This window comes from Falco cherrug, chromosome 6, assembly GCF_023634085.1.
Source record: "Falco cherrug isolate bFalChe1 chromosome 6, bFalChe1.pri, whole genome shotgun sequence".
Classification (NCBI taxonomy): Eukaryota; Metazoa; Chordata; class Aves; order Falconiformes; family Falconidae; genus Falco; species Falco cherrug.
The window spans coordinates 79,162,589-79,297,745 of NC_073702.1; the positions used below are offsets into that span (position 1 = coordinate 79,162,589).

At 42.3% G+C, this 135,157-nt stretch overlaps 2 protein-coding genes across 6 annotated transcripts; one reads left to right on the forward strand and one right to left on the reverse strand.

Annotated features, from left to right (window-relative positions):
• Window positions 1-44,678: 44,678 nt before the first annotated feature.
• DLL1 (delta like canonical Notch ligand 1) lies at window positions 44,679-53,635 on the reverse strand. The gene is given in 12 exon segments (XM_055714136.1): window positions 44,679-45,383; window positions 45,777-45,891; window positions 46,011-46,803; window positions 47,530-47,746; window positions 47,887-48,056; window positions 48,203-48,333; window positions 48,820-48,880; window positions 51,346-51,603; window positions 51,876-51,936; window positions 52,149-52,373; window positions 52,375-52,458; window positions 52,678-53,635. Coding segments are annotated over 12 exon segments (2,181 nt in total). The 5' UTR covers window positions 52,738-53,635; the 3' UTR covers window positions 44,679-45,377.
• A 79-nt stretch (window positions 53,636-53,714) lies between these two features.
• FAM120B (family with sequence similarity 120B) lies at window positions 53,715-117,140 on the forward strand. Of its 5 annotated transcripts, none has more exons than XM_055714137.1 (11): window positions 53,715-53,791; window positions 63,456-64,501; window positions 67,781-67,961; window positions 74,029-74,124; window positions 80,746-80,918; window positions 84,966-85,058; window positions 102,511-102,717; window positions 106,620-106,728; window positions 108,368-108,481; window positions 112,948-113,005; window positions 115,222-117,140. In XM_055714137.1, the coding sequence occupies exons 2-11, from the start codon at window positions 63,482-63,484 to the stop codon at window positions 115,232-115,234; spliced, it is 2,064 nt and encodes a 687-aa protein (XP_055570112.1). In that variant the 5' UTR covers window positions 53,715-53,791; window positions 63,456-63,481; the 3' UTR covers window positions 115,235-117,140. The 5 variants fall into 5 exon arrangements, with proteins under 5 accessions (XP_055570112.1, XP_055570113.1, XP_027662633.2 ...); XM_055714138.1 differs by lacking the exon at window positions 53,715-53,791 and adding an exon at window positions 60,240-60,259; XM_027806832.2 differs by lacking the exon at window positions 53,715-53,791 and adding an exon at window positions 63,241-63,346 and having other exon boundaries at window positions 112,948-113,026.
• Window positions 117,141-135,157: the final 18,017 nt, after the last annotated feature.

A 135,157-nucleotide genomic window follows, 5' to 3' on the forward strand; every position in this document is an offset into this window, starting at 1 on the left:
TGTTTGGGTATGCAGGTGAATCACATGTAGGTGGATGCTTGCCCATCCTTGCCTGGCTTTGCAGAGGATTATGAAAAAAAAATAGAGGGCAGATTTTGATGGGAACAGTCCCTTTCTCTGAATTTTAAGATGAAAGGGACAAGGTGGGCCCCCACCACATCATCCTGCTGGTTCCTCAAGTGGATCAAGTTCAGACACAGGCATTATATGGTCCACACACCCTATAATTTCTCTCTCTTTCTCTTTCTTCTTGCTCTCCCTGCCCCCCCACACCACATTACGCAGTCAGGCTGGGATCAAATTCAGCTTACTTGAATGTATATCATTTCCAAGTTGAAGTCTAATCTGCAGCCTTGTCCCCAATGAGATACTCAATTTACCACTCCTGTAACTAAAGCTCATTGTTACGGCTATAATAATCAAATGTATCATCTTCCTAAAGGATACTTCTGGTCAACGTTTTGCATTTTTTAGAAAGTTTTGTATAAAACTCTTCTCTTTGTTATGTCACACGCAGGCTTCCTGCTCCATTCAACCTTTCTTTTTATTTCTGTGTCCCATTCATTACCCCAACATAGAAGCAAAATAATTTATATTTCCCCTTAGAAGAATCAAAACTGTTCATGTCAATGAAAGAATAATAGCATGACCAGGGACTACAGATCAATGTTATCCAGATCAGCACTTAAATGGAAATCACTCTGCATGAAAAATTCACGATGCCCTCTATCCTTTACATGGATAATGGGGACATCCGGTTACGACAGACAGAATCATTTTACGTATGTATATATGTGACATACAGACCTGTGTGCTTTTGGTGTAATTCAGACAATGACCGACATTGCCAGAATTAGTTATTTATGTAACTGTTTTGAGGAGTCTAACACACCTTCTTCTAATGAATCCAAGGCCCTAATAGCAGCAGCATCATAGAGAGCATACTGAGCTAGATAAGATCACTGTTGAGACCCCGTGATGCCTGCGGATTACCTGCTGCTATTTTTTAAGTGATGTTTTTAATATTGATAAAAGGGTCGATGGCCAGTCCTCCAGCCCATTCATTTCTTCTTCTTTGATCTCAGCTCCAGTGAGGTTTCCCCTGTTCTGGGACTCGTGGCATCACAGACACAAAGAAGGAGGCAGCACAGAGCCTCTCCATACTCCATGCACTTTGCACACTTTTTGGCCACTGGTGTCAAAAGCAAATTATGTCATGGCAGCCTCGTAAAGTAGCTAGTGGACACCTGAGAAAATGCAAGTATATCTTAAACCTCTGACCACCCTACTGAGTTCTGTATGAACCACATGCATAAGCCACCCTCACTCCCCTTCTGAAGGCTAATGCTTTGGTGCTTTACGTCCGAAGACTGAACCGGACCCTCTTACCCTTGAAACACAACCAGAGGATGAGTGTCAGCAACACCGCTGGCCTTCTGATGTGGTGCACACAGGGCAGGACACCCTCCCTAGAAATTGGGAAACATATCTTCATCTCTCCCCATGTCCCACAGGATTTGATCCCGTGCCCGTGCCAGTCTGAGGAGGGAGTGCCTTGGGAAAGAGACTCGGGAGGGCTGAACAGAGAGGCAATGCCTCCATCGCTCCTCCCAGAGGTGACCAGCACCCTGCGAGGGATGAATGCTTCAGGGGCTAGAAGGAGAGGCAGCGCCAAAGGGAGCCCCATGCTGCAGCCTCTGCCTTTAGAGGCGTACAGAAGTCTCAATTTCTCAGCCCTACCCGGCTGTGGATTTATGCTTAACATGATCCGGACCTTGGACAGAAGTTGCTAGTTTTGATTTGTAATGGGGATATCTCTGTCTTTAGCTAGGCTTTTGAAAATAACGTTAGTCCTATATTGTGTTTCTTCTCACACTTACAGCTACTTCATTTTTGCCTGAAAACACATCAGAAGTCTAAGGAAATCAGTGAGCTTCCCCCCTCTTTCTTGGGAAAGTCAGGGGTCAGTGTGCAGTGTTGCGTGTTACCCCAGAGTCTGGGAAGTATCTCCTGCCCATGCCCACCGGCAGCCAAGGCCAGAGGACTGGAGGGTAAGTCTGGGGTCTGGGAAGGGAAGCAGCAGCACCTTTGTCAGCCTGCAGCAGCATGGAGGAAGGAAAGGTGGGCGACTATGAGGTTTTTTAATTGTCAGGCATGAAATGTGAAGATAGAGGCCAGCATGGAGAGAAGACCCATCCAAGTGGTTTCAGGATACACACACGCAAAGGTGTACATGTGTTAGCGTTAGAGATTAAGACACAACCTGTCCTATAGCTGGAGAAAATACATGAACAAAAGAAACACCACCTCAGCAATCCAGAGATAGAAATGATAACAGATTAATCAAGATTATCTCCCACTGCAGAGGAAAATTAAGTTGTATATTAGCTGTTCAAGTTAATGATATAGCAGCATATGCTTTTATTAGCTATATATTTGCCTGTCTTGGATAATATAACCAGATTAGAACAGCAGAAGCAGATCCCATACTACGTACTTATGTCCTAATAAATATGCATGAGAACTACTTCACACACTGCTCAGGCCAGAAGCTGCTCTCTCCATTGCCATTAATATTGATTGGTGTTTAAGTGGAACTCACTGTCAGTCCATTGCACTAACTCTAGTGTGACAGTCATGGTTAGTACAATTTCTGTTTCTAACACAGACCTTAACCTTTCTGCACTTACTGATTCCGTCAGCACCCCCATCCGTTCAGGAGTGCTGCCTCAATCAAACGAAGGCCCGTGACACAGTTTACATAAAGGAGATGAGAATTTTTTATATGAAGAGCATAAAATTTTTCCCCATCACTCACACAATTTTAAACATTCAGATGAGGAAATTAACTGTTGAGTGGTGCAGACTAGTTCTAATCTCATTAATCCAACAATAATTGAAGTACAGGACTTCCCCTGAGGCCATGGATTAATGACCAGCTAGGTGGAGCTGCTGACATGAAGCACAGCCAAGTGCTATTAACCCCAGGCAGGCATTATTTAATCCCAGAGGAAATGTCCTATGCAAAATTCGTTACTGCTGGGGTGAGAGGAAGAGGGAGGAGAGGGTGCACGTGGGCTGGGTGCATGGAGGGCGCCCTTCCGGCTGCCGCAAGCGGGGCATCCCCACACGCACCCCTCACCTCCCGGCATCCCATTCATCTCGCCGCGTCCCCCCAACCCACGCTGACCAGTGGACACATAATTAAAATGAATTAATGATCTGAAGCAGAAACTGTGTTTAATGAAGCCCCACTCAGACTTGTGCACTAATGCCAACCCTGTTTGCCGACAAATATTTACTAACTCTCTGTGCATAAAGGGTCGGGCCACCTGTTCTTCCCTCTCATTATGTCTCCCTAAGTCTAAAGGTAGCACTGTCTGGTCAGACCTGCAACGTCCAAGCCGCTTGAGAGGCTCATAAATGTCTCCGACAGAGCTGAGCCAGATCTGCCAAGCTCTATTTGTTTCAGTCTCCTTCTTTTTTAACTCCAGCCATTGTTCACTTCCTAGATGTAAACTCAACTGAATGCTGTTGCCTCTTTTAGCGTAAGAGGTAATTTCCTGGCTAAAGGTTCCCACCAAAATAATTTCTGTCTTTTCAGCCAGAAATTGGAAATCCTTTAAGCTGCACATGTCACTCCCAACCTTTACGAAGTGCTCCAAAGAAAAAAGAAATAGGTAATAAATCATATTATTAGTTGTAATAGCAATACTAGCAATACTAGTCATAGTAATAGTTGTAGTAGACATAGTAGTCATAGCAGTAGTAATCAGCATTATCGTAACATAATTAATAGTAGTAATGGTTTAAGAGCATACTCATTTTTTATTGAACTTGATGGGAGTTGTGGGATTTACTTCGATGGGAAAAAGGTCAGATCCTAAAGAAGCAAGGGGTAGCCTAACGAAGAAAAAGGAAGCAGTATAGGATTAAGTCTCACTCCCCTTTCCACTCCAAGTAAAAGAAAACCAGGAAAGATTAAGAAAGCTGTAAGGGAGACAGACAAGCAAGAGACAAGCAGAGGTTGAAAAGCAAAGCAAGCTTCACGCACAGCCCTGCGTGGTGCCTCCATTCGCTCTAGCAAGGGAACGTCCACCTGAGCCATCCCAGCAGGACTGGGCTGACAAGTTGTCCCTTACCAACAGGAGTGAGGGACTCCACACACAGTTCCTCTGAAAGAATAACAATGTGCCCCACATTTCACCTCTCTGCTCAGTGGCTTATGCTTTGATGCTGCACTGAGGTGTTAGGTGGTCCTACACACTCAAGCTGCCCACCCATCCCGACACGGGAGCACAGGAAGCTCTGTGATCCACAGGAGATGTTCCTGCACAGCCAGGTAACTCTTCTTTGGCACACAGGCTGGAGCTTGCTGCACACAGACAAGCAAGCGCATCAGGGTGAGCAACTGCAGCTTGGACATTCAAGTGACACCAAACATATCTTTCTCTGCATCAGGCCAGGTCTGAGCTTACAACAGTCAAAGCTGAACCACATTGTTCCTTGTTGGAGGCCAGGAAGAAGAGCCCCACAGGCAGCCCTTGCTCACATTACACCACGCTCAACACAGTTTGGGGGAAGCTAGACCTAGGGGGTAGCTCTGGCAATGGAGGTAGGCTGAATAATGCACTCCTGGTGAGAGAAGGAAGAGCGACTGTGAGCGCAAGATGCACTCAACAGCTTTTTTCCACCTCTGCCTCCTCTGATCCTGCCATCAGCCACAAAACGTTCTGTTTCACATCCGTATTTTTCTGGGAATGGCATGACACAAAGTAAAGCCCCACGGTATTACAAGGTCAGGGAAAAAAAAGGAAAAAGAAAAAAAAAAAAAAAAGGCACTGCCTGCTTGTTCCTCCATCTAACCATAGCCAAACATTAACAACCGATTGTTCCTTTGTAGATAGTTGGCTGCTTCCAGTCCTGACATGTGCAATTGCTTTCTAGTCTCCCACCCGACAAAGCACAGTGTGAAAGGATGTACACATGAAAGCTAGGGTAAATTCAAAAACATCAGTCCCAAGCTGCAAGGGAGCTGAATTTAATATCAGCAAAACATACAGGAAAGGACAATGTATAATGGAAGCAGAGGGGGACAGAGGGGGGAGTGTGCAGGGGGAGGGGATAACGTAAACATTCACGCATGAAAATATTACATGATTCTTGTTGCACAGTGACTTGAATTCAAAGTATTTATGTGGTCATTTCAATTTCTTTTCCCAAGAGGGTGCTGGGACTGGCATGGCTGTCAGAGGAGTGTGAGAAGATGCCAGCACAGGCAAGCAGTTTCCAAGGCAGAACTACAGCAATGCCTGATATTGTATTAATGTGAGTGCTGGCCATCTGGCCATTAGGGACAAGCTGCTGCCAGGGTGTCTCTCTTTTTCCATCTCATTTCAGAAGCTCTGGAGCCTGGGACTGAGACCCCTAGGGAGATTCTGGCTAAAGATCATTCCAGCATCCACTCAGATGTTGTAGAGAAAGGGCCAGAGAGCTGATAAGGCAGGAGAATGTGCTCACACCCACACAGAAAAAAACAACGGAGAATAACACTGAATGGGGGGGTTACAGGCAGAAAGAAAATGAGAGCAGATGAACAAGGGAATGGTTTAAACAAATAAAAGGGAGGAAGCAGGCAAAGGAAAAGAAAAACAAGAGGCACAGCACTCACTCAAAGGAGCCTTAAAAGGAGGAGAGGGGAACAGAGAAGAAAAGGAGTAGAAAGGGTTCAATAAGGAGAAATGGCTATCATTAAAGAAGCAGGGGTTATGAAAGGAGCACAATGCACCTTTTCGGATTTTAACTACTCAGGGCTAAAGTAAGTTCACCCTCTTGAATAGTACCTTGTCTCAGAGCCTGCTGATGTCAGTGCTCACTGTAAGGGATTAGGGAGCGTGGGTAGGAGTGCCAAAACTTTGCCTTGTCAAAATAAACGCTCTTCCTTATGCTTGTTTATCTACTTCTTAATGGTCACTGGAGATGCTTAGACTAATCCCTTGGGAATTTTTTCAGTGTATAGAAAGCTAAATGCAAAGTTGATAGTCACCATTTTATATCAATATGGAAGACTACGTTTCTGGAAATGTCAGTGGCTTTACTAGATTGCTGCTAAATCAGAAAACTGAAAGGAAGAAATGAGGACATCCAATTCTCCTGTAAAAGAAAGCAAAACATCTACCTACAAAATAAATCTCGGCTAATGGGTGAGGAAGTGGCATGGAAGAGCAAGAGTACTAAAATGACAGCCTGTGAAGCCTCGCTTCCTGCAAAAGCTGCTCAAGAACCAGCGTTACAGTGTGATTTCCTGAGTACATTACTGAAAAGTAGGCATCATACGCGGCTGTTATTTCTGTTGCTGTTATTATTATACCACTGTTGTTTGGATCCATATCCTCCAAGAGGATCTGCAGGCGGATCTGGAAGTCTGAAAACAGGATCTCTTGTAAGATTTCCCATGCTTCCTCATTTTACCTAACGTCTGCCTGATGACATCTACGGGATGCTTTCCAAGAAGATGCTTCTGGCATAAAAGCTGGGGCATTAAGTCCACACTGAGGGGCCTAAGTCCATCACCAGATCAGGCTAAACCAGGGTAGGCAATCTGAACTGCACTGCAGCACAAAGTAAGTTCAGGTCTGGGTGGTGAGTCTGGTGTGGGTCCCACGGCTAGGGCTTATCGGTGGCTTCAGAGGACACAGATTGCAAATCTTCCCATAATGGGATCTGCAGGGCCTCACCTCTCACATCAGCAATGGATAAACTCTTGCCACATGGAATAGGACCAAACCTCACTAAAATGAGTGCACAGAGGCAAGTAACTCACTAAGAAATTATTTCAGAAAAAAATAATTATTGACAGCATTTGGGATGGGAGTGGCTGGATTTATGTACATGACATTCACTTGGGTTTAGAGCAGAAGAAATATTTGATGTCCATTGCTAATTAAAACCAAACCCAACTAAGTACTGGCATACTATTACCCTGGAACTAAACCAGTATAACTGGGACCAAACCTGAGGTTTGGTTCCTGAAAATCCTCCCATGCAAGTCACCCCTGCTCACCAGAGCAATCCAGTTAAGGTGACATGATTACTTGTATAACTTCCCCTAAGTGAAGCAGCAGAGAAGGGTGTCCTTAATGGATGTTTTTCTGGCTATTTGACATTTGGGGTGATTTTTTTTACAGTGGACTAGCCATTCCTGTCACAAGTTCCCTCTAGCAGCAGTGCTGGCTGCAGGCAGCAGGCACAGGGCTATGCAGGAGGATGCTGCGAGGCTGTGGGGCTGCAGAGCTGGGTATGGCAGCAGGACGGATTGCCTCTCAAAGGCATCCAAGAGCCTCTGTCCCAGGGGAGGCGACTTTAGAGGAAGGCGGCCTGACAAAAAACCCCAAACAATGCTGAGGAGGGGAAATAGGATGGCCAGAAACCTGCTTGTGTCCATGGAGCGCAGCTGTGTGCTATATCATACAGGGGAGCTGGGGTTTCTCCAGTGAAACCAAGTCACATCGCACTTTTATTCTAACAATTCATTCTGTGCTCATCTCTTTAAAAAAGATTCTCCAGCCACGTACACAGATTTCAGTGAGAAAAATAATTTACAGGAAATGTACTGGTCATTGCATCCATTCCCATTTAAAGGTTCATTTAAATTTAGAGTCCCTTTGCAGGGGTATCACTAAATTATCACTAAATTATAATATCACTAAAATATTGAGGGGTTACCACACAGGTGATCTTTGTAGGCAGTCTTCAGTAGACATAGAAAATGAAAAATTTCAGAGAGACAGAAACTAATTGAAATGCACTGATATAAAACCAACCTAAATGTCTTCACCTTCCTGGAGTACTTTTAATGCTTCAGGGTGCTTTAGCTCCCTTTGTGTTATATTTTATTAGCCAAAGTTAAATTGATAACACTCATAAAGATGATTTTTTTTTTAATGCCCATAATTACTTCTGTGAAAAAATATCCTGGTTGGGACAAAGCATATTGTAGGAAGATACATGATAGGAAGAGGAAAAATCCTTTGTCTTCCACAAACGGAAGAACAAAATGATGTAAAAGTTCTTTTGCACTTCGAGTTTCTAAGATTTAATCTACCTTCTTTACACTTCTCAAGCAGAACTGACCAAAGCTCAGGAAAATTATTTACTAAATAGGAGTGAAAATCAAAGCCGATTTTATTTTACAGAATTTTCAGTGGATACATTCTTGCACAATTTCTTAGGGTATTTTTCAGATATTCTTTTTCCCTAGCAAAATTTTTAACAAAGTTTTAGGCTGAAGGTGGGTTTTTTACTTCCGCATAAAAAGACTTCATTTGATGAAATGTTATTTTCCACTAAGAGAATCCATTGTGCTTGATTTTAAAAAATTAAATTATCGTGCTAATAAAAAATAGTGGAGAGAATCTTGCAAAGTCAGACTAATCTGACAATGATTTAGGGTTTTCAAGATCTTTAAAAAGCAGTGAAAATAAAAACATCTAGCATAAGAATTGAAACAATTATTTTCTCAGGATGACTTTTTCAACTCCATGTGGCCATGCATTCTTCCTGTGCTCTTTGAAGCAACCACAGATTAGGAAACTGTGTGTTGTGAGGAGGGGTATGTGTTATTAACCAGGTGTCTGTGTCACTGTCTGTATTCTCCCACTGCATTAAATCACAAGCACCCAAGAAGCTGTTTCATCTGTTGATGTCTAAGTGGGATGGGACAGAAAAAAAACAAGACTACTTGGTGCAGACAAGACAAAGATGTGGCTAGCAGAGTGCCACCTCTGCATGTGGGGAGTAAAGATGAATTAAGTGGCACAGGGACGCCATGCGGTACCCTCTGCGCAGGGCTGGATTTCACCTCTGGCACCAGAGGCAGCAGGGGAAAGGCCAGGCGAAGCGGCAGCAGGCAGGATGGGGGGTGGGCAGAAGAGGAGCTGGAAAGAGAGCTCTGTTCACTGACATGGGGTCTCTCACATCAGGAGACCTGCACCAGGAGCAGTCAGAGGATACCAGCACTCTGCGGGGGGGGGGGGGGGGGGGGGGGGGCTCTGGGTTAATCTGGTTGGACAAAGCAAACCCAGAGCCTGAGTATCTGCTGCTCAGTGGAGTTAAGGATGTGTGATTAAGGTATTCCCTTCTCCCTGCAGATCGAATGGAGAAGTACAATTTTCCTCCACCTCTGAGAAGCCCGTGACTGTCACTTCTTCCCCAGGGAGGTGGCTCGGGGCACAGCCTGTGCTGGAGCAGAGCAATAAGGGATCCTTGTATGGCTTGGAGAGGTGGCACTCAGCAGGCGGCTTCCTGGGGGTCCCACCTGCACAGGTGCACTCATGGTGCTTTGGTTCCTTCTGAGGCCACCAGACAGCCACTACTGCTCTGTGGCAGCAGTCACCCAGCTGGGCACAGATACAGCTATTTGCTTTGCCAGGAGGCCATGCTCTTGCAGCTGTGGAGGAGATGGCTCGCTCTCATGTCATCCTCTTGAGACAGTGGAGAGAAGCAGCAGAGGAAGGAGCAGTAGTGAGATGTAGACAAAACTGTGGGAAAATGGACCAGGACCCAGCCAGCACCTGTCAAAACAGGAGTTCGCAATGGGCATTTCGCAGAGTGGCCCTACAAGCAGTCATGAGACTATATCAGTGTGGTCCTGCCATCTTGGCTGGACAGAGAGATGATGGCACAGAAATCAATGACAAAGCTCCACACAACATCAGTTGCATCATCAGGCTCACAGTGCTGGTGAAAGCTGAGGATCATTCTGCAAGAAAGCACTAGCCTCTCTATCACAATTAGTATTGAGGCCAGCTTTACAATATTTACAACCTGTGATTATGATATTCCCCGGTTAGGAGAACATCCAGCAAACAGATGGGTAGATAATGGATTACACGTGTTGTTTGGGATTTGATTTTACCCCGTCCTGTGAAGGCAGAAAAACTATGCACTTTGAAGGCTTTATGGTTTGTAAATAATATAATTCACACTCAAGGAAAATCAATCCTAATGCAAACATTTACAAATAAATATGATCTTCTTCATAAAATGCACTTTGACATTAGAACCCAACCTTGGCAAGTCCTGAAAGGCTGCGTTCTTCAAAAACTAAAGGTTCTCATTACCTTTCAGGACCAGCCCTTAACCTCATTCTTTCCTTAATGTTCATATGGAACTTTCTTCCCTTTTAGGCTTATTTTTGTTTTTAACCAAGAGCCAATTAGACAGATTTTGAATAAGGTTGGAGCTCTTTTTGTTCAAATGAGAAATTTTTAGTCCCTTGAAGTGTAATGGGTTTTCAATAGAAATCCTCTCCTGCTGTGCATTGATCAGCTATTGATTGGTGAGGGTTTAAACTAAATTATCACTGCCAAATAAAAGACCTTCAGGATGAAGGAACTGAGCTGAGCACAGTGTTATATGGAAAGTAAGCCAATCCTTTGTGGTGGAATCGAAAGGCCCTGGTCACTCTTGAAGAAAAAAAATGTTAATTGAAAAATTCCTTAAATAGGTAACAGCTCTGAAAGTCTGCTTTACATAAAAGATATGAAATCACAATCAGCCGACAGAGAAAAAAGGATCCTGCAGCTCAAGTGGTTTTTCTCTCTAAATGGTGCTGATTACTTTCCCATTCATGGATGACATGGAGTGATGGAAATTAGTCATTTCAGAAGAAAGGACTAATGACAGCTGAACTTGCGGGCACTGGGGGAAGTTTGACGATTGGCTCCTTGAGACAGAAAGTTAAAACAAAAGAACTTCCGATTGGGTGGAAAGATTTATCCCAAACCTAGCAGGAAAACAAATACACAAGCTTGATTAGGCTTGGAAAGATCCATTTTTTAATTTTAGCTTTCACTAGCAATCACAGGGGTTTTGAACTTTGTTGAAAGAGCAATGAAAGAGAACTATGTTGACCACACACAACTGGCTATTAGTAAAAATACCGTCCCGAGCAAGTCTTTTTCTTTACAATTTGGAAATTTAAAGAATGGATCTTGCTGATCCTCAGAGGCAGGTGTGGAAGGTCAGGGCTCCATCCAGCTGCTGGAATTTCAATCAAAAGTCCAATCTGCAAAGGCACTAAAAAGCTTTTGGTAGCCCCCATATATGTTAAAAGGTCATTATTCTTTAAGTAGGCCAGATCTTTGAGGAGCTAACTCTAGATATCAATATCTCAACATGTGCAGGACTGCAGGATCAGGCAGGATTGTTCCCTGCCAGAGTCACAGAGTGCTGCAGCCCAAGTTGCTCCGAAGTCTCCAAAGCTGCATTCCCACACCTCTGCTGGAGCATGGACATGCCTTGCCTTGGCCACATCGGTGCCCACACTCAGCTCTGCCTCAACGCTGCGAAGCTCACCTGCTTCATCTGTGTCATCTGGCACGGCTCTGTCTCCTCTGCTAAGAAATGTCTTCACTGCCAATCTTCAGAACATGTCGTTTTAAGGATCAGGCAACACGTACTTAATACATATGATCTTTCTTAGCGTGTCAAAGGGTAACATGGAGTAGGATCATTTAGTCAACATATTTCAGTTTGTCATTTTATCACAATCAAATGTATTCCAGGAGGACAAATCCATAACCCTGTTTGCAAGATTTCAGCACCTCAAAGTTCAGGATTGCTCAGTTTCAGGGAAAGTTTTTTTCCCATATCTGAATAGCTGGCTCCATAACTAAACAGGGATTCCATAACATCATAATTGAAATTCACATTTACAGGGCTTTGTAGTGTCTGGTTCTGGGGTCAGTTTTGTTTGTTATTGAGATCTCTGGAAGATAAAGGTCTGGTTTGGACTCCACAAAAATTCACTTTCACTCTGCCACTCTGTACAATAAAACCATGTGCATTTCAAGACTTCAGAGAAGTCACAGCAATATGTTGATTGATTTCTTTCAGTCAAAGGAACCATAAATATCTAGTAAATGCACTCTCTTTGATTATGCTACTTTGTAGGCATTTAGCTGCTAGTAGCTGTAAATTGATTGCTTGCCCAGATTTTGATACAAATGTTTCATCCAACAAGATCCAGTAGAGGTCTGCCATACCCTCTCAATCAAGCAGGATATCACAGCAGTAACAGAATAAATATTTCTGTCATAACTTCTCCAGTATCATAAATACAGTGTCCAATGTCAGAGCCTTCAAAAGAATAATAAAATGCCTCAAAAAGCCCTTAATTTTGTAACTGTAGATACCTTGAATACTAAAGTCCCGGAAGAGCCTTATCATTCATAATCTAAGACCAGATAGCATTCACATGAGTAACATTTTTATCCATACAGATGTCTACTGTTTTTTCTTTATTTTACTTGTTAATATCCCAAAGCTGTGAGTTTTCATCAGATAATGACATGTGCAAGCACAAGCTATGCTTTAGGCAAGCATGCATTCAGCCAGGCTTGAAAGAGAGGTAACTGGGAAAAATGTAATCATTTCTGATAAACAGGAGGTCAAACTAAATCATCTAGTTGTCCCATCTGGCTCAAAGCTCTATGAAACAACTTAGCACAAAGAATCACGCCCTTCTATTCATTTTACACCCGCTGCCTTTTAACTGAGATAATTCCTTTTTCATGTACTGCTGTGTGCAAAAGAAAGTAGGCAGTAGCATCTATCTCCAGTGCAATCTCCTGTTGAACACACAATTTTTCCCCATTTCTGTAAAATAATTACAACAGAAGAGTATACTGCATAATAAAAGCCCAGTCTTCTTACCATTTCAGTAGTAATGAGTCACCTGGCTTTAGTAGGAGAAAGATCAGGCCATACACCCTGAAGCAAATGAATCTGGTGATGCTGAAGATAGCAATCTGGGAGAAGGAAAACTTATGCAGAGGAGGCTGGAAATATTTTCTTCCCCTGCTGCCCACAGAATATCTTCTTTATTCTTGCTCATCCCAGCATATTTATGCAACAGACAGATTAATAAATTAAATAGTGCCTCCCTAATCTCCAGTTTATCCCCAGCATATGGATACAATATGTTCCAAATCCTAACTCACTGATAATTAGGATGGATTTTAGAGTAAGAACTAGAAGAAAAACCTCTAATGAGGATGCAGAAGTTTACCATCCACCTAGCAAATATCTACAAAATCATGTAAAGTAAAATCTAGTGGTTTGATTGAAGGACCTGATTTGACCCATAACTGGTTGCCACATTCCATGATATGTCTCTAGAAAATCAGTGCTTTGGGTGGCCAGAAAGGTCCACTGGCCTGGAAAAGTCACGGTGCTGGAGTAATGCTGGGTGTCTTCCCAGAACACTCCATGAAGGCCTAGGATCAGACTTTCAAAAAAGAAATTCAAAAAGGGAAGTCAGCTCTCACCTCTCCTGTACCTTGAATTTCAGAACCTACATTTTATGTGTCAAAGTTTCAGATTACAACCACCAAACTGTCAGGCTTTGGCATCTGACACAACATGCCTACTGGGCATGTTTTTCAGACTCCACAAACTCACTGGGCAAATGAAGAATAATTTGTTTAAGCACCCACACTACTGCTTTGATGTAGGTATAATAAAAATCTCTATTTCACAACAGAGAAAACTGAAGAATGGAAAAAAATCACCTACCTAAGGTGAGGAAACCAGCATCATAGACAATGCTAGAACGCAGATCGTCTAATTACTGGACTGTGTTCTCCTAATTGCCAAATAAACCCACAACTCTAGCAGAAGAATGATTGCTCCTTCATCACCATCCTGTTTACTCAACAATCTGGTAATAGAGCAATGACTGGGAGAAAATACTTTTTGTTTTTGAAAAATTATCTCAGAGATTCGACAAGTCCTTACACAGAGACCTGCAACGAGTTCAAACCACTCTTGAAATAAAACTAAAATCTGAAACAAGCTTCTGAAAAGGAATCTGTGTCACTTTCAGAAACGAACAGTTCATTTACATTCCTTTAATGATCTGACCGTATTGAACCCAACACACTGAGTAACACATGCAAGAAAGCTCATTTACACTTCCAACTTTGTTTTTCCAAGGGAGCTGTATTATTTACCTCCTCATTTCCTTTAGAGCATTTACGACGGGATCTATAAGCTAAATGTCTCAAGCAATAGATGGAAGATGAAAGGTGACCAAATATATTCAAGCCTATAATAAACAGCATTTGTAGGTGAAAACAACCAGCTTGGCACAAGAGAGAGAGAGATAATGCAGTGGGTTTAATAGGAGGCTTTTAACATTTCCTGTTCAGGATTGGCTGGCTTATTAATGATTTAAGCACAAATTGAATTAACCAAATATTGAACATATGTTCTTTTAAACTCTCTTAAATCTACCAGAGCCTTGCACGGGAGAGCTATGTGGCCATGCTGTTGAAGTGGGAGGAGGATGACAAGGGGGTATTGAGGGTGACTGGGTAAGTAAAACATAACCTGAAGGTGGTCAATTTAATGCTGTGTTAGTGGCCTGAACTTTCAGTTCCCAAAGGGAAAGGATGATTAATGCCACTACCAAATGTATACCCATACCTGACCCTGATCTCATCAAATCCTGCTGCCACCATCTGCTGTTTTTAATTCCTCTGCAATATTTGTATTTGCTACCTCCCTCCTACAAAGAGAGGGAGAAAAAAAAATGTTCCTTGCTTATGAATGGTGTGATCTGGTTGTACTGGCTGAACGCTGGCCAGGAGGCATCTGTTGCTTATAGTCCTGACAGCATCTGCTACTATTTCTCACTTTTCCCAGCATGCTGTGAGATATGGTTTCTCCCAAAGGTGGCCTTTGTATGCACCATTGTCAATTCCATCATTGTCTGCCACAGCCTGTTCCCACGATGCAGTGGTAGTTATTACCACACTGCAAAACCTTTTCTTGCAGGCTATCTGTAATCTAAGATATTGTGTGATTGAGTTATGCAGTTAACCCTTTTCCTATGCATCAAACCATTAAAATAAAAAGAAGCAGGCTGGACCATTTTTGGAAGGAAAATCTTCAAGGCTTGCAATGGATGGGAAAGCGAAACAGATTTTTGTTGTTGGGGTATTTTTTGCTTTTAAAATAATGACAGTTTGACACTAAGTAAACTAGAGGTTTAAAAACAAACAAACAAAAAGACAAAAAGCAAAAAATGTCCTAACTAGCAGTTTTAATTCTGTTAAAAATACTATAAAGGATGCATTGTTTTTTCTCCTGATTCCTGATACGGCTATTAAGCATTGTAACCAAATGTGTGTGAATGCTATTATTTATGTGTCTGATCTTTAAATACCCTCTGCTAGTGGGATACAGACTGAGACTTCTGATGGACATAGGCGTCCCAAGCTGTCATCTTGCCTTGTCCTTCTGTCAAACAGTTAGTGTCAAGCGCTTCTCCTGGGAACTTTTAGAGTAAGAGACTGCAAGCGCAGAACGGTCCGGTCTCCAGAGAGCTACTTTTAACTCACGACAATATCCTTGGTGTCAGCTCAGAATAGCCCACTATGGGGCAAGGAGAAAGAAAGCACAACAGATGTTACTAGTAAAACCATGTTTACAATTCTGTAAAGTTACTGCCCTTATGTACCTTCTGACCAAAACCCACTTAAAAGATGGCCAGGTTCCTAGAGGTTGGATTTTTAAGTCAATTCTGCTCACATAAATCTTTGTGCAGAGAATAGATGCGATTAAAATAGACATCGCATCTCCCACGTGTCTGTGCTGCTCCCGTTACCCCCCAGATCATTTGTAACACCATGCACTTTGAAATAAAGCAGTTACCACGTTACAGCTGTATTTATGTATAAGAATTGCAAATATCTCTCCCTAAAATACATAGGACATGAGTGACGTTTTATCTCCCCAGATACACTCATATATCTTTTATGCCTTATTCCCCCTTCTTTTTAACTTTTCATTAATTTGGGGTTGTTTATCACATATGGAATCATGCCTAAAACGCCTCAGAGGTACTTTCACAATTTTGTGATAGCTAAAGTAAGCAAGGTGACTGACTCTGGAAGCAATAATGATAATGAGCTGATTTTTAAAATCCATCTTAGAGCAGACCAAAATACTGGAGAGACAGGGGGAACCAAACATGGAACTTGTGAAGAAGGCTTTTAAAACTAAGCCCCCTGCAAATCCTCATCTCTCCTTCTGCCCAGTCCTGAGGAGCTGTCAGGTGGTATAATACAGCACATGGTGACAAAGCAAATATCAGAGAAGCATTTACAAGACTACATTTGGCTACTGTTAACCTTTCTTGTACCATTTTTTGCATCACCTATATTACACTTTCTGGGGGACAGTGCTTCTGAGGATTTTATATCTTGGCCATTCCTATTTTAAGTGGGGATTTACATTCTTTCGACTGTGTTTCTACCCTGTCTGTTCTAATAATACCAACCGTAGTACCAGCATGGAGGGAACATAAGGAACAAGTACCATACAAATGTACTACTCTCTTTGGTACCAGTTCATCTTGCCTTTACGATTTTGCTAGTTATTTTAAGTCCATTTTCAGTGTTATCATATATTTAAATGAGGAAGGCTATTTAAAACTGCTTTACATTCTCTCTGTGCATGTAAAAGGTTAGGGAGGGTAAGGCACTTTACAGGCTAAGCCAGGTATGATGTTAGATAAAACATCTGCCAAGCTGCTGGTTTAAGACCATTAAAAAAACATTGCTGAATCCAAGGTTGAATTCATCTCTACGCTCTGAAATCCTTCTTCCAGAGGCAAAAGATAACAGAAGGAAAACCATGGCTGGGTCATACGCAACTTTTCTATTGCAAAGACAGGATGAGCTTGGGGAAGCACATAAGAGTACCTAGAGCTGGACCCCTGTACTCACAGCGTCTGATCTCCACGATGGCTGCAAAATCTGCACAGGCAGATTTGTGTGGAGAAATTCATTATTTCTTTTTAAAAAAGAATGAAGAGCATGTGTGTGCATGTGAAAGAATCTGTAAGTACAAACGGTGAGTGACCCGCTTTTATAAAAAATTTAATATCCATAGATGGAAAGCAATAAAATTATCCTAGCAGTCAGATAACATGGCTTGGGACAGAATCATTGCACAGGATCACAATATACAAATGGTCTGAATGACAGATTTTAAGCTACAGATTCCTCCCAGGTGGGCTGTGGAAACTGAACCTCTGCAAACCTACCACCATTTCTGAGTCTGTAGTTCCCTGAGGCACCACTGCATCCTTTGCTATTTCCATTAGGATACAGGATCCTTTACTGAGAGCTTTTTTTCAGGAGGAGCTGTGTGTTTATTATTTCCTGTGACAAGCTGAACCAAGGCAAGACCTACTACAAAACAGCTATGACCTTCCTGAGATCTTCAGCAAAATACAGAAAACCCTGGGTGTGAGGTAAGGAGGCACAAAAGCACTTGCTTTCAACAGAGATTTGTACACTAATAGCATTGCTTCAACAAGCCTCACCAGGTATTTTTCCCTATTTCAGGCTGATCACGGGGACTCTGTTGCTCTTCATTTTGGCTTCTCTCTGCTCAGGGCCTGGCTGAAGTCAGCCAAGGGCTCCTTGGAGAGGCGGTGGGCGCACGCTGCCCCTCCAGCACCCACGAGAGGCCCAAGCCTCACCAGTGTGAGAAACCAGAACGAACGTCAGCCCTGCCAGCAGCTTCCCTGAATGAAAAGTAGCACTGGCACGTTCACAGACAAGCATGTGTACAAATGTTTTCCCGAACCAGGAAATATTGCAAGGAGGCAGCAATATTTTTTCCCTGTTTGTTTCAGCAGCAGGAACAAGTACGGACAAAATTCCTTTATTATGGGTAAGCAGGGTATTTAGGCTAGGATCTGCTCTCTCTTCTCCTCCTTCCAGCGTTATTGTCAGTAGATCTGTTTGCAAGCTAGAAAAATATCCTGCCATGTGCAGGTAGGTTTTGATAGCAAGCAAGAGCTGGAGGCTGCTCTCACTCAACCACTCACTCAACCACTCACTCTTTGTTTGTTTTTCATTTAGCCAAGCAGCTACAGCTCCCACCATGCACGACGGAGTTTAAAATAAAGCGAAGCAGAGGCAGGAGAGGCCTGTGCTTAGTTTGGGATGAGGTTGCCAGAGGAGGAGATGGCGCGCCAGGGCAGATCTGCCACCCGGCCTCGGCAGAAGCTTGCCACCCAGGCACTGGCCCCAGGCCTCATGGCCGCGAGCGATCTCTCCCTCAGCGCCTGCGAGGCGCCAGCGGCGGCCCCCGCCCAGCCACCCTGTGCCAGCGCCCGTGGCTGTGCCGGCTGGGTGGTGGGGCTGGCTGGGATCTGATCCCCCAGCCTTCCCTAGCCTTCCTGGCCTCCTCTAGCCTCCTCTGGCCTTTCCCGGCCTTCCCTGGCCCCTTCCCAGCCTTCCTCTCCCGGCAACAGCAGGGCAGCAGCCAACGGGGCCAGGCCGGGTCAGGGCGGCACAGTGGCGGCAGCGGAGGCAGCGGCGGCAGCGTGGGCCTTTGTGCAGGGTGGCAGGTGACCACGGCGGGGGAACAAAGCGGGGTCAGGGCAGGAGCCGGGTCCCTTTTCTCAGGCCCATGTTCTCCACTCCTCACAATCTGTCTGAATTTAACTTGCCATTGAGGGCCCTGGCTGTAGAAAACAGCTTTATGTCGACTAATCCAGGCAGAAGTAAGGGTAGACACAGAGACAGGTTTGAAGGCGGGGACATAGCTATTCTGCTGCCTCTTTTTTTTTTTCTCCCTCCCCCTCCCTTCCCCTCTGCCTCCAGTGAAAAGTTTTCTGAACCACAAAAAAAAAAAAGAAAAAAAAAAAAAAAGTGGTGACAAGATTAATCAGCCCGTGGAGCTGAAACACATGCTTGACTTAAACAACCTCTTTGCTGTTATTAACAACTGCTCCAGCATTTCTCTTGTTATGCTAATGGTACAGATTAGAGTAAAATCTATTCCTTCTTTGCTGAACAGACCAATTGATAGAGGCTGATCTATTTTTCTCCCCCATTTTAATTCTTTTTTTCTCCAGGCACAAGTGTTTGCGGCAGCAAGAACAACAGAACATGAAAAAAACCCAAAACTGCACACAAAAGTGACTAGCCCCCACATACACCAAAATCATTAATAAATACAAATCTATATCGGTCTCTGCTACAGCCTGGAAATAATGTCTGGGTGTTGTAAGATAGGCTGATCACAAAAGACAGGAAATTCAGCATAGTGGCCAGTGCCCTACCTTTAACTCATTCGGGTTTTTTTTGTGCACAGTCACAGAGCGCCTGGTAAAGTAGACAGCTTTGATTATTTGTAATACATTCCTGGGAAAAATGAAGGAGACGGGAGCATTGCTGGCAAGTCCTGAAGAGGGCAACTTGACTCAACACCACAACATGTGTTGGAGCATCATTCTGATGGAAGGAGACAGTCTTGTTGCCATCAAGGCAGTAGGGCCTTTTGCTCTGTGGCAGCAAAGGGAAGCAGGGTAGGTGCCTGCATGTCAGTCTGGGCTTGGTGGTTTGTGCCTCCTGTTTGCTTGGGTTGGACCCTAAATGCTCTTTAGTTTTTCTATTTTTTTTCCCCACAGCTCTTTAGTAGTCAAAGACTGGGACCTGTTTCACAGGTAACAGCAAATGTGACATTGCAACCTATAAGTTCATGATATGTTAAATATTTAAAAGCCTAATATGCCTGGCATCCCAAAGAGGAACTTTCAGCAGGTAATAACCACTGAGTAAGAATGAATGCACCATCAACTTCCGTGTGCAACATGCACATAGTATTTATATCAAATCCTGTGTTGCTTCCTCTGGATTTAAGTTGTTCCTATATAAATAAGTGGAAACAACATGATCCTGGTTCTGTGTCATCCTAAGCCAACTCAAGTCAGTGAGACTCCTCACACTGATTTTGCTGATTTCTAGATTTGGCCCTAGCATATACCCTATATACAGTGGCTGCCAAGCGGTGAATGTACTGTTGCCTACCACCTTCTTCAGCCTCCCCTGACCCATTCACAGTTGGTCAATTCTGTAAACTTGTCTAAGTTCAACATCCCTTGACTTCGATGAGTTCAGTAAATTTCCAGGATCCACTCGTGAAGCCTGCAGTAACAGCAGGCTGATCTGCCTGGGTCTGAAGGCATTAAAGACTCTCCTGGACCAAGCCTGAATTTGGAGGTCAGGACTTTGCTAGCACTAAATTTGATCGGACAGATTTCATAATTTCACAGAGTCAAAGACCACAGGGATTGTTAGATCATCTGCTCTGACTTTATGCATACCATATGCCATCGTATTTTGCCCAGTTATTCCCATATTGAGCCTAATTACCTGTACTTGATTAAAACAGATCACCCATTCTGTCCTAATGAGATGAAATAAAAAAAATGGGAAACTACTACCTCCTGTAGTAGATTGTGCCAGTGTTCTAATGACCTTCACTCTTCAAAAACATGTGCCTAGTTTCTCATTTGAGCGGGCCTGTCTTTAACGTTCAGGTTTGCCTGGTTTAGCTTTACTAAAGTAAAAAAGCCTTCCTGAACCTGGTATTTTCATCTTGTCAAAATATGTAGATCTCTTTGCAATCTTTATGTCTTTAGTCTTTTTTTGCCAATATAAAGTGGTTTAACTCCTTAGGGTTTTCACTGGAAGCTACTTTCTTGATCTTTCTTTGCTGTTAGGTAGGGATTGCCTACTCTCACTCGCTAATCCTTTGATGCAGGCTCCAAAGGTCTGCTTTGACCCCTTTGCCATAGCCATGCTCAGGCAGCTTGTCCGCTGTGAGTGCCAATCCCCTCCAAAACTGCTGTATTCCAGAAGGCAACCTTACATTCTCAAGGAGTAGCCCACCTTCTTTGTTCCTAAGTGTGCACCATTTTGCAGTTTCAAAGGCATTGTGTTTGTCTGACATATGATCATATTGCTCCATATGACAGCTGTGTTCTCAACCATCCTGATAATCTTTGTATGTGAATGTATATTTACAAGGACATTTTTTTTACTCCAAGATGAGCAGGATAAGGCTTGTATCTGGCTGCTGTCAAGCACACTAGGAACAATCTCATTGAAAGATGATTACCCAGGGACAACTTCTCTTCAATATTAGGCTAGTATATAGTTTATCACATGATCTAGTGATAATTTAAAGAACTTTAGTCTTAATTAGTGTCCCATAGCTGTATGAAATATATTGTATCTGTAGTTATCTTTAAAAGTTGAACTTTGAATCTCATTGAAGGAGTTTGCAGTTATTTGACACGATTGGCTTGCTTTGGTGTCACTAATCCAAAGATATTTCCATCTTCTAATTCTTTATTGATTAAAATCTGTATAAGTCTAAGCATTATTTCCCCTCAGATAAATGGCATTACTTGGGTCGTCCTACTTGCCCCCTGTATCAGCAGGCCATTTGCATTCTGTACAGCCAGAATATCCTTAGAAGTCTGAGATGAATTGAAAATTAATGTCAACAAGCTGAAGATTTCCTCAGTCAAGGGTTTCTGAACTTCTGAGTATAAGGTACAGAGCTCTGATGGTTTATAAATGTTTATCGCTCAAAGATGTTGCCTTGCTTTCCTTCCAGTAACCCAGTGTCTGAAAGGAGCTTCCATGATCTTCGTAAAGGTACATCAAGAAAAAAAACACACATAGCTGTGAAATATCTATTTTTCCACATCCAAGGAATCCTTTTTTGTAATCTCCATCTGCTAATATTTATATCCCATCATTAGGATCTCTTTTGTTCCTACTGTAGTTAAAAAAATCCTATTCTTTGTCTTCAGCATCTACAGATGGAGTTTTACATAACTTTGGCTTTCCTTGATCAGTTTTCTGCATTCCATCCCTTATTACAGTCTTTGTTATTGATTTTATCTTTTTCATTACACTTTCTTACTTCTGACTGCTGCTTTCAATATTTTGTCAATGCTCTTGTTGTTTCTTTTTATCTGCACAGTTACAGTAAAATATCGCTTCTATCCAGAGACAATATAAAAATGTACTGCATATCAACACTGTGATAGACTCTAAGAAATCACAAATTCTGTGCAAAGCAGTCCTCCTTCCAAGAGGAAAGGGGATACATACCAACATATCGATAACTTCTGATGCAGCCCCAGTCCAAAGCTGCAGGCTGTACCACTGCATCCTCATGACTGTGTCACATTGGCAAGATCATGCAGAGAAGGCATCAAGACTAGTTCAAGAAATCCCAGGCAGAAATATGGATGTGCATGACACGTGGCGGGTGTGCAGTCACGAGCAAGACTGTCTCAGTACTCTGTAGTCACACTACTCGTGAGCAATGGCCCCACAGCTGGCCAGAGGCACTGTTCTGCTTGGGCTGATGGACATTGGGAACCCCTTGAATGCAAAAAAGTGTGAGAGAGGCAGGACCTAGGGCTCGTTTAGGGTACTGCCACTCCTTCTCACCCTCAAGTAAATCTGCAGGTAGGCTTGGCTTCCCTGGATAATTCTGTGTGAAACAAGCATCAGAATGCACATGGTGTTAGCTGGTTCTTAAACAGAGAGGGAAATCCAGGCAGTTTGAGCCATGTACTAGTTAAAAGAAGTTCTCACTCTGCACTGAAGGAACAGTGTTCCTGAGAGAAATATCTTCCCCTATACCCAAGTAAGAACTCAACAACAAAAAGAAAACAGAAAAAACATTTATGATTTTTACGCATGTATCTTAAAGTCATGAGTTTTTTAAACAGGATTTCAATATCTACTTGCAAGTCAAATATTTTCCTCAGTGAGACTCCATCTCTACACAGAACAAGGCCTGTCAGTTGTACCATAGGCCACTTTTTTCCCCTCACTTGGAACATGTAGGATGTCATTATTTCTTGTTCCAGTTTAGCTGGTGGCAAGCAATGAGAGAAAAGTGAGAGGAGAAACATATTGGTCTCTGGTGCCAAATCCCTGAGTCTGAGCTTCATGGAACCAATGCCAAAATACGGATTAGGCAATATAGGAGCCAAGATGCTGTACAGAACTCATTGGCAAATTTTAAATAAAACTACTGCCCTTAGAGAGGAAACTATTAGATCTTAAGAATAATCACCACATTGTCCAGCACTAATGCCTCTTATAGCCAATAACTACAACCCAACACAGCATTATACAAAGGGCTAAAGCCAACTATTCTTGCAAATTGATGAGAAAAAAGCAGAAGTGGTATAATTGCTGCAATATTCCTATTATTATTATTATTGTTGTTACTATTTCTGTTGTTGTTGTTGTTATTATGATTGCATAATTTTCTATTCCTAATGCTGCAGCTGGAGACAGTGAACTTCCTTTTGCAGCAGATAGTCAAGAAAGCTGAACAAAACTCTGCAATTTCCATTTACCAGCATTCACATAATTTGCTTTGGTCCACATACCATGCAATCCCTGGTTTACCCAGAAATATCTTGTAGACAGAAGCTGTGCCCAAAAATAAGCCAGCAAAGGAACTAAACACAGTAATAGACTTTGTTGATAGGTGTAACATTTTCAGAGAATTGCACAACATCTAGCAATAAACACTTTTCCAAGCTTTAGCTACTCCATCATTAGTTGTGTTGTGCACTGCCTCTTCTGTTGTTCATATTTTTGTAGCATTACAGAGTGCTATTTGTGGACCCATTCTATATAGGCATCAGTACTCTGTTGAACAGTACCAGATTTTGTGGTCTTGCAAACCAGCTACTGGTTGGAGCAGAAGTGATACAGAGTCTGGGGATTTTCTCAGTGTGGGAGGTTTCAGGCTTTCTGGATCAGAGACTTTTGACAGCCATTCACATTTCTGTCAGTCTTGAGGTACCTTAAACAGTCACCTTTTAGCTGTATGCACTCTAAAGGGAAGATTGTTCCATAAACCAGCTCCTTGGACAGCCAATGGTGCACTGTACGCAGGCTGGGAAACAACTGGTTAGACAGTATTTCAAAAAAGCTCCAGGGGCCAGAGTTTTTGAAATGAATCAGAACATATTAAAGAAATACCTAGACTCTGCATCACTGTCTTAGGGTTTGGCTGCAAAAAGCTTTGTAGGCTGACACAAGCTCACTCTGCCCACACTCCAGGCAAGCACAAACTCTTTCCACCCTAGTGAAAACCAAGGAAACTTTGTTCTAGAAGCCACGCAGCTGTATTAATGTTGCCTGTATCCAAGGTGTTTTCTCCTGCATCTCTCAGCAGGACTCCTTAGTAAAGGCTCAGCATTCCTCTAGCCACAGCTTCCAGTTTGGAGCTGTCATGGGTCCAGCTGCTGCGCTGAATGAGCAGAATATCACTCAGCCATCACCCATACAATAATGTATTCTGTATACTCTGTGTACATGAGATATGGGAAAAAACCACTCAAAAGTCCATCGCCTGAGACTTCTCAGCAAAAAATATTGTTGTGCAATTCATCAGAAACAATCCCGTTTCTAGAATTCTTTCCAGTTAGACAAAACCAGGGTCAAAATCTTCCAACGTTGGAAGTGAATTACCCAGGGAAAGAGGCAACATGATTTAGCCTAGCAGTTTTTCAAGGACAGAATAATGTTCTTCCTAAGAGAAACAACTGGTGAAGCCACAGGTGACAGTCCCATGCCAAGACTGTGCCAGACTGCAGGTATTGTATGCTGTTAATGAATGATGCCACTGCTATATTAATTTGGCTTGTATAAACATAAGAATACATTCTATCTATTTTCATAAATACATGTAATATTATATCTTATCTGTTATAAACATATATTGACTTTACAACAGGCATTGTCAGTGTATGACAGTCCTGTACTTAGGTCACCATTTGTGCTCTGTGCAAATTTCAGTATCAATGTTGAAGCAAGATGTGCAGAAATGGGAAGAAGCCCAAAGAAGATAAGAGAAGGCTGGCCAACTTAGGGTGGCCACATTCGGAAAAGTCTGAGGGACACCAGGATGAGACTCTTCAAACATGTGAAAGGCTGCCAGTAAAGAACATAATAACCTTATTCTCTTCTTTATGCTTCTTCTTATCCACAAGCCAGGAGCTCATTCAGACATTAGGAAAACTTCTGACAGTTGAGACAGTGAAACACCCAACTGGATCATTGGAAATGATGGCAGGATCTATGTCACTGAAGGTCATAAAGAAGCAATTAGAAAATACCTCTGGGGAAGGGAGATCTATCACATAAGCAGAGCTGCTCCTGCCTTGGTGCAGTGCTATGGACTTGATGACATCCAAAGATGCCTCCTTCCAGGACTATTTTTCTGGGGTCCGTGTTTTCAGTATTACCACCTGAATGAAAGAGGCTTGCTCTCAAAAAGAGCAAGAATTCTCCCTTTAAAGACCCAAAGACCAGTGCTAGCCAGCTCCAGCTTGTCAGTGGTAAAAGCTTCAGAATAAGGGCTGGTGCCTGCTGACTTCTGTGGGTTAAATAAAGTGTCTGGAGGAATTAACTACTGCCTGTTCCTGGTCTTCAACCATCATCCATGTGCTGGAAATGCAACAGCAGACATGACAAAGAAGCAATTATCCCAACAAAATCAATTACCAGTGATTCATATGGTAATGATGGTCATGAGGATGATGATGATACTGCTCAACTGTAGCGAGGATGGTAATAACCAGTGTTTTAGGGGATGGATTACAGGTTTAATCAAAATGAATAGTTTATCACAGATAATGAATTTTACAGGGGAGTATGGCCCTAGGAAAATGCCTTGTTCTGAATGCCTGAAAATTACATTGATTTAAGTAGTGGGCTACCATATTTGCACTATTCATTTAGAAGAAGAGAGAAATTTTATGTAGATATTCTTTGCCATCCTTTAAAAATGGGTGTTAATGTCATGATCATGGTAAGGAGAGCCATTACAGAGTCCCACATGTTTATTGGTAACATTTTTATAAGCTCTAAAATTTTACTCAGGTCCCATTTATATCATCTTTGTTTTGTCCCTGACATAGAAAGAAAAAACTAACCATGTGCTAAAAAGAAACAGATTTGTGAGCATCTTGTGAAATTCATAAGCAACAAAGATTCTAATTCAGGAGAATTTTGAGATTCCTGTTACTACAGTGGGACTTAAACACAAGCGTAGATGAGAGGGAAGCTTGCTCAAACAAAGTGTAAATGGAGAAGGTCTGGAACAATGTATTAGCACTAAAAAAATTGATAAGCATATTCATTTCCCAGTATGTATCCTTTTTTCTAACAACAACAACAACAACAAAAGTTAGAAGCTTCCTTTATATATTGTAGGGTGAGGCTAGGGAACAAAAAAGGAGAGAGAAGGGTGTGATAAGATAGAATTAAAGAGTTGCCCATGTTTTAAAAATTGATAGAGACTTTTCAGACCCAAGAGAATATTACTTTATTCCCTAAAGGAAGCAGATCTGGACTACCAGTGTATATCCTTTCCATTCATTTAACTTTTCCTTATAGAGCTTGCATGTTGAATTGTCTGTTTTGCTATTTTGCTATCATTGTTGATTTCAAACCATGCTCTGCTTTACTTCACAAAGTGCCCTCCAAACTCAAACAAGCTGCAGAAATACTGAAATCAATACATGCCTCTTGAAGGATAGATCTTTTGTAACACAAAGGAGAGGATGACTAATAGATTACTGAAGCCTTAACAAAACCTCAACAGATCCCCATATGGTGCATTGCAATTAAAAGAGTAGAGGATGGATTTATAATTTTTAGGGTGGAGAAAAGAAAAAGAAAAGAAAGAGTTTTGGACAAGAAAATGAGTGAGGTGGAGACAGAAGTGATGTGTGACCATACACAAGATAGAAACCCTTCTTTCTGAGCCTTTCATCTCCGGGTCACTGGTTCCAATCGAGCCCAGGTCGATAGCGAACAAAAATCATTTTAATCTGATGGCTGTTTGCTGACCTATGTGAAATGAACTGGTTGTGTCAGCCCACTTCCCAGCTGACAGCTCTCCCCATCATCAAGGCCATTGCTACAAGTGGCAGTAATTGGTACTTTTTTTGAGGCCAGCTCAGCTAAAAGGCTGAAGAATGGAAAAAGCAATAGGGCTGAACCACCTCCTCTCGTTCAGCTGCTCCCTCCAGGTGAGTGCTGGGGGACGCTGGGGGAAGCTGGCACTGCTGTTGCCTGCACCACATCTGCTCTTTGAACCAACAAAAGACTTCGGGGCAAAGGGGAGTCCTCTGAAGTGGTAAAGACCTCTTGTGAACACAGATTTCTTGGGGAAGATGTGGGGTAGTAAAGCCCCAGGCCTGCAGTGCATTGCGGGTGGATACCATTGTTTGTTGGTGGCCCCATGGGGGGCGGTACAAGCAATGGGACTCTGAAAAGACCCATCAGGCTGCTGACCGCCATCCGCAGGGCCTGAGGATCTATAGTTAGAATTCCACCTGCAAAACAGGAGCAAAGAGGCCTAAGTCCAGCTTCCACTGATGTCAGTGGAAGGGCATCTGGGCTCACCCACATGCAGGTACGTCCAAAGAACTTCAATAACATTTTCAGAGATTTTCCGTCTGTAATGAAACAAGTTCATGTGAGGGGGAATCTGAGCTGTGTCTAAGATATTCAAAGAATAAAGGAAGAAATAAAAGATTAACTTCAAGAGCTTAATAAAAAGTAATGCCCTGGAAAGGACAGTTTTAATCGTTAATTTCATCAGCATTTCTCTGAGCATCTGATACCTCCCCTATTATCAGGAGATAATCTGTCATGAAGGTGATATTATGATGGGGATTTTCAATTACATTTTAAGCCACGGCCACCTTGTCTCCCTCAGGTGCCTCCTGGGAACAGCGGTTTTGCCATGAGCCATCAGAGCTGCCAGGATGATCTGGCTAACCAGGGCACCAACGGGTGCTCCAAAGTCTGCCCAGATGGTGCTGGCCAGTGACATTTTCTGCAAGGTAAATCTGTGCCTGCCACTGCAGACAAGAGGGAAAGTGGTGAAGGGTGTCAGAACTGCTGGCAAAGCTGTGAAACGAAGCCTCACAAAGTGGAAAATCCACCTTGTGAGTATCTGTCTCTCTTTCCAGGGATACACACAGAAGTATAAGAGGGTGAGGTCCCATCAGGCACTCTCCAGGTGGAACGATCCATGCTGCAAGTGGGTTTCCTGATACCTGAATGAGCTGACCCTGACATGGCACTTCATGAGCAGACTGTGTGATATTACAGCTAGGAGATATAGGTGCATGGGATAAGGACAAGAAAGAAAACAAGTCTGAAAAGATTAGGAAGAACCTGAGTTTTGCAAGTCATTCCTTGTGCATGTAACTAAGTCTTTGTCATACATGCTTCTCTTTCACATATACAAAAACGTCCTTTTCAGCACCCCCATCAAGCATCATTGTTGCTTGGCAGACTGTGCGCTAGGGAAAGCAACACTTCAGTTCTCAAAGTAGGGGCAAGAAAAAGACATGATGCTCTCTCATGTGGTGCCCTTCTGACCTCCCCCCATTCTCATCATCAGCTAGACTGTGTCTATAGGCAATCTGTGTGGAAGGCTGCCAGCGGTCCTTAGTAACACAGGTACCCTCTACTCCATTTCTCTAGAGCTGGAGAGAAATAAGCGATGTGTCTGCATGGAAGAAATTCCTTTTCAGGTTTCATTGGTAATCCCTCATATTACTTTCAAGAAAAGAAAGCACCTGGACGCTTTTAGCAACTTCAGTCTGGACACTAATGAACACTGACCACTAGCAAAGTTGTCTGTGCATACTGTATTTCCTTCTGGCTCAGAGTCTGAAGAGTGGGAGCATCAGGGTATCTCCAAAATCTGGAAGGGAGCTGTTGCCTTCCCACTAGCTGAGGTGATTTGGAAGGCTGTAGGAAGAGGTAATGGTCCAACAGGCACAGGTCCCACCTCAGTCTGAGTCAGTCCTTAGGCAGGAGGATGAAAAGCAAGCACTCCAAGGACTTCAAGTGAGAGATGCATGTTATGACAAATGAGCTAGCTGGGCTTTGGCTGGAGTCTCGTACTCCCTAGGATCCTTTCTGTGTTTAATCCAAGTTAAGTTCCCTTTGCTCAGAGGTTTGCCAGTAGGGTAGGTGCAAGGTGAGTTTTGCCGTCATGATAAAGAGCTGGGGTGAATGTCCTGCCACAGGCAAGGAGGAGAAAGAGCGGAGCTGGGATGTAGAGTTTGTGGGATGAGCCAGGGTATCTCCACAGTATGCTGTGGGACATAAGGTTTGCGATTCACAGAAGGGTGAGGAATTATATTAAAGAGGAACGTCATTCATATAGCATCACTTGGTAAGTTAAAATGTACGTGTATGATATAGACTAGTCCTCATCTCAGAATACAAACCAGAACAAAATGTTCACGGGCAGGTAGAAACATCATCCAGAGATGAATTGCACCTGTGAGGTCTCTGACCTTCCTCTGAATAATCTGGTCTTTTCAGAGATTAGATCAGTACTGTAATAAATAGGCTGCAAATGGAAGAACACCATTTCAGTTGGAAAGAGAGAAATTTCCACGGTGGCTTAGACCTTTGGCCCATTTAATTCAGTACCCCAATGGAGCCACCAGCACAGGCTTGGTCAGAAGCTGTTACACCCCTATAATAGTTCTGTGAGGATATACCTGTTTTGAGCTGTTTCTGTCTAAATACTGCAATACTGTCACCGCTTCAGAATTTGGGTGAGCCTCAGTGAATATTCATAATTTGCAGGCTATGGGGTTTAGGGGATTGGAGTTCTGCAGTAATTGGGAATTACATGAGACCACCTAGTTCATTAAAACAAAATGAAAGACAGAGTCAAAGCCAGGCCTGCAAAGGTAAACAGTGCATGAATTCACTGCCTCCATGTTTAAAGCCTTCAAAGCCTTTCAGTTAAAATCCTTTTCCGCTCTGGATCTCAGCATGAGTCTGGCTGCAGGGAGGTTTTGTGTGGTGGCCTGTCAGCTTCCATCTCCAACACAGTGAAATTCAACTAATTGTAAGTGCACATTGCTCCAGGCACACACTGCACACTGCCACTCGGGCCACGCACACGTGCCGTCACCCCATCCACTTACTGTAAAATACAGTATTCTCTCCCCACACGCACACACTTTTCTTTTGTTACTTGCAATCACCAAAAAGATGACAGGCCAGAGCAAGGACCAGCGATCCCCATTGTTTTTCTGCAAAAGTCAGTGTGGATGGATTTAGTCCCACATCTGCGTATGTGCCAAGAATTGCAGTAATCGTTGGATTGTGTCTCCATTAATGAAAAAGGGTTGGCCAGAGCGCACAGTGTGGGGCTGCGTCTGCCTTCAGACTTTGATCTTACCTGCTGAAGCTGACCTCACCGCTATGCCAGGCATATGCATTGCAACTGAGGATCAGAAAGCACCAAGAGGAAAAGAGGAATAGAAAAATGGGAAATACCTCCCCGCTGAAGACCCTCCATGACTCAAAATAGCCACTGTTAGTGCTTGTGAGGTTCTGCAGGGTCAGGCCTAATTTGATCCTTGTGCAAAACTTTCTTTACTGAGGTTTCACGGCAATAGTATAGTCACAGATTACTGGCAAACGGTCCGCAGCAAGCTTTTTTTCAGCACATTCTCATTCTTCAGAATTTACCATCTGAACTTGACAGAAGTCAAATGAGTTTGTTTCTGTTTCTGGTTTGGATAGGCCAGGCTTTACTTCCATCAAAGCAGGGTTTGTTTTGTCACTCCTTAAACTAGAATTTTTTTCAATGTAATTTTGGCTAACAGCTTGACCATCACAGGTTATGAGTGATGTACTGCTTGCATGAATACCATCATCTTCAACTGGACTGTCTTTGGGGGGAACAATATAGGAGTATGTTTACCTTCCTCCCCAACAAATTTTCTGATTCCCCAGCTGAGAGGAACATTTGCATCATTTTGCTGCTGCCGGTTGATCAGCAAACTATTACAGCTGCAAGTCATACGTTTCATCCTTCTATACTCACTATTTTTGTCCATCTGTGCACTCAGTGAGGTAAGCAGCCATCTGCTCCACAACACCTAGCATCCTTTGTAAGGGCCTCAATGCTTTTAGGGTGAATTAAGCATGATCCAGACACACCAAGACATCAGCCATCAGAGTACTCAGGCAGAGCATAGGTGTCTCCAAAGCTCAATGAGCTTGGCCTTGAGGCAAGTGCCTGCCCCCAGGATTGTAAAGCTCCAGTGGCAACAGGGAAATTTCGGAGAACATTGTGATCCAAAATCTCTGAATCTGAATGATTCTAGGTGCCTTCCCAGCAATGGAGAACTGGTTTTCTGAATTAATCTCTTTGTGCCTTAGTCTTCTTTAGCTCTTGTATAAGGTTCTGGAAGAGGTTGTTTCAGTCCCACCCTATGCCTTTATTCTGTGTTAGTACCTGATCCTTCACAGGCAACTCAAAGTGCTATGTAAATAAGATTAATATTTGGTTAGTTGTTAGCAGACCTTTCAGGGTGATCCTCATTAAAGTTAAGTTCAGTTCTGAGCAACCTTTCCAATGTAACTAGCTTCTTTTTCATTACTTTACTGCAGAAGTATTTCTCCTTCTTCAGATCACCTACTAACTCCACTCTCATGTTCAGTCGACCTGTGACACTCTATAATTCAATGCTGCTTCAGTGACAATAACACTGAAATTCAACCACACAAGATCAACAATTTAAATAAATAGTTCCGACTGCTCTCAACTCATAATCCAAAAGGCTTTCACTGCCACTCACCACTGAACCTCACCACTTATGCTCACCTAATTATTCAACGCTTTTCTTCCCAACCCATTGCACCTGAAGTGCTGATTGTACTGTACTTGGAGTACTGTGTGCTCTCTGAAGGGCTGTTTGCGGTCTCTGTAAGGTTGCTACTTGGTTCCTGATAGAAGTCATCCCATTGTTGTTTTGGAGGCAATAATAGAAGTGCTAATGTTCAGGGATGCATCCACAACACCGCAAGAAGTAGCAGTGCAACAGTTCCCTTTTTGGAGATGGGGATGTTGGTGCAAAGCAGTTAGCCAAAAATCTCACCATTTCTGGGCAGTGTGAGAACTATGATCCAGGAGTGCCAGACCCCCCTCCCAACTGCGAGAGCATCCTTCTCCAAAAATAAATGCTAGGCACGGGAGGCATGAGGAAGACAATAGCTGTCACTAGCTGTCTCAGGAATTTGTATAGAGAAAAGACAATCTCAGAAATATTTGAAGGAACAATTCAGTTTCCTTAAACAATAATAAAAAAAATCTTAGAGGAGTTAGTAGAAAGAAACATAATATGGTGATGTGTGTGGTGTATGTGTTCATGTGTGTCAGGTAGAGAGATACAGATATGGGTATAGATATAGATGGGGGGCGTGGGGGGGGGGAGATTGTCTCTCCCTAACTGAAGTATTCTCATTAGTTTTATTGCTTCATTTCTTTCATTTCTATATTTCTAGGTGGTTTAATAAATATTTTTTTAAAAAAATAGATCATTCCAAATACTAGAGTCAAGGGGGACTTTTTTTCTCAGACCTTTTGATGTTGCTTCAGAGTGCACTGGATTTTTCTAATAGAGCGAAGACAGCCTTTGCACATACAGCCAGACCAAACCGGTGTGCCAGTGAAGTCTTGTTTGGAGGACTTAAATGCTAAGGACCTGGAGAATTTTACCGATTTTCTGCAAGACATGAATTTCATCTATAAGTCTTCACAAGGTAAAAAGTGGCACCATAGCAAACCAGAAGCTCAAGTGTACTTCTTCTCACTTGGCCCTAAACTTCTTACCCACTTGAACTCACATTTCCAAGAAGAGATTACAATTAGGAAGAAGCAGATTAGATAGAATTGAGTGGTTCAGCTGATCCTGACATGTATTCTGATAGGTTTTGTGTTTCTGGAAGTAGCTGTTCATGAGAGTTAGGGCTCCTTCCTTTAATGGAGACTCTAGGTCTATCATATCAGATGGGTTGTCTCACAGCACCTCACCCACCTTGTAGGCAGAGAGCCAGTCTCTAACACCAAAGTGCAGAGGGAAATGTAGGAGGCACAGCCCAAAGGAATGAAAAAAATAAATAGCATGTCCTCATATGTCCTTCCTTACACAGGGACTTGAGAAGGGCCAGACCCACTGTTCTCACAGATTTCTCAGAGTCCCAACTCCCATCTCCTACTTTCACACCAATTTCTGCAAAAGAACATTAAAGTTTACCAGCCCTCAGAAACCCTCACAAGGCAGCTTTCTGTGCCAGCTGAGCCAGGGCTGGGAAGCAAATGGCTTCCCACACTCTGAATTCACAATTGCCTGTGATCAAGCCTACATTTTTCCTTGAGCATTCTGGATATGAAGGCAAAGCATTTTCTCCCAGTAGGGAAAATTCTCTTGCCTGGCCTCCCCTGCAGTTGCCCTATGGGTCTCCTGAGAAGCCAGAAACACCTGGAGCAATTGCTAGTACAGTTGATTTTGCCGTGTTGACAGTAAGGAGTAGTCATCGGTAAGAAATTACTAAATTCCCCATGATGCATCTTTCTCTTAAAGACATTATTCATCTCTCTACTTTCTTTCCTGCCGTGCCTCTTTTGAGATAACTATATGGTACAAAATTCACAATTATTCTACCACTCTTCTAGTCCTAATCTTAATAAGCAGTAACGGCTGAGGTGTAGGGATTACTTTTGAAGAGTTACAGACAAATCAAGAGGAGCTGTTGGTTTGAGGTGCAGCAGAAAATCGTTAACCTTCAGCTAGTCATTAATCCCCAGGAAATGTCCACCTTGCAGTCATTACTGCTCTTAGGATGAAAAGTGTTATGTAAGAGTGGAGTATTATTATGAGGTGAGAAGTGGGGGGGGGGGGGGGAAAGACATTTTTCTAAGAGTAAGCACCCTTTGAATTTTATTTGGTTTTGATTCCCTTTTCCCAACAGTATTGAACTTCAGCAGAATGAGCGCTGGGTTGCTTTAAACTATTGCTTCCCTGACAATGTAACTCAGTTTGTACAGGCAAGTTTTGTGGTGGGTGGTGTTTTGGGTTTTTTTTTTTGTTTGTTTCTCTGAATACTGTTTATTTAAGTAATTGTTGGCTCTTTTCCTGTCCTTTGTTGACCCCAGGAAACAACTTTTTTTATGTGTTTCCATTCTGGGATTTCTATTATCTACTGACTTGAGCTGGGTGTACCTCGGTGAAAAGGCCCAGAAGAGAAGGAGAGAGCTGAAGTTACTCTTGAACTAAAGTCAACTTGTCTTCCAGTCTGAGGCCCAGGAAAACCATCACTTGAAGCAAAGCACTTAGAAGACAGTTTGCAAGTCTGCTTCCCAAGTACAAACCAGGATGCGGTGTTAACACCTTCATGAAGTGAAAGGAGGTGGTTTTACAATTTAGTGGAAAGAAGTCATGCTGTTAATTAGTCACATTTATTTGACAAAAAAAGTGGGGGAGGGTGAAAAGGGGAAAGGAAGTTGGGAAAGCAAAACAGAACAGAAGGGAAAAAATCTTTATGATGAGGTGCTCGGCAGGATGAAGGAACAAAAGGAAAGCTTTCTGCCTGTCTCCTGATATTTTCCAACTCAGCAAAAAAATCTATTGTGTAGCTTAAGGGGGAAAAAAAGTTAAAGTTGAAAGCTTAGTGTGTGAAAGCAACTGCTCAACCATTGTGTAATATGGGCTAATGTAATGTCACTGTTTCCCCATGATGTAAGTTGCAATTTTTGTTCCAGTTGCTGTGGTCAATGTTATCGCTTTCACTTTTCAAAAGCAGGCAAAGGGGTGCATGGAGATGGTATTTCTCTTTACCCCCACCACCCCTTCCCCACCCTGAAACAAATACTTCTGTTAGGAAATATCAGTGCTGACCAGATGTCACTGATTTTTTTTTTTTTTTTTTTGCATGTGTCCCTTAACAGCTGGCAAGAATATCAGCTCAAATTATTCACCACAAGCACACTCTTTCTGTTTGTCTCCAGATAAAGGGATTTGAAATCCTGGTTGTCAGAAAGGGATGCTGAAAACTGTGGAATGGATTTCTTTGGGCAGAGGGAATACTTCTTAGAGATCTTTAAACCAGTCAGGGATGGTCATGACTAGCATGCAAAACCAAACAGATCCATTAGGGTTAGCACTTCAGGTTCTCAGAAACTGGTTTAGCCCAGGATGTTTTCTTGGAACCACTGTGAAGTGGCTTGCTCATAATGATCAGCAAATCTAAGTGTAGAGACAATCCTTGTTTCGCTCATATCAGTTAAAAAAAAAATCTTGTGTGGTCACATATGAGAAAAACTGGGTGGATGATAAAAAGAGACTGCTGTGCATGGATGCTCTAGAATTGATTGGCACCATAGCCATGTGTCTGTGCTACCTTGAACTACAGTCTCTATATCCTGCAAATGGGCTGAGGGCACGGGATAGCACTAGGTTCGCAGTGGGACCACTCCCCACACAGCCCTGGTTTCACAGGGCTCAGGAGGTGGCAGTGGTGATGCAGCAAGTGGCACTGCTCCACCTGGAACCACACTGGTGGGTACCGCAGTGCACAGTGCAGAATGGGGGCTGATTTATCCTCATAGACCAGAAGCTAGTGGCCCTTGTCACTCACGTCAGTGAAGACCATTACCTCCTGCCTAACCATAACCTTCTCCTCTTCCCTCATATTTACGCTAACAGCTGCTTTTCTCTTCAAAAGTATCATAGGTAACTGGTGTTGTACAGAACAGTGCTGTGTTCTTCCCCAGATATGTCTCCATTGCAAAATAAGCGTTTTCCTTATATGCGCAAAGATAATTAAGGAGCTCAGTACATGGAAATTATAGCATGATAGCATTATTTTTAACTTTATCTTCAGATGAATGAAAAATCAAGGTCAGATGAAGGTAACTCAGAGTTCCTGAAAATTCCCAGGCAGTGGGAAAGCAAATCTCAACTCTGTGCTTCAGCTCTGTCTCTAAACCAGAACAAATCACCACGTTTGTTTAATATTGCATCTTGTCTTTGGCAACAATTTTAAACAGTCACTTTAAAAGAAAAAAGTAAAGATTTTTAATAAACAATAAGGACAGCAACTAGCCTTGGAAGAGTATGTAATACATGATGTGTCTCAGGTATGGTGATGTTATACTTCAGCATATTAAGGCTTTTATTCTATTACTTATCATCTCTAATGTAGTTGTAGAGACGCTCACTATTGATATGAACAACAATGCTTTTCTAAAGCATGCTAAGCTCTTGAAATGACATCAAAGTTGTTCATAGGCACTAAATTCCATTGGTGAACTACATGTAGTTTCAAGTCCTCTTATTCTGGCCTTTTCCAGCAAGCAAGTAGGAGAAGCCAAACCACTATTCCTTGTACTGTCATCTTCTATCTTTACCTGCTCTTTAGTGAGGAAACCCTAGCATTTTATCATGACCTGGAAGCCTTTCCACACGCCTTGTAACCTCCCCTGTCAGCCTCTGCAGTCCATTCAGTCTTGAACCTATCTGTTTTGAAATGCCAAGATGGGAACTGACTGTGGCTTTCTGGCCATTTTAGGATGCAGGGAGATGGGGCTCTAGACTACTGGAAAGGCAGTCTTGGGTGACCTAGATTTCTGTAAGAAATCCTAGCTCTATTTGAGTCAATACAAGCATTGCCATTAACTTCAAAGGGGTCAGGATAGCAGCCCCCATGCCTTCCTTTTTGTGCCAAAAAATGTGATATTATGGTACTTGCCATTGTTTCTGAAGTGGGTTTAGATGCATATAAAAATTAAATTCTTGAATAAAAAATAATTATAATTACTACAGTATTTTCCATATTGTTTTCCATCACACTATTTTGTTTGCTTCTCTGATGGCCCCAAGGCACAGAGCAGATGTTTTCACTGAGCTGTCCTCAATGACTTTTAAATTACTTCATCATTGAAAAATGGCAACAGTGCCAGTCTTTCTTGTAACATTCAATCTCATCATCCCTCATATGTTTATAAAAAGACAACTTCAGGGACAAATATAAATGGCATTGGAACCACTGTCTGCAGATACCTCAGGTAAACAGAAAGAGGGAGATGGAGAGGTAAAGAGAGACAGGAAAAAAAACACAGAAAAAGTGAGAGAACACAAGATGGAAATGGGCAGAAAGAAAGAAAGTCATTTGTACAATTGAGAAGCATTATAGTTTGGATTTTCCTCAATTTTTGATGGCCTGAAACTCAAACATGAATTTAGCTTGATTCTTGGATCTGTTTTGCCTTAGAAATAATGCAGGAGCACTTTATTAGAAAACAGAAAAAAATTCCTCGAATGTCTGACAATGGAGCATTACTGAAAACTTCTGATTCCCCCAACAGAAAACCTATTTAAAAAAAGACAAGTCATTAATCAGTAACAGCTGCTCCCAGCACCTGTTATTTATTCCCATCATTAACACTTCCTTTAGCATTTCTGACAGAAATGGGTATCTTTTCTACGTGATAGAAAAGTGCTCTTTGGAACATCCCCAGAACTTGGTGGCTACATTTGATGTACAATGTGTGTTTACAGCTTACCCCAGCGTGGTATCGCAGCTTTTCTTTTTCACTTGTGGGTTCTTTATTCTAAAAGTAAAAAGCACTGAACACCCCATATCTTTTGCGGATGTGGCCTTTAATCTTCAATATGCGCTGGTTCATCGGTCACAGGGGCAGGGGCACACAGTGACTGTGGGGTGCGTACAGGTGCCAAAAGATTCCCAACCACCACAGACCCCATATGCCTAATTCTCACCAAGGCCAATGGAAACTCAGAGGGCCTACAAGATGGGATTTCAGTGCTATGGGTGTTGTAATGTTTCTGTGTCCGTTTTGTCTTCTGTGGGGGCCTCTGTCTCCCTGCTCAGATCAAGCCCAGCCAGGGGTTCCCCAGGCAAAGCAATGCCCTGCCTTACCTCTTCCTGAAACAGCCCCTGGCTGCCTCTTGCTCCTTCCATCCCAGTGCAGCAGGCACCCAAAGCTCTTCTCACATGGCAGAAGAAAACAAAGGAGACCAAAGCTTGGTGTAGGAAGCCCTGCTTTCCGCGATCATCCAAACCCCTCCTGTCCACATGCAGAAACGAGCTCTGAAAGTCCAGCCAGTTCTGGCAATCCTGGATTGAAAACTTTATAGTAAACACTAATATATACTATAAAACAATACATAATATAAAAGACATGTAGATGTGGTGCTTAGGGACATGGTTTAGTGGTGGACTTGGCAGTCTTAGGTTTACGGTTGGACTCAATCTTAAGGGTCTTTTCCAACTTAAATTATTCTATGATTCCATATTTCTGCACATAGTTGAACACGTCAGCAGCAGGGAAGAAATGCAAGCACACCTGTAATACTGCTGCTCTTTGTTTCCTTTTTCCCCCCCCTCCAGCTCTCTCTTTTTGCTTAATAAATACCGGTCAAATCTGTTTCATGCTTATTCACAGTTTAAACACTGAGATTTGTAGTGGTTTCCTACCACCATTAGATAATGTTTTTCATCTGAAAGCCACTGTTTTCATTTAGGACTGTTGAAGCTGTGGCAACATTTCTGTTAGTCTTGGGGTTTATAGCGTTGTTTTAGTAAAAAGCATGCATGAGGTTGGGTTTAGGAGAACATTGTTTCTTTAATACAGATAGATAAAGAAAGCAGTGTACTGTATTTATCAAAGGGAAATGTCAGCAGAACTTTATAGTCTGGTAATTAGATAACACAGATAAGTCTGCTGAGTTTGTGTGCTCACAACTGCCATTTCAGATAACACTTCCTGAAGTCAATTAGAAAAACTTACACAGCATCATATATTTTTTCAAGGTTTCTTTCTTTAAACTGATACAGAAAGAAAGACAGACAGAAAGAAACAAAAAAAGGCTACAACAAGCATAACACATAGTTGTTCCACATTAGTTTTTTGCTCTGAACAATTCCACTGACTTTGAGCGAGAGCGCCGGGCATCTGACTTTTCCAAAGACACCCGCAATCACGGCAGAAACAGCAGCAGCTGTGCCAAACCATCACCACTGCAGGGCAATGGAGAATTCCACGGGCCCTTTGATTCAAACCAAGGTAAAACCAGACCGAAGCGAGGGGTTTACATTTTTCAGACAGGTGGCCTTTGTAAACACCCGCGTTTGCATATATGGAAAAGCTGGTAAAGGAAAACCTTTCAGTGCCTTGAAAAGGAAAGCACACAAGTAATAGCCAAATTATCTTGGATGTGGAACTTGGATCCAAATGTTGGAGGCCTGATTCTCCTCTGTAAAATTTTTACTTTAAATGTAGATGAGGTATTTTGACTCTATGCCTGTTGAAAACATTCTGAAGAGGTTTAATTTATTTGTATTAATGGTAAAGTGCTAACCTTTTGTGCTAGGAGTTCGTATCTCATAATGCTTTCTGCCTCGTGTAATAAGTTGTTCTTGAGGATACCAGTTTTTCCTTGTGCAGGTTATCATTAAAAATATTTTATGACATATGGCCAAATCCTGCAGTTTGCTTGCGTTAAATACAACCTCAGGACACTAAGGTGTTACTTAGGGCCAGAAAACGGGGTGAGAGGGAGAACTTATCTTTAAAGATGTTCACATTATAAAGCAAAATCAAAAGTAAAATATACCACTTTTTAATGAGATAAAATTCCCAGATCAATTCTATTTTTGGGGCGAGGAAAAAAAAGAAAAAGAAAAAGATGGGAAGTTTTCATCTAATTTTCTGTCTGTTGAGAAGCACTTACTTGTCGTTTTGCTATCTTGCTTCACAAAGAAAGTGAAACTCATAATAGCTTTTCAAGAGGGTATTTCAGTTTATCATAGCTGAAAAACATTTTCCCCACTGAAAATCTCCTTCATAAAAATACTTACTTTGAAGTGTTAGGGAAAAACATAATTTTCTGCTAGATAAAAATTCTGATTAGAAATGGTCATCAAGTGCCTCCAGCATGAACATCCTGGCAGCAGTTGGTTCAGGGGGCTCTGCAGCACATGTCCTCCCTGCACCAAGGGCTGGACGGAGCTGTCTGTCTGCTCTGTCCTTTCCCACAGAAAGTGCTGTCCTCGCAAAGTTCTAGTTTCATGTTACAAAAGAGAACGCAGGACACCCCCATCCTGATCCTTTCTCTTGCTCAGCCTTCAGCACCCTGGGAAATTACCCCGTGGAGATACACGCACTAACGAGCAGTCCTGAGCCTGCGCAACTGTGAGTGCTGAAGCCTTGCCTGAACAGCCATTTACTTTGTGAATTATACCTGTGTCTTTATAGCCACACAGCCACGCTCTGGAGAGTGCACTGGTATAAAGTTGGTTTTACTAGCACGGTTTAGCTAAATAAACAGGGGAAGGGAAGGTATCTCCACTGATGTACGTGACCTTTCTTCCAGTGGAACTACATCCACACTAGCCATTCAGGTGGTATAGTTTTATACCATGAAAAATATCACCCTGTTCATATATAATCCATACACAGAGCAGGCTTTAAAGCAAGCAATGCCAGTTTATATAGTTGCCCCTAAAAGGTGACATGAGCCCGCACTGACCCTTCACAGTTACCCCCACAGCTGACGTACAGCGTTCCCTCATCTATGCCAAGGAGTAAGGCATTCCTGAACACAGCACTAGGATGCTCTGGATACAGCTGTGCTGGGAAATTAAGCAGCTCCTGGTTTCTGGAGAACAACCATCTGTATCATTGCATTGCTATAGTGGTCCTGCCATGCTTTTGCCCCCACGGTTAGCACTGTCCCAAGCTGTTCCTAGGCACAAAGCAGGAGCCATCCCCCACAGGCAGTGTGGATGTAAGCAGCTGGATTGGGAGAGTAAGGCAGTTTAACGCTACGGATGCAGACTGATCCATACCAATGGGCTGCAGGGCCAGAGAGCAGCCCCAGCAGAACCGAATTTATTGGTGCAGGAGATGAGGCCGTAGCAGCAGAAGAAAAGATCAGAGATGCTTCTTCCTAAGAAAAAAAGCCAACCTGCCACAAAGACGGCGTGACCTCCAGCCCCACCTCCCTGCCCCACTGGCCAGGCAGCAGCCCCCACACCACAGCGGCTCTGTCACCCACCTCTGCCTCACTGCGAGCAGCGGGATCAGTTGTCACATTTCCACAACAGTAGGTCCCATGTTACATCTGAAAGATGTCAGGCATCATGAGAGATTGCCACTCAGTTTGGGATTTGTCCTGGAAGTAGTTCTCAGGTCATTTTCTTTGAAATAGATGAGTCTGGATGTTAGGCCATAACAATAGGGATGTTTCCCAAGGTCTGCTGGTGAAGAATTCCCACCTGTATCATTTCTGCACCTTTCCTCCTTTTCCCTCATAGCTCCAAACAAAGTTTAATCTATATCTCTACCTGCAAAACAGTTTTGCTGGAAGAAAGCCTGCTACAGCAGAGAGCAGGCTACAGACCCTGATGGCAGGTGCTGCTCTGTGACAAGAGGCTGATGGCACTGTGGCCCCCCGCATTAACACTGCTGCGTGCAGCATCCTTTCTGGGCAGTGGGCACACAGCTGCAGCGCATCCCCCCGCACACCCTGCGAGCACACCACAGCTGCCTCCCCTCCCCCCACCAGTTCGTCTCCTTGCTGCCAGCACAGGGTTTGCGTATCCTTTCCGAGATGATGGATGTTTCAATTGTGACAGGGGTCTTTATTCCACGCAAGCATCTGAAAGTGCTTTGCAAAAATAGCTCACCACCTCGCAGACAAGCAATCTGATGTGCAGAGATAGGAAATAGCCTTCTTCACCTTGGAGGGCATTTAAACATTCCCCACCACCATGGTATCCTCTCACAAGCACAAACTGACCTTCTCCTTGTTAGCACAACCAGGAGGCCCCCATTTTCCTAAGGTCTTGGAAAGATAAAGTGACACAGGTCCAAGGTTGCACAGGAAGTCTGGAGGGAGCACTGGAAATAGAAGGGGGCCCTCCTGAGTCCCTCTGCACTGCCTTGACCACAAGACCATCCTTCCTTTCCCAAGGTTACACATCAGGTCTGTGGCGGAGCCAGGAATAGTAGCCAAGCTTCCTGACACCCAAGCTGTCCTCCTGCACTGTGTATGAAGTTAGCACAAATATCAATTTAAAACAATTTATAAGCCTGTGTCTTGCAATTAAACCAAAGACATGCTGTCTGAACCCAAAGCTTCCTACATTTCAAAAGCCTTGCTTAAAAAGTCCCCTTCCACAAACAGGGCAGCTAACACCTCCCTGCAGCTAACCTCTCCTGCGGGTTCAGTGCCTCTAAGATTCAGACATGTCCTGTCCATGCCAACCCTGCAAACACCGCTGGCCACAGAGAGACAGGTTTGCAGGCAGAGGCGTGGGCTGAGGGATGCCTTCTTGGGCCACCCTGTTGAGACCTGGCACCAAAGCAGGCCAAGCTCTCCCTGGCCACTGCAGGGTGGAGGGGAAGAGGTCTTGCCGGTCAAGGTGGGGGCATGAAGGGACGATGCCACAGTGATGGCCTGGGGATGGACCCCAGGCCCCCCAGGTCCTGGCACAGCATGCGGGCTGGAGCCAGGGGGATGAGCTGCCCAGGGGGCAAACCTGGCTAGATGGGCTCTAGGCTTTTGTGGCCCCCACCTGTGGGGACACGCACCACATAGGTATGTGCAGCTTCCCCGGGGAAGGACGGAGATGTGCTGTGTCAGGAGGGGCATGGTGCCATGCGTCCCTGCAGCTCGTTGGAGCCTTTCCATTAGTTTTAATGGGCTTTGGATCAGGCCCTGAATTCTCAGCTGTCCCAGCTAAGCAGCCTCTCTAGGCAGGCTCTCCTCTTGTTTTAGAACGAGGAGGCTTTTTGGGGACCCTGCTGACAGGGAGGTTCCCGACGCTTTTTGGCAGGGCCAGCGCGGCCCTGGCAGGGCTGAGGCAGGCACCATAGCCGCCCCTTGCCCACAGTGCGTGCCACCTGCACGCACAGCTCTGCACCTGTGTGTGCCGCCCTCTCTCTCTCGAGCAAACACATGTACGACTTCCACCCCCCGCCCAGATCATCCATTTTTTCCCCCTAGAAAGGCCCAGGCACTACAGGAGAGGAGCATGGAGCCAGTGCTCCACACTGCATGGCTCAACCTGCTCTGGTCACTGAGAGTCCCTGTATACACGCACACTCAGGTTCGGGGCACTTAGTAATCCTGTACAAGAAGTAAATCCTGCATGCAGCAGTAGCCCCAAACCTGTTTGAGACAGAAAAGGAAGAAGCTGTTTGGCTCATCTGTGTAGCCACCATTTCAGAAGGTGCTTCAGGACAAGACCGAGCCCTTCTCCCTGCCCACGTTTTCTTTTGCTCACCAAGCTCAGCACTCCTGGTAGTTAGCACACTTGGACAGACTGAGCTTTCTGAAGCTATTTTATTTTTAAGTGAAGCTAGGTAGATGCCAATGTCATGCCTTTCTACAAGAGCAGGGAGCTGTGTGCTTTTCCAGACCTTTACCTGACACCATATTATAACAGTAGATGTATATAAATACTATAGTAGTATTTGCTGTAGCACTAAAGACCTGACATTACAGAGGCATTCAGCCACCTATGACTTTCTGTTTGTTGCTGTTATTTCTACGGAAGCAGCATTACGAGGGCCCAGGTGAGACCACGGCACTGACTGTGCAGAGTGCAGTACATTGTAAGAGACAAGCCTGCTCCAAAAAGCTTGGGAAGAGGATACAGAGAGTAATAAAGTGATTGGCGCAAGGTTGAAGAGCAGATCAGCAACAGAGATGGCAACAAAACCTACCAAGGCTCACTTGCATGAGTCAGTAGATGTTGTCTAAGGTTTGGCTTAGCCAGAAAGCCTTATAGTTATAGACAGACAAGTCCCTGCAGTCAGTGTGAGATTTCCATCAACCTCACAGTACAGTTCCAACGGTTCATGTATTTATGTACACTAAAACAAGGGGAGCACATATATACTTTACAGTTATAGATCACCAGCTGTGATAATTGCTTGATTATATCTGCTATCCCACTCTTTGTGTTTAGGATGGCTCTCCCCCTGACGTGGATGGGAACAGAGGATTTTCACCAGCCCCCCAAAGCTGTGGAAGGAGGCCTACAATGATAGGGGTTCACCTTTAATGGAGCAAAAAGGAAATTATTTCCTAGGTTTTCCTGAAGTGAAAGAACACTTGCCTGTTTCTGAAGGACCTCTGCTAATTAACATGCAGCACAACCTGAAGGAGAGCTAGTTAGGGCAAACTAAACTGGGGACATTGCCCGAGTGTTCGGGGCCAAGCGAGAGAACGGGATCACACCCTGCCCCAATACGAAGGCAGCAAGCACCAGGGGCAGAGTAGAAAACAAAGATGCAACTAATACTTCAGACAGGCATAGCCAGGAGAGTTGAGGCCACCAGGCAATTCAGTGTCACCCTTTCCTGGAGAGGAAAGTGCCACCCCCTGGCAGGTGTGACTGGGGGAGCGCACATCCCATGGGTGCACATCAAGGACCTAAGCTGGGGGTCCTCACCGGCATGCCCTGCACGTCCCAAACTCCCCCGAGATTCCAGGCAAGTGTTTGAGGTTGCAAGAAGTTAAAAGCTGAGTCATGATGAGCCCAACATCTGGATTACGACAGAGCACACTCACATTGCTCTTCCTCGGGAAGTGATGCTGTATGTGTTTAAATATACACCGCCCAACGTGACAGAGCAAACATTACTCAAGGTTGTGACAGGCATTCACCTTTGGGGTAAGAGTGAGCACAACTGCAGGGTCAACAGTTCAGAAGCTTTGGATGGGAAGGAGGGGGGTCTACACAGAAAAAGTTGTTCCTCAGTCTTTGTGATAGGTCTCGGTCCTACCCCATTCTCCCAAGAGTCCATAGAAGCCTGTCAGATGCCTGGTTGCAAGGTTCAGTCAGTTCATCATGGTTTATGGAATAAACGTAGCACTCTAGTTATCATTAATAATATTTATTTTGGAAAAATATTTTAAAAATGAATTTCTTCATTAACAAAACGGTAAAAAAAACTCAAATAACATTTGCACAATATTCCATAAATACATTTATATACAAAAAAATATAGTCACATAGACCCGAAGTGCCTTTGTACATATTTACCAAAAAATTTAAATTATAAAAAAACGAACATCACAAAATACTCAAGCTTTACAATTATCATGAAAATATTTTTACAGATTCAAAAAAATAACACACTTTTTCTCACCTAGTAAAAACACATTTTAGTATCAAAAAAGACAATAAAGGCAGTGTTTGTGTCTCTAATTCAAGAAAAGACTGGCTCATAAGAATCCAAAATATACACTTCAGGCAGTGCATGCTTCTTATGTAGTAATTAAGTCCATTCATTTAAATATATATAGAAAAGCAACTGACCATAGTGCAATGATAAAATTCATAAAAGGCAGTGCAACAGTAATCCTTGAACACAGACCCTTGCCTGGTGTCCATCTTGTCTTTTTATTTTGCAGTCACTTTGCTAACTTCAGTAGAGAACCAGCTCAAGCCTGAATTTAGTTTCTCAGCAGCAGTCAGTGAAGGAATCTATCTCCCATTCCTCTTTCAGCAGCATTCATCGGGGCACGTCTCCTCTGAAATTGTTCTGAACAACCACCTTGCCGTATCACCTCTGGTTTACACCTGGTGAGAGAAAACATGAGCAGAGATCAGGAGAGGTTAATGGAAAGTAACAGGAGGGTTGTAGGGCTGCAGCAGACTGGGACTCTTTTGTCTACACCGGGCAAGAACAGATTCTGCATGAAGCTGGCCAAGCGGTAGGTCAGCAGACCACAACCACACTACCACTGTACCCTTGTCTGCAAAAGCTGTCAGACTCATAACATCCACAGCAGTAAGTCACTGAGCTTGTCTTTACAACGTCCAAAGCATAACAAACTCGAGCTGGCTGGATGTCAACAGGTACAAATCACTGCGGCAACATGGAAAAAAGTTTAGCTGCCCTGACATGTGTTAGATGAGGGTTGTGCACGGAGACTTCTCCCTGATGTTCCAACCGCCAGGCAGTATACTAACCTCAGTTGCTATGATGCACTCATCTTTCTCTTCTGATATGACATACACCGACTGGTACTTTGTGTCCTTTGAAGTGGAATATACTGAATCTGGTCGTTTTCTTTCAGAAGTATCACTATTGAAGACAAAAAGAGACAACACAAGTCAGATGGATGTTGCTTAACACTACCTAGAAGACACAAACACACCCTTCCGAGTCAAGCTGGCCCCCCCATACTCAGATGTGAGAAATACCTCTTTAGTTGTACTGCACTTTTCTCCTCTGCCTCCGAATCATACGTTTCACACTTGGCTTCACATTTGCTGTGCTCCTCTTTAACAGAGTCCTCGTTCTTGAGTTCATGCACCAAATTGTAATCCACTGATGGGTATCTTACTTTGTAGCCATTTTTATCAGAGTTATCACTGTGAAAGTCTACTTTCTTATTTGTGTTTTTAATCTGAGTGGCACCAATGACACTTATGGAAATGTCCTTTTCACGCTGGCAGTTCGCTAGGTTGTTCATGGTCTCAGTCTCGCTCCTGCAGGCATCAGGCTGGTGGTGCCTCTTTTGCACTCTGAGCCTGACGCAGACGACCACAGCAGCGCACCCCAGCAGCAGCATGAGGACCAGAATAATCCCGGCGCAGACGGCGATCCAGGGGAACTGGGTGTTCTGGCCTTCCGTGTACTTCTCAGTGAAGTCAACGATGACCGGTCCCTGAGGCGGCTCGGGGAGCAAAAACTGGCAGTTGAGCCCGCCGTACCCCCGGGCGCACTCACAGACATAGCGGTTGTTTCTTTCGTGGCAGGTGGCCCCGTTGTGGCAGGGGTTGTGTTCACACCTGCTCACCGGGGTGCTGCAGTTCTTCCCGTTGTATCCTGGGGGGCACGTGCAAGAATAGTCATTGATGCCATCCTGGCAGGTCCCTCCATTGACGCAGGGAAAGGAGGCGCAGTCGTCCACGTTATCATCACAGTGTCTCCCAGTAAAGCCAGCCTGGCACTGGCATATGTAGGAGTTCCCCAGATCAACGCACTGGGCTCCTGCAAGACACCAAGGGGGATGAGCGTTGAGTGGTGCGCAGCCAGACCCGACAGCCTCCCACCTGCTGCTCTCAGGGTGACTGTCACAACCAGAGGCTAAGGAAAGCTTTCCTTTTTGAGAGGTTAGCTCAATCTTTGCCCAGTCTGATCCACCAGAAAAAAGTATGGGGTTGGTTTTTTTAAGGAAAACATTTGTTAAGCAGATCTATTTTTCATTCTCCACCCTATTCAGTTTTTAACATTTCACTCAACATGGACAACAAAGCTAGTCCAGATCAGGTTAACACCACAGTCTCCCATTACAGAGTTTGAGTGGCAATGAATGAGGAGGACTGCAGTAAAGAAAGTCTTTGCTAGTTTAATCAAAACAGGAAGATTACCGTTACCAGATTACAAGTAATAATATTTAGCACTTGTATGGCATTTTGCATCCACAGAGCTCAAGAGCGTCTTTGCAAAACATTTGCAAGTATAATCTTCCACATTTTCATGCATGAAGCTTCAGGCCAAGTTACCTGGCTACAGTCACCCCTTGAGAAAATGCAATCTGCAGCAGTAGCCCAAATCACACCATTACTTTTTAAGTGCAGTTCCTCCACCAAGTCAACTATTGACATGACGTGGATCATGATTGACCTAGTGGGCCTTGTTATGAACTCCAGACCAGAAGCCAAAGTAACTGAATGGTCTCCTTTTAGAAGGTCACTGTAGCATGTTTGGCCTTACCATTAGCACAAGGGCTGGAACTGCAGTAATCAATTTTCTTTTCACAGTTGAACCCAGAATAACCCAGTGGGCAGCGGCAGCTGTATCCCCCATCAGGGTTGTCAGTACATCTCCCACCATTGAAGCATGGTCCGTCAGCACAAGTCATCGCGCTCAGCTCACAGTTTTTACCATAGAAGCCCGGGGGGCAGGTACAAGAATAGCTGTTCTCGAGATCCTGGGAGGAAGAAATGAGAAATTGTCAAAAAAAAGCAACCTGAAATTGCTTTGAAATCCAAAAAGGGATTTTGAAAATCAGTAAAACTGACATTAACTCCTCCCTTGGGGTTTCAGCCGGCACGAGCAACTCAAACTTACAGTGCAGCTTCCACCATTCTTGCAAGGGTTGGCGTCACATTCATTGATCTCAATCTCACAGTTGGAGCCTGTGTATCCAGGTCGGCAAGAACAAGTGTAGCTCCCCTGACCAGTGTTGGTGCATGTGGCACCATTCTTGCAGGGCTTGTGATGGGTGCAGTAGTTCAGGTCTGTAAAAGATTATTTATGTTTTTTTTAAAGAGGGCAGTCAAGATACTTGCTCCTTTGCAAGGCTAGCACAGGGTGGGTGAGCTGGAAATAGTCACTTGCTTTCTGCATTTTAAAACAGATGGTCAGGCAAGGACTGAGAACTCACCCTGGTTGCAGAAAAGGCCACCCCAGCCTTCCTGGCAGTTGCACTGCCATGGCTGCTGACAGGTACCATGGAGGCAGCCTGGGTATCGGATACACTCATCACAATATCGTCCCTGCCAACCCACTCTGCATCTGGGGAAAAAAAAAAAACAAACATCAACAAAGTCTTGTCAGATTTAGACTTTTCACAGTTGGAAACCCTATCACAAACTCTACAAACACACTGATGTCAGGGATCAAGTTTCCTAAAAGCCCTCAGTGATCCTTCATGTAAGAAAGTCACTGAGTCCAACCGTAGCATCGGCTTTCATCGGTTCCAGCTATTTCTTCCACTTGCTTAGACAGAGCCATGGTTCCAGGTAGTTAATTTGTTTACTCCAGTAACAAACAGCTAAACCTTACACACAGCACTGTAAACTCATCAGGTTAATATTAGTGGCACTGATGTTTGACTTGTAGATTAATACTTTGATCTGACATCACCTGGATTTCTCAAATTACCATCTAACATGTAGCAAGGCATTTAAACAGACCTTCCAAATAACCAGCGGCTTCCTTAACACCAGAGCATCAATGTTAAAGACAAAGAAGGGAGCAGGAGAGGAGTGGAAAACTTACTTGCATTCCCCAGGTTTGTCACAAAAACCGTGTTGCTCATCGCATCCAGGCAAACAAATTGCTGTAAACAAACCAAGCAGGGAAAGACATCAGCACCAGGGCTGAATGCCTCCCTTTTATACATCCCATCCCGAGAGCACCTTGCGGGTGGGGAGCAAGCCCCTTTTACTAGGTTGGGGCAGTTAAGCACAGCTGAGTTAATCTCTGGAGTCTGCAGGAATATTGATCTCGCCCCGTAACTGGGCACTTTACTTATCGCCGGGGATGAGCATTCTTCTTAATACAGTTGCACACAGACAAAAGAAGACTCACAATTGCTCCCTTCCCCACAGCCCCTCACCCCCCTTCCCTTCCCAGTGAGGGTCAGAAGTCCTTTTTTCCAATTCTATGCACACAGCTCCACCTCTTAATATCCCCCGAAAGTGTGTGTGCAGATAAGAGTGGACAGCTGGTGTGCAGGGTGCCAGTGCAAGACAGCTGCTCTATTGTCTATTCTCTCCCAGCAGCTGCCCCACTGCAACAATACCCCGGCCCCGGAGCCAATGGGGCCGGCGGCCGGCGGCCGGCAGCCTATCCCTGCCCACAGCTAATCTATGGCACGCGCGTGATTTCGCTGCAAAAAAACTTTTTTTTTTTTTCTTATTCAAATAAATAAGTCTAAAGTTCTTCCTCCCTCCTTCCCCCCTCCTCCGCCCCGCTGCAAAAAGGGGCGGGTGGGTGGGTGCAGCCCTGGTGAAAGAGGTAAGCGGGCCAGCAGGAGGGAGGATGAGGGAAGGGAAAAAAAAAGGGACTTCTGCTCATTACTTCGCCTGGTTATGGAACTCATTAAGCAGGCACTGCAAAGTTTTAATTCAACAAAGCCAGCCAGAGACAATGGCATGCGAAGGGAAGCGGGATGGGGGGGTGGGGGGGGGAGAAAAAGAAAGAAAGAATCAGCGCTGATAATCAGATCGCCTCCAAGTTGGAAAGAATGGAGCTGGGGGCAAGGCAACGGGAAGCAATCTGCAACTGGCAGCTCCGTTCGCTAACGGCAAAACAGTCTTTTTGCATGCATACATAAACACATCTCCCCTGCCCAGTAGGTCTGTGTCACTGTTACAAGCTCTTTCTTTCTGAGAGGGAAAGCAGAGCGAAGGGCATACGTAACAAGTCAAAAAAGACGAACAGTCTTCTTCTTTGCTATGGGAAGAGCAGTGATGTACAGGCATCCAAAAGTGCTGACAGCCCCGAAAGAGCTCATTATCAAAATGCTTCCTTTTCCCCCACCCCTTGACACAACTGGGCTGGGCACTTTTGATCATGGGAAAGGTTGTAGTTCCTATTTAAAGCACTATCAAAGGAAATGCGAGCTCCTCTCCCTGCTGTTTATTGTGCAACATTGTACCATGCACTGCTAAAAGCATCCTAGCAGTCACTAACAGTGTGAATAATCAATCTGGGTTCATTTGCTAGCAGCTCAGCTGAGACCACCACAGTGTAGGTGGGCTTTAAGAAAAACAAAAACACTAGAAGGGAACCAAGAGGCTGGTTTACAGCCTGTAACTGTTTTCTCCCTGCCTGCCTGGCCCTCTGATGAGTGGAGAGGAGCACGCACCCAGTACGTCATCTGCCAGCATACTTCAGAGCCGTGTATACACACAGAGAATGCCATCACATGCTGTGGCAGGAGCGCTGTGTGCATGTTTGGGTGCGCACCGCTACGCATCTACAAAGGGCAGTAATCTTGTACAAAGCTGCAGGTATCTCACATCCCTGACTATCCTCTGTGATATGCGTACTGTCCCAGCTTTTCCTGCTGTATCAACACACCACATTCCTTGACAACTTCAAGCTCAGACATACTTTAAAACTCATGTCCCTCGCTACTTTATTAGCAGTGATGATCATGGCAATGGCACAGAAGAGAGATGGGGAAGAAGCTGAATGTTCTTGTGGCTCCAGGTACAACAATCTCTGTTACTGGCCATTTATGAGTACCCCAAATGAGAAAGGTACAGTCTAGGGGCCAGAGAATGTATCTTGCGCCTCCCAATACTTTTCTCAATACAAAGCGGCAAGACATCAGACCCTAACAAGCCTACCAACAAGCCTGCCGCATGGGTGTTGCCAAAGCCTAGCTCCCTCTCCTGAAGTCATGTATCCGGCAGATGATGATAGCAATGTACCATGGTTGAAGGGATGGCTAGGTTTAGAAAGTAGTCCTGATACATTTTAATAACGTCTCAAGCAACTGCTGGATATTTTGCTATCAGATTTCATACCTACAGCAAACGAGCAAGAGTGTAATGTTGGCACTGACATTTTATTCGTTTGAGAAGGGGCTGTCTGCGTTAACTTTCTGTGGCAATGCTGAGGACCTCCCGTCCCCCGCACCAGTAAAGCCCGTGCACAACACCAGACCTCCACCCACTGTAGCTTGGCTCCCCCTGTCCCGTGGGGCCTGATGGCAGAGAAATGCCCATCCCCAAGAGCTCAGGGGACACTGCTGCAACCGGTGCCCAGGGAGACAAGAAGGTGGACACTCACGCTCAGTGCAGTACTGGCCTTTCCAGCCCGGGTTGCAGACTTTTTCGCCACGCTCTCCACAAGTGAAGTGACCAAAGGCATCATCCCGGGGGCGGCAGAAGACAGAACAGCCTTCTCCGTAGTAGTGCTCGTCGCACACGAAGCGATAGGAGTACTTGAGGTCAGTGCGGCCGCTGCTGTGCAGGTCCTGGGACCACTCTTCACCTACCGCCAAGTGCCTCTGGGTGGCCAGGCGGCTGATGAGGCGCTCGGGGTTTTCTGTGTGAAAGTGGAGAGGAGAGGCGTGATTAGGGAGCCCGAAGCAGGCGTGGGGGGAGGAAGATGCTCCACTGGGGGTCTCTGGTGGGAGGGGAACCACAGAGGCAGGATGACAGGGCTGCATGCCAGCAGGCTGGCCTCTCTTCCCATGACCTCCCAACGAGGAGCAGGGATGGGATGGGGGGAACATGCTGCACGCGGCAGAGAGAGGGGCCAAGTGGGGCCGCAGGGCTGGGATTATTCTGGAGAAGAGTCTGTTTCCGGGCAGTTACCTGTGGTGAGGTCATCAGGAGAGTCCGTATGCAGAGCTTCAATGATGAGCGAGAAGGTGCCCTGGGGAAAGAAGGAGCGGAGACAACCCACCGGGAGAGCGTGAGAGCAGGCAGGCCAGGGGTCAGCGCCCCCAACCCCCGAAGTTATCAGTCCCCATCCCCCCCCCCGACACCCCCGGGGGGCTCGGTGGCCCCTCGGAAAGGCGCTCGCCCAGCTGGGGTGGCCCGGGGTGGGATGTGGGCCGCCCCCTCCCGCGCCGCCCCCCCACTTACGGGCCAGGTGAAGCCGAAGGGGAAGCGGATGGGGTTGCTGAAGGCGGGGTCGGCGCCGCCCGCGCCGTCGGGGACGCTGAAGGAGTTGGCGCCGAGGACGGGGGTGATGGCGCTGCCGTAGGTGCAGGGCGGCTCGGGGGAGACGCTGGCCTGGTAGTGCTTGAGGCAGACGCGGAAGAAGGTCTTGCAGTCGCACTGCTGCAGCCCGCCGCCGGGCCCCCCCCCCGCGGCAGCAGTTGCGGTTGCTGAGCAGCCCCTTCTTATTGACAAACTCCTGCAGCTTCAGCTCGAAGACCCCGGAGCAGCCGACCTGCGGGGCGGGGACAGCGGCCGTCAGCCCGCCGAGCAGCCCGCTCCCCCGGCCCCGGCCCGGCCCCGCCGGGCATCAGCGGGCCGGACACCCCCTGCCCCGACGCCCCTCCCCGCTTCTCCCGGCTGCAACAGGCAGCAAGTCCCCGGCAGCCCCGTGGGACCCCCCGGTGCAGGGAACACCGCAGGTATTTCTGCCCCCCGCCCCGCGGGCACTTACCTGGCAGCGGCTCAGCAGCACCGAGAAGAGGGCGAGCGTCAGCAGGAACCGACCTCCCATTTTGGAGGGGCAGCTCTGGTGCCCTCGCGTTCCTGCCCCTTGGCTTCTCGTCACAGGGGAAAAGGGAAAGTGTCTCTCGGGGTTAAGGGAAAAATACAGCGGCCAAAGCCGCTCGCCCCAGCAGAGCTGGAAGAGTTAGTGTCACGGTCTCCTTCTTTCAGGAGTGTCTCTGACTTTTTTTTCCCTCTGTCGATACCTCTACGTATGTAGCCTGTCGGCGACTGACAGCTCTTTCGGATGGTAAAAGAAAAAGGAAGGGGAAAAAAATGTTAAAATTAATCTGCTAAACTCTTTTTCTTTCCCAATCCACGATGCTCCTCCTTTTCTTCAGGAAGAAAATTTAAAAAATTAAAAAATAAAAGCAACTTTATTCCCAACAGAGGCAGAGAAGAGGCTTCCCAAGGACGATTTAAAAAAAAAAAAAAAATCGGCGATCTGGAAATCCCTGCAGTAGCAGCGGCGATAATTCCCGGCGGTGCGGTGCGGTGCGATGCGGGAGCGGCCCTGCTCGGCTGCGCTCCCCTGCGCACGTGGGGGCGGGCGGGTGTCAAACGGCAGCGGCGGCGGGCAGGTCACGTCGGAGCCTTGATCCCCTTTTTTTCTGGTTTTTTTTTTCTTTTTTGGTTTTGTTTTTTTTTTTTGTTGTTGTTGAGAAGAAGCGAAGCTCTCTTTCCTTGTTGTGGGCTTACTTTTGTTTTTAGAGGAATCCCAGCCAACAAAAATAAGCTCGTGTCTCAATAGCGGCGCACTGAGCGTGTCCGGGTGTGCTCCTACGGGGGAGGGGGTGCCTGCTCTCTGCTCTGCTCTGCTCTGCCGTATTCTGCTCTGCTCTGCTCTGCCGTGTTCTGCTCTGCTCTGCTCTGCGCCGCAGCTCGGCGGCTCTCTCCCAGGGTGAAGCGCTAAGGATCTGCCTCTCCTTGGGCGCCTGCCTCCCTTATATTCCGCCGGCCGCCTGCATGCCTAATGAGATGCAAATGAGCAGCCCCCCAATCTGGCTAGAGCTGTCACAAAGGAGCCACTTTTCCAAACCCTCCTCTCAATGGATCGCCAAATGGTCAGTGAGCTGTAAAATGTGCAACCCTCCTCCCCCTCCCCTCCGCGCTCACAAAACGTGCTCATTTACATTCCTGCAAATTTGGTAACCGCAAGAATCCCCCTTCTGCTCCGGGGAGAGGGTGACACCCCCTCTGCACCGGAGAGAGCCAGCGCAACACGCTCCGCCGAGAAAACAACCCCGGGGACGGCGGGCTGTAATTACCTCTTGAAACGTGCAAAGCAACCGCCGTGCCCCCAAAAAGTAACTCGGTGGTCGTGACCACTTCCGAGGGGCATCTTCGGCTTTAAAGGGACGAGGGAGGTGGGAGCCAGCGAGCCACAACAAGGGCAATCTGATCCCTTGAAATTCACACCGCACTTCCCCTGGCATCAGCGGGATAACTGGGGAAGGGGGAATGAACTGGAGCGAACCGAGCCGGGTCTCGCTCATCCCGTGGCTCCGCTCCCAGCGCGCATCCCGCCGGCGGAGGGAAGGGGGGGTCCCCGGGGCTCCAGACGGCGGGGGAGGGCGCGGGCGGGTTCCCGGAGGAGACCCGCGGAGGGGATCCGTCTGCGGGGCTCCGCGGGTACCGTCCCCACCACCACCGCTGCCGGAGAGAGCCACCCGCTCCGCCCGGGTCCCGCACCCCTCTATGATTATTATCATCATCACCAGCAACCTCTCCCTCTCTCCCTCTCTCTCTCTCTTTTTTCCTCCTTCAGCTTAGTAAAAAGTGAGTTTGGTGTGTGTCGTTCGCGTGGCTGTCATTAAGGCCGTTTGTTATTGTGTAAGGACTGAATCAGTTAGCTCTTTGTGCTCTCAGCTGTATGGTAATGTAGACAGCACCTGCTCCCAGCACAATGCGAGGGAGAGAAAGAGCTCCCCTCGGCGCACGCTACTGCCTCTACAACAATGTCCGCACATTTTTTAAAGAAATCCCTTCCAGCACTTCCCCCCCTCCGTAAGAAAGAAAAAAAAAAAAACAAAACAACAAAAAAAACCAACCCACAACCAAAAAAAACCCAACCCAACTTCACACCAACCGTCACCTTATTATTTTTTTACATACCCATCAGACACTAGAACTTTTGTTTTGATCTTAAAAACATGGAAAGGAGTTTACTGGTGCGGCGAAAGAGAGATAGAGATGATTACCATTTGAGCAGTTTCTTAATGATGGATGGAAGCGGGGGATAAAAGTTGGAGGGCAACTCCGGCATGTCACTCGAAGCGGGGTTTTCCACTTTCTTCGGGCCCTCTGTTTAAACACCTTCGGTAGGCGCAGGCGGATTCATTAGGATGCAAGGTGTAACTGTCTCTGTAAATGTCATTTTAATTGTAACAGATCATTTCAGCACAGATTAAGCTTGTATGCGAAAGGAGAGGATTTGGCTACAATAACCTCACTGTAGGTATGCCGTGCTAAAAGCCTTATTATGGCGACTTTATTGGGTTGAAACGTGCATTTGCATGGCAAAATGTGACTTTCATTGAAGCAGATGTCTTGATCAGAAATTATCTTACAATGCGCTAGAAAAAAAAATCTTAAAGACTTCTTAAAGTAAAAGCATTGGGTAATACTAATTACAAGAAAATCACTAATGAGTTCATTCAGCCCAGCTCTTCTTGACTGTTGCAGGACTATAGCTGCCCATGTTCTTTTACTGGAGGTTTGTGACACCTACCCCAAACCCAGGCAGGTACCCCTCGGTGCTTAAAACAAGCATCCAGACTTTTGCAGCGCTTCGCCACTCAACGCGCGTCTTTTACAACTAATTTCGGTCGAAAGAGCCATCTACATCCAGATACTCTTCTTCTCCCCTCTCCCTGCCCCTCAACGCTTAAGCAAAAGCTTAAATGTACAGGAATGTTTAGATGTTTTTTGTTTTTTTTACCCCGGAGCTGTATCTGGGCAGAGCGGGGAGCAGCGATGCCGCAGGCACCGTGCGAGGGCGCAGGGAAGGCGGCCCTGGCGGCCGCGGAGCGGGCGGCGGGTCCCCGGAGGACGGGCCGCCCCCGCGGTGCCCAGCCTCTGGGGGGTAGGCGGGGGGGGGCACCCTGCAGCAACGCTGGATTTAACTGTACATTACTTTTGCCACCTAGCGTCAACATCTTTTCAAGTAGACACTTGCCGCTGCCTCGCAAACTTTGCTGCGGCGTTATCCTCGGGAAAGGGAGAGGTGGGGGTGTAGGGGGGTGGGGAAAATCACTTCGTACCGGGTTTACTAAGCAAGTAGGGTAATATATGTCTTGAAATTTGGGGGTAGCCCGTCGGTGGAGGCGAGAAGTGATATATCACCGCGGATCTTTTAATCTACGAAAGACAGAAAGTTGGTCCATTAGCATCCCCTTGCTTAAAAAACTGGAAGTAAAAAGTTACACGCGCGAGGGCTTTAACCTAGCGATAGGGTAAAAAAGAAAAAAAAAAAAAAAAAGACCCGAAGAAACTTGCCCCCAAATCCTTAACAACCCCCCTTCGGTACCGGGTATTTGTTAAATTGACGTGGCACAGATTTCTCGATTACCGCTGCTGAGCGTAACTGAAAGGCGCCGTGAGAGCCGGCAGGATCCTGCCCACGGCGCTCATTCTTCTCCGGCTTAATTTATGCCACGCGATTCTGTATTGGGGAAATCAAGCAGAAAGCTCCTTTTTCTGCTTTTTTCCCCCCTCTCCCTCTCTCTTTCAGATGCTGGGCTAACGGGGAGACTGTTTAACTTAAGTGTTTCTATAGGAGGCTGTTGTAGTTTAACTCCTGCCCACCAGTAGCTGAGGCGAACAAAGGAGGGACTCGAGGTCTAACTATTCATCCATTCTCTGCACTTTAATTTTCATTGATTTCGAAGACAAGGGGAGCCCTTAGGGATTCTCGCTGAAGGGGGATGACACGCCTTTAGACGCGATCAGCCCCCCAGCCAGCCATCTGCTCCCAACCAAATGGCGCTTTTTCGCTCCCAACCGCGTGTCTCCGCACCGCGCTCGCCCGCCGCCCCCCGCGCCGCCCCCGCGGTGTTAACCGCGCCCGCGCCCCGCCACCGAGCCCCGCGCCCGATCCCGCCCGGTCCCGCCCGACGCCCTGCCCGGCCGCGCCCGCCCCGCCGGGGTGAGCCGACGGCGGGACCCCCCGGGGGCGGGCGCGGGGCGCGGTGACCCCGCACGGCCGGGACGCGGCGGGCCAGGGCTGGCGGGGTGTTGTGCTCTCCCTCCGTGCCCCTAACTGAGACCCTTCCCCCAGCGCCGGCCCCTCTCCTGCCCCGGCGAGGATTTACGGTCCCGCCGCGGAGGAGCGCGGCCGGGAGCTCCCCATCAGCCGCGGCTTTTATTTCCAAGCGAGGCACATTATGGGAAAAGTCCCTTCGCGGGGGGTGGCGGGGGGTGGTGGGGGGTGGTGTGTTAATTAGGGCGACGCGCTGCCATCGCTGGCGCGCAACCCTGATTTTTCCCGGGACGGAGGGCTCCGGGCATATGGCGAACCGTGCTCGGCGGAGGGACGTGTACGTGTGGAGCTATGTGTAGCAGAGTGTGCATAATATTTTAATTAGGTCTATAGTCCCTACGGAGGTATGTGTGCGCGGCTGCCCCTCCGCCGCAGCCCGCGCCGCACGCCCCCTTCACCTGTCCCCCGGCCCGGGCCGAGCCGGGCCGGGCCGGGCCGGGCGGGAGGGGAGCGGAGCGGAGCGGAGCGAAGGGGAGGCCGGGCGGGCCGCCCCCGGGCCGGGGCTCTGCCTGGGGTCCCCCGCCGGCCCCGGGCTCGGCGGCGGGGCAGGGGTGCTGGCGCTGCTCGGGACCCCGCCGCCGGGCGCCCGGCCCCGAGGCGGGTGGGCGGGGGCCGCGGCCGTGCCGGAGGGGCGCTCCACCGCCCTTGCCGTGTGCGGGGAGGGGGATTAAGAAGTTTAGCGTGTAGGTTAGCCCAAAGTTGCAAAGGCATGTGCTGATTAGAATAAGAAAGGGCAGTCGCGTGGCTCAGCTGGCACACAGCGAGGCCAGATGATAGATAAGCAGCTCTGGGCCTTCCCTCCCCCCCAGCCCCCTTTTTCAAATCGCAAATCATCTGCTCCGGCCCTATCCTAGCCCCTCATTTTCATGACAATGGTTGTGTGTTTACCTGTGATCCTGGGACGGGGCATTCCTTTGTCTCCCGAGGAGATTACCGCAGCCAGCTGCTCTCCAACCCTTCCCTGGGCAAATCCCGAAGTGGCCCCTATATGTATTTTACTGATTGCACACGAGGAGAAAGCGACACCCCCCACCCCCCGGTCCCCTGGCCTACTTGTTTGTTTGGGTTTGCTCCCCGGCTTGCTTCCGACGGGATTTTGCGTGTGGGAAACTACGAGGGATAAAAAATCGGTCAATCGTGTGCATGAGCTGTCGTTGCTCCCGAAGTGGGAAGGGAGAAGGGCTGCCTACCCCTGCCAGGGCGCGCCGCCCGCCCCGGGGGCAGAGCCTGGGGACGAGGGGACATCAGGGGCTCGGGGGAAGGAGGCTTCCCTCTGCCTTGCTCCCCCCCGGCCTCTCGGGCTCCCCCCCCGGCCCGGGACAGCACCTTCCCCTGAAACCTCCCGTGAGTGCCCCGGGCCGGGTGGGTCCCGCTGCCCCCCCCCGGTTCTCTGCTCTGGGACACGGCGGGTTAAACGCTGTCACCGCCCGCACCCCTCCGGGGATCAGCTCAGCCTCGCATTTGGAGAAGTGGCCTCTTCGACTCCGAGGACTCACACAGTCTTCGCCCGGCTAGAAACCACGCATCGCGTTTGTACTGATAACCTTCTGAGGTCCCTTCCAACCCGAAATATCCCACGATCCCGAGATTTGCCCTGTGCCCCAGCACTTCTATTTGGCCTGTCAGGCAAGCCCAGCGTAACCCTGTGCAGGGCTGAGGCCTGGCTCATCTTGGCGGGGATGTCACAGAGCAGGGAGGGTGAGTGATTGGGCTCAGATCACGTATGTGGGATAAAAAATGTGATGGCACTTCTCAGAAAAATGTTTTGCATTCTGGCTGTGAGATTTCACTGGATGGCTGGAAAGATTCCCTTCCACTACCAAGCAACATTTGCTGCATTCATCAGTTCTTGTAGGGAAACTCCCTCTTCTCTTTCCCCTGGTTTTATTAATCATCATCTTACACTGGAACTCTGAAATAGTAGCTGCAAACTACCATTCCAGACAGTAGCTGCACGGGCCACTCTCTCCCTGTGACAGCCAGCACAGTGTGCCGCTGTACTGTACTGCATTTCATGCATGAAGGGTTTTTCTGTTCCCCTGTGGCCTGCAGCCCCCTTTGCACGGTGTGCACATCTTGCGCATTGTGCGCTGGCTGCAGTGCAAAACCTGCTGCTAATAAACTTTAGAGGGGGGACAGTTTGAGTGTATGTTTCCGAGGCTTTCCAAGCCACGTCCAATTTGTGTCGGTTTTATTTCTTTCTGCATCTCTCCATGTGCAGGGAAGCGAGGGGGAGGGGAGGGAGGAGGGGGCAGAAAGTCCTCTGCAGAAGGTGATTATGAGAAAGAGGATGGGGTATGGTATGGATGGGGCGGGCCCGAGCTTTTGGAAATGCTCTCCCCTTTTCTGAGAGCATCTGCCCGGAGACGAACAGATGTGGGCACCTGCGGTGACAGGCCACATATGCTCCATCCTATTCACAGGCATTCAGACACGGCTACAATGGTGAGGCTTTGTGCACGCAGTCACCAAATATATTAATCTGTGCTCCCCAGAGCACCGCTCTGTTTAATTTTTCACTGGCAGTAACATCACATCTAACCCATCAGCTCCCCCACGTCCCTCTCCCCTCCCCCCCCCCGAAAAGATGTGAAGTTATTCGGGTCCCCACCTGTTGCTGCCGAGCTGGGAGCAGGTTGCACACCCAGTACGCCTGCGGGCCGTTACCCCCGCAGCCCGGCCGCTACCCCGGGCTGTGTGATGGGGTCACCCCGGGGGAACCGGGGTGTTCCCCCCCCAGCAACTGCCGAGCAAGGCGAAGCACACCCGCCCCCCGCGCCACGGGCCGGTGCCGCCGCCCGCCGGGCTGCCCCGGCTGCTTTGTTCACACAGGGCCGGCGCGGCTCCGCAGGCCGCGCAGCCCAGGCCCGACATAAATCTCCCATGTACGACTCGGGGGTTTTCAAGCAATTTCGGTGCGCGACGCTTTCATCTCCCCACGCCCCCCCCCCCCCTCCCCGTCCCGGCTGGGTTTGTCCGGGGGTACAATGGCCCCTCCGGCCCCATTGTGGTCGCACAAAGCCGAGGGACACCAGGCCGCGGGCGGGGACAGCCGCGGTTCAAACCAGCCCGGCCCCCCCTCGCCCCCCGCCGCTGTCATGCGAAGGGCCCCGCTGCAGCCGGCTGTCCCCGGCAGGGTGGGCAGTGACGGCGCGACCAGCGAGGGGACGGGTAGCGACGGGGACGGCGACAGCCCCGTCCCCTCAGGCCCGCCCCCGCCGCCGGGCGCACGCGCGGCCCGGCCCCGCGGGAAGCGGAAGCGCAGGCTCGGGTCAGTGCCGGGTGCCGTGAGGAGGGGCGGGTGGCAGCGTAACGGGCGCTGCGTGGGGCGGCGGGGAGGGGGCGGCTTGTCGGGTGTGAGAGCGGCTGGAGTCCCGGTGCTCGCTCGCAGCACGGCCCGGGTGCTGCACGGCCTCCCGCGGGGTCAGGCTGGGCCCTCTCAGGGCTGGGCGCAGCGGCCCTCACACCTGGCCCAGTTGGGGGCTCGGCCCCCCCTCAGCGGCGGGCGGTACCCCCGGTACCCCCGGCCCTTCGCCTGCCTGCAGGCCCCCGCTGCCGTGCCTCAGGGGCAGGCTCCGGCCCTTGAGGCAGCGGGGGGCTGCGGGCCTGGCTGTGCGCTGCTGCCGCTTGGACGCGGAGGACGTTGCTCCTTGTGCTGTGGGCCTCAAACTAGAGGCTTCTCGTGAGGGCTGGAGCGGTTACTGTGAACATTTCTACCGACAACCCTTTGCCATGCTCTGTGTTACTATGGGCTTAATAAAATTGGTGGTGTGGTAGTTTTTTGCTGACCAGTTCAGTGGTGTCATCAGCTGTTGTAGGGGTCATTTCTCTGAATTTTTGTGTTTATAAAACCAGAGGGGGGAAATTACTTTGATTATTTCAGTTTGTGGATATTTTACCTCCCCCTGCATATTCATGCACTTGATAGTAGTGCAGTTGAGATCCTGTAGTAACCTGAAATTTCTGTTTCACACGAGTAAGATTAGAAGTAAGTGTCTGTCCTGAAACTGTTCATCTGTTGCACAGAATGTGTTTTCCTCTTGGGAAACTTAGCATAACAACATAAAACATTTCAGTCCTGATTCTGCCAACTTGATTGAGAAGCCTCTGATGAAAGTACTTTTCAAGACAGTAGATTTTACTTGTTCTCTTCTCTGCTGTGATGGATTAGAGGGTAATTTTCTTAACATGAGTGCTACTGTTTAGTAGCGAATTGAGATGGTTGACAATATATACTCTTCAATTTTTATTATGCTTTTGGTCAATGTGTTGGATAGTAATATTAAAATGCCAGTAGTGGCCAAGGTACTTGTTTATGTGTTTAGGTGCAAACTTGCCATTGATTAAGCTAAACTAGTACTTGTAATGGAAATTTTTCTGATAATCTCTGTATCATAACTTGCTTAAATTGTTAGGCAAGAAGAGTGCTTCAGATACAAGTATGAGGAGGTGGCAAAAGGTTTCTTTCTATTTGTTACAGTACAGTATAGCTAATAAGTGGTTTACCACACTTCTTGCTCTAGGTGTGTATCCACTATGGACAGAATCTGTACTGAATCATAACTCAAACTTGCTTGGATGCAATGCGTTTTTGCAGAAGACCTGCCATAGTCTACTGTGTCTGTGTGGTGACCTCGGATCATTTAGTCTGACCGCATGTGTTAGTGATTGAAAGATGAAGACCCTCACACCTACTGCTAGATTTCCATGGAAAGTAATAAAAAAGGATAACCTAACAATGCCCAAACTGTTTAGAATCAGAGGTACAGCTTTCCTGGAAAAGCAAGTGTCTGGAGTCTGAAGGGCAGCGAGGTAACACTGGAAGCAGCGCTGTAGAGAGAGCAGTGCCCTACCTTATATCCATGTGCAGCAATGAAGCAGATCTAGTGATCAATGAAACTGATCTAGTTTGTAGGGGGCTTGAACTAGATGACCTTTAAAGGTCCCTCCTGACCCCAGCTATTCTATCATTAAAGAGGATGGTATTCAAAACCTGTATCTGGAGGGTATTTAGGTATTTAAAATCTGAGGACTCAGGAATACCTTTAAAAGCTGTCAATTCACAATACTTCTGTGAATTCTTCCTTTTTTTTTTTTGTATGCTATAAGCACAGATACTGTAATGTAACACTCCTGAGACAGTCTATAATCAAAATGTCAGAAATGGGTGATGTGAAAACCAGGAAAAGTTCTATCTGCTTAATTCAAACAGTGAACTCCTTCACTGTTTAACTGAGAGTGGATTTTACTTTCAAGTAAAATCAAAAAACAAATCAAAACATTTTTGAGAATAAAGAGGAAAACAAAGCTTGGTGGAGCTTATTACTTCCATTTTTCACTGGAACAGCCTTTAAAATAAAATGGTGCTGTGGGAGAGGAAATTGATGCTGTAGTAGAGGAAAGACACATCTATCACAGAGGCTGTGCCAGACTTCGTTGTGAGGAGATGTCTAGAAATAAAAATGGAGGTCATCAATGGTTTTAATTTTACCTCACAACTCTCATTCTACGGAACATGTAAATTGGTTCATTTGGCATGCTATTAAATTCTGCCACAGAATTCAGAGACTCTTTTCTTCAGTCTTTTGGTATTTCCTAAACTGAAAATAGGCTTATTTGATTTTTCATTGTTATTACGTCTAGCTAATACTTGCATGTGTGGTTTTTTTAAATAGATTGGTTCAAAATTGCTGTGCATGTTAGAAATCCCATTTAATAGATTAACTTCACTATTAATGATAGATTTGTAGATTCACAAAGTATAGGTAAACCTTTAATTCTTTAAACAGGTCTTAAAAATTATGTCTTCAAATGACAAGATGGTAAAATGGACTGAATTTCTGATTCAAAGCAGAACCAATACTACAAAAACAGTTTAAAAAAAAGGCAGTTGAGGTATTGCACCTGGTGGCTTATCAATGGACTGCTGTCTGTGAACTCAGATGTTAACTGAGCCATTTGCACAATCAAGGTACAAGATGATTTCCAAAGTTACTCAGGTTTTTTTCCCACTGACTTCAATTAAAGATGTTCATATACTTTTAGTGTGAAAATCAAGCCATTAATTCCCATGTTGTACACTTGGCATCCAAGATGTTATAAAGCTTTTAATTACATCTATACTTGGTTTTCTAGCAGTGTGTACTTATCTATATTTTATGCTATTAATCTGAAATTTTTGAAGTCGTATTTATGAAAACCTTTTGATACTTCGAGTTTTCACTGATATGAAAAGCAGAAGTCGAAGGCAAAGTGAATGGGCACTTATGTCCAGTTTGTTGATGGGAAGAAAACTGGTTCGAGCTGTTTAAAGGCCAGGACAGCACAACAAGTGATCAGCAAAAGCAGAAAAATAACAGTTGAGTTTTCAAGCTGCCTTTTTTTTTTTTTTTTTTTTTTATTGTAGAATTTCATTACATTGCTCAGTATTGCATTTCAGAATGTTGTTTTTCTTTTTCTTCTTCCAGACTGCTGTGAGTTTCGGAGATCAGCCATGGGCATTAAAGGTTTGCAGGGATTTGTGGCAAGAGTTTGCCCTGATGCATGCAGAATGGTAGATCTGAGAGAAATGGCAGAAAAACATCGCATCGATCATCCTGATTTCCCACCTGTTATTGTAGTAGATGCCATGAGCTGTGTTAGATACTGGTACACACCAGACTCCTGGGTGTGCGGTGGCCAGTGGAGGGAGTACCTTGACATTTTAGAGGATTTTATTAAAGCTTTTATGGCAGCTGGTATCAAGTTAGTGTTTTACTTTGATGGAGTGGTAGAAAAGAAAAAGAGGGATGAATGGATCAAACGGAGGTTGCAGAATAACAAGGAAATAGCCAGAATATTTCAGTTTATCAAGACTCACAGGAAACAACCGGGAAGAGAAATGTTCACTGTTCCTTCAGCTTTGCCTACTTTTACACGTTTTGCCCTGAAGTCACTTGGTCAAGAAACAGTATGCACATTGCAGGAGGCAGACTTTGAGGTGGCTGCATATGGTTTGCAACATAACTGCATAGGAATTCTTGGGCAAGATAGTGACTACCTCATCTATAATACCTGCCCCTACTTTTCCATTGAGAAGCTGCGTTTGGACAGACTAGTCACTGTTATGTACTCTCGAGAAGATCTTTGCTGTGCATTGGGTCTTAGTTTGACACACCTCCCTCTCTTTGCTTGCTTGCTTGGTAATGACATTGTTCCAGAAAGCTTGTTGGAAGGCTTTTGGCAGAAATGTTTAGTCAACAGTCCCCGCAAGAATAACAGCTACAACAGAAGAACAAACATACTTCTAGCTGTGGCAAATTACATCTCACGTGTTCCATGCTCCTACAGCAGCCTGAAACACTTGGAAGAGGTGTTGCCTTTGGGATCAGACAAGACAATACTTTACAGAGGAGTGGAGTCCTATCTTTTGCCTGGGCAGCAGTCTCCCTGGATTCCTCCAAACATAACAAACTGCCAAACATTCTCCCTTCAACAACAGACTGAACTGTGTCAAGATAAAGAAATCTTTCAGGTACCTTGCCTTTTAAAGCTTAATGGTCACTTTATTGCCATGTTTACTTAGTGGAAGTTGATGATGAGTACACTGAACCTATTGATTTAAATTTGCTTGAGCAAAATCTTTTGTCTGTTAAGTACAGCCATGGTTAGGACTATTACATGCATCCTGATGAGGGCAGATTCAGCACCTTTAATTAAAAGTGATGTCTCTTTTTTTTGAAATGTCAAGCAGGTCAAATAATGGGGAACAGTTCCTATACGGACTTGTAGCTGGGAGCAGAAATGTACTTCCTACGTATTGCATGATGTAATGATGTAAAAAATTGCTTTTTGCTTTGAGAATCCACAGGACAGCTATGGCTGGTTAGTGGTCTGCTTGGCTGTGCCTGGCACATGCAGTCAAGGTGCCAAAGGGAGCTGTACTAAGAATGCAGAAGTTGAAGTTACTGTTATGGAGGAGATGAGGAAACTTCCTATAAATCTATATTTCATGATTTTTTGGATCAGGTTAATTATCCTTCAGATTCATTGTCCCTGAAGGAACCAAAAGCACTTTGAGTGGCTTGTTAATGCTTAAAGGGCAGGGCTGCACTAGCAAGTGTCACTTATGGCTTCCCACATGAGCAGAGATGTGCTGGTGTTGGGGTGAGAAATGGTACGGCAGGCTGGGTCACTGAGAGATTGCTATATGAGCTAGGATAGCCTACCTGGCTGAAAGAAACTGAGGTACTTTGCATCAGAGTTTACGCAATAGTAGTAAGTCTAGAGTAGAATTCTGTAAATTCATAGCAGTTAAGATGACATTGAGATTTAATTAAAAAGATCCATATGAGGCAGTGTGTTTTAGATGCTATATTAGCCATCTGTTACTCCCCATTTTGTTAGTTCCGAGTAGACTTCAAAGAGCCTTTTCTTCTGTCTCTCTTACTTATCTTGAGCATTTTCTTTAAAACTATTCTTTTGTTTCCTCATATTACTCTAAAGTAATCCTATAATTTACGTTTTCCTTCTCTAAAAAGACTCTAGAACATTTAAAGCTACATTATACCCTATATACAATGCTCATTTCAGCTAAACTGCAGATATATTTGGGGTTTTCTATTAACCACACACAGATACAATACACATCGCTTTTGACTGTAGTAGTTAAGTAGAAGACATTCTTTAAAAGAAAACAATAACTAATAAAGTGTTGAAAAATACTGTTTATGCTTGAAGTGCAAGGAAAAATTAGCCAGAACGTAATTATATAGGTTGGATTATGGCCAGGACAATAGTGGTAATGTCCTTACTCCTTAAGAGAATGTACCATGTGGTCCTTATGACAAGTGGTCATTACTTCTTGGCTTGATCTTTCATTTGAAGGGTTGCAGTTCTCCAGCATCATGCTGAGCTTCTGCTGTAATAAAATAATAATAATGTTTAGAAACTCTGTTGAGAGTGCTGCACTGCATAAATCCTATGTCAAGCTAGTCCCTGGGCCCAGGCATTGCAGTCAAAGTCATAGACATGTTAGCTTGTCCTTTGTTTTTTTTACAGGTGTTTAAATATTTGTATATGCAATATGTATGTCTGGCTTTCTATTTTGAAACTGGTACGTAGTTCTGCTTACCTTGCACATGGTCTGAGCTGCATGTGAATGGCATACACGGCTCAGTTCCAGCTTTAAGAACATACCCTCATGGTGCTGCTTTTTTCAGAAAAGAGCAGCATAACTTTCTAGTTGACTGTAAGTGTAATTCAGAAATATTTTTCAAGGTACAGCATTGAATACAGCGGTACTTCTGAAATCAGCTTAAATTTTTTTCAGTACATAAGGTTGTACATACTTTATTGACAAATTGCAAGAAACTAGTATTTTCAAATGATCTCATCTGTGACAGTGGTTTGTATGAAATAGTTCCGTGCTGCATTCAAATCACGCTTGGAAATACTCAACTCTTTGTTTTTGTTTTATACAAAATTAGCTTTGGGGGATTACATTGTTTATGTATGTTAAAAATACGGAAGTATTTCTTTCAGGGCAACCATTAATTTATTGCTGTAAGTAAATGCTCTGTTGATTGGCATTGTAGGCAGAAGCCTGTCATTGATTTTATGCTCATGTGAGAACTTCTTCTAGAAGTATTACATTTCAGGAGAATTAATTTTAGTCAGTAATGACCCAGTGACTGACTGTAGCTTTGACCTGCTGAATTCACAGGGTTGCAGATAGAGGAATTCTGCAGGGATGGCGAAAATATTTGGCTCTTGCCAGGGGTCTGGTAATTACTAGTGAAGGAGGCTGAGATACCTGCATGGATGGCACGACCCAAGTAATACAGGTAGTGTGACACATGCAGGGAGTGCAAAGCAGAGAAACTTCAGTGCCTGCTCACCGTAAGGCATGGGTCCTGGGGAATTTATTAGCGGCACCGCATGGAAATAATTGGCTCTGTTCAGCTTTTTGAACACCCCTGTAGTTTTGGTCTAAGGCTGTGAAGTAGAAAGTCTGTCTGGCTCTGCACTTGGCCAGTCCAGGTTACAAGTGTTACTGGCTGAAATTCTGCACTGCCTGAGAGCAGTTTTTGCTTCTGCATCTTAAGCTGCTCCAGACCAGCAGTCCCTGTGGTACTGAGGCTGCTTGTAGGCAGCTGCTATAGCCAGATGTATCTGTAGCCAGTGCATGGTTAGTATGCAGGCTGGGTGATGCTGTGATTCTGCTTTCCAGCAACAGCCTGAAGACTCGTTTTTCCTCATTGGAGTAGGTTGTATTTCTTTTGTGGAAGAGCTGTTGCACAAAGTAAGAGTGTGGTGAAGTGTTCTCATTTCGCCCTAAGTAAACTACACAGAGCTAGCTCAGGTAAGAAATGGAGCTGTCTTACGTAGTTCATCTTGCAATAAAAATAAGTTTGGATTTTGTCATGCCCTCACTCAGTGTTTAAAAAGGGAAGATACATTTTCAGGTGACTGGAGGAGGGCAGGTCATTTTTCTGTCTGCATTCAGAATTAATTTTAAGAATAATTACTCTCTAAAAAACTGTCATTAAAAATACCCAAGTTTTAGCAATTCCAGGAGGGGCTAAGAAAGGCAATGATGCATTTCCTGGGGATTCCTGTCTACAAAAAGATAGGCACCTGAAGATACACTATACTGGTGTTATTTGAAAAAGCCCTTATTACCTCCCTGGCCATCCCCTCCATTTCCACTGATAGAGGAAGTACTATTTCCTCGAACAGCGAATACATTTTGTCACCTTTTGATCCTTGATAATTTTGGAGATAATGTCTTCTTTCTTCTTTGAACAAACAGTTAGCTAAAGAACAGCATATCCAATCTGAGAATTATACAATCTTCAACATCCTGAGTAATGGAGAGATCGAGTGCAGCAACTCTTTGGAAGATGAATGTGATATGGAAATTCCTGGACAGGCACTTATCTACCGTCCTGCTCGTCAGCATATTTATTCTGTCTTGTTGGAGTCTGGAAAAGGTAAGGATTAAACTACTTACACCATTATACAAGCATACTTTCAATTTTGAAATAGGAAATCTTGAATTAATTGTTTCAGTGGCTTCACCGGTGTGGCCTTTAGGAGAGAAACTGGGCAGCTGAAGTGTACTTCTTAATCAGAAAATGTGCAGTGAAATTGCAGTTTTTCTACATGTTCAATTTCAGTGCTTTTAAAGAGGTTTTTAAAAACAGGTATTTTCTTCCTTGTTAAATGGGAATTTGTGAAAGTTCATCATCAAAAGACTGATCAAAGCAATGACATTTAGAAGATTTTAAATGTTTGAGAGGGTATGAAACCTTACATTGCTTTGATGAGCATGGCTCCTAATGAATTAGTGAGTTGTAATATACTCCCACAAAACAGTAATGCAGTGTTACTATTTTACCTTCTATTGATTTTAAGTCTGCAATTTTAAGAACAGTGGATAGTTACTGTAGTAATACAAATGCAAGTGGTCATGCCACTGATTATTAGTTCTTTCATCGAAGTGCAAGAAAATATGATTCCTTTATCCAGCGGTATAAACAGATACTGTAGCAGGTATACACATATCTGTTTTTATTCTCCTGGTTTAAGACAGGGAATTCGTTATTCACATCCTTGGACAATCTTTGTGTTCTTAAGACTTCCATTAATGTTATCTTTAGAGTGTCTTTTAGACAGTTATTTGAAAAATTAAAATGTACTGAACTTTTATTCTCTTCAATACATTGATTTCACCTTGGTAATCATTTTACATTTTACTGATGAAAATACACCACCATCAAAGCTAATCTTCAATGTATGTGCTTAGAAAGGCACAGAAAGGTAATTAAGTACCTGACTTCCTTCAGTAGCTAGAGGCTGAAGTTGTGCCATAATAGGGAAAAAAGTAGGAAAAACTGAATCAGAGTTTACATAGTCACTTGGAGAGAGTTAACAAAAATCTCAGCGGTAGTCATGCACATCTGTCATTTTTCATTTTTCAGCCTACTGCCTCTAAATTCTGTAGACAATTATAACTTGGTTGGGTTTTGTTTATTCTTCTAACCAGCAGGATATTCATTGTTGTCTTCTGAAACAACCAGACCAAAACTTCTAATTAACAATTGTTTCTGTGAGATGGCAGGGTAGTAGGCAGATTTGCATTTGTGTTACAGTGTTTGTAGTACTCTGATGAAGATTAGAATTGAAATACAGAAACATTAATTTAGAATATTATTGAAAATGAAATTTGAACATGAAAGAAGTCAAGAATTCTTCTAAGAAAGTGATTTTAGAAAAAAACGTAGATAACTTATTATTTCTTCCCAGTTAATACTTCAAATTACGGAGATAATTTTCTAAAGTAAATCAGTGTACCCTCAATCCTTAAGCCTTCCAGAAAGGTAGGAAGAGTGTGTATGCGTGGACACCCCTATTAAATCTGCATTTTTAGTGCATGTATCTACCTCTAAAACTGCTTTAACCATGCCACTTCCTAGTAGTTCATGGGTTGGATTTTTATTCCAGTGGATAGTTGCTTCTAAGGTGAAAGTGTAGCTCAGTAATCAGAGTCTGTATGGGAATTCATAAGGCAATGTAAGCATTATTTTATATGAATTTGCTGCTAGACCTACGAGGAAGTTTTGTTTATTACAAAGTAACTAGAATCCTATGCTGGTTTTCCTCAGATGAGGTCAAGTTGACTGTTTTTTCTGATTTGATGAGGGGTAGGATGGGAAGAAGTAACCTACACTGTATGTAGGTTATAATAGTATGTAGAATTACTTTGGTTTGGCATTAAAAATCAGTTTATTGGAAGGAGGTAACCAATTAAATTAGTACACGTGGAGTCTACTGCCATTACGCTACAGTCCCTGATGTAGCTCATTTGAAGCTAACTTGGCTAACTCTACACAGTGTTCCACTTTGCAGCACAGATGTGTGTGTTAGTGATCCTTTTTTTTTATTCCTTAAGATCCCTCAATTACAAAATCCCTGTGATGGAAACTAACCTCTTTGCAGTTTGCACATCTGCTTATTTATTGTTAAATAGGGATAGCAAAGCAGCCAACATTTAGTAAAAGCAGTGGTTACAGTTTTAGTAAGAGCAGATTAAAAGTAATGTTAACTGTTTCCTTTATCCTGAAAGAAGGAACTGTTAGTTTTGAATGTCTAGGTTGAGATTTCCAAGGCTCCTTAAGAGACCCAAGAATGCATAGGAGCTGGATGTTGTCATATCTTTTGGAATCACCCACCTAGACCGTGCCACTTTGCCTGAAGCCACAATATGATAAGCATTTCTTTTGCTGTCACTGCCAGTTTAAGTAATTTTCTTGCACAGCCACTCATTTCAGTCCCTGCACAACCTCTCAGTTGTGCTGGTGCAGCTGTTGGTGCAGCTGTGTGGTGTCCTAGTTTGAGAAACTGAAAACAGTCCCTCTCTCCCTTCCCTCACTTTCTTGCAGTCAGGTAACTAATCTGGTTCTGTTTCCCCATCTGACTCTGTGCAGCCACAAACTGCTGTGGTGAAACAGCCCGAGAGAATGGCAGGGAGTGGGAATGAGCAAATCAGTGGTAGCCTGTAAAAGTTAGCAGTGCTGCTCAAAGAATTACTCATGTAGCTATGCCTTTGTCATAGTTTGGTATATGGTAAGCATGCGCGTACCTTTACTCATAGAGATGTTGCTAGAATCACAGTTTTATTTTTGACCCTACAAAAATAAATAGGGGTTGATGGTGATCCTAATAACATGGCATTGGTTGCCTGTGTATTTTAAAAATATCTTTAAAATTAATTGAGCTTTTTCTGATCATTACGTGGAATATTGCATATAGTGATACATAAATTGTCAACTTCTAGTATCTTTCATAGAAAAACAGTACGATTGGGAAAAGTCAAGGATGGGAAAATAACAGTAAGTAGTGCTCTTTGGTAGGCCAGCCAAGCTCTTTCTTTTGTGTGCGAAGAGTTCAGAACAAAGCCAGCAGGTTTTGGCACTAGTGCAGTCCATGGAAATACCTGCACCTGCATAACTGTTGCCAATTAGGAGGTTATGTAACGTAGCCTAAGCCTGTGGCCAGCTCCTGGAAGTCCTGGAATCACTCCCAGTTCAAACATCAGCAGGCCAGACTGATCCTCACTGTGATACTGTCAAAAACAGTCTGTTAGAAGAATTTTTGCCAGTTATCACCAGTGACCACTCAGGAGGGGTGGCATCGTTGCAGGTGTAAGAGAGCACATATAACAGCGTTTCCAGCTGTCTTGTGTTTTGGTGTTTTGCACATAGTTGAAATTTTCCTTAGGCTGTCTAAGCAGTGCTTCCACAGGTTGTTCAGAATCTATTTAAACAAAGGAACTGCTGTTTTTTGAATTTCAGTGGTGATATTCTGTAAGTACAGTGTGGGGAAAAAAGTTTTAAAAATTACTGTTTTTTTCCAGAGATATTTCCATGCAGGGAGGGTTGGCATTTAGTAATCATGTCTCCATTTTGTTCTTGCTATGTTAATGTGCTGTTGATTTGCAGGACCTTGCTTTCAGCTTGTATTTATTTGGCTACTTACGGGAACAGTAATATACTTTTGTAACTAATGGAACTAATGGACTATAATAGTGAAAAGCACGCAGCAGATGTGGTACCGTTCCCTGAGGTTTCCTATTGACTTCTCTTTTTACTGTGCTTGAGGTCAATGGGTGATGTAAAAATAGTATTTTACTGGCATGTGGAATTGAGAGACGTTTTGATAAGTTGTTCTGTGAGTTGTGGAACTCATAAAGAGTGACTCTCCTCACCAGCTTCCCCTCAGCAAAGCTTTTATATTTCCATTCCTCTTCCTAGACTTCTCTTAGCCTCTCCCCGTGTCCTTCACAACTCCTTCTGGCAATATATGAGTTGCTAAGTTTGTTCCCTATTGCCTTCTGCTCTCCTCAAATCCTGTCTACCTTCTTACTCACCTCTGGCTCTTTTATAGCTACTTGTGTATTGATTTGCCATCCAGTGTGTTCGCATACATGAGGTAACTTGACTTTCCTGCCTTTGTTTCAGTTGGTGCTTTAACAGGATCCCTCAGCTGAGTCACCAGTTTCACAAAATGTTTAGGATTTTAATAAATTTGAAGTCTTTTCTCCTCTGTCAGATTTAGTTGAAACGGAGCAGTGCATCCATGAATTAATTGCAAGACAGATGTCCTAATTGTATTAGGCTTGCTTCATTAAGAAGCCAGGCTAAAATCTGGGAGGCTGGGTAAGCTGAACAGATTGAATAAATCAGAGTAATTTACATAATAAATCTTAAAACAGAATGCTAAAACGTCAGAATGTTTCTGAAAGTGACTTTGGGTTATTAAATTGGAGGGGTCTGTTCATGAGATAGCGTTATCGTAGGCAATGATTTGTAATCAAGATGTGAGACTATTCAGGAGTACGCAGATGACTGGTGTGTGCAATCTAAGGCTTTGTTTTTCCCCAGTGTAGGCATTTTTTCATTTTATTCTTAGTGTCATCAGGTTTTGATCAGTGAAGCATGGCAAGCCTGGTGTAATGCTGTCCCTTGTTGGTCCAGATGTTGGTCCTTCAGTCCTTCACCTTTATTGGGAGTTTGTGTTGCAGGTCCGTGGGTAAGGAGGGAAGAAGCAGGACTGTAAAACAGATTTTGTTGTGTTCTTTTCCCTCCTTCTTATCCCTGGCACTAGAATTCCATCTGAGGAATTTCTGCCCTTGCACCATAGCACGCTATTTGTTCATTCATGCTAACAGTCTTTTGCATTGTTGAGCTATGAACAGGATCAGGAGATGAATGTGAACAAACTTTTTGGGGTGGTAGAGTGGGGTGTTGGAGAGATTTGTTTAGTTTGTTTTAAGCTAGGTGAAGTTTTTGATTACGGCTTATAGTGTGGTGTCAGAAATACTTGTGCAGTAAAGTGCAGGCTGATTGGAATTGATAAAAGGCAGGAATTTTTAAAACCAGTGGCTTCAGCACTGGGTGAGAGCTGGAAGGAATTAGAGATGCAGTTTTGTGAATCTGGAAAGGGACAAGCAAAGGGGGGCAGGGGGAAAGAAAGCTTTGAGATTTGCCTGGAAAAGATTTGAAAATACTATTCCAAGTGCATAGGACTAGCTAAATCTGTTTAATTTGTGCTCTTTACCAGACTACAGAGAGTGGAAATTTAGGGTTACCGTAAGCAAAATCTGGACAGAATTCAGAAGCATCATTTATAACAATGATAATGATTGTAGGGGTTTTTTTATGAAGACTTGCATTGGAATGATTGGATATTTGATAGACTGCATTTCAAAAATTCTTAAATGCCTGAGTTTTTTCTGCGTTGTTTGGTTGGTTTTTTTTTTTTTTTTAAAGCTTCAAGTAGATGCCCAATTTCAGTAGTGGAATTTTTAATTTAAGAGGCACCCTACTCTTTACTGGGGGGCAGGGCAGAATTGAGGTTAGGGGGTGGGAAGCCACTTGAGCTATTATGCATAAACAGTCCCTTTATACTAGATAAAAGGTCTGGAACAATGGGCTGTAAAAGCTCTGCATCTGACAGTGGGATGACTCCATTGCTGTCAGCTTTCAAATAGCCATCAAGGCCTCCTTATAAAGATTTTGTCTCAACCCCTGACACAGGAAATGTCAGGGCAAGTTGGGAGGAGAATCATATTAAGGACTGCCTGCATATGTGGCAGTGTGACAGCCTTGAGAGACTGAGGTGTCCCATATAGGTCCCTAAGCTGTGCCAGATACCTCCACAGCTTGCTGAACTGCCTTGGAATGGGAAGGCCTAAAACTGGCTGAAAGCCATTTTACAATGCCTTCCACAGACTCTCGTACTTACCTTTTTGGCTGCAGTTCCCAACTCCAAACTTGTGTTTATAGTATGTAATTCAAACTCTCTTCCTTTATTCTGGTGATTTGGTATAAAGATACCAACACTAATTTTCCTTGGTTTGTTTTTGAAGAAGCTGAGCAAACAAGTCATTATGAAGCGCCTTCTATTACTTTACAATCCTGATCGCCACTGCTTCCAGCTTTTACACTAGTGTCAATACTTGCATTTGACTTAATGATCCAATTCTGTGTTTTTTAGGTGGACCCTATCCTTTGGTAAAAGAGTGGTTTGTCTATTTTGGAAATCCTCTCCAGCAGCCAGAGCTGATACAACCTGTACAACCTTCTATTCCAGGTAAAATAAAAATGTGTTTTAAGTCTGAACGGAAATAATGACATCACTAAAATCAGGTTAGACAATCCATCATTACATGTTTGATATGGAATCCAAAATTACTGTGGAGAACAAGGAGCTAAAGTAGAAATGCTGCATGCCTGTAATTGCTTTTAATTACCCTGTGTAATTGTAATAGGATTCAGCTTTGACCTACATGTTATTGCTATCACAGAATCATGAAACCATTTAGGTTGGAAAAGACCTTTGAGATCATCAAGTCCAACCATTAACCCAGGACTGCCAAGTGCATCAATCAACCATGTTGCTAAGTGCTGCATCTACGTATTTTTTAAATACCTGCAAGGATGGTGATTCCACCACCTCCCTGGGCAGCCTGTTCCAATGCTTGACCACCCTTTCAGTGAAGAAATTTTCCTAATATCCAATCTAAACCTCCCCTGGTCCAACTTGAGGCCGTTTCATCTTGTCCTATTTCTTATTATCCAGGAGAAGAGACCGACCCCCGCTGCCTATGGCCCCTGTCAGGTGGCTGCGGAGAGCGATCAGGTCCCCCCTGAGCCCCCTCCTCTCCAGGCCAACCCCCCCACGTCCCTCAGCCGCCCCTCACAAGGCCGGTGCCCCAGCCCCTGCCCCAGCCCCCTGCCCGGCTCTGGACACGCTCCAGCCCCTCCACGTCCCCCTGCAGTGAGGGGCCCAAAGCTGAACACAGGGGTCCAGGGGCGGCATCACCAGTGCCCAGCACAGGGGGAGAATGTGTCTATGTGCTAATTCAAACGTCACTTCTAAAATGCAAACAATTTCTTAAAGGTTCTAAATGTGGCTCTGAGGTCAGGATAAGTGGTGTGTAGGGCCTTATTAAAATTCTTCTGTTAAGCTGTTAGAGAGTGTGTTAACAAGGCTGGCGGAGAATATAAAAAAAGAGTACTTTTTAGATCACCTGTGAAAACCCAAAAAGAGAATCCAGCTTTCAATTAAAAAATAATTAGGCGCTCTGTTTCTGTGAAGCTCTTTCTGTGGTCATAAGTATCAAGTGTTTTGTGTGTTTTTATCTTCTTTCCTTTGGTAAAGGACACATTCATAAACACTCTTAGTGAAATTAGTGTTAGGAGGAATGTGTTACATTTATGAGGAAGTATCATGCACATTAGTGAAAAGATTGGTCACTGTATATGTCACTAAATTGTGTCATGCAATAAAAGTTTAGGATAGGAAGTAAAAGTACTGATTCAATCTTGTTATTTCAGAGGGAAAATTACTCTGATTGTTCATTTCTCCATGCTATTGTAGTCATAACCCCTCTATTTACTCTCACAACTTGCTCTCTCTGTCTAGTCATCTGCTATCCTGTGGACCAGGAGCTCAGAGGGGTTTTTTTGTCTTTAAATTAAATTAATTAGTTCCATTGATATACAATATCATTGCCATGTTCTTCAGAAAAATTATCTACTCAACTTTTTGAGAGTAATTACCAGTGCTTCTTCCCTCTGTACCCAGAGGTTTCTATAGTAGTCCTTGCTCTGATCTGGTCTAAATCCAGATCCAGAAGCAGTTGAAATGCATGCACTTTTTTTTTTTTAATCTTTGTTGGTTAGATATTGCTTTAGAACCTGCTTGGTTTTACTCTTCTAAGGTTATAGTAAATTTTCTTTTAAGGTATCCTAAGATTATACATTTATCTTCATATTTGAAACTCGTATGTTTGATGTGAGTCTTCTCATTCAAGGATAAAGGTAAAACAGTTGCTCTTTAGATGTTAGCCTCTTCAAAATCCTTTTGAAGGGAACTGTTTGGAAAGAGATGAATTATACAGAAAAAGCACAAACAAGGTTTCATTTGATATACAGTGGTTTCACTGTCCAGTACCCTGATATTAAGAGAGTGATTATCTAATTGACTTGATGATAGCATAAAATTGCTGCAAAATTTTCCAAATAGATATGAATATGCAGGATAAAAATTGATTGGTCTGTCCTGTACAACTGTTTTATTTCAGCATAAAATGGTCTGGGGACATGCATTTGTAAAACAAGCAAACAAAATTCAACCAAGTATAGACCATACTTATGTAGTTACATTTCAGTTTAATGATAAATATACTGTATTTATTGTTATGAAATTTTCCTTCCCAAATAGTACAGTACCTTTCTCCCTTTCTGGAGAGGAATCCCCTTAATCTCACGTTCGCTGGTTGTACTGCGCTGCAAACATGCTACACATAGAACCCACCTTCATGTTGACAGTAAACAAGATTTGAAATCACTGTGTTTGCTTGTTTTTAGTAACCACATAAGAGGAGTTTATAAAAACAGGGTCTTCTCAGCCATAATCTTTACTAACCCAGCAATGAAAGGCTGCTCAAGCAGACTATTAAAAAAGGGGAGGAGGACTTCTAGTGTTTATTTTTAGTGCTCTGTTGTCATTCCTTCAGCGAACAAATATTTTTCTAAAATTTTTGCAGTCCATATTTGTATGCCTTACATTCGCTCATGCATCTTTTATTTTCCACAGCATGACTTTCAAATTCACCAAATAAGGTTCTCAACAGCACATCACATTTTTCAGACAGGGATCATATTTAGAGCTAAATTTAAAGAAGTTGTTATAGGAAGTTAGAGTTCAAAGCTGTCAGTCAAGATCAGGTTACTCAAACCCAGAAAAAACCTTACCAGAAATTATCTGAAAAATCACAGGTGCAATTAATCTGGGAAGGTTCTTTGTTTTATGGTTTTTGGAAAACAATTACTTTAGAAGTATACTGAGAATATATGGGAAATCATGACTCTAAATTTGATTTAGATTAAAAAGTCTGTAGAAATAATATTTGATATAAACTTTGAACTGTAATTCCCATAACCATAGATATTTTAAATTTCGCATTGATTTTTTTTTTAAAAAAAGTAGAATTCCCACTGATTTTGTGCATGTGCAAAAAACAGCAGAATGTCTTGCATCTGAAAAGCTTGCAGGTGATAGATTGAATGTTAGCTCTTTTTTTAAAATGAAATATTAAATCCTAAAGTCTGGAAGATGATAGCTTAATATGTTTTTAAAATATAGTGCATACTATGTATATGTATTTTTCTTGAGAGACAGTCTTCTGAATAAGCATCTGCATTTGCTCGTATTCTCTGTCTCTTTCTCCCTTCTGGAATGTTTCTTTTCAGTTGAATGAATGTGATCATGATGTTTCCCACACACTGACAGAGCAGCACTTAAACTGATAAAAAATGTCTCTGAGAAATTAATTTTGTTAGAAGACCTGTGATCCAAGAAAGTACTTTTTAACATCCATATCTTGTGAACATAGTGGATCTATTTGATATGTGTGCAATTTATATGGAACAGAGGAAGTTTTAAAGTCTTTACTGGAAATTTATTGATTCTGCTTTTTATTTTATTTCTTCCGAAAATGCGTAGGATATTGTAGCTTCATACCACAGGAGTTTGGATGTGCTTCCAGTATTCTAATCATTGCATCTTACAGGAATATGTCACAAATACGCTTACGTTCAAAATGCTGTCTCTGGAATGCTTCTTTAATGGTCAGATTTAACTGGCCTTTGGGTTTATGGCATCTTTAAAATTGGCCACAGTTGTTGACAAGTTAATGTTGAGTGTTCCTAGCAAGTACATTTTTATAAACTTATTTTCATTGCTCAGTATTTACATGGGCATGTAAAGCGATTAAATGTTAAAGTTCTGTTACTGGTGTTATAAAATGAAGTTTCAATAGTCACTACTTCAAATGTGCATTAACAGTTAATATTATACATTTATGCCTGTATACACAGTGATGGCATGTTTTAAGTTAGTATGAATGTGAGGATCACCTTTGTATAAGCCTTGAGTTCAACGATGTAGTATTAATGCATTCCACAACTTTTGCATGCATCGCATATTCATAAATCAGTTATTGAAGTTCAAACAAGTGAAATAAATATTTATGCATTCCCTTGAAGTGCTCTTGATTATCGTGATGCTTGGTATATGACAGTGTCTTTGAATGTGTGAGTGTAAGGGAAAAAGGAAAAAAAAATTAATCAATGCTTTTTCTCTTAACTTGTTGGTTGTCCATTTTGTATTTAGGCAAGAAGTATCTCTTGACCTCTGTGGAGGTCTTTGTGACTCTCTTCTTGGAGTTCCCAAGGATTACAGTTTACATAATACTGAATATGATTTTCACGCAGTTTTGTGCAAGTTGAGAATAGCCATAAGTATATGCAGTGTTTGAATATCTCTAAATCATATGAACTTAGGGCTCCTACAACCCCAGTAGGACAGATAATTTTCTAATGACTAATCTTTACTGTAAAGATGTATCAATAATATATACCTAAGCATGTTTTGTTCTGTTTCCCTTTTGTTACTCACTTTTGGGGTTTTTTTTAGGTTAATTTACTAAATATTTAGATGTGTTCAGAAAGTAACATATTGCTCCTCCCTCCCTATGTAAGTGAATTCTCTCTTTCAGGAACATTTTCTAATTGCTGTGAAGTATGTAGTGAGAATGTAACTAGAGCAGAGAGCAGTTGTGGGGGTCTATTGTTGACTGCACACATGATGGGAGAGTCATTACACTTCAGTGTATTTGTTTCTTTGTTTTACTTATCTTTCATTTAAGGGTTAATGTAATGGATCGCTGTTGGTATGAAATTTAATTACTCGTATAAGAGATCCTTTCAGAAAAATAATGCTTTAGGTTGGTATGTTCCAAAAAGAAATAGCGTCAAGTTTTCCTTCCCAGAGTAAATAACTCATAATTCATCAGTACCTCTTTTTCCCAGACACAAGTAGATGTTGATTCTCAAAGTGTAAGAAACTGTTTATGGAACAGATGTCTTGAATTTTTTGTTGAGCTCTCTCAATATAGATATGTAATCTTGATTATTGATGTAGTTCATGGGTTTACTCTGGAGAAGGATTTCTATAATTAGGTACCCCTGGATGCAATTCATTAAAAAAAAAACTGCACAAATGGAAAGAGTACTTTTAACTAATTCTTGGTGTATCTCTTCATGTGCAGCTGGCTGGGAACCTTCTGGAAAGCAGAAACCATCAAAACTGTTTGAGTTTACCCATGCAAAAATTGTCTCAGACATTAAAGTTTCTTGGGCTTGGTAGAAGAGCTGTCTTTGTTTTGTTTTTATGCATGTTATATTTGCTTTTCTTCCTGGAACTTAGACTCTGCTGTTCTGTTTTTGTTTTTTGTTTTTTGGTTTTTTTTTTCTTAAGGCAGCAATTACCAGTATCAAAACCAGCAATCTGAGTCATGCAGTCTGTACTGGCCCACTCACTCCCAGTATTTGTGTTATTGCTAACCTGCATTTCTAACACTGATCAAGCAACTGGTATTTTTTTCTTAATATATATATTTCCCTACAATCATGATGGTAGATCTTTACATGGTTAAAACTTTTGATGGGAGAGTTAGTCTTAAAAATAGTAAAAAAAAAAAATCCATCAGGGAGATGAAGAAAGAAAATACTAACTTCTCTTCTAGTTTCCCTCTTTCCAAAGAATTAGTACCATTTGGTTAATGGGCTTTCTTGGCTAAATAAACATCCTCTGTGTAGATTTCAGCACCTTGTCACTTTAACTATTTATTATCACCCAAGTGTTCCTAACTGGACTACAGCTGCTGCATGTCACACAAAAAAGGAAAAGGTGTTACCAAATGTAGCTTAATTAGTCCACATTTAAAATTCACACCTCGTTTTAGTTAACTACAGAAGCAGCAGTACTTTTGGGGAGGATTCTGGCATTAATTGGAATTCTTAGGCTTAACTAGTTAGCTGTTCTGTTATTTCATGTGCATTAGTGTTTATTCTGATAACAGATTAAATGTAATTTAAATGGGGAGCAAATCTGACAGTTCACACGTGGCAAAATGGAGTAAATATCAAGGATTTAGAGGCAGGGTGAATGATGCTGTAGAAAGACGGGAAAAATACATTATACACAACTAATGACAATTCTTTTGTGTGTGGTTGCAACAGTGTTTCATACAGTAGCCTAGGGAGTGCAAAATACCAGATAGATTTGGGTTTTGTTCCCAGACTGGAACCTACTGCGGAGGAGATACACCAGCACAGTGTGTTTTGGAGGATGTGTATTGGACAGCAAATGGTGTAGGTGACCCATTTGTTCATTAGAACAGGTGATTATAGAGGCAATGCAAGAATCCTTCAAGGACCTCTGATACACTAGCTCTAGGAGAGAGAGAAGAAACAGATGTGGTTGTTTTCTGCTGAATCACTATTTTTTGATGAAGCTAACCTTGTTTAAAGCTGTGGATCCCCAAGGGAAAGGACACACTTGTAGGCAAACTTTGTTCTTGCAAAGGGTAAAAGCCTGCTGTCTATATTGTTGTAACAGTTGAATTCAGTCCACTCTGCTTAAACATGCCTGGATTCAATACAATTTGTTTAAATTACAGGCCTTAAATTTTTTTGGTTTTTTTTTTTTCCAAATGCCAAGTTTTGTCAAATACATTTTAATTTCAGCTCTGTGGTCTTTGCAAGTGCCCAGAGCAGATCAGTTGTTTCCTTTCAGATTGTAATGAGGTAGGCATGTTTTATCTTGTTGCTGCCAAGATAAAATAATGGATTTCTTTTGTAGGTGGAACACCTAATTTGAAAACACTGTGGTTTGCCAAAGGACCTGATGTGGAAAAACAACGGTATAGTACATTTCTGGCATGCTTTCACCTTCAGGACAGGATGGAAGATCTCCAAGCTCTAGAAGCACCTGTTGCAGCATTCTGCTGCTTGCTGACCTATCTTATGATGCAGGTAAACTGGGACAGTTGCTTTTTCTTCAGCTGTCAGCCCCGATAGATGTGATTGACTAATAAACTGTTCCTTGCTAGCCTGTGCTGGATTTTTCTCTTAATCTTTACTGTAGGCATAGTTGATCAAATATAATAGTACTGCATTACAGTATTTTTAATTACTCCATTTAACATGCATCATCTTGTTCAAGAAACACTTGGGGTTTTTAGTGGTTAGTCATAAGTCTCACATGCCCATGACAAATCCCCTTGGGCAGTTTAACAGAGAGAGTATAAACTGAGGGATTTCCTCTGCTTTTTGGGACCTGTTTGCAACTTAATGCTTCTCTTTTTGTGTTTCCTTTGTGTCGTGAGAAGACGACATTCCCTCAGGTGACTATGCAGACTGTGTAATCAGGCATTATAAATATTTAGTCAGCTTTCACTACTTTTTTACACCATCTTGTCAGTCTACTCAGTTTTAAGCTAGAATTGAAGACATGGCTCTTCTCATTAAATTCTGAGTAATAGGGGATCATTAGCTAGCAGTTCTGTTATAATTTCAAACATTTGGCAGCAGCAGACTACCTTAATTGTAATAAAAAGGAACACCAGATTAAATACAATATTGCTTCATTATTTACATTTCTCTTAGGTATTTAATATATTGTCTGTACTTGCTACCTTTCAAATGCTGATCTCACAAGCAGATTTTCCTCTCTGAGGATGAGAAAATTGTAATGCCTTTATCTAATCTGATAAGCAGTAGTGCACTTTTACTTACACTAAACTGCAGTTTGTCTTCTGTTTTGCTTTTTTTGGACTTCACTTTCCTCAATAACAGATTTATACTGGTGTGTGATACGTGAAAACAAGTTCTTCCTGACTTTTGCTTTCTTTTTCCTTCATACGTGTTTGATCAAACTTAGATGATGTGTTGAGGAAGTACACATGGGAATTATACAAATGATCCGTATAGCTTTTTTTTTTCTTATTTTTGTATAGCAGAATATAAATGGAAAGTTTTTGGAAGATGAAACTCATTAAACATCAATTCATGTCATGTTGTTTCAATTCAGCAAGATACATATGTACTTAGCTTTTAACATACCTTAAGTGTTCTTGATATTTGCATATGAAGTTACAGTTTCTCTTTATCTATTTTCACGCTATCATTTAATTATTGTGCTTTCCTTTCATAGAATGATTGCTAAATTATTTGAGAAGGGTTTCTTTAGTGGGACTAAGAAGAGGAGTAATGGGACAGAACACCTACAGAAATGTGGATTTACTGAGCCTTGATCACAGCACATTAATAAAACTGAAAAAAAAAAAATGCTTTTAGTGATATGGTTTCAGAACTTATTATCCAAAGGCTAATGTTCAAAACAGATGTGAAAACAGTTTTGCAGCTCATGTTTTCAACAAGAATAATAGCAGAGACATCACACAAAGGGCTTAGTTTGATGGATGGTTTTTCATCACAGTGCCAGTTTTTCAACACCTGTCCGCTTTTCCTGATTCTCTTCTGCCCTCTGAGTTGCACTGATACCATCTAACCTGTGAGCCAGACTAGGGCATTGATTTGGATTAAAATGTTTTTCACTGCTGAGCTATTTCAGACTTTGGTTGGTTCTCTGATATTGTCCATTTGGGTTTTTGGGGTGTTTGAGAGGAAAACATTAGAGCAAGAGTGTCAGCAGCCATGCTTTGAGCTGGCCTTCCTGCTTCCGTTTGTTTTATAGCTGAGAAAACAATGCTTGTCTAACTGTGGCCCAATACTTGTCTTTACACTTCAGTCTTACATTTGTATTAGAGAGGGAAGATGGATTGTTACCCCAAAGGTGATTTAACTTGAGCAATTGTAGGTTGCCTTGAAGCAGGCTAACGTAATTTCCTTCAGCTCATATGAGGGAGAAATGAGCTTCTTAAAAATTTCATTTCTTATCATTTAATCTAACCTAAAACTTAGGTGTTTGCAGGAATCACATACTGACCAACCCATTGGGCTTCCTCAGAGTTTATATACAAGTATTTTATGAAAACTTCAGATGCTTTTTTTTTTAAGTCAGGAAAAAAAAATCCAACAAGCAAATCTTAACTATGTAAAGAAAGGAATCTTTTTGGTGAGTGTTCTTTTAAAATGTCCTCCACATTAAGAAAAAATAGTGAAAAAATTACAAAATAATAGGTTTTTCTTTAAACTTGGGGAAAGGAGTGAATGAGTTCAAATATCAAACTCCAAAGAAACGGGACATTTATCTTTCAAGCTTTTACAGTTTTGGAAGAAATCTGACCATGGAAGCATGATAACTCACCAAGTTCAGTTACTGAATAAAATATTTCTTTAAAGAAGTGTTTTAATATTCACAAGCATTTTGGCTGATCTGCTCTGTTAGCAGTGTTTTCATGCTGTTGTACTTGCAAGCAATATTTGACTTAACTTTTCCTAGGACAAAATTGTGCAAGTATTAAGAATTGTCTAAGTCACTTCTGTTACTGCAGTGTATGAAATGTGCAGGTTTAGCAAACCTCTCTTATTGTGATCTACGCAAGGGTGACACCTGCCTTGAAATACAGGGTAAAGTAGGGCCATTATCAGATTTTAGCAGCCAGGTGGAGTTAATGAATACCAAGGAGCATTTTGAAAGCTTAAAACTGTTCTGATATCCCTCACATTCTTGTGCTTTGTGCAAGTCTTAACAGCATCAGAGAGGGGAAAGTATTTTACAGTGGGACAAGCAGCAAGGCCTGGTTTAAAAAAAAAAAATTCTCAGTAGAGGTTGAATAATTTTTATTTTGAGGAAGAAATAATGGGTTGCTCCTCCTAAGCAAGTGAATGAAGTAATTATAGACAGTTTCTTAGTGTTTGGGGTTTTTTTATTTTATTTTTCTATTGATTTACATCAATACCCTTTTGTTAGTTTTCCTCCCCTTCATTTTTTCTGTCACTTTTTGATTTTTAATAGCCATAGTAAAAACTCTTTAACAGATTCAAATGGGGTGTACACAATATCCCCCCAAAATTACACTGTTAAAAGAAAGGCAATGCAGAGTTTTAGGCAGCCTTTTAACTGTACTGTAAGCCCACAATGCATATTTCCACACTTTGCTAGAGGAACCTTCCCTCAGGTTCCAATTCATAAAGAATTGTAAAGCTTTATGGATCTCACTTAGGGCCCTCTTCATAGCCTCAGCATTTGTAACGGGTATTTGGTCTTGGTGTACATGTATAATCAATAATGTACTTACAAGAGGAAGCAAGTGATCCGAAATGGACTGGTTCTGCAAGGGAATCAGCCCAGCTGGTCTGGAGGTACTGTCTTTTTCCTGAGGTGACCATGTGCCTTTATAGAATCTCAGAATACTTTTTCACAACAGTAAATGCCCCCATTATCCCTTTCCTGATAGAAGTATTACAGTGAACTGTTACATGAGTTTAGAATTTATCTTTTCCCACTTGAACATTTTAGGTTTAGTTTTCTTAGTTCTGAGTTTTTCCTACTTCAATATGTAGCCTAAAAAAGCTAAAAGAATCTAAATGTTTTCTTAAATCCTGACATATAGCTTAATATAGGTAATTGAAATATTTTAGATTCTTTTAAAAGCTTCCAACAGATAACTGTAAGCATTTGAAATAAATCACAATGGTCATCACATCTGTGGTTTATTGAGGTGGTTTTTATTGTGGGCCTTGATTATAAAGCAATTAATATTTAATAATATTTTTTTTTTACTATGCCTAGTGTTATGGAGATGAAGAATTTTCCTGTTATTAAGAAACTCTTAAGGGAAGAGGAGAAGGGAGTACATGAAGGGTGGGCATTTTGTTTGGTGTGTGGAAATCCATGTATATACACTATACACAGGTATTGGGGTATGCACTTCACTCAAGTTGTGAAAGTAAGTGTTTTGTTTCCTTTAAGGGTTTTTTCGTAGATGATACATTCATGGTGGTCGTAACTTCTTGAAGTCATTGATTTAAGTTTTATGTGCTTGAGCAAGAAAAGTCAATTTTCGGAAAGTTCCTCTTCAGAGCCTTCAGATAATGTGTGTTTTTTTATTTTAGGTCAGTAGCCTCTCTCTGGAGGACTTAAATGCATTTGTGGCACTCATTCTCTGCCTCAAAGGGAAGTCAGCTGCTCAACTGGCGGGTTTGCAGGTATGGACTGGAATAATGCTCATGGTAACTTTGGGATCAATATTTTTTGGAAAATTCTTCTACGTTTCTTTTCAGATCCACAACTGAGGATCATGGTAAATATACAGGCTCTTAATGTGTTACAGTTCATGTGAATACTTGCATTTGTTAATAATGTAAAAAAATAATATAGAAAGGACATTTTCTAGTGGTTGCAGTCCTAGGATAAACGAACTAGTCTCAGATTTCTTCCTGACTTGGCCTCCAGACTTCCAGCTGATAGAAAATCTGTAATGGTGAATCCTGTCTTGCAACATTGCTTCATTCTTTTTTCCTGAGGAAGATAGTATTTTTGAGACATAAGTTGTATGAAAATTACTAAATAAAGTTTAGTATTACTACCTATGGGAGGACATAAGCATAACATAAACCTAACCAGGAAAAAGGTCTTGTTACCTGTTGTAGCTCACTATAGTGAATACCTTTTGGATCACACTGTTCTGTAATTATTCAGAAGTTGTTTTTTTTTAAAAAATTATATACTCTGTAAATCTTTTTTCCTCTTTCCTATCTTTTTGAATTCACATGTGGAAAAGCAGGTTCCTAGATGATTATCACAGTAGAACCATCTAAATAGTTCTTGCATGTCTAATTATGCAAGAGCATTTTCAATTTTACAGCTTGAGATTGTATTCAAAGTATTATCAGTGTATAGCACAGACTGCACGTGTCAATGGCTGTTTGAGTTGTGGGTTTACTTAAAATTGAGGAGGAAAGGGTTAGAAATGGTTGGAATCTTAATGTACCTTCACTGTGAAAATCTTGCTTGTGTTTCCAAGAAATTCTCTGTTACTTTAACAGTCCATGCTAAAGTTTTAAAAGTACTTTTTGCTGATAGCAAGGTAAAACCACCGCTCCTGTTACTATCCATTTGTTTCTAGTGCGCAGGGACCAAAATAACAAAACTGCTGTGATTCCAGTTTCATTACTGGATTCATCATTACAGATGAAGTCCAGCCTCTTATCAGTTTCTCCTGAATTAATCACAAATTTGTTCTGCAGCTGATCAAGTGTTAGATCTGTGTAACAAAAAGGAAATGATGAAATGAAGGCAATATGGTAATTTCTGCCAAAGACATTGCACATAGTGTTGCACTTAATATTGAGGGTGTCATTACTTTATCGAGTCCATCATGGCAGTCATTTAGTAAAAGCATAAAGGAAGCCCAGCATAAGCAGGAAATGTTGAAGCAATTTGTTTATAGGTGCACTTACAGGTACTATTATATAAGTTTTTAAAGTGCTTGGAAGTTTATTCTGTTTGAATTAGATGTCTGTGTGATTCATTTGTGTTGTGGTTCTATGAAATTATAAATCTGAGTGTTGCATCCAAACATGTAATATGAATTAATGTATACTACTTGGCAATGGTCATTCCACTAATTCAGAGTTGTTCACAAAATTTTGTAACTTTCCCACAAAGCATATGGCAGGTCAGATTTTGTCTGCTCTTCCACTGTTGACATAAAAATACATGAAACACAAAGCTGGACTTACACTGTATCATGTATCACTCTGTGAAGTGGACAGTACATTGTTTGGATTTACTTATGGGTGCTGTTGGTAGGTCCTTTCCAAAGTTACATCAGTCTGCTGCTTATGTAAGCACTTCACACACTGACGCGTAATGGCTTCTGCTCTGCTAAAAGCCAATGAAAGATTCGTATAATGCAGTTGAAATGTTTGTGTCGGGCTATTTTGTAGAGCACTTCTGTGTCTTATTCTACTGAAATTCACGGTCCTGCCTTTGGTAGTAGTTTGAGCCAGAATAAACCCCTCTGAAGAGAACAGTGAGGAATGATTTTGGTCTCTTTCCCTTTTGAGGTTGTAAACAGGTGAATAACGGTTTCGAAACTTACCCTTGTTGCCTTCAAGTTAATCCCCTGTCCTGTGTTTTGATGACCTGGATCTCCCAGTGAAAAACAGTTGCTATTCCTCAGTTTGTTGTGTATCTCTGACTGGTTAAGCTATATCAAGAGGTTATGTTTTATTAATTGCCATAAAAATACTTTTTTTTCTTCATATATAAGCTATCTGTAATTTTGTGGTAGCACCAGGATCAATTTGAAGATTCATATGAGGATAATCTCATTTCACAGGAAGAGTAAAAAACTGTTTCTTGTTTGCTTCTGAAATGTGGTGTGCAGATGAACTTAATAATATCCTGTGAATTTTTGCTTGGAAGGTCAGGAGACTAAATTAATAGAACATCTTATATAACTGTTCTAAAAATAATGATCAATAAAGCAAGCTGAGTACTGTAATTCAAGCATCTCATTTTCAAGATTCTCTCCAAATACCTTAACCTGTTTTTACTCCTTGCTATGTTTATTTAGTACATTTACAAAATTGAGTTATACTGTTATTTTAATGCTTAGTAAACAGGGTATCAATACGTATTCTTAACAGCTTAATTTTCTAGGTATTTGTGTTTAGAACTGAAGGATCCAAGTACAATGAATTTCAATAGTACATAGGTAATTAATATGTTGGGTTTATAGTAGGAAAACAAAGGAATAGAATTTAAATCTGTTTACCATACTTTTTATTCTTCACTGAGAAGTTAAACGTGATCCCTAGGAGCAACTGAATAACAGAGCTTTCAAGGAAGTTATGTTAAACTTAGTCAGCGTCTGCAAAACTTTATGGAAATGTTTGCTCATTTGCAATTTTGGACTTAAGACTACATTATTATTTTAAATGTAGAAAAAATGTTTACTCCTAGTAAATAGTTCTGTGAAGAACACTGATTTAATAAAAAAATTTGCTTTGTTTCTGCAAAGGAGTCCGTTAGCAAGTATGTTTTAGCAGAAGAGAACTTTAACTTCCACTGTTAAGTATGAGAGAAAATGTAAATAGAGCCTGTTCTTTGATAGGATGAAGAGAACTGTTTAGCCTTCACTTTAAAATCTGCTTTCTGATATGCTATACATATTTCATAGTTAATGTGATCCATAAACCTGCAGATTTCTGAAACAGAATTGTCCATGGTTTGAATAAATTGGGTTAAAGTCATAAAAAGTATAGTTTATGTCATGCTGAAAGAAAGTGGGCTGTGGACATATAACTAAAATGCACATTAAGTATTACTTTCTGAGAATAACATGAAGATTTGATTATTTTTTAAGATCGATGGTTTCAAAATGTGCACACGATAGAGAAGACTTGTTATACATTCTTTTTTTCATAAGTTTGGGGTTTTTTTTCCTAGTTTGTTGTGCCCCCCTTATACGGTAGATTAACATTCTATTTTGCCCAAGCCTCCCATAGAGCTTATACATAAGATCAGAATTAAATTTTGGACCCCAGGTTGCCTGTTTCCCTTCTTTCTATTTTAATCTGGTGTGTGATGTTGGCAAAAAGCCCAGAGAGCCGTCAGTCTAACTTAGAGGCCATTGTAGAGAAAAAGAGGCACCAGCAGGCATGCTTGCAGTCTTGTTTCTTATATTGTGCTGGCCCTGGTTGTTTACAAGTGCGTTTATAGATCATCTTTCACCTGTAATGCATGTAAAATACTGCCCAAACAGGAGAGGCCATAATGACTTATAAACACAGATACGTTTTAAATATGTGACTATTTAAATATGTAAATATGAAAAGTTTGTATTGGAGGTGTAAAGTTGTGAATCACATCTTTTCTTGTGGCCAAAGATGAGATGGGAAAATCTGGTTAAAAAGGAAATACACCTGGAAATTGGTAGATGAAATCTGTGTCCTGTTAAATGCTTTTAAAAGTGAAGCGTATGTCAGAAAACATGAACTCAAAGTTAGTAGCAGGTGCATGGGTGGACATACACGTCACTGCTGGCATGTATGACATTTGCAAGCTCTGTATAGCTTCCCAAAAAATACTCACTTATACTAGAATATCTGCTTTGGAGTAATTACATCTTTTGAGCCACTTGTAAAAGGAACAGTTTGGCTGTGCATGAGGTATAAGAAAGTCAAGTGCTGAAGTGTATGCCTTCAATTCTTCAAGTGCTTTTGGTTATTTAAAAAGTATTACTGATACAAAATGAACACTGTCATTTTAGATCTTAAATTTTAAGTTCCAGAGACTCTTTGCAATTTGATTGCAAATGAACTTTCATGAAATACTTCTTAAGAATTAATTAGCTTTTGGAATAATAGTTACAAAAAACCCTCAAACCTTAGCAAACTAGTTAACTAGTTTGACGGGCAGAAATAGCTTTAGCAAGAACTGGAGTTGTATGGAACCTTCAAATATTTTCTGGTGTACAGTGTCATGGAAGCAAAATTAGCTTGGTAATAGAATTATAGCAATATTGCACAAGATATTTTTCTCTGAATATTTTCCTGAGAGATACTTAGCCACACATGCAAAAAAGCAGTATGTTTTAGAGTAGTGTGTAGGTATCTTGGTTAGGGTCCCTCAAATTTCAGAAGGATATTGCTAAATCTATTCTTTATTTTTAAACTCTGTATTCTTTCTCCCTTGCCATGCAGACAGAAAAGCATAAATAATACCCAGATTCTGAACATTCCAGAATTTCAGTCTTCTGACCTATTTGGCAAGCCAAGTTACATTTGTCAACACCATTAGATGTAATACTTGTCAGACAGACTTGGAACAGCCTTTGTGAGCTATCTATGTTTTTCAAAAACAGTTGTTTTTTTTAAAAAAAACTTTTCTCCCCAGGCAGTGTATGTTTATTGTGCCTGTGTGACTGTTTCCTAATAAATGTTTGCTTGAAGTCTAATTGGATTGAGTAAAACATAAAATAAATTGTAAAGATCTCTCAGGTAAACTTTTCTTACATACTTAGGACCTGCTTCTATGGTGTTTTAGTATTAACTAAAGTGTAATTTGAGTGTATTCCTAAATGCTTTACTGAATCAGGGGTTATATCCCCACAAAATTTGCATCTGTCAAAAGTGTTTTTAAAATGATAGGTGAGATTTTAACTGGCAGGGGGTGGGGAATGGTGGGGATTGCAGTGGTTTACTGGTCATGGAATTGCTGCTCAGCCCATTCTCTCATCTGCAGTCTTCAGGTTTTCTCAATGTACTGGGCTAATCTGGAACAAAAGTTCAGCAGTATGGGATCTGATTTCAAGCTGAGATTAATTCAGTCCGTCTGCAACCTCAGAAATGTAACTTTGTTCTCATGTCCTTGAGATGGACTCATGTCTTAAATGGACTAGTCCAAAGAGAAACAGTTCAAGTCTTCAAGTAGTTAAACTATTTTTGGTTTGAAACATTAAAAAAAAATATATAAATACAGAATTAATCAAGAGAAAGTTGCATTAAATGAGCCTGCTTATAATTAATGTGTGTATTAAGGCTGACAGTTTTCAGACATCTATACACTGCTTTTAATAACTGTGTTTTGGCCTCTTAAGCCTGCAGGCCTAGTTCAGCATGCTGCCTTCATATTGCAGAACCTATTTATTTTCTTTAATGACTTTGAAGTGGTAGGTATGGCTCCCTTGGTCTGTCACTAAGAGTGACGTATTGCACTTGCATGGATCATGCGTTACTGCAAATACAATTGTATTGCAGGAGCTGAAGCTACTCACTGCTTACAGCATTCTTTGAAGGTCCCCTCTCTTATCTGTTGCTTATTTTCATAAGCATCTTTTGAAGTTCTGAAGAAATTCAGGGGTTTTTTGGTCCTATTGCATGGACAACTGGCTCTTTCTTTGCTGCTGTTCATTCATAAACATGCAAAAAATCTTTTCTTAGGGTAACAAATTCAACTTCTAGATAAGATTGCTATTCTGCCCTTCTCTCTCCCATTTTCTTCTTTACCAAATTTGGTATATTTATTAGTATTATTAGAGTTTATTTCCCTGAACATTTTTTATATTTGACGTAAGCTCTAGTATCAGAATTCACATAACTGTGTGAATTCTGTTATGTGTCACTGGCACAAATACAAACCCCAGCATGACTAGATCAGCTCTTCTACCTTCTGAGAAAAATCCATTAATTTGGTTGGATTCACTGTGCTTATGAAGAAAATTTTGAGCAAAATTTTGAGCAAGGGCCTCAAAAGAAAGCATTTGTATTCCTTTGTGGAAGACGATCATGCGTTTTTTCTCCAGAACTGTGTAAATTTGCTCTGCTTTTCCTTGAGTTTTCCTCTTTACTGCCCTGTAGCTCGTCATTAGCAAGGTTTCAGCAGCAAGAAATAGCAGCAATGTTTCAGTTTAAAATTGCTTTTAGACTTCATATAGCGTAAAGAATTTTCCAGGATGTTTAAGGTAAAAGACATTCTGGAATTTCAGATAACAAAATTACTGTTAATTTTTAATCCATGCCTATTATTATTTCAGAAAGTGAAATGTGGTTATTGGTGGTGAGGATAATAAAGCTCTCCCAAAATATTAAGGAAACTGACAGCTTTGAAAAAGTCAGAGATAATTTGTTACAGAGAGGGGAAATAATAATTTCTGGTTATCAACTGACATTTTCCTGCCAAGTTTGTGTTGGTCAAAGTGTATGTTTACTCATGAGATAAATAGTTTTCACTTCCTTGCATACTGTATATTAGAAGGAACAAGCAGTATCTTAGGGTGGGAGGTGGTGTTTGCATGACATAGGTGAGGTTGCTCTCTGCTGCCTTTAAGGGCTGACCTGTGGCCCCGCGGGGCAGGTGACGTGCAGGGGCTGGAGCCAGGAGGGAAGGGAGCGTGCTGGCAGGAGGCGGTGGCACGTGTGCACCTGCCTGTCCTCTGCTCAGGGCTGCCTGCACCTGCCTGCGTGCCCCTGTCACGCCTGAGCAGGAAAGCAAGCTGCACATCTGTCTGGGCTTTCCCTGGAGAAGCAGATGGTTATGTGTAACTTCAGCAAAGCAAAAATGTTTTCTGAAATGACCTAATGAGCCATTTATAGGTGGATGGAGAAAGAAGATAAAAAAAGCCTTTAGGCATATGGTTACAGTGCTTTGTAGGATGTACTGGAATTTTTCAAATTACTATAGCAGAAATGTTCATCTTGAAGATACCAGGAACAGCCAAGCTAACCAAGAACTGATTTTGTTCCCTTTCTTTTCAAGTCTATTCTTGATTGACATAGTCATTATCCCAGGGGTTAAAAGTCAAGACAGTGTCCAGTTCCTGTCTGTTGCTTCCTCTATGACTTTGGTCAAATTGTTCAGTTCTTTCTGGTATTTTAGTTCTTTCTTCTAACAGTCATGCACCAGTGGTGAGAACAGTAGAAGTTCTTTAGCCAAAAGTGCTGTATAAATGTGATTTTTAAAATATTCTTAACATTAATGATGTTGCATGTATATTCTCCTCCTCTTCACCTTTATTTTGGAATCATTTAATTTGGTGTTCACTGAACAATAGCTGAGATGTGGTTAGAGGAGGTTTTTAGAAAGAAAGGAGCTGTGTTAAGAAGAAAGCAATACATGTGCATTGTAACATCTCTTACCAGCATTACATCTTAGCATCTTAAGACATCATCACTCGTTAAGACAATTCTATCCCGGTGTTATAAGTGAGGAAAAAATACATAGGGACAATAAACACCAGATGTGTAAAGGTGGTTTGTGATTATGGAGAGATTTAGTTAATTGCTTAGGAATCTAATCAGTGTGTTTAGTGTTACACCAGCACTAGTAGGAAGCATATGCACATTAACTGAAAAGGTATATTACATTCAGCTAGGCTGCTATATATTCCCTTGATAGATTTAAAAGATGAGACATTCAGTTCCTTGCCAAATGCAAAATTATGTATGTATTGGTTTTAGCAAGGCCAGTTAATGCATACCGAAGTATCATTTCCTATTTAGCAGTAGTTTTGTATTTACTTTCTGTGTATAGGATACAGAAGTACATCTTGGCAGAAAATACTTGTATAGACTGAAGTTGCATAAATTCCTACATAAGGCAATGAGAGCTTTACTACTGAATTTAATAAAAGCAGAGCTATGCCAATACACTTTTGAAAAACCATCCTTCAGTCTACTCAGCGTTATTTACTTTTTAGCAAAATCATACAACTGTATCCTGTATTTGTGCACAGAGGCTTCAGTACAACAGAGACATACTTCAGTCTGGCAACAATGGCAAGTAATATTTCTCAATTACAGGAGGCTGAAAGCGTAGTGGTTCTGCAGGAAGTTTATTTTTGCACAGCACTTTATGCCAAAAAAAAAAGGTACCTTTTGTTTTAAAATGGCTGTGGATCGGTTCCTGAGGCTGGAATGTCAGTGAATGCTTATTTCATGAGCAAAGTGCCTGCAGAGTCCAGTGCTGGCCAAAGTGCTGAGATCCTAGTTTGACTTACTACATGCATTTTCTTTTAAACAGCATTCTTCTCCTTGTTAAGTACTGCTTTAAAAATGGCCAAGTTACTCTCACATAAACTGTTTCCCTATTTATATTAATTTGCTCTGACATAGTGCTGATACAAGAAAATGTAGAATATTACATGTGAGTAATGTTATTTTCTTTAAAACCTTTATTTGTAGTCAGTTCCTGAATAGCTCGGAAGACCATCTTTATGCAACAGATGTGTGCATCAAACAAGGATTCTCTAATATTGCTGTATGTGTTCATCTAAATAGCAGCATGGGGTTGATGTTCTTGTGGCAAAAGGTAGCAACGTTCAAGCCGTGTATGACAGTTTTCCATTCCAAAAGAAATAGGTATTCTGGAAGTGGATACTGTATTGCAGCTTAATTACAAATCAATTCCTAGTATCTTGAACTGATCGCAAGTTGCAGATTGGCAGTTCCTTTCACAAGTCATCTGGGATACTGCTGCAGTGATGTGTGGTTCAATTTGTCTTGGACCTTGGGATTGTCATGAAACAGAAGCAGAGCAGTTCTTCTCTTCCTCAACCTGTGGACTTAACAGCTAGAAAATTCCTTAGCCAGATCTGTTTACCTTGGACTGTATCACTTTAAAAGGTGAACCGTAGTATCAACAATTGTATTGTGCAGCTGCCTTGCAATACAAAGAAACTCTCGGGGAAAAAAAACCAACAAACCACAAACCAACTAAACCTATCTTGCGTTGGCAAACAGTATTTATTCTGGAGCTTTCTATACTAACCATCTTGTTTCAATGACAGTTTTATTTGAAGGGCTTATATACCAGACATGACATTAGTAACAGTTGTCTTAATGTTTCTGGAACCTGCAGTGCTTCAGACATACTAAATCTTGCCTAATCTAATTCTGTTGAAGTTCACTGGTCTTTCTGTTGGTTTCAGTTGGAATTAGTTCAGGTCCTTAAAAGGTATCTACTAAAACAGCTTGAGAGAGGGAATGGTCATACATTAGGACAATTAAATAAATCTGAACATCTGTGCGGCCTCTGGGGAGAAGAAAAAACAAAACTAACTTTTAAGCTTGGCTGATTAAGCCTTGGCCAGGTTTAGCAGTGAACTCCCACCTATCAAAATTTCTTTGTAGTCACGATGATGTCTTAATCCACGGCAACGGTTTCACAGTACACTGTGCAAAATGTCCGCAAGACAGGCCACCAGACAGCAGCACACTGAGCAGTTGCATGCCTAACCAGCTATCATTCGCCGCTATAGTCTGCAGCTGTGAAAGGACACACTGCATTAGCAAAGGTAGCCAAGCACTCTCTGCCGAGTAGTTGTGCTGGTGGCAGAATTATTACTCCTAGAACTTTGTTCCATGGACTAGTCCTATGATTAAACAAAGGGAAAGGGCTGGGGTAAGGTGCGGCTAAGGACTTGAGAGCAGGAGTATGGTCAAGATGCAGGTAGTGACAAATGGAGCCCCCCGTGTTAAAGACTTTGGGAAAGGGGCTGGTCAGTGGAGAGTAGAATACAGAAATGTGTAGTGAGTGTCAGAAAGTAAGGGAATGGAAGAAGTTTGGTCTTTGAAGGCTTGCAATGGAAAGTTACTGGAACTAAGAGAGGAAAGTGACCTTTTGATGGTTTTTAAATTACTCTCTGTGTTCCCTAATAACTTTTGAGTATGTTGGCTAATTTCAGAGACGGAGTTTGACAGAGGTGTAGGAGTCTGAGAGAAATAAGTTACTGCTGATTGTTTTAAGTAGACAACTGGGGAGAAGGGTAAGGCACTCTAAATTGCCCAACAGGATGAAGCTTTAACATGACATCGCATTATTAGGGCATCTGTGTGAGAGGGAGACATTGCTACAGGCATGGGAAAAAAATTCAAATAATTACGGAATTATTTCAGATGCCAGTGACATAGCACGTACAGGAGCCTGTCAGGTCCTGCCTGGTGCAGACATACCAGGAGTCTGCTAGCAGTTTGTCCTCCATCAGGGACAAACTTTATTAGTTGCAAGGCAGATGGAGCTACTAATGCTTCCTTTTCTCATAATTCCACAACATTTAACTAATGTATTACAAAAAAAAAAAAAAAAAAAAAAGGAAAGGAAATGTGATCATAAGAGTTTTCAGGGTCCCAAACAAAATATATTTTGCTACCAAATAAATCCAGTATTATCAATATGAGGGAAAGGTGAGGAGGTTCAAAAGTAAGTACATTACCAAAACCACAAGCATGTCTTTAAGATAGTAAAAATTAAAATCCTAATGAATCTATTCAGTTTTATAGAAAGAATGTGGCCTCTGGCTGGGCTACAGTCAGATGGTTAGCCTGATGGCTATAACTCAAAATTTATGTGAATGTTCTGTAAATGTCACTTGTATTATGGACTGTCATTAGCCCAGTAATCATTTAGATCAGATTCAAGCGGTTGTGGCTAAAGTAAGAAAATGTAATGTTATTTGAATCTTTTTTGCAGGTGCTAGCGTGCTGTCCATTACATAACTGTGTACAAATAAACTGAAGGGACTAAACTTTTTAACTGATGACATTCATCATTACAAAAGTGTCGTTTGTGCTGAGTTTTGTTGTAGGTATGATTCAAGAGCTCCATGAAAAGCTGGTATTTTTGAAAATTAAACAAGAAATTAGAAACAATCTTTCTGGAACTGAAGGAGGTTTTTATCTGGTGGCAGATTGGTTAGCAGTAGTACTTGTGTGTTATTGTTTTGTAGGGTGTTTAAAGGTAAAAGCAATTTTGACTTCATTGCAGGTTTTGGCTTAATGGAAATAACAGTGTTGTTCCACAGAGAGGTATCATTTTACATCAAACTCCTGATAAAACCCAGTAAATAAACTTTCCTCACATATAAATACTAAACAATTGGGTTGTTTACTGCCAAATATTTACTGTGAAGCCCTGGAAGTGTTTGAAAACTGGTTTTTCTAGTTTCTGTTGCAGCAGATGCCCTCATAGGATCTCTTTTCAGTCCCTTTTCCTTTGCACACACCTTGTTTAAGCAGGAAGAGCTTAATTTAAGCCCTAATCTTTTATCAGAATAAACCTTAGTCATGTTTTCAAAATACCTGGTGCTTCGCTCCCCCCTCCATTTGACAAGTCAGGGAAGCAGGTGATGTACTACACTCCCAGCAGCCTGTTCCTTAAAGCTGACTGATGCCAGGCAAACATTGTTTCACCAGCGCATCTCTGCAGGGTAACACTCCTTAAATTTACCACCATTGCACCAGTTTAAGTTATCTTTGCTCTAGAACAGAGCATATAGCACCAGTGCACAGGGATTTTAGCATCTTTTGACAGCTCACACTGGGAATTCCTGCTGAAGGCAGGAAGACCTGGAATTCAAGAAAGGACTCTTGTCTTTTGCTTCAAAGAATTTTAGTGATACTTTCCCTTGCAGAGAATTTAACTTTAGCGAGGTTGTCATCAGTTGACACAGTTCATCTCTTTATATTTGGAACACAATGTGCCTTACCTCTCCCAGACAGAGCTAACCCTTACTGTTTTAGTGACAAGTTCCTGAGATAGGATCTACCTGCTGCCTTTATTGCTCAACCATAAATTGCCTATGGCTAAATATATGATCATTTAAGATACAGGTGGGTTTGGGGGAAGGTAATGAAAGTAGTGTACTGATAATATGCTGACTTGAGTTCAAAGTGGATCTAAAATGAACCCGTTAAACTAGGAAGGTGCTCAAGATTTTGATCACCATCACTTGAATTCCAGCAGTTTATTGCTTGGGGGAAATTTCATTTTTTTTTTTTTTTAATTATTGTTCTTCAGTTAATTGATTTGAACTTGAAGTTAACAAATACTAACCTGTCCTTGAGTGTTATGTTTACCTTTTTATAACAGAAACAGGTACATTCTTTTGAGGGTGGGTAGGGTAGGAAAGAAGGGAGGGAAATGCCTTATGCAATTTTAAAGTTATTTCTATTTAAATTAATATTGCAAATTATTAGCCATAGTCATATCTTCTGTATTCAGCTCAACCACAGGAAATAGGCAATGGGTTAGGAAAAAAAATTAAATACGTAAGAAGAGCTTTAACCTAAGTAACAATTTTTAATACAATTTTTTTCATTGAAAAAGTGTGTGTCCAGAATGTTGTTGAAAATCCTACTAAAGGAACCAGTTCTTAAATGAAATGTAGTATTTAATGCAGTGAGATACAGATGATGTCTAAAGTAATTCAAGTAAAGAATTGTAAAATTATTATCATATCTTTACCTTTCTCCTTAGTTTCTATAAATGGTGTGTGACAGCTTTGCCCCTGGGTATGGTTCTGGCCTTCGTTTGTGTCTGCTGACATCTGTCACGTTCAGATGCTTGCCCTCGCATTACAAGCACAGTAGAACCTGTTCATCCTTCCAACAGAATTTGAACCTTCTAATCTCCTTAGAGTGGTGAAGGAGTCGTGGGGTTTTTTTAGTATGTTCCTGAAAATAGGTTGTGCAGCTTTCAAAGCGTATAGGGTAAAGTTTACACCTCTATCAAAAAAATCCCTTGTGAAGCCACAAAGGAGACTCAGAGGACTAGTAGTATTTTCTTAAAATATAAAGGTATTTTTACGTCCTGATTATTTTAAAATTATTATTTAACTAGATGTAACGTGGACTGGAAATGTGCATTTCTTACACAAGATCCATGTGTTTTTCTTCTTGTGAGTAAAAACTGCTCTGCAGGATATACAGTCTCTGGGTCTAGATTTGCAAACTGCTCCTGTGAGCAAACACTTCCCTTCTTGCAGAGCCTCTTTCTGTGGTCAGTGAGGTGCACACAAGCACAGAGATCAGCCTGAACGTGTGGTCCAAAGCCTAAAACCTTGTGTTTCTAGAGCAGAAAAAGGCGTAATATAAGTCTATGATGACAGCTTTTCTAGTAAAGACATTTCTCGAATTGTTGGAAAAAACCATGATACATTAGCGATGCAGGTGCCGTAGCAATTCTCTTGCTCTTTTCAGGCGGGCTAACCCAGTTCAGCTCAGGCATTCGGAGCACACCACCAGTAACCTCTGCTGCAGTGATAGTAGAGGACTGTGAACTTTGCGTTCTCAGTCTTCTGGCAAATGGGAAAAGTCATCTTTTTCCCTAAACGCTGAGAGGGTGGGGAGCTGCCGTCGGTCGGAGCAGCAGGGGCACAGCGTGGGCAGCTGGTGCAGGAGGAGCGGTTCTCACGCACTGTGGCTCTCACACAAATGTCATCAGCTGGTGGTAGGAGTAGCAGCAGTGGGAGCACAGGGGTGTATCTCACATGATTCACTGGGGTCCTGAGTTTACAAAAATAGTAGAAAGAACCGGCACAGTTTCCAACAAGAAGTAATCTCTAGGGTGTAATGCCCTGGAAGGCAAGCCTTCTTTTCTTTTGGAATTTTCCACTTCTCCTTGTCATGACGTCTTTGCATTGCAGACACCAAGCAGTTGTGAGCATTCCCATGGCAAAGCAAGTCTGTGGTTTGCCATGTGCATGGGCTCATTGTTACAGGCTCGCTGTGCTTTCATTTTCTTTGTTTTTCATTGCCAGACACGGGAAATAGAAACTACCCTTTAGTGAATGTGTTTCCTGCTTATTGAAATAAAGGTAACTGTTGATAGTTCTCACCTTGGTCTTGCCAATATTGATTTCCATTAAAATCCAAGCTTTACCTGATGTCCATCTCCCAATACTTTAGTGCTTTAGGAAAGTTCTGGATTGATATCCCTAGACAGTGAAGCCTTCTACCTGTAAAACCTGTTACCAGCAACATTTTTTACCTTTTTAACCAGCGTGTCTCAAGTGTAGTTGAAAAGAGCACAGCTAGGGTTGTGTTGGTGGCTCAGACTTCATGTTCACTTAGGCAGAAGTAACAATTAGGATCAATGACAGTACTATGCTGATCTCCAGCTTAAGACAGCACTCAGAAGTCCTCTTCTATATTTTACTATTTTGTGCATCACCATCAGAAGCAAAATATTTCAAATTCTCATTTAGACACTTGTTCTGCAAATATCTATGCATTTGTTTTGCACTAGAATAACATCACCAAAGAAAGCTGGATTAGTCACATACTTCTGTAGTATCTATGCTTAGAGTTTTCAGAATACAATAAAAATATAGAAGTTTTGTGTTAAGATTTATGGCCCAGATGGCATCCAGCATCCACATATAGTATTAGTAATCTGTTCTAACAGCTGTTTTACATCCTTGGTACCGGTGGGATTAAAAAGGACAGTAAAAACAACTTTGTCAATAAATGACAAAAAGGTATGAATTAATAGACATCTAGTACACAGCCACTAAATTAGAAGATGGGAAATTGCTTGCTGCAGATGACAGCATTTACTGTTCTCAGCAGCTTAAATACTTGTTTTCCTTATTCTTCATGAAAGTTAGTTTTCAGTAATTAAATCTTTTGATGTTATCAGTACTTACTTGATAAATGAGTGACAGAAGATACTGATTTGTATGACAGGGAATTTCAGTCTGGTTTTGTACTGTTCTGTAATAGAGGCTATTTGTGGTATAAATTATATCGATATAAATTTGGCTAAGATTTATTCAGTTGGTGTGCTACTGTTGTTCATGGCCTCTACTGCTAATTTTCCTTTTTTATATATTGATATTATAATATTTTTCTATATTATATATAATACATTTATATTATTTATAATAAAATATAATAATAAGAATATATTTTAATATAAGGATAAAACACATCCATTTTCCTTATAGCTTAAGAGCAAAACTTCACCACTTGTCAAAGTGCTCGAAAGTATTTTACTGAAGTTATTTAAAGTTCAATTTATTGTTGTGTTGAGAACAAGATCAGGATGAATAGGTTCTGAAGTAATTCCCTAGCTGGTTTAGTTTACAAAAAAAAAAGGGAGTTCTGAAGATTCCCAACAGTTCTTTACTTCATGCTCATAAAGTCTTACTTTGTGATCACAAACCAAGCAGATTCCATTTTAAAGCCTGTAATGATGTGGACTCATTTCCTTAGTAGGTCTTAAGATTTGATCGGATGATCAGAAACAATCTGGTTAGTGCAATGTAAGAATCTCACAGCTGCAACGTGGTAACTGGCGGTGTGCATTCTTAGAGTCTACTTTAGTACAAATCATACTGGCTCACTTAAACCACATTCCTCTTTCAAGTACCTTTCAACATTGTTAAATGGTTTGCAAAAACCTGCTTTACTTGCCAGAGCAGAAGAGTTGTGAGAGTGCATGTAGTTACTAGTCTCAGCTGGCAAAACGATAGCTTGCTTCTGGAGGCAGTAGCTTCCTGAAACTCAGTGGCCTGATCCCGGACTAAAAATACTTTTATTTTAAAGGGAGGGGAGAAGAAGGTCCCCCTTACTCAAGTATGAAGTGTCACAGTCAAAGAAAGATGGACCTTTCATTTTCTCAAAGACTGCTTAAATTAGCTTGTGTTGTCTGTCTGCATTTGTCTGGATGTCAGTGGTTGTCCTCGGTTGTCTGTGTTGGGTGAGTTTCAAGTACTGTGTCACGTTGGGTCAGTGCCCTGGTGGCCAGCATGGTGCCTTTCCAGGAATCACTAGAGGCAGAAAAGGTTCTTCCCAGAGGGCTCTGGACCACCCGGCCTGGTATCTTTTGCCTGTATCATCATCTCTGGGTCCTTTTTTGCTTTTGTGCTGTAGAAAAAACAGCCACTGGAGGTACACCTCATACCTTCAAGCTGGCTTAACGGAACCCTGCTGCCCCTTGTCTGTGGTTGGGGGGAACCCTATCACAGAAGCCAGTTTCACATAGTCAAATTATGCAACAGACTTCAGCTCGTTGCATAATAATACAGAAAACCTAAGTCCTCGACTATGTTCTAGCCATATTCTCCAAATTATTTCTTGTGTTTGTCTCTTCTGGAAGAAGCTTTGTAGCTCCATGTTGCTAGCAAAGGTTCCCTGAATTTGTTATATAGACCTTAGGGAGGAGAAAGTTCTGATCCATTAGTACAACATTTGATGTTGTAGTACAACATTTGATGTTGTCTGCTGTTATTTGTAATGTTTTCTAAATAGGGCACTGATGGTGTATATGCATACCTTTAAGTCTTTTGGGCATCTTTCAAGATGTAAGATGTTATTGTTAGTAATAATGAGCCAACCCTTTCCATTGCATTTCATACAAACAATTCACAGCTCTGCAGGAGCTAGGGCTAAGACAAATTTGAGCCACATTTTTGTCCTTTCTGTTCTGGACTATTTTGGATGCTATTCCATTCCTGGTATAATTTATACTGTAAGGAAAATTGTACTGTAAGGGTACAACAGCTGCCATGGATTACAGCGCTAATGGCCACACTGTTATGAACCCATCCCTGTCCTGACAGCCTGCTCCAGTACAGACTGTGGAAAAGGCATTCCCCACTGAGGAGCTTTGGACTGTTTACACAATACTTAAAGTCACGATTTTTCCCCATGTTGGATTCAAGGCTTTTATAGCTTGCTATGCTCTGCCACAGCAGGATGTTAAATTCACCCATAAAGTTTATTTTGGCCATGAGTTTTAATTGTCTTGTTGAGTTTCTCATTTTGTGTTTTCTGGATGTTGTCATACCATTCCAGTATTTCTTCTGGAGACATCCAGGTTGAAGTGGAATAATTTCACTTTCAGACTACAGTCTGAGGAAATTTTAGTGTGTTTAAAATAAAAGCCTGGGTACAATAAACTTTGTTCTGTCAAATCTTATAATTTAAATAATCTCTAAGTACTGTAACGTTTCCCAGTTGATCAAACTGTGGAAGGTCAATGGATCGCCGTACACATAACTTTATACTCCCAGTTCATGTTTTGCATTCCACTAACAGAATTCTTTTTGGGGAACTGCTAATGCTTGAGAAATACTATGGAGAACAGCCATTTATTTTCTCTTTCTGTTTTCATTTTGAATGTAACTGTCTTAAAAACTTGAGTGAGATGCTGTATTTGTTAAAACAAACTTCACTTCTTTCACTTTATTGAATAAAAATAGATACAGGATCCTTTGATGAATTCTACAGTGCAATAGAGGAGCATCATTGTCACAGCTTTGGGACTGTTCATCATTTGCTCTGCTGTATGCATGGTTAGATGTGATGGTAAGATTGCTTATATTTCCTGATTTTTGAGGCCTTTTTTTTTGTATGTGTGTGTTAACAGCTTGCACAAGTGGACTCCAGAGGTGTACATCTTGGTGCTGTCTTTGTTCGTGGCCTTACGACTTTGCTCATGGCCAATAGTGCCTGTGGCTTTCCATTCAGAATGGATGATTTGATGCCTTGGGAAGTGTTTGATGGAAAACTTTTCCAAGAAAAATACCAGCAGTCACACCAAGGTTGCCCTTTGGAAGAGCTTTTGGAAGGCAATGTGAGTAATCGCATTCTCTTAGACAGCTCTGTATTCCTTGAAAAATGTACCTGTCCATATATGTTTGTTGGTTTAATATTCATGTTTACACTGGGCTCCTTTCTTTGTGTATTTCCTCTCTTCCTTATTCCGTTTTCACCCTCTCTGCCAAAAAAAACACTTTAAGAAGGTAGAAATACTGAGACCATGAAAGAAGCTATAATTTTACCTTTATTTTTGTTTTCATTAGTCAGAAAATAATATAAGGAAGTGTCAAAATGTCAATTTAAAAAAATGGAAATAGCTGTAATGGTTTTCTAGTATTAAGATATCAGTGAGATCTTTTCCCTGTAAGATTTTAGGCAACGTATTAAGAATGTCTTTAAATAAGCATACTGGGTATAATTTTAAAAGTGTTTAAGAGCGATATTTTTAAACGTATTAAGGAACCTAAAGTTTGAGAGAAAGGTTTGGTGAATTCAAAGAGGAACTGGATGTAGAGGAAGATGTGTATTCAGGTATTTTTTTTTTAGAATCTCACCGAGTACCTTCCTGTACCTCTAGGTACTTATTTAGTTCTCAGTCCCGCTTTTCAGAAGCTGGGGATTTGTACAGTTTGCATGCTATGGTACCGAAAAGCCGTATGACTTAAAACATGCCTGCCCAGGCAAGGACAGGGAGATATCAGCAGAGTCTTGCTGGGTGTGGACCATATCTGGTGCAGTAGGGTGGTATGGCGGGGCTCAGAGATGGAATCTGCTAGGCAGGGTACAAGGCTGTATTAATGCATTAGTGAAGCCTCGGACCAGACCTGGCTTGTGCCCCATGAGAAGAGAATATGTGGAGAGATGCTTGGGTAGATCTGTACTCATCTGTTAAGACCTTCGATCAATGTGGAACTGAAAATCCTGTATAATTTAATTACTTTTGAAAATTTTACCTTTGAAAATGTTTTTACCTGCGCTTACATATATCACTTTAGGTTAAAATAAATAAAAGTGATTACAGAGAAAAAAGTTACGAATTTTGAATTATTTTAATCTCAATGTAGTCAATACCAGTTGTTGTATAATTAGTTTTCTTTTCTGATTTTGTGTCCAATTGCATACCATACTGATCTGATGAGTGAAGTGGGTTTGGGTGGGTGGAATGTATGTGTTTTCAGCATGGAGGAGGAGGATAATCCTTTCCACATGGAACCAATCATATGATTAGGACTATAGCCTCTACCCAAATCCTGTTGTTCCTATTAATTGGTCCGTTGATTTCAGTAGGTTTTGGACTGGGCCAGTGGTTCATCCAGTTTTTCATGTAGGACTTTTGCAGAACAATAGAGGATCTAAAGAATAAATGGGAAAATGTAAAACTCTACAGATCTATGTGAAATCGATACTTCTTTTCCATTTGGATAGAATTCATGTTAGCGTGTAAGTTTTACGATAGGTACCTAAATCTGTACAAAATTTATATCAGCTGAGAGGTATTTTAGAATGTGTTAGGTAGTGTGTTTTATCTAACATTTGAAGGCCTTGATGTGGTCAGGCTAAAGTTATATTTTAGAAGGAAGATGAAGGAAGATATTTAGATTCCCTAGAACTGAGTTGGGAATTTTCTTGATCAACTGAAATATCTAGGTTAGGGTTTTTATAAGCCTGATACTGTAATTTAAACAACCTCCAGATAAACTGTTCTGTTGTGGGGAAGAATAGTCTGGCTCTGTGAATTTTTAAAGTAGTTTAAATATCTTTTTTAGGTACGACTTTATGGTACATATATGGCAGAGATAGCTCCCAGACTAATAAAATAGCTTTCCAGCTTATCAGTTTGAGGAAAGAATCTGTTTTGGGAGAATTGCCAAGAGGTGCCAGTTTAGCTGGGGACACTGGCAAGGCAACAAGCATATGTGACTGTTTTTTCCTATTATTCTACATTTAACTTTAATAAAACTGGTACTTAGTTCCTGGCAGAGCTTAATGTACCACTGGAAGCCAAGATCTTTCAGCACTTGTTAGTTAACAATCTACCCCTGAGCACCATAAATCTAATCTGATGATAGTGACAGCATTGTATTCAGAAAAAAAGTTATTCTACATGTGTGTTTTGTTATAGAAAAGATAAGTAATAGGAAAAAGTTACTTGTTTTGGTGTTCAGTGCTTGTCTCCTAACTCCTAAGGTCCTTTCTCTGTGATCTGGACAGTTACATTACTTCAGGGAATTCAGGAGATCTCGGAATCAGTGTTGGTTTGATTATGGTGGGCTTAAATACAGTTAACAGCTTTATGGAAATCGTATTAGAAATACAATCTTGGTTAAATATTTACATGTATACCAGAAATTTTGAATGTTTTGGGGTTTGCTTCCCACAGATTCTTGTACCAAAAGAAGAAAATGTATAAATTAAAAGCAGTTGCTGTATTTGTGGGCAAGTTTTTGTGTAGCTCAGCTCTTTGTGGCCCAGCAGCTGTTAAAGATAAAAAATGGAAAGCTTCTGATAAGAATCAAAAATAGAGCCATCTTGCTTTTTTAAAAAAAATACGCTAAGCTCATATTATGCTAGTTCTCTGTTTTTCATAACAGTAATCATATTAGTTTGTTTATCCACACAGAAAATTGGATATAATAGTCTTATAAAGCAGTGAGGCAATGATATTATCACTTTATTAGCCTTTTTATTGTGCTGCTCACTAATGAGTATGTTCGTGATCAATTTTTTTAAATTAAAACTAAATTACCTAATGGGGTCAGCATAAGTGATATGTTTTGTCTTTTTCTGATCATGCCTTTCATCCAGCCTTCATAAACACATTCTCAATCTGTTCTCCCAGGAACACAATGAAAGTTTTTCCCATTAGTGGGTGTTCTTCACCGACTGTGCTCGGTTTGTGCGGAAAAAAAATATATCTGTGGGTTTTGCTTAAGGCTCTATAAAGAGGTTTGTTAACTCAAAAAATGTGCTAGGAAAGTTCGCAGGAGGGTTCAGAGATTTAGACTCTACCTTTAATTTAAGGAACCTCTCTAGCTGCTGTAGTCTTGCCACCTACTGGATTTTTACCTCCTGTAGTCCTCTCCCCTCCTTCTTGCCTCCCCCTCTGCCTTGGTGGTTAGAAAAGGCAATTTTCATCATATAAAAATCAGTTCAATTTTATGAAAATCACGAATTATGTTATTGCTCTAAAATCTGTCTTTTCATAATTCTTTTCAATGCGTACTACTGCCCATATGCGTAGTGCAAGTGAATAAAAAAGACAAGTATTCTAAAACCTGACATTTCTTCAAAGCTCGCTGAAATCGATGAAAGTTCAGGATATAGCACATCTCTTAATATTGCGTCTTTAAGTAGTTTCAGCTTGTCCTTTTGACAGTAGAACTTTTCATCACACCACAAGGTAAACATTTTTGTTTAATCCCCCCATTTCTCTTTAGACTTTGTTACATTTTTTTCAGTCAGGAGTCAGAGCTGATGTATCACTATTGTGTTAAGTTTTGTTTCTCATGTATGATGTTAAGACACTTTGATTTTCACTGGTGTGTTTTCCATGAATCCATCAGTTCTTACCTGGAGGCTTTAACCACCTCTGCCTCGGGTATTGCTGATAGAAGTCTAGTCAAGTATATATACAGAAGGCAAGGTTATAGAATAGGGAAGCATGTGACTTACAGATCTGAACAGAGAAGAAAAACTTCACTGAGAAAGGGGAAAACATTCCTTCTGCACCCCTACCCATCCTTCCAAGGATACACTTTTATTAGCAAATGTTTGAACTTTGTTTCCTGAAAAAATGTCAGTCAGATCTACGACCTTCATATATGCATGAGTGTGGCTAAGGCAAGTCTTTTAGTTGTTGTATATGTGATTGATTTGTGCTACACCTGAAGAGAGAAAAGCAGAACAGTCATTGATGTTTAACCCTATTGTCTGCAGGAGTCTTTGTATACACCCTTCCAGAATCTGAAGTCTTTCATTTGCAAGGCTTGCATGGCGAAGAAAAGAACAATACAGAGCAGACCAAGAGGGAGTGGATTTGTCACAGGTTGGCATTGTGTTAATTTTCTCAATAAAGTCAATATGTTGATGAGCTCAATTATCCTCCAACAGCAGCAGCATTTACATAGGCAGCCCATTGAGCTGAGTAAATTGTAAGCTCTTTCTCCAAACAACCGAAGGAGAGATCTAAGAAAATATTTCCTGGTTTTAGGAATTCCTGTGAGTTGGGGTTTTTCAGCCTGGAGAAGAGAAGATTATCATAGCCCTCCAATACTTAGAAGTGCCCTGCAAGAAGGCTGGAGAGAGACTTTTTACAAGGGCATCTAGTGAGAGGACAAGTGGCTTTAAACTGAAAGAGGGTAGATTGAGATTGGGTATTAGGGAGAAACTCTTCACTGTGAGGGTGGTGAGGCGCTGGAACAGGCTGCCCAGAGAAGCTGTGGATGCCCCATCCCTGGCAGTGTCCAAGGCCAGGCTGGACGGGGCTTTGAGCAACCTGCTCGAGTGGAAGGTGTCCCTGCCCGTGGCAGGGAGGTTGGAACTACATAATCTTTAAGGTCCCTTCCAACCCAAACCCTTCTGTTATTCTGTGATGATGATTACCTAAGTTTGGGTAGAATAATATTTCCATCTGGCTATGTAGTTACTGAGATATATGCAGTACCTGAAATATCGTTCACTGACAGAAACATCACTGCTGTTTACTCAGTGGCTAAAGTTATTTTGATAGGAAGAATCAGATGTCTCAGATTTTTTTCTTCCTTTTCCCTCAGGGGACCTATCTTAACATTGATAGTTGAAGGTCTGAGTGAGGCACTGAAGAGAGAATACCTCTTACTGGACTGATTGATATAGTCCAAAATATAAGAAGCTTTTGAGCAACTTAGAGAACAGCTTTGTTACTGCCTAAGACCTTGCATTTTTTCCCCCAAAATTTATGGCTTGGTTTACTAAAGGTATTTGTTTTCCCCACCTAGTCTGCCTGACTTACAGGGAAAAAAAATATCTAAAAGGTTTTTAGCATCAGTCACAGATTAGCCTGAACATTGAGGCTTTTGAGGCTTCAAAATAATTCACACTGAGTCTCAGTGTTTATGCTGGTATTATGTTTATTACCTGCTTATTACCAGATTACTTAGAGTGTCTGTGAGGACAAAAATTACCCCTTCAGAATTCCTAGAGCAAATTGCAAGGCAAAATGATTTTCTGCTAGTTCAGTACTTTGCATTATGTGACAGTGATACTTCAGCTGTGGTACTGCACTGTACTGGTGCTGGACATTCAAAACTAAGGGTATCTGTTGGTGATTTGTGATACCAGACCTTGTTAGCATCTGCTATTGCTTGAGAGCTGTACTTAACCATTTTAATTATGATTTGTGATTCCAGTTTGGACAGGGATTTCTGTTTTGTTTTAATGACTGCAGTCTCCAAATCTGTGTCATAAAATTTTGATCTGGTTTCTAAATACATTTGTTAACAGCTTGTAATCATGATGTGCATAGATGGAAATGAGGACAAGAACCATGCTTATTAGGCTGACTTCAGTTTGGAAAAACCGTAATTGTGCGCAAGTATTTTGGCATAAAACTAAGAAATGTTTCCCCCCAAAAAATATGCTGTCTCTCTTTTTCTTCATTTAATCTTACATACAGTCCGAGTTTCTTACTAAATTCTGTTTTTCAGAAACACAACAAAGAGAATTTAATCCCAGGTTCCAGCAAACACACAGAAGTTCTTTTGTTCCTCCATATCGTCACCAGATGAGGGGGTTCCTATGGAGAAATCCTCAACCACAAGGTAAAAAATGTGTGCGCGTGTGTGTATTTGGAATTGTCTCTATCAGCAATATAACAGCTCTCTGTGTATATGCAGTTTGTGCTTGTATGTATGCAGTTACCCTGTGGCTACAGCAGCCAGTAACAAAAAATGTTTCAGTTATAGTTGCGTACTACCATTAGCAAAAACTTAACTCTGCAAGTTGAGGTAGAGTGTAGTGTTATAATCTGGAGTCATCTTTTACTCCCAGTGTTCTGGGGAAAAAAATGCTTTCATGTGGTATTTAAACTCTCCATGCTTCGTCTCAGCTAAACTATATTTTAAATTGTAATAGTTTTAAAACAAGTTGGCACAGCTGCATAGAAATGTCTGTCTGAAGTCTTTAGCTGCAAATCTTAGTTCATACTTAAACAAAACACTTAAGCATATGAATAAAGCTAAACATATTCTTAAGTGGTTTTCTAGATCAGGTTCTCAGTTTCAGATCATTGCTTAAGTGATTGTGTTGGGTCTGGCTGAGCCCTGTGGAAGCCCTCGTAGTGCTGTGCTTGTACTGGTAGCTAGAAAGGTGGTGATAACACAGCAGTGCTCTGGCTGCTGCTGAGCAGTGATCGCTCAGGATGGAGGCTCTCTCCAACCTTCACCTGCCCCACCACCCAGTAGCCTGGGGGTGGGCAAGATCTTGGGAGAGGACAGAGCCAGGACAGCTGACCCAAAGTGACCAAAGGGATATTCCAGACCATATGACATCTGCTCAGATAGAAAAGCTAAGAGAAAGGAGGAAGAAAGGGGGGGTGGGGAGGGCATTCATTTTTTACGTTTGTCTTCCCAAACAACCGTTCTGTGTAACTCCCTGCTCCTTGGGAAGTGGCCGAACATCACCTGCTGATGGGAAGTAGAGAATAACATCTTTTGTTTTCTTTTGCTTCTGCACGTGTGACTTTTGCAATTGCTTCATTAAACTGCCTTTATCTTTTGACCCACAAGGGTTTTCTTCCATCTTATTTTCTCCCCCCCACCTTGTTATGCTGAAGAGGGGAGTGATAGAGCGGCTTGGTGGGCACCTGGCATCCAGCCAAGGCCAACCCACCACAGTAATACAAATGCAGGTTCTGTCTTGTCTTGGCATTAATCTTAAGTCATTCACCAATCTCATTTCCTAAACAGAACAGACATTTTAATGAAGCATTTCAGTTTTACTTCCTCATTATTATGAGTTAAAGCATATACACGTAGATAAAATGTAAAGCTAAAATATGGTGTGTGTATGCTGACTGTGAGCAGAACCCAAACTGGTTATTCTTACTGTGGCCATCTCAGGAAGCCTGCTGTTCAGGGGTCAGGTCATCTCGGGCCAGCTCCAGAGACCTTACGAATAGATATATTCCACAAAGTATGTTCCACAGTAACTGTGCCGAACTGTGTTACAAATGTGTTTCAGTAGCACTATTAAAACATCTTGGCTTCTTCTACACTAGCCCTATTTACTGCCCTCAGGATGCTCTTAAAACATGATCCCCTAAGTGCAGTTACATTGCCTCTATTATAAGTAAAATAGATTTAATGGGAAAATAGATATCTCCCTCCAAAAGAGCCGTGCAGTGTTTTAGAGCTCCTTTTAAACTGATCTGCCAAGATGACTCATTTTGACAAAGTTTCTTTTTCCTGTTTGCTAATATTAAGACAGACACTTGGGTTGCTTCATTTTGTAGCTTTTGTCTCTGCTGTAAGTGTGTCTTCCCAAAGAGGGAGAAAAAAGAACAAAGAAGTGTCAATTTTGTCTTCCATGATAGCTTACATGATAAAACTTCCTAGTAATGTTGCTGATATCTGTCTATCCCATCTTTTATATCCCTTCTTGTGGCATACAGCTATGGTTTCTGCTGTTGTATATTATGTGGAAATCATTGGACTCAATTCATTAAAAAGTAATGGAACAGTAACCACAGGACCCATATCCTCTACTTCTCATCAGGAGTGTACCTAAGGATTAGGCAGCCTTTGCTTTCTTTTACAAGTTAATGTTTAAGAATTCCATGACGATGTCTCACTTCAGCAGTGGAGGAAAGGGTGCCTCCACCCAGGAAGCAGGAAGCTTAGAAACACTGGCATTTCTCGGAGATGGTGGTTTAGATCCCCTCAGGCAGAAGGAGAATTGAACTTAGGCATCTCTCATTTTATGGTGAATACTAACCGCTGATCTCTTCTGATTAATATCTCATCTTCTGGCTGTATTTTGAGAGAAGGGAATTCAGCTGTGAGGTTTTGGCGTTTCCAAAAGGGGTTGGGTTTTGGGGCTTTTGTTGTTGTTGTTGCTTTGGCTTGATTTTATTTATTTATTTTACATTCTTTTTGTAAATTTCTTGGCTGTGTGTCACAAGTAGAGAATTCATCCACCTAACTCGGAACAGGCCATCTAAGCCTCACAGGGAGGTAGATTTTCCCTTGTTGTTTCTTGTTTGTTAATTTAGGAGACTTGCTATTAAGCACGCTGACTTACATGTATCCCATTCTGAGTGTCTGTCCATTCTGATGCTTGTTAAACATATCGTAGGTGTGCAATTTAAAGTTAAGATTAGGCTTCTGTTACTGAGATATGAAACTTTGCATGGCAGCACTTTATAACCTGTGTGCTTTGAGTTTAAAAAACTTGCCAGAGGTGGCATAGATGTCTTTAATGAAGCATGACACATGGATTCGTGGCTGAAACACCACAGCGCATGCCATATTGGTAGACAAAACTTCATTAATTAGCAGTTAAGGCCACTAATATGTTGTTTTGGAATCACATTGTAACCTCATTCTACAAATAGCTAAAAATAAACTGAGCACTAAGAACTATGGAAATCAATATTGAGTATCGTGCGTCTTTGTCACTCTTCAGCAGTCCAACTGGTGAACACTGAGATTGTCATAGCATACAAATTGCCACCTAGATATAAATCAACATAAAAAAATAGCAAAAAAAAAAAGTCTATAACCTTATCTGTGCATTGTCTTACATACTTTTAGAGCTATATTTTAAAATTTCAGTGATTTTTACAACAGTTCTCATACTAGTGTTTGAAAACCTGTCTGAAAAGCGGAGTGAAGATAAGGGGAGGAGATAGGGGAGAGAGTGTATGTGGGATTGGTTGTAGCAGCTGCATGAATTGCTGAAATCAAGGATACCCTAATACAGCAGCAATAGTGAAAGGTATTGGCAAGGATATAGAATTTCTGCTGGTGATAAGGTAAACATCATAACTCTCTGTATGACAGACCCAGGGGGAGGGATGAGGACATAATGAGTAAGAGCTGTCAGAGCGCTGGAAGTAAGGGATGATAATTTCAGCTACCAGTCATCTACCACCAGAATCATAAACAGTGAGATGGGGAGATAGTGAAGAGTTTTGACCATTTCATATTTACATTTAGAAGGTGTTGGATTTGGTGGTCAGCTATATTCTGCCTAAGAAAATTATCTTCCCTCAAAAAAATTTAGTTTTGCTTTCTTTGTTTCCACCCACCTTTCCTTTCTTTTTCTTCCTTCTCTCTGATGGAAAAGGAGAGAAAAAGGGAAACTTTGGGACATTTTTAGAGCATTCTAGAGAATTTTAGTTGAATTTTAAAGAATTCAAAAGTGATTTTTTTTACAAAAACCCAAAATCTTGGAGAGAAAAGCTTTCATGGAAAATTGAAACCAGTTTTTCAGGGGAAAGGAAGGATGTCAAGGAAGGATATGGAAAAGATAGAATTGTTGGAGGTATGTCTCACTCAAGAGAAACTCTTTTGTCCAAGACAGAAAGGAATTATCCAGAGTTCCATTTCTTCATGGAATGTAATTGCATCAGAAGGGTTCATATATTTCAGTCTTGGCACACTGTAAACCATGTGCTGAACATAATGCAACTATACTGAAAGATCTGAGTTTGTAGCACCATTTCATTTGCTGGTTGTTTAATCAAGGCTTCCACACTCATGTTGCATACTCTGTGTTCAAGCGTGTTTCTGATTAATAGGATTTTGATAGAACTGTAGTGTAGGTGGGACTTGGTAGAACTTCGGTGCTGAAAAAAAGATTTCATTTACAGCTTGACTACTGCTTTATTTGTAGGAATTTACACAGGCACAATTAAACCAGTATGAAAACATTTGTTAATATAGCTTGTCTGGTTCTAAAAGTGTATTTTCCTCTCCTGAATTCACAGAGCCTGATCTACCAGCCACTGTGTATGACCTGTATGATTCACTATACCAACCCATTAGTTGGACTAGATTTAAAAGTTACAGTGACCCAAGAGCTTTAAGAAGAGCAATGCCACCATGGGCTTTATCCTCCAACATCTCAAAATACTAGCCATAATTATACACCAACTGGAGAGGAGCTTGCTCTTTTCTCAAAATATGTATAAATGTAATTTTTCTTGCAGACTATCTGAATAAGCTCTTGTTTTCATGCTTTAATGTTAATTAAAAATATTTCATTCCTCTCCTGCTCCTTCCAGGTAGAGAATATGGATTGGGATATCCAGACCGGAGGAGAAGATTCCACCTTCCTCCTCGGTAAAGAATACGTATGTACAGGTAGCAAACTGAGAGGACGAGATAGACAAAATTATCTCAGTGGTAACTATGAGAGCCTCTTTCTATGAACTTTACAGAGTACCTGAACCATGTGACTGCAGAGGAAATCACTCAAACCTGAGGCTATTCAGCTTGTTAATCACTTGTCACGTTAGGTCTAAGCTTGCTATGAGACCGAAATCCCTAAAATTTAAGTTACAGGTACCAGCTGAAGCACTGTAGCATATTAGTATACGTACAGTATACAGTATAGCTATACTATGGTGTCTATTTAACACTGGAAAGTCTGAGGTGTTTTTACAACATCGTTAGATGTTCCTGACTATAAGTTTTAAGACTTAAACTATAAGTTTTGCGTATTTTCATTATAATTGTATATATTACAAGAGTTTGCTCACCATGAATGATGTGGCATATCCATGCTGAGTTGTGGTTTGTGTCTTAATTATGGATTATATTTTTATCTGAAGGGTTATACCATCGTTACTGAAACCTGTTGAAAAGTTTGAAACATGGTATCGCTGATGTACACATCACCTGCCAGTGAAACAAAGTGACCTTCCTGTAAAATGCAGTGCTTTCTTACAAGAGCCAAAAATTGCAATTATTTTTGGTGCTTTTAGTTGAACAACTTTATCTCAGCTGGCTGTGTGGAGTGAACCACGTCAGCACTGAGAAGAGAAAGAATCTGTCATGCTTTACTTCTGTAATAAATAATACCTATGAGAACTAAGTATTTTTCCTGTCTAGTAATCTAATTTAAACACTTCAGAATTATTTCTTGAAAATTAATATATTTCACTTTGTGATTCAAGTTCAGTGATGGTTGTATTTAATTATAAAATTAATTCATTTTAAGTAGAGTTAACATAAATAATACCAAAGAAATGTAAAATAACGGAGCATATACGGTTTTTAACAGCATCACAGGATCATATATATCATAGTAAATTGGTACTGCAGAAGACCCTCTTCAAGTCATTTCTTGTGTTTTTTAAGAAACTGGTTTAGAGATTACATCAACTTTCTTATGTCTTCCATTTCCATGCTCATTCAGTTAAAAATAATCAGAGGTACTTTATCTAATTACTGTCTTTAGGGAAAAAAAAAAAGGCAGTTATGTAGAAATCCCATTTTAAATCATGAAGTGTAAAAATTGTACCAGAGGGAAGGAGTGTCAACAGCATTTATGTCACATAGAAGGTGGATGACACACTTAGAACCAAGTTTCTCTCTTTACTGATCTGCATCTCAACCTGATTGAAAATTGTTCTAATCTATGTAATCTTCAACAATTTTCATGCTTTTCTTATATTTCTAGCAAACTTTGAATGGGATTGGCTTGAGTGGATGGGAATCGATGGGCTTTCATCTGTTTATGTGCTTTGGAATCACAGTATCTTTAGTTTTGTACTTTAGCATTTTCAGTACATGAAGTTGTATAATATACCTCCTGTATGAGGAGAGGTTATGATGAAAGAAAAATGAAAGCCTGATGTCCTGTTCCTGCTCTCAAAAAAGACAGAGCAGCAGAAAAAGAAGAAACGCAAAGATAGAGGCAAAATGTTAAGAGCAAGTTTTGAAATCTGACACAGTTTGCAGATTTTTATAAGAGCATATTTAGTTATTGAAGATGATGACTATTCCAAACAGTAAAGTCAGTGGTCAGAAACTTGGTGCACATGCTCAAAACTTTGTATTAGAACTGTAGGCCTTAGTGTTTATTATGTTGGATAATCCACTCTTGGATTATTTTTCTTTTTTGTTTTGAATATTATTGATTAGTGTCTTGTTAGTGTAGTACTCATAATCATCATTCTAGATTTTACTGGTACAGAAACTGTATTAGGCTTCTTATTGTATTACTGCCGGAATTATTTATTTTTATAAACATTGGAAAATTAAATTTCTATCTGAAAACTGTCTCATGATCCATACTAACAGAGAGTAGCAAACGCTGTAAAACTTAATGCTTGCATTAAGGCTTGCAGAACTTAAGGTTCAAAACATAAGTGCTTATCTGGATAATTAATACATAGATCACTAAACCCAGAACACATCATTATGGTAGTTTAATTACCCGCATGATACAGATCACAAAATCTTACCCTGCAACAGGTCGTTAACTTCTAAAATTGTTTCAGTGTTGATGTTCATGTGTCTTACTTGGCTCCTCTCAATGATTTGTCTTTTAGATCACACAGGTGACCCTGCTTATTACTGGAAGCGAATGAAAACGGATAAAAGAACAAGATACATTTTAATGAAAAGCTGTATGCTGAAGATCATGAAAACTTCATCAGTATTTAAAAAATGGTGGTGGGAAGATTCTAATCAGAAATTTATCATGCCTCATTTTCAGTTCCATTTTAATTTGTATACTTTTTTTCTAGCCTATAGCTTAGAGAAGTGAATTATGAAATGCTGTGAAACAACTAATATATAATTTAGGTTCCAGCTACTATTGTTTGAAGCGCTTGACAAAAACCTTGTCGACACAGTTACAAAAAATGAAAAATTATGTCTAAAAACTAGAGGCCAGTCCTAGGTGTTGAAAAAGGCTGCAAAAATTTAATTAATCTGATTCTGTTGTGAGAACTGTGTCTTCCATTAAAGCTTTTTGCTATACGAGGCTGAAAGTGCCTGGTCTTGGACAAAAAAGGGTACTTCTAAAGTGTTTACGGTCATATCACAGTTAAAAAATGTTACTTTTCTGTCACGTGGCTTACTTTCATAGTTCCTCAGCCTCAGAGAATAAGAAAAGGGTAGCTAAAACATTCCAGAAAATTATAAAATTAGTTTCTATGTAAAAAACTGCTACAGCTTTTATTTTGGGGCCTTTCAGAGCTGAGTCAAATGCGTAGTCCTCTTCTGGAATACCTACAATTCTCTCGCCTCCATATGTAGTGAGTCATTTATGAAACATTTAAGGTTTATGCCAGACCTCATATCTGTCTTTAGCCTCAAAGTAAAGGTGTCGGTGCGAGCCTTTGGCCAGTATAATTTTGGAGGAAATTCTAAGTCAAGGGGAAACTAACAGATGATTTGAATGCATTCTTTTTTTTTCTTTTTTTTTTTCCTCTAAGTGGCAGTTGTTTGAAGCCCACAGGGTAAAAATTTTTCCCTGTTGATATTATTGGTGCATCTTTTGCAGATATTAGTGGCACCATGATTTTGCTCCATACTGCTAAGGTAGTCCCAAGAGATTAATTAAATGGACAGAGTACCGGTGGGACAATTGGGTATCTCCTGTATTAATTTTTACTGGTCTATTACTCATCACACAGACTTTATTACTATTTTGGAGATATGTGTATTTTTAGAATAGTACCTAAGTACACTTTAAATGTCTTTTAGAAGTGTTTAGTATGAAGAAAAAGCATTATTTTTATATTCCAAGGAGAAAAGTTAGCTCTAATTTTGAAATCTATTTTCAGGAGTACTATAGATATTGTACAAATTGCACTTCTCTTTATGATACAGTGTTTACTAACTTCAACTCTGTGGGTTTTAATCCATTATTGTTCAGTTAATTTGGTTTCTTAGGCCTTGTGCAGGTAACCTCTTTGAGTCAACTGTCAGTGGAACTTAGTTCCTATTCACTGTACGTGTTATGTCGAAGTGAATAGTATTGTCAGACATACATAGCTCGTTACTATAATTTCCTTGCATGTATTTTTCTCGTTGTAACTCGATAAATATATTCTTTCATGCTCTGCATATAGCAACAGTCCAGCTAAACTGGTAAATTGGTAGCAATACAGGATTTCTAGTTGTATTAGACGTTTGAGCAGACACAATTTTTACACAACACGGTGTCTGAGTTGCGTTCCAGGGATCCTGTCATGATAGGGGCATTCCTGCTTCTTTTCTCTGTTGATTTGTCACTGCCTGTAATTGTAATATCACTTTTTTTCTCTTTTTCCCCCCCAAACCTTTTGGAATAATATGGTCTGAGTTTTATGGAAAGTTCTCTGGTTTCAGAAATCTCATAATGTATAATAGCGTATTTGAAAAGAATGTAACTGTGTGCCAGAATTTGTTGGTAATTCCCCCTTCAGGCTTTGATATGAGAAAAGATTTCTGTTGGCCTCAATAAACAAAGTTAAATACAGTTAGAGTGGGAGTTTTGCTGTGCTAGTTGTGGTATGTTATGAATTGTTGGTAATAATTACCCTGACTACTGAAAAAATGTTAGCTTCTCTGTTGAGGTTTTTTTTTTTTCCTCCTAATGTTAGACCATAAGCAGAAGCTGCTTATTATTATTTCCAAGCCAAAAGATTTTTTTTTCCCAGCAGGAATCATAGAGTGAAAGCAGAAGCATGAAATTGAAACGCAGAGGTGCTACTTTCCTGTCTCAGTAAACTTTTTAAATTTGTCAGAGTGCCATAAAGCTTATGGACTGTGGAAGAAAGTCTTCTACAAGAACATGACCTTAAAGATTCCAGTCTGATAGGGTTTCCTTAATATGTGGACTACAGGGTTACTGTGAACGGGTACAGGACAGAGGTAAAACAGATGTGTATTTGAAGTGAAGGAGCCTATGTCTGTGCAGAAAAATATTCTTGTTTCTTGTTTTGCTCTATTGCTTACTGTATTCTCTGGACTATGTACTGGGTAACTGCCTTTCATCAAATGTTCACTGAAATTGTGGGTTTATTTATTAGCTTTATTTTTTTGCCTTCTGGAAGGGAATTCAGAGAACGTTCATTAACATCAATAACTTAGGCAACTGTGACTCAACAGAAAACATTACATGATCATTGTGAGAGAAGAATTGACTGACAGGAAGACATTGATCAACTTTCCCCTTTTTATCTATGATGTATCCTTCATCTTACATTAGTTTGCTCATTTGTGTGACACCATCACATTGGGAATCTGAATCTGGATTGCAGAAAACACTGAAACACTAAGTTAATCTTACGATGCTGTGGGACTGTAAGTATCAAAACATACAGATTACGCCTGTTTTATAAACCAGGAAACTACAGTTTTAATTGCTTTGCTAGCTCAGCAAGCACTGTGCTGAGGCAGAGGGGAATAGCAGTGCTAAAAAGCTCTACAAATATTTTTGTACCATGCTGTCAGGGCAGAATTGTAAGGATAATCAAACATATTATTTTGCAAAGGTGGTCTTCAATGAAATGTTGAGGAAGAAGATAAAAATTTTATGTGTTCACATTTAAACATTGACTCAGTCTTGTCAGCTAAGCTGGGAGGCAGGCTTGGATACCTTCCTTCCCTAGGAAGGTGGATGGAAGATTCCTCTCTGATGCAGAGCCTCCTCCTTAGAGAATACCTTTTGGTGGTATAGAAGCATGGTCAGCCCAGTAAATAAGCAGAAACCTTGGCTTGTTTGTGCCACAAACAATCATGCTTGAGAGTGTAGGGATACCATGATGTTTTGTGAGTCTGGCAAGGCTGCCTTCACAGATACATTTTGATGGCCTGGTAAGGTTGCTCCTGAATGCAGGTCATTCGGATTTGCTGAGGTTGCTCAGGACAGGGGTCGGGGACGGTAAGTATACAAGCTCCGATGTGTCCTAGTGTCCCAGCTGCAGAGGTGTCTGACAGCCACATGGCTGGCTGCAACCTGAACGCTCTACCAGGCTCTCCTTGTGGCCCTCAAGGGGTTCGGCTGCCTGGAGCTGAGGAACCTTGGATCCAGCTGGTGTCTGAGAAAGACCTGTGTGAGCAAGCTGTGAAAAGTCTCATGGAGGCCTCTGCCCCTTGCCGGAAGAGCTGCATTTAAGGCCAGGTCCTTGCCCTTGGTCCTTGCCTAACCTGTGCAGGTAAGCCTGTGTCCAGTCTGCTACCTTGCTGATTCTACCTTTGCCTTGCTGATTTGGCTTCTTGCTTTGACCTGGGACATCCCTCATCACCATAGGCTTGTCCGGTGATCACAGGACTGTCGTGTGAACCTGGGTACCATCATCAGACCTGCTCTGTCCTTGTTCAGGTACTGTGGGACTGCACCCTCACCCCTGAGGTCACTGCCCTACCTGCGTTGCCGCTCAGCTGCTGGCTTGCCTTCCCTTGTGGAGCTGCTCACCCTTGCTGCTCCATGACAGTGGCCTTTAAGGTGCCCAAAGGCACAAGGACAGCATAGGTGGTCACAAAGTTTGGCTGTAACGACCATAGTAATTGGACGGTGTCAAAACAATAGATACAGCCTGTGAGATTACTTGCTGCTGAAAACAGCTCAAAAACCTGAAAACAGCTACACCAGCAAAGTGTCTGTGCATATTTTATACAATCAGGACCTTGCATTCATTGCTTTCCTTGCAGCTGACATCCAGACCTTCAGGCTACATCCTTCAAGGTTGCCACAAATGTGAAGCTGGTTCAGAACACGGAAGCTCATTTGTTAAAGAATATGTTCTTGCAGCTGATGCTCCTAGAGCTCTGCTTGCTTGTACTGCTTTCCAAGTCCTAGGTAGGTACATTAGGTGTTAAATTTAACCTACAGGGTTATTTTTTACCTGGAAGTGTGTAAACTCTTAGGGCTCTGTAGCTGAGACAACACATGGTGAGTTGAAGAGCTGTCTGTAAAAGACAAAGGCAGCTGGCAGGGGATTCTGTCAGAGTACTCACCAGCCTAAATGTGTTATTTAATCTTACTACAAAATTAAGGACTAATGTTTGGTTTTGCTTGTGCCAACTGGGAAAAGATGCCTCTATTAAAAAAACCAAACTCTACAGTCTTGGATATTTGTTTGTTCAGGTAAGGAATGAAGACCCTGATACTGTATTGAGTGCTGCTCATTGCATGAGTAGGAGGTATGGTAGCGCACAGCTGAAAACTCTCTTAACACGCTTGAAATCAGAGTGCAGGCAGGACTTCAGCCATAGTGATTTCAGGTTCTGTCTCCCATATCTCAATATCTTACAAATAGGGAGGTAGACAATTAATTGGGGCCAAAGAGCCACTCAGACTGCAGAATTTCAGTCACACAGTGTTGCGTTCTGTACTGGGTGTTCATATTTGATACCAAAATTATGTTTCATCAGTAAGCATCGCCAAAAGACTCTCTTCTCCTCTCCTCATTATTTATGTTTGCAACTACTTCTCACCAGTCCTTCAGAGCTGAAGGACTCGATTTGCTAATCTGATACAATCACAAACCTGAAAATTACACGATCTAGGGAAGCAAGGAAGAGAAATAGGAGGGATGCATGAAACATTTACTATTTTTAAGCTTTTATTTTTGTGTTGGTTCTTTTCGTTCTAACAGAGTAACAGTTAGTCGTTAGATCAGTTACTGAATAACCTTTTATTAGTAGTCATCACACAGATAAGAAAGGATGTATTCAATGTTAATATATTTAATCTAGGCATGATTATTAGTATGAAATACATTGATATTTCAAATGTATTAATATTTTCTTTTCCATGACGGAAGACTTAATAGGCACAGAAGCCAATCCTGGATATAAGCCCTCTGAAAATGCTTGATAAGTGAAGGCTTTTTAGTAGAGAATGGTGCCCCCTGTCTCAAAAATTAGCCAAGTATGCAGCTGGTCTTTGGACTCATTAGAGAGCAAAACTGTTCTGATATCAGATGGGATTTCTAAATATGCTGTAGGTGGCTCAAAAATGTATAAGTTTAAGCAATCATAATTTTTAGAAAAGTGATGAGAAACTTGCATGCATGTGGAAATTTTAATCAAGGTAGCCTTATCAGATCCAGCTTTATTTTAGTCAAAAGTTTGTTTGTTAATGGCAGAAGCCCAGGAGGCTCTGTATTTACTTTCTGAGAATAATTTTCATTTGTCATGATGATGCAGCTCATCTAAACGGACGTTAAGTGTATAATGTGCTGCTTTTTGATAATCATCTTCACCCTCTGGTTTAATTACCCAACAGAGCCCTTAGTCCTTATGATCTAAGTTCTGCTGGAGGGTTTTCACTTTGAATAAAGTTTACCCAGGTTTGAGGCATGCTGGTGATAAAGCTAGACCTTTTGTTATGTAATATGCATATGAAAGATCGCTGCATTTGAATGTAGTGATAAGGCTGACAGAATCTTAACCATCTTTGGGCAAATTGCAATACTCTCTTTAACAAAACCTTCATTTTGTAGGTGTGATTTAATTTCTACTCCACCTTCCCTATGCGGAGGGGAGATTCCACATAGGAGCAAATAGGAGAGGTTCAAAAAAATCCTCTAGTGATGTTGCATTTCCAAACAAAAGAGGGGCAGCAGCTACACAGTTGATGTACAGCAGCACAGAGCGTTAAGGAGGTGGATAGTGCATCTAGAGCAGAAGTTCTCGGTTTTAAAAATAAATCATGAACATGGGGCTTACTGTACTTCTACCATGGTTGCAATACACTTAATGCAGTTATGTATGTATTTTTTATTGACTAATCTGCATATCTAGGCTCATTTTGCAACCGTGTGTGATGCCTCTGCAAGTCTTGACAGTGATTGTGGGTTATGCTTTACATAAAGGTTACATTTTGAATGATTTCCTGAAGTGATCAAACAAAAGAAGTAATTAATAACCTGCAAGTTCATCCTCTTTTTGTTTTGAGGAGGGAATTGTTTTACTTCTTTGCGTTACTGATTACTATATCAATTCTTGGCAACAAATAGGGCTGTAAAGAAACTTTTGCTCCAAGCGAGTTAAAAAATACCATCAAAGAAAAAAACCATTAAGTGCTAATAAGGAGCCAGTTTGTGTGTCCTAACACTTACTTGTTGGGAATAGGAAAGAAATCCCAAATTTGTCATTGTGCATTTGTTTACACTAGCATGTTATTGCTTAATCAACCCACCATCCCTCTCCCTGATAAACACCCCCATCTGTCTGTAGAGAGAGCCCAACCTAGCAAGGCTGATAGCTTGTTGTTTTGGAAAGGGGGGGGCGGGGGGGGGCTCTCTTCTGTTGCCTGTGATTCAGGGTTTCTAACTGCCCCCTGTCACGCTCGCTGGCAGCTACAGCTGGTGCCAGCCCACAGCATTGAGATTTGGAGAGGATAAGTGTCCAGCCTGCTGGAAAATAAGATACATTTGCCTTTCCCTGTGCTGGATATGATCTGTCGTTCAAGAGGAATAGTTTCATCCCCAAAAGGGTTGTACTTCTAGGTCTGTGAGGGTAGCATGTGTGAATTTTGCTGTAAGAGACTCTGTAGCATTTTTTCCCCCGTATGAAAAGTTTCCTTGCTATTTTTATGACTTCAGTTAAATCTCTGAAGGGCCAGAGGGAGGGGGTTTTGTCCCTTGAATTCTGTCGCTTTTAAATTGGGCCAACCAGAAAAGGAATTAAATCAGTTTAAAGGTAACTTTGCAGAAGATTAAGAGGATATGAGGCTAGAATTGGTTGAAAAATAGAAATGAAGGGCTATGTTTTATCTTAGATGGCTTGTGCAACTGACTTCAGATTAACTGTACCCTTTTAGACGTGTTAGGCTGACGGTGCTGGGAAATTAGCCCAGGCCTTCTGACTTCTGGTAGCTTTCCTGACTGTTGGACTACAGACTTGCGTGACAGATTGCATCCAGCACAGTAGGCTGTAGAAAGTAGTTAATGGAAAATGGAGTGCTTTGATGTTCACTTCTGGTGGGCCGATCCTCTGGTTTAAAGGCTAAACATCTATTGTCCTCAGTAGGAGTTTTCTTTACAAAAAACTTCCACAAAATCTATAATTTCCCATTTTGTTTTCTGAGGCTGTGGTTTGCTCTATTTCTACATTCAGTAGCCAGCAAATATTTTCAAGAGTGATTTGTAATTTTCCAGTCTCTAACTTCAGATGCCACAGACAGGACCTTATTTCTCAGAAACTGCTGAGCATCTGTCCTCTTCGGCTAAAGCAGATGTCTCTAAAGTATTTCCATTAAAGCACCAGAAACGAAGGCACCTAAACACACTGCCTACTTTCCTGGAAAATGGGGCTAAGCACTGCGGATACACCTTAGAAAACAGGCTCGGCTACAATTAAAATGGGGTGGGGGGAGGGTGAGGAGAGTGAGAGCAAATACAGTAACAGCCTATGATTAGAAATCTCAACAATGACAGTGAGTTCTGTTTAATTTCTAACTGCTTAAAAGCAGGCCTGGGGAAATGCTCTGCTTAGAAATGTCACGGAAAGTGCAGCTGGTCCATGGGCTTTATCTTGAAAAGCAAAGGATCTTTCCCATTTTGCAGTTACACTGCCATTTACTGGGCCATACCACTAGCAATTTGCAACAATGGGAGGGAAAAAAGCTGCCATTTGACCTAGAATGCAATTTTCAACTAATTAATAAAGTGACCATTAGTGCCCGAGGGGATAATAACAGGAATAAGAACAAATTACTATGGGGTGCAAAGGAGGCTTGGGCATTGTATTGCAAATTTCTTATGGCACTATTCTTCTTTTTTTTCTCACTAATACTTTTAAAGTGCCCCCACTCAACACTTGCTCCTTGTAGGACCCTTGCAAACCACATAAGAATTAGCCCTTCAAAGATCAATCAGGATCTAATTGTTGTTAACAAAGTGCCACCTGGAGAGAAATGTTACAATATACCTTCATTACAAAGCATTCAATCTCTCTCAGCTCACAAGTCCTGGCTACAGTACAGACAAAAAGAAGCGGTTGCTAGCATTAAGATCAGGCACCTGCAATTGCTTGTAAAACACTGCCAGTTCCTGCACAAATATGCTCCTAACATTGCATGAGCCTCCTTAGAACTGCTCTGTTTATGCTTCCTCAAAGCAGATTTTGCTGGGGTCTCCCTACTTGCAACGCTTTAACATATCACTGAAGCCCTCAGATCGCTGGGGACATTGGGCAAAGCAGCCACACCATTTTCTGTGCGCTTTCATAGGTTCCAGAATCTGCTCTCAGTAGGATTTTTTCTGCATTTTGTGGCCCCTGCTCTCCACGCCGCAACGGCAAATGTTCGGGAAACCCCCAGTGAACTGACTTTTAATGCCCTGGTTTTGTTTCTCTGCCCTGTCAGAGATTTTACTTGTAGGTGTAGCACATCTGCTGTAGGTCTGGCTTGTGCTAGTACTTTGCAGCTGCGATGGTTAAAATTCAAGACAAGGCTTGTATTGCCCGGTGTCTGCCACTTAATTCATGGACACTTTTGGGGCTGCATGTCCACAGAAATTTAAGTCAGCTGTTGCCTGTCCTGAAGGTTTCCCGTGGACTGCTATAACGGACTGCTTTATAGCAAATGGAAAACTACTGTCCGCAGCCTTGCTTTGCTCATGCCTTGTTTACAAAGTCAGGGAGTTGGCTTGACTGAAAGCTAACCTGCTGAAGAAACTAAAAATAAATACTAGTTTTTGTTCAGTTACTTGATCCCTCTGCTCTGGCTGCACAAAAACTTAATGCCAGTGCAAAGGGAGGGGTGGAAACTAGTAGGTGGGAGCAGGTGAGGGAACATGGGACCTTCCCATTAGTGGAAGGACTTGCTCCACGTTAAGGTGAACCCAGCCTCTCTTCCCAAAAGCATTTGTAAAAACTTTTTTTTTTTTTTAATAGTGGGAGATACAGAATCTTAGAATAGCCCAGGTTGGAAGGGGCCTTGAAAAGTCACCTGGCCCAAATTTTCATGGGAAAGGGAGCCTAGATAATCTCATCTAGTGCCCTGCCCAATCACACCTTGAAAACCTCCACTGATGAGGACCCTACCATGTTCCTGGGGAGGTTGTTCCAGTGAATGATTGTTCTCACTGTAAAAATTTCCTTCTTCAGCAATATGAAACCTCTTCCAGTGCAGCTTGTACCCATTGCCCCTTATCTTCTCCATGTGGCTCCTTGTGAAGAGAGAGCTTCCATCCTCGCTTTGTAGCTGCCCTTTAAGTACTGGAATACTGTAACGTGGTTCCCCCTGTGCCTTCTCTTCTGGATGGAGAAAAGACGTAAGTCCTTCAGCTTTTCCTTGTAGTGCAGCTTCTCCAGCCCTTTTATGACCTTCATGACCTCCTTTGGATGCTGTCCAGTCTGTCAGTGTCTTTCTTGAATTGTGGGGACCAGAACTGGACACAGTACTCCAGGTGTGCCCTGATGAGTGCCAAGCAGTGTCGGATGATCGTGTCTCTTATCTCTACTAGCAATGCACCTGCAGATGCAGCCCAGAAACTGATTTGCCTTGTTGCTGCAGTGGCATACTGCTGACTCCTGTCCAGCTTGTTGTCCATCAGGACCCCCAGGTCCTTTTTGCAAGGCTGCTCCACAGCCACACAGTTCCTGGCCTGTACTGGGCGCTTTGGCTATGCTGTCCCAGCTGCAGGACTTTGCTCTTGTCTTTGTTCAGCTTCATGCTGTGCTTGCTAGCCCACTCTTCCAGCCTGTCCAGGTCTTTCTGTAAGATGTCTCTCCTTTCTGACATATCCATCTCACCACCCAGTTTAGTGTCATCAGCAATATAGATTAACCTTTGACAAGTGGGTGCCTTAATTGTGGATGATGGCTGCAGTGAGTCAGAATGAAGGCAGCAAACAGGAGAGAGAGGTATCGTCTTTATTTCAATAAACATGAATGTCCTGCACATTCTGAGGATCAGGAATTTGGAGAGTGAGGGAGAGGTGGAAGAAATCTCCTCTCTTTCTGGTCCTTGCTCAGATTGGCCACCTGCCCAAGCCCCCTTATCTGTACTGCTCTGGAGAACTGAGGGAATCACTGGAAGGGAGTGCTCAGGTACCTTGGCCAGGCTGATTCGTTAAGGGATGTACATGGAGGCAGGAATCTTCTAGAGACCTAGGCAGCGTTAACAGCCTTAGGCTGCTGGTTTTAGCAGGGAAATTCCCTCTGTCCAGACTGTCTTATATATATATGGGGAGAAGTGGCACGCTCGGTGCCTCTCTTGTTCAATAACTAATCCCAATGCCCTACTTGCCTCAAATTTGGGACACATGTAGTGCAAATAGAGATACAGAAGATTTTTTTTTTCCTGATAAAGAGCACGTTATACAAAACCAGAGCAATCCTTCTGGATCCTCTAAGGCTTCCGTTATTAAATGTCATTCCAAATGTCCTCAGCTGGCAGATACTGGCTGTATGTGCTTACCCTGCAGTTGTGTTGTAAACAGTCAGTGTTATTGTTGCAATTAAACAGATGCTTTGAATTTTTCATTTTGACTTTGTGTATCTTTTACATGGAAGTTGAAGGTGGTCAGAAGACTGTTGATCATAAAGGATCTGTGCTGCTTAAACCTCAGTGAAGATTTGCCGAAGAACTAACGGGGATGTTTGAAATACAAAGTCATTGGTGTGAATTGGGACAGCGAGACTGCACCAAATTAGTAAGTATGTACAAGCTTTGTTTATGTGTGGTGGAGGAAAGGAACAAAAGATCCCCTATGACTAGAAGAGTGTCCCTCAAACAGCACTGAAAAAGGTGGGTGTCTGACAGCACAACCCCAGTCTTCCAGATTGCCTTTTTTATACACTAAAATTCATTGATGGCATGAGCATAAAATGGGCACCTCTCAGCAGTCTGGCATCCTGGTACTTGAATCAAAAATGGTTCAGCTACTTGGTATTTTCAGTTTAAAAGTGTTCTTAAATGGCTTTACAAGAGCTACGGTGCTTGTGTCTAGAAGTCAGCAAGAGCCCGTGCTTGGGACACCTTGCTACTTGCTACAGAAATCTGCAGTTTGTGTGATTGTCCACCCGCTCGTTGACATACATCGTTTGTTAGGGAGCTCTCACTGAACACAGGTTTTCAGAGTTGATGAGTATCTATTGTGGTCTGCTGTTAGAGGGTTCTGTCTAATCGGTAGGGTATGGGACAGAGTTAGGAAACCTGATTAATTCCCCTGCACCTTGCTAGACCTGTCATTTGCTAACCCTTGGTTAAAGTTGTTGGTAAAACTTGAGCTTGGTCAAGATATTCCAATGCCTTGTGACACCATTGTCACCTGCTAGAGCACAGCCAGCCATCTTTAGAAGTCTGTGTGAAGCTTAGATCCATTGGGCACAGATTGCTGTAGTGGGTGGCAACTAAATGTGTGGAATATTACCCCTGATAACTCTGTAACGCTGAGGCCACATATTGAGATGTGTGAAACTGGAAACCACTTGAAAAAATATCAGCAATTGACTCCCTGAGCTGCTTTTTGCTAAAAGAGGGCTGATGATATTCGCGTCTCAAATTATAGCTTGAAGAAGGGCAGGAGATCCTTATGCGAATAGGCTATAGAGCTGCGCAGTATCTGGGCAAAGAATCAGAGAAGAATCTGTGTGAATAAATAGAAGGGTGTACAGGGGGTTATCCAGACTGCAAGTCTCTGATCAAATTCATGCTTTCCGAAGAAAGGCACAAGGAACAGAGATGGAAGGGTTTGTCATCCCCAAAACAGCTTGGCAGTCCCCCAGGACTGTAGACTGGCTTCACTGGAGGGTCTGTTCTTCTGCTGACACAAGAGATGGATGTACATACAAAGTCCCATTAGCATAGAAGGGAGGTGCCTGCTAAACTTTCCCACGCGTTAGCGGAGGAAAAGACTTCTAAAGGTATCTCATGAGGTAGCAGAAGGTGGTTGCTGCACGTGTTGCATTTCTTTAATATTTGCCTGCGATACAGCTGTACGCTTACATCACTTGGATGTATCTACTTGGCATCTAGCTGTCTGTCACAAAGAGGCATTCTGGAGCCGTCCAGCATGCTTTCCCATTATCATCGGTGCAAGTCTATAAATATCCAACTTGTGTGTAACCTGTTTGCATACTGATTCCCTGTGTCCCAGATCAATCTGTTCTTGATTTCCAAGGACTATAGTCTCCTTTGATTCCTAGTTTATATTGAATGCTCATCAGCAGGGATATATGCTTGATTATTTTTTTTCCTTCTGTGGCTGTTCTTGTGTCTTTTGTAGCAACCATTAAAGTTTATTTGTGGGCTGAGGAAAGTTATACCCTTTGTGACAATGTGTTGTGGGGCTCTGTTTAATCCTGTGGGATATTTGGGTGCATTCTGTTGTGGGAGGGATGGAAGGAGTAAAAGAAAAAGCTGTAGAAATCACTGGAACTGGAGATCTAGAGTCCTAGAGGTGGCAATCTGTTAATTAGTGTTCTTGGAGAAACCTGTCTGTGATGAAAATAAAGCCCCATCGTTAAAACCCACTGCATTTTCCTTTTCTGCCCCTGAATGTTGTTAACAATGTTGCACTCTGGTTAAGTAAAAATCTAAAACTGCAGTGAAGTGTTAGTAATCGGTTCCTGAGCAGATTCCCTAATGCTATTCACTTTTCCCTGCTAATCTTCCTGTGTGAGTTATAACAATGCAGCACCAAATGAGAAGGAAATGTCAGGTTATGTTTCAGGGCCAGCCTCCTGCCCACCCTCCATCTGTGCTGATGTCAGTGCTTATTGGAACATATGCTGCCTGTTGCTCACTGACCATCTGTTAGCTGAGCTGATGAAGTGTTCCCGTTGCTGGGACAACCCGGCCCTTGATTGCCAGTGGCACCGCAAACATTTTCCGCTCAGGTTTCACTTTTATCTGTGCTCTGGAATGGCAGCCCCTCCATGGTACGGGTTACCCCGTCCCTGCCTTTTCCCTCCACTGGCAGGGGGGCACATTCAAAATTCAAGTTAAAAATTTTAGGGCAAATGTAAAAGGCTGCAGCAGAGCTGATGTGCCTGGGATAAGCTGTTGGCATTACAGGCTCAGGCTTCCCGATGGGAGCCCAGGGTCAAGGAAGCACGTCTGGTGGTGATTAGAAAGTTTGTGTGATGAGACTGTGACTGGCATCGCACGGGAACACCTACAGCCTTGAATCAGATGTGCAAGGCTACAGAGGGATTGTTGGAGCCAAGAAAGGCGAGAGATGTGCAACTTTTCACTTGGTTAAGAGTCACTTGTTCTGTAATTGCCGTGTGTTGTAGTTGTGCCTGGCAGCCACATCTGTCAGACATAACTGAATCCAAATGTAACCATTCCTTTACGGCGCAGCCCTCGGTTTGTGGCGTGAAGGCGATGCTAAGCCGTAGCAGCGATAATAAAACCTTTTGCCCGCACGCAGCCTTTTTGCAGCCTGTCTGGTGAGCTTTCCCCCCTCTCTTAAAAATGACTACAAACGTTAATCAATCCTCATGACAAGCCTGTGGGGCTGGCAGGTGGTGTTCCCGTTTTAAAGAGGGGGGAGCAAAGTGTGAGAGCTGGCACGAGACGCGCGGCATGCCCACCTCCCAGCCCCTGCCTGCTGGGATCACCAGACCATACTGCCCTTCCCTACACACCAAGAGCCCCAGCTCGGCCGAGGTGCCAACAGGGGCTGCATACCAGACACGAGGGCCAAGTAAACTGTGTCCTGCAGTTCTTTCCATCTTACATGTGAAGGAATAGAACAGTGTCTGATAAGCAAACTTTGTTGGTGGAGCTGACCGTGACAGCTAGGGTAAAATGTGACCGTCTTTAGACGGATGCGGAAAGCCTGGATGCTCGGTCGTGTTAAATGCTCTGAAGTTGTGAAATTTCTTGTCTCTCATTTTCTGTGTTGGGATTCCTCAGTGTTTTCCCTGCTGACCCTGGGGTTTTGGTCCCTGGATGACAGAAGTCACTTACATGATCGCTCAGCCTCAGGGCCAAAAGACTTCTCCCTGTGTGAAATGTCGTTCCATTTCTTTCCCATCCCTTCTGTCCAGCCTTGCCTTGTCCTGGTTTCCTAGAATCTTTTCTCAGATATGATGTCCCTTCGCAGTCACTGCATAGCAAAAGCAAACCTTTCAGCCTTTCTCTCCTCCAGCCTCTCCTTTCTGCCTCCTACCACAGTCCTCTGTCAAGCGTACCCATAGCCTGGCCAGTCAGGCATCCTCCGGCTGGCCTTTCTGCCAGCTCCCCTTGCTTCTCAACTTCCTAAAATTCTCTTTACTTCTCTCCCTTGCACAAAACCCCTCTTCCCATTTTTTAATGCATCCTGTGAGATATCTCTACCATCTTTTCATAAGGCTTAGCTGTAAGCTTTTCAGAAAAAGGGCTATTTTTCACCCTATACACCAATTATTGTTTTAATTAAATGACTGAATTGTATAATAATGCTGTGTGCTCAGAGACTACATGACGTGTGTGGTAGAGCTGGATAAGATATGATACATACTGACATAATCCTAGGTGTTAATAATAATGTACAACTTCAGCATATGTTGCTATTTTGGGATGTTCTGGCACAACGGGCTGGTTTTATTCACCCTGGGGACGAGTACATGAACAAATTACCACAAGGCCAGCAAGGGTGGGGATTTACATTGCCTCATCTGCTTTGTGGTGAGTGCCTGAGTGTTGGGTCTTATTCCGTGGCACGTGTGAGGTAGTGTGCTGTGCTTTTGTCGAGCGGCAAGCCTCTTGCCTTGCCTTTCTTGCGGTTATGATAAAAGCACTTACCTGCAGTTTATCACAATTACTACAATGGAGCCTGAGCACTCTAAATTTATATCCTCTCTCTTGTGGCAACTCGTTTGGTGCCAGTCTGCTTTTAAATCCACTTTGGTGTCCTTGTTTGTTGCCAGAATGGGGCAAATGTGCCAGTATGTAGATGAAAGTTGGGCCAAACTTTTCTCCCCTCCAAGAACATCATAGAGCTTGGGGGGTTTGCTGGCTTTACAGGCCTGGACTACTGTGCATTTTGAATCAAAACAATACAGAATTTAACACTTTGCTTGATTTTCCTTCCATGAAAAAATGTGAAGGAAATCTGGTAGCACAAGCCACCAGCTGCCCAGCCTCCAGCAGGATTTGCAGTTCCCAACTGCAAGTGCTATTTTTATGCAGGACAGGACTGCTGCAGGTTTTGTGCAGTGTTTAGACTCAGATTAAATGATTGCACTGATTTCTACACGTAGCTGAGAAGGCAGATTATAGTGTGGCTTTACTGAGTGGTATTTGAACAGTGAGAGCAGAGTTTCAAAGCTTTGAGATGCTGCTAACAAGGTGAGACGAGGCATACGCCGGTACTTTACCAGAAATTTGTAATGTCTGAGCATTTCTAGGAGGGTGTAGCAGCTAAAGGTCGTATTGAAATTCCAAATAGCAATGCCCTTGCTGCCGTCCTCATCTTAAGTGGTGGTGGAGGTTCCTGGTGCTGCGCCTGTCTACAGCACTGGAAGGCAAACTGTAGATGTTTTATTGCAAGCACGTATACAGGCTTCTGAGATGCATACACGTAGTCCTGGCTTGCAAAAAGCCAAAAGGTGGATATAAATTTCCTATTTGATGTTGCTTAGACAGGGGTATCAGAACTAGTTACAGAAGCAGTGCTGGGCTGCTAGGGAAATTACTCAGCCAGTCGATGTCTATTGATACCATTAGAGAAATACTGATTTTCACCAGCCAAGAACCTGATCTCTGCAGTGGCTGGAGTGTTAGGCGTTCAGAGCTCTGCTTAATCACAGCTTTTAACACGTTTCCTTGAACCTGGATGGTTGGATCCTGTAAGAGCAACAAATACTTGCTTGCACTGCTGTGCTCTAAGGTTTGCAAAGCTGAGCCGCTGTATGTGCTTTTGTGAAGAAAAAAAAAAAAAGCAGCACATACCCGTAGCTAGGGTAGCAGGCTGCCACTAACATCAGTTGCACAAGGATTTGCTCTGCGCTGCCCGGGATCTGGAGATCACTCTCCACACAAATTAATTAAAAGATGCCTTAGGTAGGTGTCCAGCCGGCACGGAAGGAACCCAGCTCTGTTACTAGTCTGCAATCCCCAGTTTTCCAGCTGTCACTATGTAATACGGTCTCCCCCTCACGTAATTCCTTCCTGTAGTCCAATAGAAGTCCTTTAAAGAAGAAAAAAAAAAGAAAGAAAGAAGAACAACAAGCAAGTAATCCTGTCATACGATCTGCCTCAGTAGTTTGGGGCCTGTTTCTCTTTCAGGGGCTGTGAGCATGCTTTGAGGTGCACAATAGAGATGCCTTCTCCATTGACTGTGGAGCTCAATGAGCCAAACTGGGCAGCAGCCCCGGTAACAGCAGCAGCAGCAGCAGTGGTGCAGCGCAGTAATGGGCCCAACTGTTAACTGATTTAACACTCTGCCAGCTGCAGTCCCTGAGCTCAGAGAGGAGCGGCGGGCCTTTGAATATTACCTTTCAGCCAATTAGACATATGTCACTTTCATAAAACCTTTCGTGTGTGCTCCCGTCAAGGGGAGGATCTGCTGGGGAGGAGGAGGGAACTGCATCACCTGCCTCCCTCCCAGAGGCACCATCCCTCCCACGAGCAGGAATTTTTTGTGGTTTCTGGTATTATTTTCAGCACTGATGCAGGTGGCTGGCAAAGGGGTATGAGGGAAAGAGTTTCAGGAGCTCTTGGAGCTCCAGGAGTTTTTCGGTCTTACAGGCTGCCTGCAGCAGGAGGTTTCTACAGCAAAGGTGGGTTTGAGTCATATAGATTGAAATTAGATCTCTTTCATCACCTGAACTCTGAGAAGGTTAGCAGCAGCATCTGAATTGGCCTGCATTTGTTACACTTGCAAAAAACCCCAAACAACCCTGATCTCAAAGAAACTTTGGTGAAGTAAACAAGCATGCAGATGCTGGAGGACTGGTGTTGAATGTAAAAATTTTGCCCAGCAATCAATTTCACAAAAAAGTACATGTAAAATCATTCCTACTGAGCTGCAGCTCAGGGAGAGCTCTGCAGGCTGTGTGCTTTGTCCAGAGGAGCAGCAGCAGCAGCCGTATCACTGAGGCAGCAGAGGTCTGGGGTACCCACCGCAGCTGCTCCACAGTCAGTGTCCTTAAGGGTGGGAAGCACATAGGAAATGAATGTTATGGATTTCAGATTATTTTCAGAATCGGTGAGGAAGAAAAAAGTGTTTATGTTCATCATGGAAGAGATACACCACTTTTTATTCCTTCAGATTGATTGGATATTTTATTTCTGTAAGGTTGAAATTCTGATTTCAGTCATGTCAGTTTCTTTATGGTTTTTATATTAAAATACACGAAAATGCAATATTAAAAGACATATTAAATCACGGTAAAATATGGCAGATTATGATAAGTTTTTAAAATAAAGTATTTAGTATAACGTGTTTAAAATTAAATATTTTGATTACAAAAGTCAATTCACTTTAGTAATAAGTGAATTGAAGCTAAGAAGTTGAGCCAAAATGAACAAAATTAAAAGGATGAGATAAAGGGGTTTTATTCATAGCAATGTAAAAATCAAAGCATCCTGGGATGGGGGGTAACAAACAGAAAAACAATTATTTTAAAATCCTGACCTAAAGCTTTCAGGCTGGCACTTGTTGCTGACACCGCTGGTGAGCAGAGAGGAGGGATGTAGACCTGGGTGAAGGCTGCTTGGTTTTCCCACTGGAGGTGAGAGACCTGCACAGGTTTTAGACACTACCAGACATGGACAGCAAAGTGTGTGTGACATGCAAGAAAAGAGGGGGCTGGGTAATGGCTATCGCTTCCGTAGCTGGGGAGAGGAGCGCTGGAACTGGGTTAGTCAGCTAGGCTGGTCTCTGAGTAACTGTGATTGATTTATTCAGTTTTGGCTTTCCCAAGTTTATTCTGGGTTTTCCTCCTCAGTCTCTACAGTCATCTTCCCAGGAAGAGGTTCTTTGATTTAGAGTTTCGGTGCTTGGTAATTGGGAAGTTGTGCTTGTCAAAGGCGATGAGGCAAGACGTACTTTGGGGGGAGGATAATGCTGGATCTAAATGTGCAGGAGCAGTCTTCAGGTATCCCGTCCTTTTCACACCTGAGGCTTGAGTTTAGTTTTTGAAAAAGAAACTCTCTTTTCCAAAAAACTCTTCCCTTGCAGTGTTTTGACCAGCTTCAGGCAGTGATGACAGCATTATGGATTGGTCACATGTAAGCTGAAATGAGATGCTATTTGGAAGATCCCAGGGTTGTAGCCAGACAAATACTTTAAGCCAGCATAAGTTGTCAGTGTTGATAAAAGCAGTAGTTCCACGCTTCCTCCGCTTCTAGCTGCTTGTTCTCGCCCTTGTACTATTCTCTTGCTTTCACCATACTTTTCCTAGCCTAATAGTGAACTGGAGCAGATTCAGCTGGAGTTGGGAGAGAGGGGGTGGGGTATAGCTGGATCTGTTTTCCCCAGTCTAGTTCATTGCATGATTACGCAAACCCTTGTGTCAGTAGGCAGGACACGATACCAGCAAGGATGGAATTGAGCAGCCAGGGCAAGGAGAGAGCAGGACCACTTTTTTTCTGTGTTAGCACTAGCTTATTGTCTCCACTGAAGTCTATTTTCTTATTTAATAAGGACAGTTTGCCCATTTTTAGCAGCTGGATCACCTGCTGAAAGAAGCCACTTGAGTAGATCTTACAAAGTGCAACTTGAGTGTCTGGTCCAGCCAGCAGCTGGGGAGTCAAGGTCAGGTGTTCCTCTTGCTGATGGTTCCTGTGGTCAAAATTCTTATGAAGCTCCATGCAGATGTTGTCGCCTCTAGACTTTGTTCAGATGTGATAACTTTCTCAGTGGGGTAGTTCAGCGCTGGTAAGTGTGTTTTTAATGACAACCCTCACTTTATCTCAGTACATCTCAGTTTGTTGGTAAAAAAGAGACTCTGAACACAAGTAGGGAACTGATAAGTTGAAATATGCCATCAATAAACAACACACTATTTTCCCCCTCCAGAAGCATGTCAGATATTTACTTTGCAGGTTTTGTATAATATGATTATTCTCTTTTTCATCTTTTCCTGCCAAACCTTCGCTGAAGTGATCTTGCAAACTCTGTTCCTTTCCATCAGTCATTTAGTTGGTATGGCTTGGAACTTGCATATCTTTGTGCATTTGAATCCATTACTAATGCATAAGTATTCATCAGTTTGGCAGGAATGGACGTTACACATCTGTAATTCATAAGCTGCAAGACAGTTTTGGGTGATGATGATTCAGGCATCCACTGAATGTCCAAATTCCCTTTGGCATCAGTTGTCCAGCCATAACTTGTTGGATCCAGCAGAGTGGGTTCACATTGCAGGAATCATCTCCAAATTCCTGCTTAATACTTTGCATGCAGTTCATGCTGGAATAAGCAATCTTTGCATGGGGGAAGCTGGCTGGAGTCAATTTCATCCCTTTTGGCAGAGAAGGGATGATAATGGCATCAGTTGTTGCACTTTTAGGGACAAACAGATGGCATGTGAATTCTTGTAATTTCTGAAAGAAGCCTGATGAAAGCTCCCAGGGTTGTCCACACACTGAAAAGTTAT

Excerpts from the sequence above, each read along its gene's own strand:
- FAM120B (XM_055714137.1), top strand. The coding sequence starts at position 63,482 with ATGGGCATTAAAGGTTTGCAGGGATTTGTGGCAAGAGTTTGCCCTGAT. Across the intron at positions 74,125-80,745 it reads TGTACAACCTTCTATTCCAG|GTGGAACACCTAATTTGAAA; the intron begins GTAAAATAAAAA and ends TTTCTTTTGTAG. Across the intron at positions 85,059-102,510 it reads CTCAACTGGCGGGTTTGCAG|CTTGCACAAGTGGACTCCAG; the intron begins GTATGGACTGGA and ends GTGTGTTAACAG.